The sequence below is a fragment of the Diospyros lotus genome, chromosome 1, assembly GCF_014633365.1.
Source record: "Diospyros lotus cultivar Yz01 chromosome 1, ASM1463336v1, whole genome shotgun sequence".
In the NCBI taxonomy this organism is placed as follows: domain Eukaryota; kingdom Viridiplantae; phylum Streptophyta; class Magnoliopsida; order Ericales; family Ebenaceae; genus Diospyros; species Diospyros lotus.
In genome coordinates this window covers 45479465-45623643 of record NC_068338.1, presented here as the reverse complement: position 1 = coordinate 45623643, position 144179 = coordinate 45479465, and the positions used below count along the sequence as shown (strand labels likewise).

Below are 144179 nucleotides of genomic sequence, written 5' to 3'. Positions count from 1 at the left end.
CGGAGAATCACAGGCCAGGAGGCTAGAGAACGATGTGAACGAGGCCTTTGTTACTACTGCAATGATAAGTTTGTACTCGGGCATAAATGCCAGCGACCTCAATTGTTCATGATTGAAGATTGCTCACCAGAACCTGAGGCAGAAGGTGTCGAGCATGCATTGGAGGATGAAGTGAATGAACCTGTGCCCGACATATCTTTCCATGCAATGTCAGGGACGACTCATCCTCAAACTATCAAGGTAATGGGGAAGCTTAAAAATCGGGATGTGACTATTTTGATAGACGGTGGAAGCACATATAATTTTGGGGGTTTCGTTGGTCATCCAAGGCTGTCTAATTAAAGCTGATTTTTACATCCTTCCAGTGGCCGCATGTCAAGTAGTGCTAGGGGCGCAATGGTTGGAGACGCTAGGATTGGTGGAAACCAATTACAAATAACTTACCATGACGTTTCAGCAAGGAGGGCAAAAATTTACCTTCCATGGAATGCATAAGGATGGTCTGGAGCCATTGACACCCAAGGAACTATTGCAGTTAACAGGATTGGGATATTTTTTGCAGGTACAAGCAGTAGAAAATCTTCATACAACTGCTGATCGAGGGGCGCAACCTAACGCCATCTGTGATCTCCTCCAAGAATTTTCTGCAGTGTTCGTAACACCAACAAAGTTGCCGCCTGCACGTCCTCAAGACCACCAGATACCTATCAAAGAAAATCATGAACCAGTTAGTGTCCGGCCATACAAGTATCCGCATTATTAGAAGACTGAAATAAAAAAAATGGTCAAAGAATTTTTAGAAGTTGGGGTAATCAGACCAAGCCAAAGTCCCTTCTTGTCACCCATCCTTCTAGTTAAAAAAAATGATGGCACCTGGCATTTTTGCGTGGATTATCGGGCATTGAATGCGGTTACCATCAAGGACAAGTACCCGATACCCGTAATTGATGAGTTGTTGGATAAATTGTTTGGTGCCAAGTATTTTTCAAAAATTGACTTACGAGCCGGTTACCATTAGATTCGAGTAAAAGAAAGTGACATATACAAGACTGCTTTTTGAACTCATGAAGGTCATTATGAGTTCGTGGTGATGCCTTTCGGCTTGACGAATGCCCCTTCCACTTTCCAAAGTTTAATGAATGATGTTTTCAGACTCTACTTACGTAAGTTTGTATTCGTATTTTTCGACGATATTCTGGTGTATAGCAAAACATGGACAGATCAGTTGAAACATCTCAGGTCTGTGCTTTCTATCCTTTTACAAAATAAATTGGTGGCTAAAGAATCAAAGTGCAGGTTTGGAGTTCTTCAAGTGGATTATCTGGGTCATTTAATTTCTTTCGAAGGAGTAGCTGTGGATCCTTTGAAAATTGAAGCTGTCCTTAAGTGGCCAAGGCTGACAACTGTAAAAAGGGTGAGGGGAATCCTAGTCTTGTTGGGTATTACAGGAAATTTGTGCGGAGTTTTGGGAGCATAGCAGCACCCTTTACTAAGCTCACTTCCAAGGAGGGTTTCCAGTGGTCTAATGAAGCTGAAGCTGCCTTCCAAAACTTGAAGCATGCGTTGACCTCCCCACCAATTTTACAACTACCTGACTTCACCAAACCATTTGTTGTTGAAAGTGATGCATGCAGCACTGGTATATGAGCCATACTAAGTCAACAAAATCGCCCTATTGCATACTTTAGTGAAGCTTTCAAGGGGACAGCCCTTACGCTATCGACCTACGACAAGGAAATGCTAGCCATTGTTAAGTCGTTCAAAAGTGGCGACCTTACTTGCTGGGCAGACCTTTCATCGTTCGGACTGATCAACGAAGTCTGAAATATTTACTAGAGCAACGAATAACAACCCCGACGCAAACCAAGTGGCTTCCTAAAATTTTAGACTATGATTATGTGATCGGATATAAGAAAGGAACTGAAAATCAAGGGGCTGATGCTTTGTCAAGGATGGCGGAATTCCAGTTTCAGGCTATCTCTACGCCTAAGATGGATTGGTGGGTTATCGCACAACAAGAGGTGAGAACTTATCCTTTTTTTGCAAAATTAAATTCCTCTCCAAGTACTGCCAGCAATTTAATAATGAGAGATGGAGTTTGGATACAACAAGGAAAGGTTTTATTAAGTCCAACCTCAACTCTTATTACTAGTGTCTTACATGACAACCATTCTTCCCCAATTGGTGGCCATTTTGGGTTCACAAAAACTCTGCATCGTATCTGTAACAATTTCTTTTTGGCCTGAAATGAGTGCAACAGTTAAAAAATTTATCAAGGAGTGTGTTGTGTGCCAAAGGTGTAAGTTTGAATGTGTTCGCCTAGCAGGTCTCCTATAACCCTTATCCATTCCGAATCACATTTGGACTGAGATATCGATGGATTTTATTGAAGGTTTGCCTCTTTCACATGGGTTCAATGTCATACTGGTGGTGGTGGATCGGCTAAGCAAATATGACCATTTTCTTACTCTTAAACATCCTTTTACTGCCATCTCTATAGCTAAAGTTTTTATTGAACAAGTAATGCGCCTACATGGAATGCCGATGTCAATTGTCAGTGATAGAGACAAAATATTTGTGAGTGCTTTTTGACAAAATATTTCTTTATGTATGAGTTCGAGTTATCATCCTCAATCCGACGGTCAAACGGAAGTGGTCAACCGAACTTTGGAACAATATTTGCGATGCTTCACCCATGATCATCCAAAGCAGTGGGCAGAATGGCTTTCGTGGGTTGAATACAGTTACAACACTTCCACACATTCGGTCGCAAAGCTTTCTCCTTTTGAAGCAATTTATGGGGTGCCCCCACCAAAGTTACTACCATATGTTTCAGGTACTACAAAAGTTCAAGCTGTGGATGAGAACTTACGTACAAGGGATGACATCTTGGCTGAGTTGCGTCACAATCTCGAACTGGCAAGGAATCGCATGAAGAACCAAGCAGACAAGCATTGTAGGGAGGTGGTCTTTCAGGTGGGAAACTATGTGTTCCTTCGTTTACAACCTTATCGACAACAAACTATAGCCTTTAGGCGTTCTCTCAAGTTGTCACCCAGGTTTTATGGCCCTTATAAGATTATTGAGCGCATTGGACCATTGGCGTATCGCCTTGATTTACCAACAGGGTCTCTTGTCCACAATGTCTTTCATGTTAGCCTGCTCAAGCCTTATTGTGGATAGCTTCCAGCGGATGTGTAACTCCCTCCTGTCTCTACAGACAACACTATCTTACCTGAGCCAGAATCAATTCTTGACACACATGTGGTTAAGAAGGGGCAGTATCATGCTAAAGAAGAAGTCCTTGTCAAATGGAAAGGTGCTCCAATTGAAGATGCTACTTGGGAGAACACTATGAGGCTTCGTCGTAGCTATCCTGACTTCAATCCTTAAGGACAAGGATTTTTTAAGGAGGGGGAAATGTTATGCAATGCAGGGCAATTGCAGTTCTCACTATTTTTATTAGTAATTAGATGACTTGGTCAATAACTGAAGTGCACAAGTAACAACTTCTAGTTAGTGGGTTCCTATTTTATTACTTGTTAAGGCTGGTGTAACAGCCACGTTTTATCTTTCCTATTTGTATGGGAGATGCTCCCTTATTATATGGGAGATATTTCCTCAGTATAGTCTATTATCAGAAAAGACTATATTAACAAGTTTGTTGGATAAATAAAGCAGGATTTAACCCAAAAATTTCCAATCTCCTTCTCCTCTTCTTCCAATTACTTCCTTCTCATTCTTGACTCCAACACTGACCCACCTTAGCAATGGCGGTGGGTCGGCCACCATCGCCGACTCACCTTACAGTCGTCGTAGAGAGAGAGTGTGTGTGTAATACCCCGAGAGCCCAGAGAAGTTAATATATATCGAGGATAGTGTAAGAAAAGAAACAACACCAGCTGGATACCTTTTGGGCTGAATGTTGGCAACAAACTCCCAAGTTAAGCGTGCTTAACCTGGGGTAATCCAGGGATGGGTGACCCCCCTGGGAAGTTCGTGTAGGCCCATCAGGGTAAGTTGTTCCGGTCCTTCCTATCGCTCGAACGGGATGTTACAAGTGGTATTAGAGCCGACCCCCGAGCCTCTGAGCGCGGTGGTGGGGCAAACCTCAGCGAGGAGGCTGAGTCCCGAGGGGGGCGTGAGGCCCCTATGGGGGGTGCGTGCAGGCACCTTAGGCGAATCCCACATCGGCCATGCAAGGGGGGAGAGATCTGGGACCGGTTGTAAGGTCGTATGACGGGGACGTCATGTGCTTAAGGGGGGAGAATGTAATACCCCGAGAGCCCAGAGAAGTTAATATATATCGAGGATAGTGTAAGAAAGGTAACAACATCAGCTGAATACCTTTTGGGCTGAATGTTGGCAAAGAACTCCTAAGTTAAGCTTGATTAACCTGGGGTAATTCAGGGATAGGTGACCCCCCTGGGAAGTTCGTGTAGGCCCATCAGAGTAAGTTGTTCCGGTCCTTCCTATCGCTCGAACGGGATGTTACAGTGTGTGTGAGTTGGCCAGCAATGGCGTGTATATATATATGTATGTGTTTGTGTGTGTATATAATGCGGAAAAGAAAGAGAGACGCGAGGTAGCAGCCGGCGATCAGGGGTGATTGGAGGAGAGAATGGGCTGTAAAATAGGTATTTTAAAATTATTGAAAGATTTGGTGGGGGTGTGAGCCATGAAGGACAATTTTGTGGGTTGCGGATAGAATTTTTCATATGTAAATCGGGAAACTTAATAGTTAGTTTCTATCTCTAATCTCTCTTTACTAACGTAAAGGTAGTCTGGCATTTTTTAATTTTCAAGATAACCCCTATTTAGTGAGCATTTTCCCCTGACTAGACCTTAAAAAGAGAACCTGAGAGGCCAAAGAGCAAAACCTTTATCCTTGCCAGATCTAATACTGTGTTGTAAGCGAAGTGTAGCACAAGATAAAATTCTAATTTCAAATTCCACCCGTTTACAAAAATAATATATTATATTTTAATAATAACAGGTGCAGTACCATATTATGGTTGTCAGAAAAAAAAATATTTTTTATTAAGATAAATACCACATTGCAAGAACTATTATATATATATATGTGGATCATCATATAACAACAAAAATGAGATTTAATAAAAATTATTTTTGACTTATTTAACGTACTTTAATTTTTTATATATTCTTTCAACTTATATATATAATATAAAATAATACTTACACAATCCGATTTTCTCCATGAGGCCTGCAATTGAGAACAAGACAAAAATAAATAAATAAGGAAACCAAAGCATTAAAAACAATAATCAAGTTGAAAGAAAATGTTGTTCAATAATCGACATCATATATAATGGTTATTATAATTAATATTTATAATTAATATTTATACAATGCGTACATACCGAAGCTCGAGCCGTTCAGCCGAACCAAGCTCGACAGAGCCGTGAAGGAGCCTCCGTTGATCCAGAAAACCGAAAGCCAGCTCGCAGATTACTGTTCGACGCTTGAGGGAGACGCTTCGTATGGCTGCTGGAGAGCCGACTTCGAACTTAAAGATCTTGAAAGTCTACTTGCTGGCTTGAGATTGCTCCAAAACAGGGACCATTTGTGACGATGAAATATTCATAGGAGTCAATTTTATTATACTATTCTTGGGAGATTACTATTAATCATGTGTGCCAATAAAAGTCAATATGCAATCGCCACATGTCAACTCCTAGGAGCTCCACATGTCTATATAATCTCTATTATGATTTTAAATTGGAAAGAGATAGAGAAGAAGATTCAATCAACCAATAATATTTCCAACATTTCAAGAATTATCTCTATTAGGGAATATTATCTTTTCTCTCCATGAAAAAAGGGATCAATCTCTATTTTTTAAAGATCTCTTATCTCTTAAAGGAAAGGCCAAGGGATATCTATAAATAAAGGACAATCTCTATAGTCCTCACTCTTTTTGCAGGTATTTGGTCTGGGACAGAAAAAGGTGATCGGTTCTCATTATCACAATATAAATAGAATTAGAAATCTATTAATATTATAATATGTATTTTATTAATATAATTCACAGTTATAATTCACACAAGAATTTATTTTTACGGGACAGTAGTTAATAATAATAAAATATTGCTATCACTATCACTTACTTTAGTTAAATAATATTTCACGCAAGAAATTTAAATAATTATTAAGTCAAATTACATGTATAATACAACATTAAGTCATTCATATTATATAGCAATAAAAAGATAAAATAAAGTTATATTTGGACATTTGAAGTGATTATTTTTTGCAAACAACAGAAATTAAATTTCATAAGAAAATTATATTTATAACACATTTTGTTACCAAAATAATGTGACCATATTTGTTTTTCAATTATAAATCATTTTAATGATTTTTTTTCTTTTCTTACTACATGGATATAAGTAAGGCACCTCATTAGGCAGGACAGGAGAGTTCTCTGCAAACCTCTTATTTGTAGCATGCATTTTAGTCTTCTATGCAACACTATATAAAATAAAATAAAAAAAGGATAATATATAGGAGATGAACTAGGGTTGGCAATGGTTCGATTTGATTTCGATTTTTGTCAAAACCATAACCAAGCTAAATTTAAATTACTAAAACCAAAACTAAACCATTACCCATTAGATTTTAAAAATTTAAAACCATAACCAAACCATTCGATTTCGGTTTAACTATGATTTTTTTTAGTTTAATCCATACCAATAAATAAAGACAAATAGTATTCATAAATTTTTTTGATAATTTCACAACAAACAAAGATAAATTCTAATAAAGTTACCTTATTCTTGCATAAAGTTACAAAAAATTTTGGATATAAAATCACATCTCCAAACCTACAATTGTTAAGATCAATAAATTAATATTTACATAATTAAATTGTAATTTAAGCTAAAAAAAATTAGCTACGAAAGTTAATACCTTCATTAACAACATTAATATATTCTTTGTAAATTGATGCATATCCATCTGAAATGAATGAATCAACTCCATCTAACAAAATTATAAATATAAAAAATAAATTAATATGAAGAGAGATGAGACAGAGAGCGAGAGGCAGCGAGGGTGAGAGAGATCGAGGACGAGCGAGAGCAAGAAGGGCCGAGCCCTAACGAGAGCAAGAGAGATCCAACGAGGGCGAGTGAGAGCAAGAGAGATGCAGATAACGAGGGTGACTAGCGAGCTCGAGCGGAAGAGCAAGAGAAATGATGCAAAGAGGGTGAGAGAGATTGAGGGCGAGCAAGAGCAGGGGCTGAGCCCTAGCGAGAGCAAGAGAGATCCAGCGAGGGCGAGCAAAAGCAAGAGAGATGTAGAGAGTGAGGGGCAACTGGTGAGCTCACGTGAACGAGCAAGTAAAATGAGGCAGCGAGGGTGAGAGAGATCGAGGGCAAGCGAAAGCAGGGTCGATCCCTAGCGAGAGACAAAGAGTGAGAGGCAACAAGTGTGAGAGAGAGCGAGAGCGAGGTCGAGAGAGGAATGAGAGAGAAGGGGAGAAGGGTTTGCAAGCAAGGAAATTGGGTTGGGGTGGGCTAGGCTCGAGTGGGCTGTATTGTATATAATATATTATATATATATATATATATATTAGATTCGGTTTGATTTGGTTCGGTTACTCACCATTTGGTTCAGTTTCGGTTCGAATTTTGGTTTGATTTTAGTGAGAACCATAACAAAATTATACCTATTAAAACAGTGTTCGATTTTTCCCAAACTAAAATATGATCAGAAAACAAATCTTACGCACAATAGAAGTAACGAAACTCCAGCTCCAGTAACGAAGCTCAAATCCATTAGCCACGGTGTTGTGAATGTCCAAGAGGGAAAGGTTCCGGTCACCCAGGAGCGGCCCATCCCCAACGGGAACCACCGCCTCCACCATGCACAACCCCGCTACATCCGACATTACCACGTGACCTACCAGCACATACGAATGATTTCGTCTTTGAATGAGAGTAATTGTTTGAAGCAATTAGAATTAAAACTAGCAGCAAGATTCGCGTAATAATAATTCTCAAACTTTATTGGTCTCTCACAGTTCACCAACATTACTATAGTAAAAAATTCGGGAAAATATTCAAAAGATCTATCTGAAGGCTCATAATAATAAAATTGCATCATTCTCTCTTAGAAAAATAAAATTATTATTTGTGTTTAAAATTATGGGATAAGACTCATAATTGAAGTAAAAAATTACAGAGGAGAATGTTTTTATTCATGGTTAAAGAAAATTTCATGCATTAATATTTTATTGTTATTATTAAAGTTGATTTGGTACCATGATTTGAATAAACCGTTTATGATACTCTGAACTTATTTAAATAGGTAATACTACTAAATGTTCAATGATTTCTTAATATTATTAAAATAATTAATATAGCTGTAAAAATAATAGTACCATGTACATGAAATTTCTTAAAACAAGAGGAAGGATTTACAAGAAGCACACTGCTTCCTTTACTTATTTTTGGAACTCCTCTACTTAGGTTTTTTTTTTTTTAATATATTAACTTAACAGAAAAAATAAAATAAAATAATCACATGATCTATGTTTGCCGTGTGATATCTGCCTCTCCTTCTGACTTTTCTTTTCTTGACAATTGAATGGTGGAATCATGCTTGGATTATCATTTTATTTTCTTTCTTTTTTTCTCTTTATTGCTCAAATAAATGCTCTTTTTGAAAATTCAAAGTCCACGGATAAGTCTACCAATACTTCCAAAAGCTCTTGTACCCCTCATTTTTAAGTTCTTGTCAGTACTTCATGGACCACTTTGACCTATAGGTGATTTTTTTTATTTTCATTAAGATTAGGTAAACCTCACCATCCATCTTATCAAATTCCTATAAATTGAATTGATTATTTTGATATTTTTAACTTAACATATATTTCTTTAAATTTTTTGACCTAGAATTATCATGTTGTTAAAAAATAATTGTTATTCTTTTTGAAATCTCAAAATTACCTCTTCCCCTCTTTCAATTTAATTACCAAAAAAATAAATAAAGCTGGTGGTGGTGGTCAACCACCACCACCATCTCATTCTGATTCAATTTAGAGTAGTTGAAGTTTCTAGGTTACAATTGGAACCCAAAATCTTCAATTTCTCTAAATTCAAGCAAAGCATGGTGATTAAATTTGGATTTTGAGAAATTCAAAAACTTTCTCAATACAAATTGAACTTATAAACTTTCTAAGCTCACTAAAGAGAGAAAAAAAGAAGAAGATAAAAGGTCGATTTAAGAATATTTGTAATTTTAAACAAGAGTTATTCTGGAGATCTTTTAAAAATATAAATAAATATTAAAATTTATTTTACTTACTTTTTAATATACAAAATCACTAATTAAATTTTTGTATTTAAGTTTAGAAAGCAAATCCTTTTCAATTGCCAATATAAACAAGAAGAATAAATCAGAAAACCTAAGCGTTAAATAAGTAAAAAATATATGAAGAATCTAGAGTCAAGTTCTGCAAATTAAAAAATTATCAATTTATTTTTATTTTTTTAATACCCAATTAGTGAGGATTTTCCAAATAAAATTGTCGTCGTCCAAAGAATTGTTTTATCAAATTATTCTCTTAAAATAATGTCATTCCTTGCGTTTTTTTTTTTTGTTGTTGCATTACTAATTTATATATCACTATTCATTATCTAATATTGAAAAATGATTCACAAACTTAAGGAACTGAGGGTCTCCTCATCTAAATAACTTGTCACTATTCATTATCTAACATTAAAAAATTATCAGTAGACTTGGAGTGTAATATTCTCAATTAATTAAATGAAATGAAATTAATTAAATTAATTAATTGTTTAAAATTTGAGGCGGTGCGCGTGTGTTGGAAAATAACTATCAAAATATATATTTGTCTCTCATTGAAGCTTCTAGCGAAATAGAGAAACAGAGAGTGAGAGTTGGAGAGGGAGAGCTCGAGTTGGAGAGCTTAAGGCCGAGAGCTCATGTGAAAGAGAGAGAGATAGGGAGATCGAGAGAGAGAGAGAGCTCAGCCGAGAGGGAGAGAGGGAGCGGTGGCCATGGAAGCTGGCCAAGCTTCGCTCGGCCATGGCAGTCGAGCAACCAGCAGCGACGGCTATGGCGGTTGCAGCGGGCGCGGTGGTAGCCGGTGGCCGGCCAGAAGCGAGCGGCGAGGGCGGAGCTGGCCGAGGCAGTGGCTGGGGCAGCGTCGGCCATGGCCGCAACGCGCGCAGGTGCAGGGGAGGCAGCGCGGAAGAAGAAGAAGGAAGGGAGAAGAAGAAAGGAAGAAGAGGAAGAAGAAGAAAAAGAAAAAGAAAGGAAGAAGAAGAAGGAAAGGAAAGGAGAAGAAGAAGTTGCAGGAGCAGTGGGCGTGGAGAAGAAGAAGAAGAAGAAGAAGAAGAAGAAGAAAAGAAAAAGGAAAGAAAAAGAAAGAAAAGAAAATAATGAAAATGGGGCGATTTTGGGATTTTGTCGGCATGGAAAGTGATCAGGTACGTGAGTAAAATTAATAGGAGCATGTTATGTTTTAATTATAAATTTTACGCGATTAAAATTAATTAATTTGAGTCTCGGATGTGTTATTTGCAAGGAAATGATTTAATTTGCCTCGGGAGCTTGAGAGAGGTCAAAATCAGCTAATTTCAGGTAAGTTCCAACCCCTTTCCTCGTGTTCTTTAATTCCCGTGAGAAACCCTGTGATTTCTCGTATTTTATACCCTCCCTTCGTCTGTTTTGGCTCGTTTATTAATTATGGAATTTTGAGTCGTTTGATTTAAATTTAATTTATTAAGCTGGCTTTATTAGTGTGAATTAATTTAAAATAAATATGAGACTCGTTGGGATTTTAATTGTGGTGCGCCTACGTGTGATTTTAGGCAGTTAAATTATTTATATTACGCGATTAGATTTAATTAATGCGAGCCATGGATTTATTAATCGCTATTAAACATTTTACTTCGCAGCGAGAGCGCAAGAAAGGTCAGAAACGGCCTTGTAAAGACAAGCTCTTAACCCTCTCATCGTGTTCTTCAATTCCCGTGAAAGACCCCGCTATTTTTCGTATTTTATCACCTCCCTTACTTTAATTCGGCACCTAGCCTTATTTGTTGAGTTATTATTCATTTGTTTTAGGTTAAATTAAATCCGAGACATTTAGAGTTTTATTTGTTGTGAGCTTACGGGGGTTTGTACTGCCCCCACTCCTTTTGGGAATGATGTTGAACCAGCTTGGGAACTAGGTTCCTAGACGTGCGGGTTTATTTACGATTTTATCGGGTTTATTTACAGTTTTTCTCGGATTTATTTATGGTTCGGTTAGAGCTATCGAGTAGTAGGGCAGGGGTCGGTTGTTGGTGACATTGGGGTAAACTACGGTAAGGCCCTGAAGAGGACCGTCGGGTGGACACTCCTTGTCACCGAACGTTGACCGGTGCCGGGCACTGCTGACTAGTTCTGCCAGTATGTGATTTACTGCACGTTTAGATTTATTATATTGCTGTTCATGACTTGATATGCACATGGGTACGGGTTGCATATTGGGATATTCATTTACTGAGTATGCTTGGACACGGGCATGCTATCTTGGTTAGGTTGCATCCAGCACGGGCATATGCATCGCGTGTGGTTTACTATGTGGGCGGAGCATGGCCTGATGCCTGGATGTATGGGCGCTTTGTATCACGTTGATGCTCACTACGCCATTGCATTTCTATGTGCATTGCATGGATACTGGTAGTATTTAGTTCTCGGACGGGAGTACCGTTCCGAGGGAGCCTATGGCTCGGTTGTCGGGAGTACCGACGGATACGGGTGACGGAAGTACCGACCCGGGATTGCGCGCGCAGGTTTGTGGAGATATTTGTTGCCTTTCAGGGCAGCGACAGGTTGGTATGGGACTTGGGTGCCAAGTGTCTTATGTGGGCCCCAAGGACCGGTATGTGCTTTTATTTTGTTATGTTATTGAGCTGTTATGTTGTAGCGTCTTATGGCTTGTGTGTACCTGGGGTTTTATTCTGGGCTGAGATTTCTGGTTTTGTGTAGCCTTAAGCCTTTTCTTCCTTATGCTTATTGAGTCTCTCGACTCACCTTGCTTTCCATCATTCCAGGTAGTGGCGGTATGGGCCATGGCAAGGGAGTCAGCTTTAATGGCATAGTCAGTGTGGTGTACAGACAGTCTCGTCAATCCCTATCCACTCTGATGTCTAAGTAGAATTTACTCTATTATTTCGTACTGTGCCAGGTGTTTTCTCGAGTCTTGTGTATGTCGGCACAAGAATTTGTGTTTATTTATTTATCTTGTGACCACTGTGTTAGCGGGGTACCCATAGTGCATGCATGTCTTGAGCTTTGCTTCCGCTGTTCTTATTTTCGTGTATGCATGCCGGGGTGGTCTTTGTCTCGTGTTTCATTATTTTTCTCCTCCCGTAAGCGCTCCCGTTCGGGTAGTCCGGGTGGTTGGGGATATTCGGGCGGGGGTGCTTACATTGTTGGTATCAGAGCGTCATTGAGTCAATTTGAGGGACGAGTTCCTGTACACCAAGGTTGTCGGGTAGAGTTAGGGATGTCTAGGTGAATCGAATAGGGTTAGGCTGTGTCCCAGTTAAGTTTTGCTGGTTCGTGTGAGAGATTGTGTCCCAATTTATGTTCGTGTAGGGGTGATAAGTGCACGTTAGAATGGGACTGTGAAGTGGTATGAATAGGATTTGTTTAGGACACGTGCCTGCCCCTAGGTGTTTGGGTAAGATGGTGGTTTCGCCTTAATATAGCTGCCTGATGTTTGGTGATATATGTGGATTTTGAGTTTTCCCAATGGGACCCGAAGGCCCAGATCTCGATGTACCCCTACCCAATTCGGATGCCTTCCCAGAATTGCATTGTATATGGTGTCAGTGGGAACAAGAGTTTGCTTCTGGATGGGGAGGCGGGCAAGACGAAAATGAGTACTTAGTGAGTTGTATATATCAGTTTGACGAGGTGTTTCAAGAGATCTTTTGGGAATTGTCAGAACGACAAGTCATGTTCGCCCGCGAGCACATGAAGGACATGTGGAGGCGACTGACTAAAGTAATTATGAATGATGTGAGACTTTGTTCCCATTATGATATTTTTGCCGAAGCGGTGAGGTAACAAGTTGTCATTTGGGAGCCTTACTAGGGATCGGTACAAAGTGTGCCCAGGATTGGAACACTACCTGACACCTAGTCAGTCTGAGCCACTGTGAGGGTGTCGTCATAGCCACTAGAGGGACCCGTTGGACCCAGTTCTAGCATAGCTAGCAATGAGGACTTAGCGTACCTGGCAGAGGAAGCTACCTCGGTTGCCAGGGGTGATAAGGAGAGTTCTAGTTAGTGAGATTATTAGGGGGGGCCATAATCCAAATGTGTGGTTGTAAATTACGAGTTTTGTAAGGATGGGAATGGTGTGGGAAGCACCAGGTACAATGTTTGAGGGTATCATGTAATGAGATATATTTAGTAGACTTGTGAGCCTTGGGATCCTTAGGAATCAAGTAATTATTGCTATTACTAAGAGTATCCTGGTGACTTGATGTGATGAATAGTATGGACCTAGAAAGTCACAGGCTAAACCTGCGATGGACGATTTGGTTGCGAATTGTTTTCGCTAAGATCGAGTGGACCGGACACTTAATTTGCGGTGGATTTGTTAGGTCCCTAATCATTATCTACCAGTGATGTAGATTAGGGATAGCACATACCTCATTTAAGGGAGTGATTAAGGAAACTCTTAAGTCTTCAATTAGGGTATGCGTTGTTCATGATGAGGGTGTGTATAGTTGGATTCTTTTCTCGGTTGTGAATGAGTGAGGGATACTCTAGATTTTCTTGGAGATTTACCAAGGAGGTTGCCTTAGTAAGAGATTGACCCTGCAATTGAGCCGAGCAGCTTTGAGGCATAGATGTCCTTCTTCCCGAGTAGATGATTTGTCAGGCTAACTCTAAGGTGTTTTCTAACGATTGTTTGTCATACTCGTACGGCTGCTATGAGTTCGTGGCCATGCCATTGGGGCTAACTGATGCCTTTGTAGTATTTATGGGTTGGTCGGGACAAGTGACAGAGATAGAGGTCTGAAGTTCCTTGGTCTCACCAGGTGTTGTCGACGCCCTATTAAGGCTTGTGTTAATCTCATGAGAGATGAGGTCGTGGTAGAAGGTGAATTGGAGGCTCATGCTTGGATTTTGCGAGGAATGGCACGGAAAGGTCCCACTATGTGGGAATGTGCTATCGGAGTTCGATGGTAAATAGTAGATCCGTAGGCACCGAGATGTGTGCCTGGTGTGAATGTATTTACGATAAGCCTAGGGTCAATCTTATCCCAAGAGAGATCTGTGATTGGAATTCACTGGAGGACTATTATGGAATTGTGGACTTGGAGTTTACAGCAGTTATGCTGCTTGGAGATTTGGCATCACTACCTGGCTAGGGTGTAGAGGTGTTTAGTTCTCATAAGTGGAGTGAAGTATAAGCGACGCCGCGATTGGCGTGACGAAGGACTAAAGTTGTGAGATTTTGTAATAAATAGGGTAAAGCAAAAGTGGTAGTAGACGTTTTGGGCTACCGTGGAGCATCCGTGATAAGTGAATTAGAAATAAGAAAACCCCTTTAAGATTGTTGTTGTGAGAGATACCTGGGTATATAGCCAGGACCGGAGTTAGTTGTATGTCTAGGTAACTGTTGGGTTCTGTTGCAAGGAATAGTAGTTGCTATGAGTACGTGCGGTACTGATCACGGACCACATGCCCTAGGGTCGGTTATTGACCGAGTGAGGAGATGAGACTCCTCTGGGTGCTGGTCAAGTGGTACATTGGCAAAAACATGAGATAGCTTGTTATGCCAATCAGAAGAATGCTTAACCCACTTCAATTACTTTTCGTTGTTAGGGAGACCTATGAGATACCTTGTGGACTAGATAGCTACTGGTACGGTGAGTTGCTTTTAGTCGAGCAGACTTCAGAGCAGATAACACCGGTTTTAAAGATCAAGTCCCAGCTACCGTATAAAGCCTTGAGGAGGTCAAGGTATGTACTTAGCAATCGAGATGAGGTGTGCCCAATTAGCTATTGGGAGTTAAAATCAGCAGCAAGGCCAGGTTGAGGGTTGGTGGTCACCGAATAAGTCAAAATTGGGTGTGTTGATTCCTTTAAGGAGGGGAGATCTAGTGACGTTTGGATCTCAAGATATAATGAGTGGAGAACGTTTATTCCTCAATAGTCCTGATTATATGATTAGCCATATTTATTGATGGGACCTCAAGCATATGCGGCAAATTGTGGGAGAAAATACTGCCGAGAAAATGTTATGTATCTGGTTAAGAATCAGTTGAAAAAGTCAAACTAAAGGATATTGCTGCTGAACCCTTGATTGAGTATGTCGTATCGTTTCCATGTTTCCATGGATCGTAAGTACGTGGCAGGTTCAGGTCACGTTACTGAGTATTAGCCTTTCGTCCTATTTGAGGATGGTTCCACTTCGATCACTACCGATTGCACTTGATGTTAGTTGTATTTGCATTGAGCCTTGGGTTGTGGATCGGTTTATTATTGGGATTGAATGTCACTGAATTTTGAGCTTACCCTTAGGTTGATATGTGGTCAAGATAGTTTTGAGGAACAGTTGGATTACGATATTGTAATAGGCGAACCATGTTGAGTTATGATTGATGACGTTCCTTACTTCGGTTGAGGTATCAGTGGCCATAACGTAATCCAATAAAGGTGATAGATTAGGGAGTTATGGGAACTGGAAAATGATGATATGGAATGTCCAAGAGGTGATGTTGAGTAATATCTTGTGAGATGTGAGCGTATCTTGAGGATATGGGCTAAACGCGAATTTCGAGGACTAAATTTTATTAAGAATGGGAGAATTGTAATATCCCCAATTAATTAAATGAAATGAAATTAATTAAATTAATTTAAAATTTGAGGCGGTGCGCGTGTGTTGGAAAATAACTATCAAAATATATATTTGTCTCTCATTGAAGCTTCTGGCGAAATAGAGAAACAGAGAGTGAGAGTTGGAGAGGGAGAGCTCGAGTTGGAGAGCTTAAGGCCGAGAGCTCATGCGAAGGAGAGAGAGATAGGGAGATCGAGATAGAGAGAGAGAGAGAGAGAGAGAGCTCAGCCGAGAAGGAGAGAGGGAGCGGCGGCCATGGAAGCTGGCCAAGCTTCGCTCGGCCATGGCAGCCGAGCAACCAACAGCGACGGCTATGGCGGTTGCAGCGGGTGCGGTGGCAGCCGGTGGCCGGCCAGAAGTGAGCGGCGAGGGCGGAGCTGGCCGAGGCAGCGACTGGGGCAGCGTCGGCCATGGCCGCAACGCGCGCAGGTGCAGGGGAGGCAGCGCGGAAGAAGAAGAAGGAAGGGAGAAGAAGAAAGGAAGAAGAGGAAGAAGAAGAAAAAGAAAGGAAGAAGAAGAAAGGAAGAAGAAGAAGAAAAGAAGAAGAAGAAGGAAAGGAAAGGAGAAGAAGAAGTTGCAGGAGGAGCAGTGGGCGTGGAGAAGAAGAAGATGAAGAAGAGGAGAAGAAGAGAAAAGAAAAGAAAAAGGAAAGAAAAAGAAAGAAAAGAAAATAATAAAAATGGGGCGATTTTGGGATTTTGTAGGCATGGAAAGTGTAAGCACCCTCGCCCGGATATCCCCAACCAACCGGACTACCCGAACGGGAGCGCCTATGGGAGAGAAAAATAATAAACACAGAGACAAAAACCACCCCGGCATGCATACTCAAAGATGAGAGCAACGGAAGCAAAGAAAAACACATGCATGCACTATGGGTATCCCGCTAACACAGCGGTCACGAGATAAATAAATAAACACAAACTCCTGTGCCGACATACACAAGACTCGAGAAAACACCTGGTACAATACGAAATATTAGAGTAAATTCTACTTAGACATCAGAGTGGATAGGGATTGACGAGACTGCCTGTACACCACACCGACTCTGCCGTTAAAGCTAACTCCCTTGCTATGGCCCACGCCGCCACTACCTGGAATGATGGAAAGCAAGATGAGTCGAGAGACTCAGCAAGCATAAGGAAGAAAAGGCTGAAGGCTACACAAAACCAGAAATCTCACCCCCAGAATAAACCCCCAAGTACACACAAGCCATGAGACGCTACAACACAACAGCTCAATAGCATAACAAAATAAAAGCACATACCGGTCCTTGGGGCCCACATAAGACACTTGGCACCCAAGTCCCATACCAACCTGTCGCTGCCCTGAAAGGCAACAAATATCTCCACAAACCTGCGCGCGCAATCCCGGGTCGATACTCCCGTCACCCGTATCCGTCGATACTCCCGACAACCGAGCTATAAGCTCCCTCGGAACGGTACTCCCGTCCGAGAACTAAATACTACCAGTATCCATGCAATGCACATAGAAATGCAATGGCGTAGTGAGCATCAACGTGATACAAGGCGGCCATACATCCAGGCATCAGGCCATGCTCCGCCCACATAGTAAACCACACGCCATGCATATGCCGCGCTGGATGCAACCTAACCAAGCTGGAATGTTCGTGTCCAAGCATACTCAGTAAATGAATATCCCAACATGCATCCCGTACCCATGTGCATATCAAATCATGAACAGTAATACAAGGTATCTAATCATGCAGTAAATCACATACCGGCAAAGCTAGTCAGCAGTGCCCGGCACCGGTCAACGGTCAGTGACTAGGAGTGTCCGCCCGACGGTCCACTTCAGGGCCGTACCGTAGTCTACCCCAACGTCACCAAACAGTTGACCTCTGCCCCACTGCTCAATAGCTCTAACCAAATCATAAGTAAATCCGAGAAAAATCGTAAATAAAACCCGCACTACTAGGAACCTAGTTCCCCAACTGGGTTCAGCATCATTCCAAAAGGAATGTGAGCGGTACAAACCCCCGTAGGCTCACAACGAATAAAATTATAGAAGCCTCAGATTTAATTTAAATTAAAACAAATGAATAATAGTTCAACCAATAAGACAAGGTGCCGAATTAAAGTAAGGGAGGTGATAAAATACAGGAAATCACGAGGTCTTCCACGGGAATTAAAGATCAGAAAGAGAGGGTTAAGAGCTTGCCTTTACACGGCCGTTCCTTGCTTTTCTTGCGCACCCACTGCGAAGTAAACGTTCGCTAGCAATAAATAAAATCGCGGCTTTAATTAAATAAATCTACCGTGTAATATAATTAATTTAGCCGTCTAAAATCCCACGTAAGCACACCACAATTAATATCTCAACGAGTCTCATATTTATTTTAAATTAAATCACGCTAATAAAATCCTCGAAGCCAGCTTAATAATTTAAATTTAAATCAAACGACTCAAAATTCCATAATTAATAAACGGGCTGAAGCAGACGAAGGGAGGGTATAAAATATGAGAAATCATAGGGTTTCGTACGGGAATTAAAGAACACGAGGAAAGGGGTTGGAACTTGCCTGAAATTAGCTGATTCCGACCTCTCTCAAGCTCCCGAGGCAAATTAAATCATTTCCTAGCAAATAACACATCCGAGACTCAAATTAATTAATTTTAATCGCGTAAAATTTATAATTAAAACATAACATGCTCCTATTAATTTTTACCCACGTACCTGGTCACTTTCCATACCGACAAAATCCCAAAATCGCCCCATTTTTATTATTTTATTAGTATTTTCAAAATTTGAGGATATTACAATTCTCCCATCCTTATTAGAATTTCGTCCTCGAAATTCGCACTCAATCCATGTCCTCAAGATATGCTCACGACTCTCATGATATTACCCAACATCACCTCTTGGACATTCCATATCATCATTTTTCCAGTACTCCCACAACTCTCTAATCTATCACCTCTATTGGATCACGTTATGGCCACTGATACCTCAACCGACGTAAGGAAAGCCGTCAACCATAACTCAACATGGTTCGCCTATTACGATATCGTAATCCAACTGTTCCTCAAAGCTATCTCACATAACATCCTACTCAAAAGTCAAAGATATTAAATCTCAATGATTAACTAGTTTGCCACACAAATCTCACTGCACTGCAGCTAACTTCAAGTGCAATCAGTAACGGTAAGAGTGGGGCCATTCTCTTGCATGACGAGAAATTAATGCTCAGTAATGTGACTGGAACCTGCCACGTACTCGCAAAGCATGGGAACATGGAAACGAGATGACATACTCAATCAAGAATTCACAGCAATGTCCTTTAGTCCTTCGTCACGCCAATCACGGCGTCGCTTGTACTTCACTCCACCTATGAAAACTAAACACCTCTACACCCTAGCCAGGTAGTGATGCCAAATCTCCAAGCAGCATAACTACTGTAAACTCCAAGTTCATAAGTCCATAATAATCTCTCAATAAATTCCTAACACAGATCTCTCTTGGGACTTCATATTAATGTTCCAATTTATCCTTCTAGATTCGATTAAACTTAGGGTAGATGTCCTAAACCTCCAAGGAAATGCAACCCCTCGGAACCTTAATTTACCTCCATACCTCATCACATAACACATCTCGGTAGCTACGGATCTACCATTTACCACCGGACTCCTATAGCACATTCCCACATGGTGGGACCTTTCCGTACTACTCTTGGCAAAATCCAATCATGGACCTCCAGCTCACATTCTATCACGACCTCATCTCTCAATAAATTGACACAAGCCTTTGCAAGGCGTCGACAACGCTTGGCGAGACCAAATGAGCTCCAAACCTCTATTTCTGTCGCCAATCCAGACCAATCCATAAATACTGTAAAGGCGTCGGTCAGCGCAAATGGCATGGCCACAAACTCATAGAGGCCGTACGAGTACGACAAGCAATCATTAGAATACATCTCGGAGTTAGCCCGACAAATCATCTGCTCGAAAGGGAAGACATTTATGCCTCAAGGCTACCTGGTTCAATTGCATGATCAATCTCTTACTAAAGCAACCTCCTCGGTAAATCTCCAAGAAAATCTAGAGTATCCCTCACTCATTCACAACCGAGAAAAGAATCCAACTATACACACCCTCATCATAAACTACGCATACCCTAATTAAAGCCTTAAGAGTTTCCTTAATCACTCCCTTAGCCAAGGTGCGTGTTATCTGTTATCTCTAATCCACATCACCAATAGACTATGGTTAGGGACGCAACAAATCCACCACAAATCAGATATCTGGTCCACTTGGTCTCAGCGAAAACGATCTGCAACTAAATATCCATCGCAAGTCAACCCTATGACTTCCCAGGTCCATACTATTCATCACATCAAGTCACTAGGATACTCTTTGCTAATAGCAACAACCACTTGATTCCTAAGGATCCCAAGGCTCACAAATTTACCTAATACCTCTAATTACATAATACCTCCAAACATTGCACATGATTTACCACACATTTGCATTACAGCCCCTACCAATCATACTAACTAAAACTCCCCTCATCACCGCTGGCAATCGAGGTAACTTCTTTTGTCAAGTAAGCTAAGTCCTCATTGCTAGCTACGCTAGAACTGGGTCCAATGGGTACCTCTGGAGGCTGTAACGGTACTCTCATGGTGGCTCGAATTGACTGAGTGTCCAATAGTGCTCCAATCCTAGGCACGTCCTGTATCGGCCCTACCAGGGACCCTCAAATAACAACTTATTGCCTCACAACCCTGGCAAAAACATCATAATGGGAATGAAGGCTCCCATCATTCATCATTACTTTAGTCAGTCGCCTCCACATGTCCTTCATGTGCTCATGGGCGAACAAGACTTGTCTCTGACAGTCCTAAAAGATCTCGTGGATCGTCTCTTGAGACAACTCCTCAAGCCGATACATATAACTCACTAAGTACTTCTCTTTATCTTTCCTGCCTCCCTATCCAAAAATAAACTCTTGGTCCCACCGACACCATAAACAATTCAATTCTGGGAGGGCATCCAAAGTGGGTAAGGGTACACTGAGATCTAGGCCTCCAAATTCCATTGGGAATCCTCAAAATCAGCAAACAACACCAAATATCAGGTAAATATCTTAAGGCAAAACCAACCTCTTACTTGAACACCTAGGGGTTGGCACAAATCCTAAATAACGCCAATTCGTACCACCTCACGGTCCCATCCCTACGTGCACTTATCACCCCTGCACGAACATAAATCAGTACATAATCTCTCACATGAACCAGCAAAACTTAACTAGGACATAGCCTAACCCTATTCGATTCACCTTGACCTCCCTAAAACTACCCGACGACCTTGGTGTATAGGAACTCGTTCCTCAAAACTGACTCAAATAACGCTCTGATACCAACAATGTAAGCACCCCCGCCCAAATATCCCCAACCAACCGGACTACCCAAACGGGAGCGCCTACGGGAGAGAAAAATAATAAACACAGAGACAAAAACCACCCCGCATGTATACTCAAAGATGAGAGCAACGGAAGCGAAGAAAAACACATGCATGCACTACAGGTACCCCGCTAACACAGCGGTCACAAGATAAATAAATAAACACAAACTCCTGTGCCGACATACACAAGACTCGAGAAAACACTTGGCACAGTACGAAATAATAGAGTAAATTCTACTTAGACATCAGAGTGGATAGGGATTGACGAGACTGCCTGTACACCACACCGACTCTGCCGTTAAAGCTGATTCCCTTGCTATGGCCCACGCCGCCACTACCTGGAATGATGGAAAGCAAGATGAGTCGAGAGACTCAGCAAGCATAAGGAAGAAAAGGCTGAAGGCTACACAAAACCAGAAATCTCACCCCCAGAATAAACCCCCAGGTACACACAAGCCATGAGACGCTACAACACAACAGCTCAATAGCATAACAAAATAAAAGCACATACCAGTCCTTGGGGCCCACATAAGAGACTTGGCACCTAAGTCCCATACCAACCTGCCACTGCCCTGAAAGGCAACAAATATCTCCACAAACCTGCGCGCGCAGTCCCGGGTCGATACTCCCGTCACCCGTATCCGTCGGTACTCCCAACAACCGAGCCATAGGCTCCCTCGGAATGGTACTCCCGTCCGAGAACTAAATACTACCAGTATCCATGCAATGCACATAGAAATGAAATGGCGTAGTGAGCATCAACGTGATACAAGGTACCCATACATCCAGGCATCAGGCCATGCTCCGCCCACATAGTAAACCACACGCCATGCATATGTCGCGCTAGATGCAACCTAACCAAGCTGGAATGTCCGTGTCCAAGCATACTCAGTAAATGAATATCCCAACATGCATCCCGTACCCATGTACATATTAAATCATGAACAGTAATACAACGTATCTAATCATGCAGTAAATCACATACCGGTAGAGCTAGTCAGCAGTACCCGGCGCCGGTCAACGGTCAGTGACTAGGAGTGTCCGCCCGACGGTCCACTTCAGGGTCGTACCGTAGTCTACCCCAACGTCACCAAACGGTTGACCCCTGCCCCACTGCTCAATAGCTCTAACCAAATCATAAGTAAATTCGAGAAAAATCGTAAATAAAACCCGCACGACTAGGAACCTAGTTCCCCAACTGGGTTCAGCATCATTCCGAAAGGAATGGGAAAGGTACAAACCCCCGGAGGCTCACAACAAATAAAATTATAGAAGTCTCAGATTTAATTTAAATTAAAACAAATGAATAATAGTTCAACCAATAAGGCAAGGTGCCGAATTAAAGTAAGGGAGGTGATAAAATACAGGAAATCACGAGGTCTTCCAAGGGAATTAAAGATCAGAAAGAGAGGGTTAAGAGTTTGCCTTTACACGGCCGTTCCTTGCTTTTCTTGCGCACCCGCTGCGAAGTAAACGTTCGCTAGCAATAAATAAAATCGCGGCTTTAATTAAATAAATCTACCGTGTAATATAATTAATTTAGCCGTCTAAAATCCCACGTAAACACACTACAATTAATATCTCAACGAGTCTCATATTTATTTTAAATTAAATCACGCTAATAAAATCCTTGAAGCCAGCTTAATAATTTAAATTTAAATCAAACGACTCAAAATTCCATAATTAATAAACGGGCCGAAGCAGACGAAGGGAGGGTATAAAATACGAGAAATCACAGGGTTTCTCACGGGAATTAAAGAACACGAGGAAATAGGTTGGAACTTGCTTGAAATTAGCTGATTCCGACCTCTCTCAAGCTCCCGAGACAAATTAAATCATTTCCTAGCAAATAACACATCCGAGACTCAAATTAATTAATTTTAATCGCGTAAAATTTATAATTAAAACATAACATGCTCCTATTAATTTTTACCCACGTACCTGGTCATTTTCCATGCCGACAAAATCCCAAAATCGACCCATTTTTAATATTTTATTAGTATTTTCAAAATTTGAGGATATTACAGAAAGTGACCAAGTACGTGGGTAAAAATTAATAGGAGCATGTTATGTTTTAATTATAAATTTTACGCGATTAAAATTAATTAATTTGAGTCTCGGATGTGTTATTTGCTGGGAAATAATTTAATTTGCCTCGGGAGCTTGAGAGATGTCAGAATCAGCTAATTTCAGGCAAGTTCCAACCCCTTTCCTCGTGTTCTTTAATTCCCGTGAGAAACCCTGTGATTTCTCGTATTTTATACCCTCCCTTCGTCTGTTTCGGCTCGTTTATTAATTATGGAATTTTGAGTCGTTTGATTTAAATTTAATTTATTAAGCTGGCTTTATTAGTGTGAATTAATTTAAAATAAATATGAGACTCGTTGGGATTTTAATTGTGGTGCGCCTACATGGGATTTTAGGCAGTTAAATTATTTATATTACGCGGTTATATTTAATTAATGCGAGCCATGGATTTATTAATCGCTATTAAACGTTTTACTTCGTAGCGAGAGCGCAAGAAAGGTCAGAAACGGCCGTGTAAAGGTAAGCTCTTAACCCTCTCATCGTGTTCTTCAATTCCCGTGAAAGACCCCGCGATTTTTCGTATTTTATCACTTCCCTTACTTTAATTCAGCACCTAGCCTTATTTGTTGAGTTATTATTCATTTGTTTTAGGTTAAATTAAATCCGAGACATCTAGAGTTTTATTTGTTGTGAGCTTACGGGGGTTTGTACCGCCCCCACTCCTTTTGGGAATGATGTTGAACCAGCTTGGGAACTAGGTTCCTAGACGTGCGGGTTTATTTACGATTTTATCGGGTTTATTTATAGTTTTTCTTGGATTTATTTATAGTTCGGTTAGAGCTATCGAGCAGTAGGGCAGGGGTCGGTTGTTGGTGACATTGGGGTAGACTACGGTACGGCCTTGAAGAGGACCGTCGGGTGGACACTCCTTGTCACTGACCGTTGACCGGTGCCGGGCACTGCTGACTAGTTCTGCCAGTATGTGATTTACTGCACGTTTAGATTTATTATATTGTTGTTCATGACTTGATATACACATGGGTACGGGTTGCATATTGGGATATTCATTTACTGAGTATGCTTGGACACGGGCATGCTAGCTTGGTTAGGTTGCATCCAGCACGGGCATATGCATCGCGTGTGGTTTACTATGTGGGTGGAGTATGGCCTGATGCCTGGATGTATGGGCGCCTTGTATCACGTTGATGCTCACTACGCCATTGCATTTCTATGTGCATTGCATGGATACTTGTAGTATTTAGCTCTCGGACGAGAGTACCGTTCTGAGGGAGCCTATGGCTCGGTTGTCGGGAGTACCGACGGATACGGGTGACGGGAGTACCGACCCGGGATTGCGCGCGCAGGTTTGTGGAGATATTTGTTGCCTTTCAGGGCAGCGGCAGGTTGGTATGGGACTTGGGTGTCAAGTGTCTTATGTGGGCCCCAAGGACTGGTATGTGCTTTTATTTTGTTATGTTATTGAGCTGTTGTGTTGTAGCGTCTCATAGCTTGTGTGTACCTGAGGGTTTATTCTGGGCTGAGATTTCTGGTTTTGTGTAGCCTTCAGCCTTTTCTTCCTTATGCTTGTTGAATCTCTCGACTCACCTTACTTTCCATCATTCCAGGTAGTGGCGGTGTGGGCCATGGCAAGGGAGTCAGCTTTAATGGCAGAGTTGGTGTGGTGTACAGACAGTCTCGTCAATCCCTATCCACTCTGATGTCGAAGTAGAATTTACTCTATTATTTCGTACTGTGCCAGGTGTTTTCTCGAGTCTTGTGTATGTCGGCACAAGAATTTGTGTTTATTTATTTATCTTGTGACCACTGTGTTAGCGGGGTACCCATAGTGCATGCATGTCTTGAGCTTTGCTTCCGCTGTTCTTATTTTCGTGTATGCATGCCGGGGTGGTCTTTGTCTCGTGTTTCATTATTTTTCTCCTCCCGTAAGCGCTCCCGTTTGGGTAGTCCAGGTGGTTGGGGATATTCGGACGGGTGTGCTTACATGGAGGCCTTCTCGTCTAAATGACACTTCACTATTCATTACCTAACACTGAAAAATAATTTATAAATTTGAAAAGTTGGGGCGTTTCTCGTTCAAATGAAATAACAAAATAAACTAAATATAAATTTAAACAAAAATCATCATCAAATAGAATTAATAATTTTGTATCACAAAAAATAAAAAATAAATAAATTTTAAATAATTAATAATTTTGCCTCTTCATTTTTTAGGTGGCCTATGCGTTGAGTCAAGCCTAAGAAGATAAGAGGCTATTTACTTGTAAAAAACGTTTTTTACTTTTTGTCTCTAATTTTTATTTTTATTTTTGTATATTGTTTTTACTAAAAACTAAAAAAAATGAAAGAGGCATTCATTTGTATCAAATATGGAACCAATTTTAGGACAAGAAAACATGTTCAAAATCAAGAAATTTTTTACTTAGAAATATTAATTGAAAATAAACTAATATTAATTTATCCTTAACATTTTTTCTGTCCATTATTTTGCATTCTTATTCTCTCCATTCTTTCCCATTTAAGCACAAAATAAAAAAATAATAAGAATTGTAAAGAAAATACGTAAATTCTTGAAGGTATAGAATTGAATCACCACCGTAAACAAAAGGGCTACCTAATGCATGAGCCTTTTGTCATTTTTAGGTCTTAGGAGGATTATGGAATCAAAACAGAAATAATAATAATAATAATAATAATAATAATAGACTGAGGAGATAGAGCATCAATACTACTATTCTAATCCACGTTGGCTGACTCCAACGGAAAGTTAAATTAGTTTTCAATTATATTATAAATAATTTATTTTTTATTTTAATTTTATCTCAAAAAACTATAATTATTCCAATCACTCTCTCTATTCTATTCTCTACTTTATTTATTTATTAATAAACTTCAATTCTATTTATTTTATCTTATCTATAATTTTTACACATACACAAAATCAATAATCAAATATACAAATTAATAATCAAATATATAAAATAATCAAATGCTCACATAAATAAAATTAATAATTAAATATACAAAATAATTAAATACACACATATACTACTAAATGTTGATTTGGTACAAAAATTTGAATAAACTGTGTATGGTACTTTGAACTTACTTAAATCGGTAATACTACTAAATGTTCAACGATTTCTTAATTCTTAATATTAAAATAATTAATATAGCTATAAAATAAATAGTACCATATACATGAAATTTCTTAAAACAAGAGGAAGGATTTACAAGAAGCACACTGCTTCCTTTACTTATTCTTGTAACTCCTCTACTTAGGTTGTTTTTTTAATATATATTAACTTAACAAAAAAATAAAATAAAATAAAATGATTACATCTATGTTTGGCGTGTGATATCTGTCTCTCTTTCTCATTCTGTCATTCATGACTTTTCTTGACAATTGAATGGTGGAATCATGCTTGGATTGTCATTTTATTTTCTTTTTTTATTCTTTATTGCTCAAATAAATTCTCCTTTTGAAAATTCAAAGTCCACGGATAAGTCCACCAATACTTCCAAAAGTTTTTGTACCACTCCTTTTTAAGTTCTTTTCGGTACTTCATGGACCACTTTGACCTGAAAGTGATTTTTTTATTTTCATTAAGATTAGGTAAACCTCACCATCCATCTTATCAAATTCTTTTAAATTGAATTGATTACTTTGATATTTTTAAATTAACATATATTTCTTTAAATTTTGTTACCTAGAATTATCATGTTGTTAAAAAATAATTGTTATTCTTTTTAAAATTTCAGAATTACCTATTCCTCTTTTCTCCTAATTTAATTAAAAAAAAAAAATAAAGCTGGTGGTGCTTGGTCAACCACCACCACCACCACCGTCTCATTTTGATTCAATATAGAGTAATTGAAGTTTCTAAGTTATAATTGGAAGGCTACGCTCCCTTTGTGTTTTGAATTTTCAGATTTAAATTTTAAATTTATTTTTAATTTTTTATTTAAATAGTTTATTTTCAAAAAATTAAAAACGTATTTTTTTTGTTATTTTAAAAAATTATTTCTTAAAATAAAAAAATTAAAAAAACATATTTATTTTAAAATTTTGAAAAAAATATTTTATGTTATTTTATTTAATAAATTTAATTATTAAATAATAAAATTAATTATTTTTAATAAAATTTTATTATTAAAATAAAATAATAAATTTAATTAATAAATTACTGACATATGATAATTTATATTAAATATTATTATATATAATATATATAATATACTTAATAATATACATATGTTACCTTATATTTTTAATTATAATATAGATATATTATATTTTTTAAATTTTAAATAAATATAAAATTTTATTTTTAAAATTTAAGAATGAATTTTTTTATCTTTTTTTCCCTTTTCTTTTTTAGAACCAAAACATGAAAAATAGATTATGTTTTTCATGTTTTGGACTTAAAAATTGTTTTGGTTGAAAACAACCAAAATAACATTTTATTATTTTGGTTTTCCTTCACAATTTTTTTTTTTTGTTTTCAAAAATCAATTTTTAAAAATGATAAAGTAAACACATTTTTATTATTTTATAAAATAAAAAATTAAAAATAGTCTAAAAATAATAAAGAGAACACAATCTCAATTTCTCTAAATTCAAACAAAACATAGTGATTAAATTTGGATTCAATTTGAGAAATTCAAAAACTTTCTCAATACAAATTGAACTTATAAACTTTCTAAGTTCACTAGAACGAGAAATAGAACATACCAGATTGGCTTAAGAAGATTTGTGACTTTAAATTAGAGTTATTCTGGTAATTCTTTAATAATATAAATAAATATTAAAAATTATTAAAAAATTATTTTACTTATTTTTTAAGATAAAAAATCACTAATTAAAGTTTAGAAAGTAAATTTTTTTTAATTGACAATATAGGCAGGGAAAAAAAAATCTAAAAACATAAGAGTTGAATAAGAAAAAAATGTGGAGAGTCCACAGTCAAGTCCTGCAAATTAAAAAATCATCAATTTATTTTTATTTTTTTCTTTAATACCCAGATTAGTGAGGATTCCCTAGATAAAATTGTCATTGTCCAAATAATCGTTTATCAAATTATCCTCTTAAAATAACGTTACTTCTTACTTTTTTTTTCCTATTACGTTATTGGTTTACACATCACTATTCATTGTCTAATAATAAAAAATGATTCATGAACTTAAGGAACTGAGGATCTCCTTGTCTAAATGACTTATCACTATTTGTTATCTAATATTAAAAGATGATCAGTAAACTTGGAGAGTTGTGGGGGCCTTTTCATCTAAATGACACTTCACTATTCATTACCTAAAATTGAAAAATGATCTATGAATCTGAAAAGTTGGGGACCCTTTTCATCCAAATGGAACAACAAAATAAATAGAATATAAATTTAAAAAAAAATTGTCAGGGCCCGCTCCTGGATTACCCGCTAGTATAGGAAATCCGTGAAAAGGTCAAATCAAGATGGATACAGATACAAACTCACTCAAAATTTGCCAAAAAATTTCTTTATATTTTAACAAAATCCATTTTAAATTTTCATAAGGTATACATGCACATGCACAACAATTGGCATACAAGGTTTCTCTAACCATATACATCATAACATGCATTTCACATGAGTACCAGACTCATTTTTTCCATGTTATGGACGTCATACATGCCATGCGTTATTCCTATCATCATGCACATGAAACCATAACAGAGAAACCCACGTGGCCCCCAAGGCTGCCATTACACTACTATGCATGCATGCATATATTATGAAAGATACTTATCATTCGATTAAATGCCATGCCTTTAAAGAATCATTGCATAACTCGTGCCTCAATATACAAAGGGATGACTTTTCCATGCATCACAACAGTTCAAATAACCAATCATCCATGCAAATATATATATGCTCAAATACCCAACACATCCATGCAGATGTGTACATACTCAATAGCCAACACATCCATGTAGATGTATATATATATATACACACAAATACCAAAATTCCAATAGTCACTCTTGGCTCGAGAAACGCTTACCAGGTTTATAGCTACCACGCGTTAGGCTCTTATAGGGTACCCTCTTCCACACACGCAGACTTAACTGCCGTGCCAAAATAATACTAGTGGCGCAAATTATAACATCAAGCATGCATATGAGAATTCAAGTACGTGTCACATCATGAGTGACCACCATAGTACATGCAAGCCCCTTTACACATAGTATATACCCATGGCTATATGAATAATACATGCATGCCCTTCTTTAAACTATGAGTGCCCAATGATAATTACCATGCTATGCTTAACGCACCCATCACATACAAAAAATGACCCCCAATGGATGCAACCCATGACATATCATCATAATGCAAGATAAAATAGCACACAATGCCATGCAACACATCCACAACAATGCTATGTCAAGTGGTGTTCACATATCCTCAATTTTTTCCTATTAAAACTCTTGGCTCTTCCACACAATTTACATTGATTAGGTTTCACCACATCAATTAAGGAAAATTATTCATATAATGATAATCATGTATCACACATGAGTTACCATGGACATGCCAACCAAGAACATTTCTTATTAACTTCCCAAATGATTATCATCATACTTCCTCATGCAACTCAATTATATTTTTATCTCATGAACTCTAGATATATACATATATACGTCTTCAACCACATCTTATCATTTTAGAGGATTGAGGGATATCAAATGAAGCATTTAAAAACAGTTTACTTTAACAATCTTACTTGATTTGAATTAAGAAAAGAATTAACCAAATAAAATAATAACCAAAATATATAATATTATATATTAAATCGAAGCCCTTGAAGTCTAGTTTATGACGCTTCAAACAGATCATAATTCTGACTTCTACATTAAAAATTATGGCCAAAATAACGAAACACGCGTAGTGTAGTCAAGCCACGGCAGAGTCGACCTGAGGGAAATTCGAGTCAACTTGACCAAAATTGAGTTAAGTCAGGCCAAGTTGACTTGACCTCCAGGATGAGTCAACTCAGGCCGAGTCGACTTAACCTCTAAAACGAGTCGACTTGGCCGAGAACGAAGAAAAAAGGCCAAAAATGAACACCAAACCCCCAAAAACTCTTATTCTAGCTTCCTAAGCCACAAATGTCATTCCATGAATGAAATATGAGATGAAATATACCCTATGGAGACTCTCAAAAAAACCTGAAACCATCTCAAAATGGAAAACCCACAAGTTAAGAGGAAAAATATACAATATTTACAACTAATGGAGAGAAACCATTTTACCGAAAATGATTTCAACAAAAAAGAGAAGACAAAATCTTGCATCAGTTGACAAAAAAAAAAGAAAGAAAATTGCACAAAATAAAATTTAAATGCAAGTAGAACTTGGCTTGGGTGAGGCTTGGAAGAAGAAACAATCCACTAGAACTTAAACCCTCACCTCTTGAAGCTCTAACCAAGATGATGATGGAAGAAGAAGAAAAATAAAAAAAAAATGGAAAGAGAAGAAGATGCAATGGAGCCAAAGAAAAGAAGAAAAATGATCAAGAAAAAACAAGAAAAGATAGGAAGAAAAAGGGAAGAATGGATTGCCAACCACCCGCCTTAGGAAATTACCATTTTGCCTGTAATACCCCATGTTCGTATGAGGTTGCCACGTAATTTCGATAAGTTTAGAATATCAAAAAATGATTTTGATAGTAATTATAAATACCGAATCGAGTGTAGGGAATGTCTCAGAGTGAAATTGTCTAAGAAAAATGATATGGTTTCGATAAGTGTTCCGAGATAGGATTTATGGTATCGAAAGAAATCAGATCGGAAATAGTTTTCGGTATAGCTAAAATGCAGCTGTCATTTAGGCTGCAAAACCAAATCGTTGTAAGAGACTCCTGAAAAATCAACGAAACCCTAGGGGGGCTCCAATTTTGTGTAATGAGCAACCCTTCAATGGTTTTGGGATGAAACAATAATCCGATAAGGACACTGAGATGAAATCGTCGTTATCGAGTAACCTTAAAATAATTAATTTTGGTTTTTCAGTATTAAAATATAAATTAATTTGAGGTTTGAGGGCATAGTTGCAATAAAAAAATTACCCAGTGATATTAAGATGAATTATGGGGATTAAAAGTGTAATTTCCCTTTTGTTGGTGTATTATATAATAGCTATATATATATATGTGTGTGTGTGTGTGGGCGCGCACGCGCGTGAGTGGCCAACGGTTAGCTTATGTGAACCTTTAATGGCCGAGATTTTGGCCGAAAAATGGGGAGATTGTGGCAGCATGAATTAAGGAAAGAAATCTGTAAGAGGTAACATCTGAAGATTTGAGAGATTTAGCAATTAATGTGAAGTAATATATATATATATATATACACGTTCGTGAGCAATGGCCGCTTCTCAATTGAGATGCATTTTGGCCAATTGAGAGCAGAAGTAAGTGGGAGATCGAGAGAAAGAGATCAGAGTGAGGGAGAGGGAGATGGCTGAAAACGGCCATGACAGCAGCAGCAAGCTGTTGTTCGGCAGCCATGGCCGCGGGCCTCAAGCTCGGTGGAGTCAGGTCAGCGAGCAGAGTAGCAACGTGCGGAGCAGGGGTAGCGGTCGCGGTGATGATCGCACGATGCGACGATAACCAAAGGGCTTGGTGGAGGCTCGAGAAGCAGCCACAAGCAAGCGAAGCCGCGGCCATGATAGCCATGGCCGCGATGTAACATCCTGGTGATTTAAGAATAATTAATAACTATTAATTTAATTGAAAACAACTAATAATTATTAATTTAAATTTGGAATGGTTAATAATTATTAATTATCGTAATTCAAGTGATTATTAAATGGTTATAAGTTTAAAGGAAATATTAATTTAATTTGTATTAAAAGAAGATATTAAATTATTTAGTGTTTGGGAAGTGGAAATTAATTATTGAAAATCTGGGGATATAAGAGATATTTTTATATGGGGTGTATGTGAGAATCTATGAAAGTATGGGGGTTTAAATGTAATTTTTGGAACTGATGTGGGATCACCTTAAAACTAATTTAGTGTATATACAAGATAAGGAATGCAAGAAGCGTGGGCGGTCGCGCGCGCGAGGCCAGGCGAGGGACACAGGATCAAGCTGGGCTGGTGGGAGCATGCACGCGCTAGAGGAATTTTGTGGGATTTTTACAAGCCTCATGCGCCCAAAACGGCGCCATTTTGAGGTTGAGGCGGTGGTGCGCTGGGCTGCCATGTGGCAGCTTCTGGCAGCCCCTCATTTGCTTCTTTTTAACTCGTTTGCAGCGTGAAATTGGCCGATTTTGACAGCACAAGGGAAGGGAAAAATTGAAGAAAAAGACAACGAGCACAGCCATGGAAATTGGGAGGAATTTAGGATTTAACGCGGTTTAATCAATGTTTAATTAGCCAGGTGAGAGGGAAAAGTGCCTTAATAATTTCTTACGGTTTGAAATTAAATTTAGGGTGTAAATTTATTAATTTTGGTTGATTATGCTGTTGTTACACAGCGTGTATTAATTTGACGGTGAGCAAGCATATAAACACTGGGAACAGTTAATTTAAGGCAAGCTTTCTACTTCCTTTGTGATTCTCATTCGATTTATGAATTCTATATCCTCCCTCAACCCGATATGGTTATAGAAATTAATTGTGGATGTTGGAGTTAATTATTATGTGAATTTTATTAAATTAAATTAAATAAGAAACTACCGGGGTTTAATTCTGTAAATGCTTGCGGGGGTTTGTACCGCCCCCACTCTTTTTGGGAATAATGCTGAACTAGCCTGGGGACTAGGTTCCTAGACGTGCGGGTTTATTTATGGTTTTCTTGGATTTATTTATGGTTCGGTTAGAGTTATCGAGCAGTAGAGTAGGGGTCAGTTGTTGGTGACGTTGGGGTAGACTATTGTACGGCCCTGATGTAGACCGTCGAGTGGACACTCCTAGTCACTGGCCGTTGACCAGTGCCGGGCACTGCTAACTAGCTCTACCAGTATGTGATTTTCTGCACGTATAGTTTTATTATATTACTATTCATGCTTTGATATGCACATGGGTACGGGTTGTATGTTGGGATATTCATTTATTGAGTATGCTTGGACACAGACATTCTAGCTTGATTAGGTTGCATCCAGCATGGGCATATGCATCGCGTGTGGTTTACTATGTGGGCGGAGCATGGCTTGATGCCTGAATGTATGGGCGCTAGTGTATCACGTTGATGCTCACTACGCTATTGCATTTCTATGTGCATTGCATGGCTACTGGTAGTTATTAGTTCTCGGACGGGAGTACCGTTCTGAGGAAGCCTATGGCTCGGGTGTCGGGAGTATCGACATGGACGGGTGACGGGAGTACCGACCCGGAATGGCGCGCGCAGGTTTGTTGGAGATTTATGTTGCCTTTTAGGGCAGCGGCAGGTTGGTATGGGACTTGGGTGCCGTGTGTCTTGTGTGGGCCCCAAGGACCGGTATGTGCTTTTATTATGCTGTACTATTGTGTTGTAGCGTCTCATGGCTTGTGTGTACCTGGGGGTTTATTCTGGGAAGAGTTTATTGGATTTATATAGTCTTCAGCCTTCATTTTCTTATGTTTGCTGAGTCTCTCGACTCACCTTGTTTTCCATCATTCCAGGTAGCGGCAGCGTGGGTCCGGGCAGCGGAGTTAACTTCTAGCGGCAGAGTCGGTATGGTGTACAGGCAGACCCGTCAATCCCTATCAACTCTGATGTCTAAGTAGAATTTACTCTATTATTTTGTACTGTGCCAGGTCTTTCCTCGAGTCTCGTGTATGTTGGCACAAGAGTCTATATTTATTTATTTATTTATCATGTGACCGTTATATTAACGGGGTACCCGTAGAGGATGTATGTGTTTAGCTTCGCTTCCATTGTTCTTATTTTTGTGTATGCATGCCAGGGTAGTTCTTGTCTTGTGTCTCATTCTTTCTCCTTCCGTAAGTGCTCCCGTTCAGGTAGTCCGGCTGGTTGGGAGGAAGAAGAATGAGGGGGAAAAAAAAGAAAAGAAAAGGAAAGAAAAGAAAAATGAAAGAAAAAATAGAAAAAAATAGAGGAAATGTGGAAAAAAATTCTGAAAAATAGGAAATAGAGTTTTATGGATATCCCGGAGATTTTTGCTTTGGGCACACAATTAAGGAATATGACACGCATACTGAGGAAGTCGGAGAGGCTAAGTCAAGGTAAGTAAAATTCCTTAAAAAATTTCAGAAATTCAAGAATATTATTTTATGAATTGTCGTAGTGAAATATTTGAGAAAAAATTTGAAAAATATTTAGTTTGGATTTATTGAGGAAAATTAGGAAGAAAGAGAAAGAAAATTAAAGAAAATGCCAGAAATTATGAAAAAATAGGTTTTAATACTTATTTAAATAAATGTGGTGATTAGATTGCTTTGAGACTTAAGTTGAAGTGATTTGTGCGAATTTTGAGGTCGGTACATAAATTGAGACGATACACGTATTTCGAGGCAAGGCACGGATATCGAGATACCCGGTAAGCTTGAGAAGATAAGTAGTACTTCCCAATTGAATTTAGTTTTATGGAAAATGTTTGGTTTGTAAGTGATTTATGTTCCTCGAAAATGTTTTCATCATGTTAACATGCTCGGATATGTATCCATCACGTAGACTGCATACATGACATGCTATGAAATGTATATGTACACGTTGATATCATTGATCACGCGCATTGTGGCCGTAGGGAGTACGAACTGGTACCGCTGATTTACCAAGGGTGCACCCATACACCCCGACTTCAAAAGAGGTGGCCGCAAAAATGGTAGGTAGCATGAGGGGTACAGTTGACACCTACGATGAGTAAGACATTGCATTCATGCACGAAATATGTTTTCTGTACCCTTACTTAGATGATTCATCATCTAACTTGGACTTTGCCCTTGGAATATTCAAACATTCCAGATGGAGATTATAGCAGATACGAGGATAATTGAGGCATGAAATGGCATTTAGTATAGTGCATGAGGAATGAAATGTATGTTATGTAGCCCTTGTATTTAAGTTCTGCTACTTTAAATTCTGAACGTTTTGAGGAATGATAATGTATAACCTTGTTTAGGGTTAATGTTGGATAAGAACTTATGCTTTGTATAAAGTTATGTTGAAGAACGATGATGTAAGAATTGATTTATGATCCATATTAAGATATTAGATTCGATTCTTGTTTCCGCATTTGATGTGTATAATAATTCTCTTTCGAGATAAATATATGAGAATTCTGGGACGGATTCGAGGAATAATATGGTTTAGGATTAATTTGAAAGAAAAAAAAGTTTATTGTCCTAGAATTGTCCCAAGCTATAACACGCCCTGGAAAGCGAAATGTTACATTGCCCTCCACATAAAATACACACACACAAATATCTCATACCCTTCTTGGTCATTTTGCATTTTCTTATATCTTTCTCAATTTTTTTATCAAACCAATTGTACAAATCTCCATTTTTACCCTCACCTTTATTCATGAAGTATGCCCATTTTTAACAATTGACACAATTCTCATTTTCATTTAATTTAAAACACAATTTGCAATTGGGCTTAAGCCCAAATCAATAATTCAACACATACTTGACCCAATGGGCCAACTTTATAACTTCATTTAATACAACAAAGTTTCACATGGGCCTAACCAATTTTCAAAGCCCAACTTATATCATTCTCATTTATTTCATTACTCATTAATACATACCACTTCAAATACATGGGCTCAAAGCCCATTTCAATGGTCAAATTTCAAGTGGCCCATTTCCATCCTAGTCCCAATCAATATCAATTCCATTTAATTAAAACACAACCCACTAATACATAGGCCAAATGGGCAACTTAATCCATTAATTTAACACATAATTTATTTACATACATTTGCTACATAAAATATTTCTCACATTTAATTTAATAGAGGTAAAATTTTCAATGCTCATAAATAAAATATTAATAACTCTTAGACCCACTAACGGCTCGTTAAAAAAATTATCATGAAATAGAATTAATGATTTTGTATCACAAAAAATAAAAAATAAATAAATTTTAAATAATTAATAATTTTAGGCCCTCGTTTTTTAGGTGGCCCTATCCCCTTGAGTTGGGTCTAAGAAGATAAGAGACTATTTACTTGTAAAAAAAAATGTTTTCTACTTTCCATCTACTATTTTTATTTCTGTGTTTTGTATATTTTTTTTTACTAAAAACTAAAAAAATGAAAGATGCATTCATTTGTATCAAATATGAAACCAATTTTAGAGCAAGAAAACATGTTCAAAATCAAGAAATTTTTACTTAAAAATATTAATTGAAAATAAACTAATATTAATTTATCCTAAACATTTTTTTTGCCCATTTTGCATTCTTATTCTCCCCATTCTTTCCCATTTAAGCACAAAATGAAAAAATAATAAATGTAAAAAATAATAAAAATTGTAAAGAAAATACGTAAATTCTTGAAGGTATAGAATTGAATCACCACCGTAAACAAAAGGGCTACCTAATGCATGAGCTTTTTGTCATTTTTAGGTCTTAGGAGGATTAAGGAATCAAAACAGAAAAAGGAAATGATAAGACTGAAAGTTAAATTAGTTTCCATGTTGGCTGACTAACGGAAAGTTAAATTGGTTCAAAATTATATTATAAATAATTTATTTTTTATTTTAATTTTATCTCAAAAACATTGATGGTAACAATCACTCTCTATTTTATTTATTTATTAATAAATTTTAATTTTATTTATTTTATCTTATCTATAATTTTTACACATACACAAAATCAATAATCATATACACAAATTAATAATCAAATACATAAAATAATACACGCATAAACAAAATTAATAATTAAATGTACAAAATAATCAAATACACACATATACAAAATTAATAATTAAATACACAAATCAATAACCAAATACACAATATCAATTATCTAATACAAAAATAAATAAAAAAATTCCCTAAAATGACAAACCCATTTTTTTCTCGATCTGCTCCTCACCGACTAAGATATCGTCGTTCTGCTCGTCTATCACGCCTGCAACTCGTCTTCTTTGGCCGTCTTCATTGAATCTACTATCGTCGCCTCTTCAACGTCTCTTCTCCAGCTAATTTTACCTTTGCCTTCACCTGCAACTCGTCTCACATTGATGGTTGCTAAGGGGTGGGGGGAGAGATGGCAAGGAGATTTTGATCACTAACTGTGGCGAGGCTTTTCAAGGTTGTCAAATATTTAGCAAGAAAAATTGACTATAGCCAGCTGTGTTGGACCTAAAAATCTTAATTTGACTCCCTATTTTATTTTTTTTTTTACTTGACGAGCAGATTTTGCAAGGATAATGCTACACGAACTGAAACTTGGACTGAAAGTTGGACAACTCCAAATTCTTACGATATTTTGATGTCAAAATATTGTCAAAATATCGCGAGAATTTGGCATTAATTTTTCATCTTTATCGCCCATTTTCAAACCACCATCTCTCTCGCAAAACCACCATCTCTCAAACCCACAGTCTCTCTCCCACTCACTTTCTCTCAAAACCACCATCTCTCAAACCCATTCTCTCTCCCCCCCCCCCACTTTTTCTCTCAAACTCACACTGCTGGTTGTAGCGTCCGTCGTTGCCCAACCCTTGCCCCGCCACCGCGATAAGCACCGTCGTCACCCCTATCCAGTCGAGCACAGTCTACTGTCTCCCTTCCGTCGCGAGCACAGTCCGTCGTCACGAGCACCGTCCGCCATCTCCCCTCCCTCTGCCAGTCGCACTGCCTTGCCCCCACCACCGGCCACAGACTGCCGTCGTCCCTTCCCCACCACCGACTCCTTATCGCTGCTCAGATGGCTACCCGTTGCTGCTGTTCACCTGTAACATCCCAAAAATTTGGGAAATAAATAGTGATTATTAATTTTGGCGTTTGACGTCATTATGGAGTATTTGAGAAATTAAGAGAAAATATTTACTTATGTTATTTTGAGAAAATAAGTAAATAAGGTAATTATTTAATTCTTGCATTTATGGAAATTAATGGTTAATAATTATTAACTATTGTATCTATGATGTTTATTAAATATTTGTGGGTTAAAAGGGAATGTCAATTTATTGGGTATTTGGAGATTTAGGAAGATAAATAATAATTTGTGTATTTTGAGAAAATAAGAAATTTATGTATTTAATTAATTTATTTGAGAATATTTATGGAAATAAAAAAAAAATGAAAGTAAATTAATTTAGTATATTTTCTGGAATCTATGGAGGTATAAGTGAAATAAAAAAATAAAAGAAATATAGGGGTGTGTATGTGATTTAAGGAAACAGTGGGGGTTAAAAGGTGATTTGCGAAATTGGGACTGAGTTCACTTTAAAACTAATTGGTGCGCATATATAATCAAAGGTAGCAGATAGCCTGGTGGTGCGCGCGCACGTGGAGGATTGTGAGGTCGCGGGTTCGAGGTAGGCTGGGCGCGCACAAGGCTGGTTTTGCTGATTTTTATTAAATCTCAGGCGCCCAAAACGGCGTCGTTTCGGAAAGGCGGTGAAGCCTTCAGCGGCTGCCCCAGCGGCCACCACGTGGCGCGTTCCCAGCCGCCCAATTATTTTACGCGAGCAGCCTTCGTTATGCTCTGATTTAAGGCCAAATTCGGCCATTTTAGAAGCAGAAAGCAGCGAGGAAATTTGGGGGAAAAAGATCAGTGCGCGTAAGGCCATTTTTGAGGAGAAAACCAAGATTAAACTTGGTTTAAATGGATTTTAATTAGCCAGGTAAGTAAATAATTATGTATTAATAATTTTGCTCGGTTAGAATTTAATTAAAAGTTTGATTTATTTAGTTTGGGTGATTATGCTTTGTTATGTGTAATAATTTGTTGTATAAATATATATATATGTATATATATCTACACGAGTGCACTGTGTGCAAGTGATGAGCTTTGTGTGTGTATATTAATTTGATTGTGAGGATTTGTGAGGCAGTGAGTGTGCCGTATGTATATATGTGTAATCAAAGTGAGTGTGAATCAGTGGTGAGTCCAATGAAATTGAAATGAAAGAACAATTAAGGAAAGCTAGCCGTATGTGCATATAGGTGAGTTATTATTATTATAAATTAATTAATTAATTATATACATTGAGAATGTTATTGGTGTGATATAATTTAAATTAAATTTAAGATTCGTTGGGATTTTATTTACAGAGTGCCTACGTAGAATTTTAGACGGTTAAATTATTTATATTACACTGTTAGATTTAATTAATGCGAGTTAGGGTTTTATTAATAATCATCAAACGTTTTACTTCGCAGCGGGAGTGCAAGAAAGAGAAGAAACGGTTTTGTAAAGGCAAGCTCCTAACCCTCTCCTCGTGCTTTTCAATTCTCGTGAAAGACCCTGTGATTTCTCGTATTTAGTCTTCTCCCTTACTTTGTTTTGGCACTTAGCCTTATCTATTGAATTATTATTCATTTGTTTTAATTAAATTAAATCTGAGACTTCTAGCATTTTATTTGTTGTGAGCCTATGGGGGTTTGTACCGCCCTCATTCCTTTCGGAATGATGCTGAACCAGTTTGGGGACTAGGTTCCTAGACGTGAGGGTTTATTTACGATTTTATTGGGTTTACTTACAGTTTTTCTCAGATTTATTTATGGTTCGGTTAGAGCTATCGAGCAGTGGGGCAGGGGTCGATTGTTGGTGACGTTGGGGTAGACTATGGTACGGCCCTGATGTGGACCGTCGGGTGGACACCCTTAGTCACTGGCCGTTGACCGGTGCCGGGCATTGCTGACTAGCTCTGCCGGTATGTGATTTACTGCATGAGTAGATGCATTGCATTACTGTTCATGATTTGATATGCACATGGGAACGGGTTGCATGTTGGGATATTCATTTATTGAGTATGCTTGGACACGGACATTCTAGTTTGGTTAGGTTGCATCCAGCGCGGGCATATGCATGGCGTGTGGTTTACTATGTGGGCGGAGCATGGCCTGATGCCTGGATGTATGGGCGCCTTGTATCACGTTAATGCTCACTACGCCATTGCATTTTTATGTGCATTGCATGGATACTGGTAGTATTTAGTTCTCGGACGGGAGTACCGTTCCGAGGGAGCCTATGGCTCGGTTGTCGGGAGTACCGACGGATACAGGTGACGGGAGTACCGGCCTGGGACAGCGCGCGCAGGTTTGTGGAGACATTTGTTGCCTTTCAGGGCAGCGACAGGTTGGTATGGGACTTGGGTGCCAAGTGTCTTATGTGGGCCCCAAGGACCGGTATGTGCTTTTATTTTGTTATACTATTGAGCTGTTGTGTTGTAGCGTCTCATGGCTTGTGTGTACCTGGGGGTTTATTTTGGGGAGAGTTTTTGTTTATGTTTAGCCTTCAGCCTTTCTTTTCTTTATGCTTGCTGAGTCTCTCGACTCACTTTGCTTTTCATCATTCCAGGTAGTGCCAGCGTAGGTCCGAGCAAGGGAGTCAGCTTTAGCGGCAGAGTCGGTGTGGTGTACAGGCAGTCTCGTCAATCCCTATCCACTCTGATGTCTAAGTAGAATTTACTCTATTATTTCGTACTGTGCCGGGTGTTTTCTCGAGTCTTGTGTATGTCGGCACAGGAGTTTGTGTTTATTTATTTATCTTGTGACCGCTGTGTTAGCGGGGTACCCATAGTGCATGCATGTCTTGACCTTTGCTTCCGCTGTTCTTATTTTTTGTGTATGCATGCCGGGGTGGTCTTTGTCTGGTGTCTCATTCTTTTCTCCTTCCGTAGGCGCTCCCGTTCGGGTAGTCCGGGCGGCTGGGATATCCGGGTGGGGGTGCTTACATCACCCGCACATACATTTATATATTTTTCTTTTTTCTGTTTTAGTTTTTCTATTTACTTGGTTGGTTGTTTTTTTGATGTGTTGCTGCTGTTGATAATTTTGTTGTGAAAATAAAAAATTAAGATTATATTTTTTTTTATTTGATTGTGAGGTATTTGAGGTTCTGGCTTATAAATTCTGGAGGATAGATTGTTTTGTGTATGATGATGGCACTACAAGACAAACTGGTAGTGTGTACAGGTGTTTATATATGGTTTTGTTTACATCTTCATAGGCTGTTGTTCTCGGAGTTCATACATTATAAATCCTTGCCATTTCTATGGAGGCGGTTGTTTCAGAGTTGTGGTTTATATTTTGTTAAATCCAGTCGTTGTCCGTCTCTGTTTTCGCTGTTCCGCGGCCGACACCTCCATCCCCCCTATCTCGCCTCATTCTCTCTCTATGCCCATTCTCACCGACGCATCCAACGCCTCCATCACGGTCCGCCTCCGCTGCCGACGTCCGCCTCTGCCATTTGCAGCCAACACCTCCATCTCCCCCTTCTCTCTCTGGGTCACTAACACAAATATATAATATATTTACTAAAAATATATTAGAATATAACTGGGTTAAATATACATATTTTTTAAATAAAAATATAGACTAAACAAGAATAAAAATATATAATATATTTTGAGTTCAAATATTTTTTGTATGATTGATAAATAGAAAAAATATAAGTATATTGTGATAAATATAATAATATTATGGTTTATAGTTTAATTTGTATTTTATAACTTAAAAATAAAATAAAATTACAAAATAAATTTTTAAAAATAACAAGTTAAATTATACTCTTAAAAGTTTTAATATCTTATAAACTAAAATTTTTAAAAGTAACAAAATAGATAAAAGATAAGAAAAGACTCTTGTTAAATCAACGCCATAAATTTCACTAGAAAATTCTCCCCTCCCCCCACCCAAGACAACGGAAAAGTCAAATAAATTTATTTATTTATTTTGTTCAGTATTCTCCACTTCCACTTATTTAGAATAACAAGTTTAAATAATTTATAATTCTAATTATATTTTTTCTCTTATCATTCATACAACACATAAAATTTTATGTATTTTATAATTATTTTATATATAAATAATTATGTATATTTGTATGTTATTATTTATTTATATTGCTTGAATTAAAATTACATGTAAATTTATACACAATTTTAATATTATATTTTATAATAATTACAAATTATATTTAAAGTTAAACAAAATCATAATATCATATTTCAAGTAATATAAATAGATAAGAAAATAAATATTATGTAAATAATATATAATATTATATATCATATATTTATATAGGTTTAACAGAGACCGAGAGAGAGAGAGAGAGAGAGGAGATGGAGGTGTTAGCGATAGCGTTCATGGCGACAGACATCAGTTGAAGCGGTTGTGTCGGTGGCAATGACAACGAGAAATGAGAAGAAAGAGTGAGAGAGAGAGAGAAAGAAGGGGAGGGGGAAAGGAGAAAGAGAAAGAAGGAGCGACGATGGGTAAGGGCGAGGCGGTGCGAGCGGCTGGCGATGGGGTGATGGCGGTCTGAGCAGTTGTGTAGGGGGGCGACGGCGGTCTGTGGCCGGTGTGAGGGAGAGGCTGTGCGATCGGAAGCCACGCTATAACGCTCAGCCACGCGGCCAGGGCGCAAGGCGCGCACCCCTGGCCGTGCCGCGTGGGCGGCCATGCGCCACCCACCCCTTCTCCCTTGCTGCCACGTGGCAGCATGCGAGAGACCCTTTGGCAGCCAATTTTCCTTCCCCTTAGTCGATTTGCTCTCTCCTGGCGCCTATAAATAGCAGTGATTTCACTGCTATAACGCTCTATAATTTTTAACGCGCCGAAACTCTACCCGTGTGTGTATGCGAGGTATAAAAATGTTTTAAATTTATTTAATAGTGCTATTTGTGAATCAGTCGCATGTTTAGCTAAATTAATTAGCGATGTATCGGCGATAATTAAAATTTACTACGCGTTTAATTAAATAATTTATATTTTATAAATTATATAGGAAATTGGAATGTGAAACTAACGCGCAGCTCGAGATTAACGCATGGTAAGGTTTAATATGGTTTGCGTGTAAATTTATTTTGACATGGCTTGTATTAGATTGTGAGAGAAGTGTCTAGGCATGGGGCTGTAGATTTAGGCCGTGTAAGTCTTGAGATAGGGTCCTAAATGAAATCAGTGGGGTCACCAAAATCTGATTTTGAGTGAGGTGGACAGGCCAGCATGCATGATGCACTCCACATTATTCTATAATTGTCATGCATTTTAATTTACTGCAACTCATATTACCCTTACTGAGTCCTCGGGACTCACCCCTGTATTTTTCCATTAACCCAACAGGTGGCTCGGGATCCGAGAAAGAAAAGGTGGTGCTGATAGATGAGCCTCCAGTTGGCAACGACTATTAACCGTGGGGGTGTGGGTTAACCCCGAATGTCAATAATGTAATATAACTGCTGTGTGTTAACTATGAGTGTCGGATATGGCTTAACCTAAAGTAAACCGGAACCAAGTTAAGGTTCTCACTATGAGTAAACCCAGCAGGGTAGGGAACTTGTACTTGTCGGCTACGGCCGAAAATTGGGATATGTTTAATTATGTTTGGTGGTTGAAATAATTTATTAGACTTGTTGATATTTGTTTGAAATTGGATTTGTGCTCCAAGGGCCTAATTAGGGACGAGGCTCGGGTGAGTTTCCGTTGTCCTCACAATTAACTCCTGAGCTCTCTCCGATTGAAGGCGGCGAAGTCTGGACCCCACCCAGGACGCCCATATTATTTTAAAGTTTTATATTGACATGAGCATAACTGTCCTTTGAACAAGCTGGGGTTATAGTGTAGGTTATGGTGGCACTTGTTAGTAGGGCCGGGGCATCACATAATGTTTCTCTAAATACGTGTCGAATGACTATTGTTTACCGATAATTTATTAGATCAACAATAAACTAAATATAAAGACTATGTGAAACTAAAATATGAGATCATTTAAACAAACTCAAAAGAATCTCCTCAATGCCTAAATAATCCACCCCTATATCCGTTGAAAAATTGGCACAAATGAACGATGAGGCATGTCATATTAAGACTAAATTTAAGTGGACTCATTAAATATTTTAATCGGATCGAAGTGAATTCTTATTTTTCGTCATAAGGAAATCGATTTGATATATTCACATATCCAAAATGATAAATATGTGAATGAGAAATTAGTACTTAAAATATATTGGTTAAGTTGGAAAAATGTTAAAGAAATGCTCTAATCCCACATTAGAAAAGCAATATAGCCTCTTAATATTTATATAGATTTACAAGTAGAATAATGAGTAAGCTTGTTGAATAAGAGGCTTTCTTTTGCGTGCGTTGGTCGGATTCGATATTCTATTCTGCAGCTATCATTCCTTCATGCTTTATTGTATTTTCTCTTGTTCTATTATTTATTTTGTTATATTGTTATCTTAATTTGTACATCATTGTATTCTGTTTATTTCTAGCAATATCTACTGCCATACGTAAACCTTCTCGAAAAAAGGGCCCAGGCCTTAATGCAAATAACATAATCCATCAAATGTGCCGAAGCAACAACCACAATGGTCATACATCACTCCACGCGCTAGATTGAAGTGCCCCATCCAAGTTGTAAGCACCCCCGCCCGGATATCTCCAACCACCAGGATTACCCGAACGGGAGCGCCTACGGGAGGAGAAAAGTAATAAACACAGAGACAAAGACCACCCCGGCATGCATACACGAAAATAAGAACAGCGGAAGCAAAGCTCAAGACATGCATGCACTATGGGTACCCCGCTAACACAGCGGTCACAAGATAAATAAATAAACACAAACTCCTGTGCCGACATACACAAGACTCGAGAAAACACCTGGCACAGTACGAAATAATAGAGTAAATGGCGCACAATGTAAGCACCCCCGCCCGGATATCCCCAACCACCAGGACTACCCGAACGGGAGCGCCTACGGGAGGAGAAAAGTAATAAACACAGAGACAAAGACCACCCCGGCATGCATACACGAAAATAAGAACAGCGAAAGCAAAGCTCAAGACATGCATGCACTATGGGTACCCCGCTAACACAGCGGTCACAAGATAAATAAATAAACACAAACTCCTGTGCCGACATACACAAGACTCGAGAAAACACCTGGCACAGTACGAAATAATAGAGTAAATTCTACTTAGACATCAGAGTGGATAGGGATTGACGAGACTGCCTGTACACCACACCGACTCTGCCGTTAAAGTTGACTCCCTTGCTATGGCCCACGCCGCCACTACCTGGAATGATGGAAAGCAAGGTGAGTCGAGAGACTCAGCAAGCATAAGGAAGAAAAGGTTGAAGGCTACACAAAACCAGAAATCTCACCCCAGAATAAACCCCAGGTACACACAAGCCATGAGACGCTACAACACAATAGCTCAATAGCATAATAAAAGCACATACCGGTCCTTGGGGCCCACATAAGACACTTGGCACCCAAGTCCCATACCAACCTGCTGCTGTCCTGAAAGGCAACAAATGTCTCCACAAACCTGCGCGCGCTGTCCCAGGCCGGTACTCCTGTCACCTGTATCCGTCGGTACTCCCGACAACCGAGCCATAGGCTCCCTCGGAACGGTACTCCCGTCCGAGAACTAAATACTACCAGTATCCATGCAATGCACATAGAAATGCAATGGCGTAGTGAGCATCAACGTGATACAAGGCGCCCATACATCCAGGCATCAGGCCATGCTCCGCCCACATAGTAAACCGCACGCCATGCATATGCTCGCGCTAGATGCAACCTAACCAAACTAGAATGTCCGTGTCCAAGCATTCTCAATAAATGGATATCCCAATATGCATCCCGTACCCATGTGCACATCAAATCATGAACAGTGATACAATGTATCTAATCATGCAGTAAATCACATACTGGCAGAGCTAGTCAACAGTGCCCGGCACCGGTCAACGGCCAGTGACTAGGGGTGTCCACCCGACGGTCCACATCAGGGCCGTACCATAGTCTTCCCCAACGTCACCAACAACCGACCCTTGCCCCACTGCTCGATAGCTCTAACCGAACCATAAATAAATTTGAGAAAAACTGTAAGTAAACCCAATAAAATCGTAATTAAACCCTCACGTCTAGGAACCTAGTCCCCAAACTGGTTCAGCATCATTCCCGAAAGGAGTGGGGGCGGTACAAACCCCCGTAGGCTCACAACGGATAAAATTATAGAAGCCTCGAATTTAATTTAAATTAGAACAAATGAATAATAATTTAACAAATAAGGTTAGAAGCCGAATTAAAGTAAGGGAGAGAATAAAGTACAGGAAATCACGGGGTGTTTCACGGGAATTAAAGATCAAGAAGAGGGGGTTAAGAACTTGCCTTTACACGGCCGTTTCTTCTCTTTCTTGCACTCCCGTTGCGAAGTAAAACGTTTACTGGCAATAAATAAAATCGTAGTTTAAATTAAATAAATCTACCGTGTAATATAATTAATTTAGCCGTTTAAAATCCCACGTAAGCGCGCCACAATTAATATCTCAACGAGTCTCATGTTTATTTTAAATTAAATCACGCTAATAAAATCCTCGAAGTCAGCTTAATAAATTAAATTTAAATCAAACGACTCAAAATTCCATAATTAATAAACGAGCCGAAACAGACGAAGGGAGGGTATAAAATATGAGAAATCACATGGTTTCTCACAGGAATTAAAGAGTACGAGGAAAGGATTAGGAACTTGCCTGAAATCAGCTGATTCTGACCTCACTCGAGCTCCCGAGGCAAATTAAATCATTTCCTAGCAAATAGCACAATCGGGACTCAAATTAATTAATTTTAATCGCGAAAAATTTATAATTTAAACACGTAATACTTCTACTAATTTTTACCCACGTACCTGATCACTTTCTACACCGAAATAATTCCAAAATCCCTTATTTTTTCTTAATTTCTTCCTTTTCTTTCTTCTTCTTCTTCTTCTTCTTCTTCTCTGCGTCCCTGCTCCTGCAACGTCTTCTTCTCCTTTCCTTTCCTTCTTCTTCTTCCTTTCTTTTTCTTCTTCTTCCTCTTCTTCCTTTCTTCTTCTCCCTTCCTTCTTCTTCTTCTCCTTCTTCTTCCTTTCCTTTCCCGCGGTCGCTGCTTTATTCTTCTTCCCCATGGCGCCGCACCAGCTCGCGGCCATGCCCAGCTGCCTCCGCGGCTACCTCTGCCCGACGCCGGCCATCGTGGCCGTCTTCCCCGGCCGCCACCGAGCCCGTTGCCGCCGCTGCTCCGCCTTCGCCGCCGCTATTGGTTGCTCGGCTGCCATGGCCGAGCTTCACTCGGCAGCTTCCATGGTTGCCGAGCCTCTCTCTCTCCCTCGTTCTATCTCTCTCCCTCTCGGCTAAACTCTCCCCCTCACCCGATCTCATTCTCTTCATCCCCCTCGCCTGATCTCTATCTCACTCTCTGCTCACTCTCTGCCCCTCCCCCTGTCTCTCATCTGCTCACTTTGAAAAATATGGCCACTGGCCATTCCACAGCTTCCACGCACCTGCACACAACCACACAAAATTATATCATATTAATTATTTAATTAAACTTAATTTACACTTTTATTAATGTTGGGATATTACACAAGTCTAGTTTAAAATAAGACCATGGAGACGGAGGTTGTCATTGTAGCACGTAAAACACCACTTCCTTAGTGATTAGCGAGGAAAACAAATAACTTTAAGAAACGTATATGTATGAAAAAAATTATTTTATTTAAAAATAAATAAAAACTAAACTACAATTAACAATGATAACTCAATGAATATTATTAACATTTTTTATTTTTTATTTACACCGACTACCTCTTTAATTTATAATATAAAATTCACTTAAATTTTATAAATTTGTGTGTGGAATGCATTTGAAATTAAACCTTCATTTGGAAAAGAAAAAGTTAGTGAGGGATAGTTTTATCTATAAAATTTGCTTGCTTGTTTAAGTTTTGTGAAATTTATTTAAAAATTCCATCAATTTTGATCTAATTTGATTTAATTATATTCGATTCCATATAATTGAATTCGTGGAATTGAAAGGAACAATTTTCCTTTTTTCATTCCCAACATGAAATATTTGAAATTAAAATTAATTCCACAAAACTTTTTAGAATCTGTTCATTTTAAATAGGCTGTTGGTTTGTGGTTTGTTCATGCTACTTAAATAATTTAAATGAAAAGTAAATTTTATTTTAATCGTACTATATATATATATCTATTAAAGATTCATATACACACTAAAAAAATAATTAAATATTATAATTTATTATTAATATTATTATTTAATTATAATAAATATTTTGAATCAATTTAAATGAAAATTAATTTTTATTTTAATCGTACTATATATATATCCATTAAAGATTCATATACACACTAAAAAAATAATTTAATTATAATATCATATTAACACGAAAACCTAATAAAAGAGACTAATATAATTGATTGTTTAGGTCAGGATGTGATCCTTTTTGTGGGATTCAACATGCGTTGTATTTGTATCTAAAATTTTTGAGTAAAGTGCCAATTAGGATTAAATTAATTATTATATTTTTTTAAAAATATATATTATAATTTTAGGCTCAAGATCACGTTAATGGTTATGATATATGCTGTATTGATATTGTTAGAACTCAGACAATTGTTCAATTTTATTTGAGGGAAGTGCCAAAATTGTTCATTGTACTTCAATCTAAGGAGTAAACCAACCCTATTCTAAACGGTTAGAATCTAAGGAATCTCTCTTTCTGCGCTCAGATTCCGTATTCTTGGAGTACTTCTCACTAGATATAACTTTGCCGCTACCGCCGGCGACCTGACTCGAAAGCTCTAGCCGCCGGATGCCCAACCTTTTCCGGCGAGCCTGCGCTCGTCTCACGCTGTACCGACATATCACGCCGGAACGAGACAGCGCTATTCCACGCAAAGCGCCGACAGCCGCGGACGGCGGCTCACGCCTCAGGCCGGTCGTCATGAGATAGAAAAGTGGAAGAAGCGCAATACCAATACATATGATGATCTGGGGAATGCGATGAGCGATGATGATTCAAATAAAATTGCAGAAGAAGGGAGGGACGGCATGAAAATGGAAAAGGCATTTAAGGTGGGGCGGATCCAGTGGATGGATGCCACGTGGGAGGGGCGCACGGGAAACCGCATCGTGAGATGGATCTTCGCCGGGAGACGTGTGCGGCTGGAATTGGTGGGGTGGAAACGTGGCGCTCGGATCTTGGGTTAAGTGATTTGGTTCGGCGGGAAAGTGGGCCCCGGTGCACCTAGAAGCGGTTACGTGGCTGCTTGACATTGAGAGAGGGGATCTTTTGCTTTTGGCGTACCAAAATGTTTGACCCGTCCGGTGAAGCGTGGGGGACCCGGAAGACACCTGTCGGGTTTAACAGTCTCGAACGCCGGATTTAGACCTCGTACCATGCGCTAGGGAAAAAATATACTAATATACTGAATACGAGTGTTGGGAGAATTGGGTCGAGGCCCAAGTCAGCGGAGAGAAATTCACTGTTTAATAATTAATAGCAGCATTGAGGTTCAATTGAATTTTTTTTTAATAAAGTAGAATAAAATTATTTAATATAAAATTTTTAAAAATAAAATTTATTACATAATAATTAATATATTTAAAAGTGCATAAGTAATATTAATTATTTTACACTTAAAATAATTTTATAATAATATTAATATAAACTTATGAAGAGAGTAGAGTAAAATACATGATTAAATATTTAAATTAAGAATGAAAAACAAAAAGTTAATAATATAAATTAACTCATTTTAAATATTTCAAATTATTATTATATTTTTAATACATAAAATAAAAGATAAAATTAAAATTAAAAAGTTTTGATCTACTCAAGAAACTCGGATCGATTCATTAGTTTAAACATGGTTCTCGTAAAAAATTAATCAATTTTTTAATAAATGATTTTTTGCCATAAATTAAACCAATTTCTTGGCCGGTTCTTAATTCAACTGGTCTGATCTATCAATTTTATTCGATTCTCAAAATGCTATTGAATATTATTGAACTTTAATTTACTTGGTTTTTCAATATCTTTACACTGTGTTTGGAATAAATGAGAATGAATTTGAATTGTGACATGTATTCATAAAATAATTTTATATAAAATTCTTTTAAATGAATTTTTATATTTAGTATTATATAATCTATTTTATTATGTACGTAAGCATTAGATTTAGAATGGAAAATATTAGATATCGAAAACATTCTGAATATTTGTCCTTTTTAACAAATTTGTTAAATTTATCTGATCTTTTTTGAAAAAATCCTCATATAACTTCTTATCTGACTTTTTACAGATAAATTTATCTGACATTTTATAAATAAACCTAAATTACCCATAGGTCTTTTGTAGGATAATTAATATCATTTGATATATTTTTAAAATTTAAATTTATTAAATCTTATTTTTACAATAAAGTTGGTTTTAAAAGAACTTATTTATTTAAATCTTATAATTAATGTCATTTAATACATTTTTAAATTGTCATATGTTTTGATATTTTTAAAATTTAAATGACATTATTCCTTTCACCAATTTTTAAAATTTAAATTTCTCTCCATATATATATATATTTTATTATCTAATATAAATTTCTTTCATTGATTTTTTAAATTATTTTATTTAATTTTATATTTTATTATCTATTATGAAAATATGTTTTGGTAATTTTTAATTATCTATGTGGAATTATTGTAATTCCACTAATAATTATTTCTAGTCTTTTTATAATCTATTTTTGAACATGAATTTAGAAAATAAGACACTATTTTTAATTTTTAACAATTCACATTAATCATAAAACATTATTTTGATAATTGTTATGCCCACTAAAATAATAAAAAATAAATAAAAGATCAAAAAGAAGAAATGCCATGTGGCAGATCACCGCGTGGGAGGCCTGGCTGCTTCATGCAGCTAAAAGGGGTGACCCCATGCCTGGTTGCTTTGTGCAGCCAAGAAGGGGGGGGCCCTAGGCTGCATGAAGCAGCCACACAATGGCCACATGGCTGCTTCCCCCCTTCTACTGCCACGCAGCAGCGTGGCCCCAAAGAAAAAGGGCGCCTCCACTCTTGAGAGATGTCTCTCGGGGGTACTTTCACACCCCTGAGAGACCTTTCTCGGCAGTATTGCACACCCCCGAGAGAAGTCCCTAGGGGAGCCTAATGCACGCTTTCGTGCTCGCGCTTGCGTGCTTGCACCTTTGCGCCGATAACCCTGCAAGACTCAGTCAAAATCGCCTTCAGAATGCTTGCTGAGAAAATTGGGTCACTTGACACATGAATACCCCTCTCATCACTATAAATAGGGGGTCTTTTCCCCTTATTCGGTATGCAATCTCTCACACTCATATCTCTCTCTCTTGCTTTCGACTATTTTACATTTTGGAGAAACTAACTTAAGTATTGAAAAGTCTACACAAGGATCCTCACCTGTGTCCCTATTCTATCTTCTTTTTTGAATATGTCATCCATCGCTCTCAACCTAGTCAAAGGACTCATCCATCGCTGTTGTTACTCCCGAGAGACTCATTCATTGCTATTACTACCTTCAAGAAACTCATCCATCGTTGTCGCTCCACCCAAGAAGACTCACTCATTTCTCTCGATAATTACTCATCGTTTGGATAATCCACATGTTGCCCATCGTCTGAAAAAGTCATCCATCTCCCAAGTGAGTCATCCATCGCTCGAATACGCCACATGAGAGTCATCCATCGAATGTTTCCTTTCTACAAATTTATTGTTGTAATCGAGCAACAACAATAATAAATTTGTTGTTAATGTTAACATACAATTTTGAATGAATTTGGTAAGAGGGATATTTTGATAAAAAAAACTCTTATCTTGATACTTATTTTACGTATTTAACAAACATATGAAAAAAAAAGTACAATTTTCAATGAATTCTAAAAAATTTAACAAATAATGTGATATAAATCTTGAAATGTTTCTTAATTTTATCTTAATAATTTCATATTTTGATCTAAAAAATATTTTAATTTTATCTTGATACTCTTTTATCTTGTTCATTTTAATAAATGCTATTTAAGTGAAAAGCCAAAATTTAGAATTGTTGTTGTTGTTTGTTTGATAGCCAAAAGCAATTGAAAAACTTGAAAATAGCATACTTTTTTGCTGGGATCTGATCTCTCAATCGAAATCACGTCACTTTAATTGATGCAGAATGAAATCAGTCTCTCTCCAATGCCTCGTTATCTTACTTTGTATTTTTCTTGGTCTCTCCCACAAGTTTCAAACATAGTCTAAAATCATAGTCAAAAGGTGGAACATATTGTGCACAACCAATTATGTATTTTTTAAACTTATTGCCCTTGTGGGAAACTTATATCAGCCAAAATGAATGAGAGTGCCCTTGTGCGAAACTTACTCTATGGAAACTAGGATCTAATTTCTTTTTTTCTTCTCTTTTTTATTTATTCTTTTTAAGTGATGATAAATAACGAGATTTTTAAATATGATGAGAGTGCCACAAAGATTTCACTTATTTAAGAGATTTCAATTTTTGCAAGCACAATTTCATCTTGTTTTCAGAGACTTTTTCAATAAATTACTCCAAACAAAATAAATAAAAACTATAACAATACCATACCAAGTGTTTGTTCTATTAGGCTGAGTTAGCTATATAAATTTTAACTTTTATTTTATTTTTATCTCTTGCCTTGGCTCACATACTTAATAACAAACCTATGTGGCTCCTGCCAAGCTAGAATAAGAAAAAGGAAAACCCAAGGCCTCATCCGTAGTGTCAGATAATTACAGCCCAAAGTCAATAAAAAATAAAAAATTTACCTTGTGATTATTAGACAGTGACATGGCGGCACCTTCGCGGGCTGCAATTGGCAACCGCCACCAACACTTCCTCTCCAACTACCAACGTCGTACCTGTCGTTGGATCTGGTTTTATTTTTGAGTTTAGCTTATAGGTCTTCATGCGAGCAGCAGAAGGAAACGCCCGGTTGGCTCAGGCTTACCAATAAAACATCTAGGACTGCAAAACCTGCCATTTTCATTGCTTCAAATTAACTAATAAATAAATCATCACCAATAATCATTGCAAGAGCAGGCCCCGTCTTTGAAATGGTGAAAACGGTTAGAATCCCTCAATACAATTTCTCTCCCTCTTGCCATCGATATGTACTTCATAGCATTGTGGCAGTCTCCGCAGACTCGAAGATTCTTAAATACTCTAATAGGTTTTGGTTTTGATGTGCTTATAAGACCAAATGCCACAGCAATTTTCTCACTGTGTTGAAACAAATATTTCTCCTTTTGTTCCTCCTCAATATCATGAAGAACAAAGTTTGTATTAGGAACATAACCCATCTTCTTTATCTTGATGGCCAATTGATCGAGTTCTTCGTAGATTTCCCGTGCTCGAGGATGAGAAGTATCCCCGACATGAAATGTATGCACCATATTTTCTGCCTCTATCCAGCTGCAGCCTGCTTCCTTAACCAGATTTCTTTCTTTCATGTTTTTTCTAATTTTTACTACATCATCCCATTGACCTGCTGAAGCATATAAATTTGATAGTAAAATATGTGCAGCCGGATCATTTGGTTCCTGCCGAATAATCATCTCAGCAGCATGTTTTCCAAGCTCAGTAGCTCCATGAACATGACAAGCAGAAAGCAACGTTCGCCAAACTAAAGCATCGGCTGTGCATGGCATTGAGTTAATGAACTTAATGGCTTCTTCTAGGTAGCCTGATCTTCCTAACAAATCAGCCATACATGCATAGTGTTCCATTCTTGGGCTTATCCTGTGTTTTTTGTACATTGAGTGGAAGTGCATCCACCCCTCATTGATCATACCCACATGGCTACAAGCTGATAGAACAGCAACATAGGTGACCTCGTTTGGTTTTATACCCGCTACAAGCATTTCTTGGAAAATTTCCAATCCCAATGCCGCAAAACCATGTTTTGCTAAACCTGTAATGATAGATGTCCATGATATCACATTCCGATCTTCCATTTTGGCAAAAACTTGAGATGCAGCTTCAATGTTTCCACATCTAGAATACATAGATATCAAAGCATTAGATATGCATTGGTTTGACCCCAACCCCATTTTTAGTAACCGAGCATGGATTTGTTCACCCTTTTCTGCTGCACCTATGCTTGCAGCTCCACTCAAGAGACTAGCAAACGTGAAAGCATCAGCTCCAACACCAATATCCTCAACTCGATTAAAGAGTTCCAAGGCTTCATTAGAATCCAGACCCTTGGCATACTCATTGAAAATTGTGTTGTAAGAAACCAAATTCTTATCTACTAGAATATCAAAAGCTTTCCGGGCATCCTCCATCCTACCAGTACGAGAATACAGGCTAATAAGAGAATTTCCCACACAATTAACTGATGCAAGACCAAGTTTCACTGCATGGGCATAAATCTGTTCACCTGCAGCTGGGTCGGAGAGATTAGCACATGCCTTGAGAAGGCTGGAAAATGTGAAATGATTGGGTAAAACTTGATCCTCAACCATCCCACAATAAAGGTCAATGGCTTCCTTATCATTCCATCCACTCTGCACGTACCCTGTAATAAATGCAGTCCAAGACATAACATTACGTTTTGGCAACAAATCAAAAACCTTCCTCGAGTGAACCATGGACCCGTCTGCAGCACACTTTGCATACATGTCCACCAAACTACAGCCAACACAAACATCCAAAGCCAGTCCGTACTTGACAACTTGAGAATGCAATTGCTGCCCAAGCGAGAGCAGCTCTAACTCCGCACAAGTAGAAACGACACTGCTAAAAGTAAACCGGTCAGGCACATAGCCACTCGCTACCATGTCCACAAACAACTTAATTGCATCTCTCGGTCGACCCAGCTGAGAATATCTAGTTATCATCAAAGTCCAAGCAACTGAGTTTTTCTCAGGCATTCTATCAAACACTTCCCTTGCACAGTTTAGTTTACCGCTACCCTTCGCAAACAAATCTATCAAAGCACAACCAACGCACACATCAGACTCAAAGTAACCGCTCTTTATCACAAACCCAAACATCACCTTCCCAATCCAAGCATTTTCGGCGTTCGAACACGCCTGAATCACGGCAGAGAAGCAAAATTGATTTGGGTACTCCCTACATTCAACCATATCCCAGAATGCAGCTACTGCTCGCATTTCCATACCATTATGCGCAAAGCACGAAATCATCGCGCTCCAGGAAACCAAGTCTCTACGGTCACCCATGCCTTGGAAGATGGCGCTGGCCATGACCCAATCACCGCATTTGGAATACAAGGTGATGAGCGAGTTGAGCACGACCGAGTCGAGGACAAGCCCCGAGGCGGAAAGCTTGGCGTGGAGCTTCTTACCCAGATCAAATTGACGAGTTCTGATGCAGGATTTGAGGAGGACGGAGTAGGCGAGGAGGTCAGGGGCGAGGCCTCGCTGGGCCATGAGATCAATGGTCGACATTGCCTGGTGGAGGCGGCCCACATTGGCCAAACGGATCAGACGGTCCTTGAAGGGTTCGAAGTCGGCAATTTTCAAGCTTTGGTTGGAGGACGAAGAGGTGCTTCGACGGGGAGATTGGAAGGAAGGTGGAACCACTTTGGCAGGTGATGGAAGAGAGAGATTGATCATTGCAAATCTCTCCCTCGCTGTCGGACGGTCCTCTCTGCAAAATTGCGAAGCATTCCAAGCTATGTTATGATAATTTTTTTATAATATTTATGTATTAATACGTTATATATATTATATTATATTAATATAAATATATAACATATCAATACATAAATTATAAAAAAATAATGACAGTAATGTACTGTTAGTGGTTGGATTGGAAATTTGAGATTAAATTAGGACTAATTGGTATGTATTTTTACAAAACAAAATAAACACATTAATTAAAATTATGATATAAAATTTTTTAAAATTTATATTTATCATATAACATTTAATTATCCTATTATTAAAAAACTTTTACAATAATATTAACAAAAATGTATGATAAAAGTAAAATAAAATTCATGATCAAATATTTAAATTATAAATAAAAAAATTAGACAAAACAAATATTATCAAAATGATATATATAATAAATTATTATTATATTTTTAAATATTTAAAAATATATATATATAAAACATAAAAATAAAAAATCTAATCAATGTATTCCATAAATCCAATCATTTTTTTTGCAAATTTCCAGTTCAGTTGTCTGACCATTCAATTTTCAAAATACTCTTGCTATGAAAATTTAGAAATAAATAGGTTCAATCTTTTTTTAAAAAAAAAGGATAGACTTGTTGTTCAGAAAAATACCAAGAGGGGTGAATTGAGTTTTTTAAAAAAATTAATAATTTTAACTCTTTTAAAAATTGTTAAATTTATGATTTTAATATGTAGTAATTACAGTATGATTGATAACAATAAAATCATACAATCATAAGGAACAAAAAATATTTATAAAGGTTCGGCTCTAAAGAGGCTAATCCTCTCTCTCAAGAGTTAGCTTGAGGCTCTCAAAACTTAGTTTGAACTTCTAATAGGAAGAATCAACACTATCTTTTAATTGAAACTAGAACCAACATATAATCCTTACTTAAGCAAGAACCGCTAGCATACTATTAGCAAATATAATCCCCTCACACAACAAACGAGTAAAAATAACAAATTTACAACCAAAGACAATTACAAACAAGTCACCAACGATTGAGAATTCCACCAATCAGCACACTTCCAATACTTCAAACCTTCTCACTTTTGGTTGAATGCTTTATCAAGTTTGTTTTACTTGAGTCTTCATACTTACCCTATATATATATACATTTTCCAAACATACTAGCTATTAAAAAAAGGGTTAATATGAAGTTTGAAATTCAAAAAATGTTTAGTCTTTCTCAAACAAGAAGAAAATATGTCTCACTTTTAATTTAAAATAAATTTACTTTTTACAAGAGAAATCAATATTTGAAAATTTAATTATAAGCTTTTGAGATATAAATGATTAAAATAAGAAAAAATGTCTAAAAATAATCTTTTTTAATTTAAAATAAATTTACTTTTTACATGAGTAAGAGAAAATATATCTAAAAATAATTTTTTTAATTCAAAATAAATTTACTTTTTTCATGAGAAAGAGAATACATTTATATCATAAAAATATTTTTGTTAATCATCAAAACTTAATTAATATGAGTAAGTTGGTTGAACAAGACTTATAATACAATTCTTAATTTTTGAGTATTTGATGTAAACATTTTTATCAAGTAGATCTCTAAATTTTCTCAAATTAGTTCTGAAACATCTATATTATTAACGACATTAAATAAATTGATTGAATATTCTTAATCTTTAGATTTCTGCCTTAAATATTTCTTGAACTTTTGAAACTTTGATTGGAAGCAGGGCCGGCCCAAGGGCCCCCAAAAGTTTGGGGCCCCCAGAAAATACACCCCCCTCCCAAAGTAAAATACAGCCCCCAGAAAATACACCCCACCCAAGTAAAATACAGTAGTCAAATTTGGGGCCAAAAAAAAAAATATAGCCCCCAGAAAATACACCCCCTGCAAAGTAAAATACAGCAGTCAAATTTGAGCCCCCAAAAAAATACAGCCCCCCCCCCCCCCAAAAAAAAAATACAACCCCCAAAAAATACACCCCTCCAAAGTAAAATATAACAGCTAAATTTGGGGCCCCCTAAAAAATACAGCCCCCAAAATAAAATACAGCAGCCAAAATTTGAGCCCCAAAAAATACATCCCCTAAGTAAAATGTAGCAGCCAAAATTAAATTTGAGCCCCCCAAAAAACACAGCAACCCCCCCCCCCCACACACAGTAAAATACAGTAATAACTTGAGATAACAAACCATCTCCCCCCTAAAAAAAAAATAATAATTGGGGGCCTTCAAAAAATACAACGCCCCACCCTCCTAAAAAAATTTTATTTTCGCCTAGGTTCCACTGGGCCTTGGGCCGGCCTTGATTGGAAGTCTAATTATTATTATTATTTTTTTGTCAAATTGGTCTTTGAACTTTTTTCAAAAATAACCAAGATACTTCAATCAAAGAAACAACCTTAATTAAACTAAATTAAATAAAAATAAAGAATAATTTTAACATAATTTAATTAGTTTGATTAACATCCTTTTTTGTGAAAGGATGTATTGGAAATTTTGAAAAAAATTTAAGAATCAATTTGGTAAAAAAATAAAGTTCAATGGCTATTCAAGCTAAAATGCCAAAATCTAGAGACTGTGTACTAAGTTAATTTAATACTATTAGTAACAGACAGGTGTTGTAAGTTTTTTAAAGAAATTTAAAGAGCTATTCAATAAAATACAAAAAAATTAACCTTTCAAAATTTGTTTACCAAACTAATTGACACGAAGAAACAATAATGAGAATGTGTAATTGTGCTCTTTGATTTGGAAACTAATCTAGTTTGCAATAGAGAATCCTTGAAATTAGTTGTGTTTTTTGCAAAGAAGAAGAAACAAATAAATTGCTTAATCTAAACAATTATTCATAGAAGACAAGTCCATATATTCTGCCATGCATGAAATTAATTGTGTGGATATCATCAAGTAACTTTTTTATGAGTAGGCTTCCGACAATAAGGATTTGGGTGGTAGAAAAATATAGTTTTATTATGATTAATTTATTTGGTACATGGATGGTACTATAATTTGCTCTAATTTTAGTAAAAAAAAAAACTATAACTTACAAATGTTTATACTTGGAAGATGGCGTGCTCCAAGAAACCAAGTCTATAAGCTCACCCATGCCTTGGAAGATGGCGGGCATTGGCATACATGAATTCAAATGTTTATAGTGATGAACATCAACTATTTATTTAATAATAAGTGCTTGCCCTTTAAGTGTTGTGTTGATTCCGTGATATTAATTTGACATTTCTTGTGGGCAGAGAGAGGGCTTGGGAGGCATAGATATGAGTTCAACACTCCCTTCAAGCATCTCCACAACCTTACTCATTGACGGACGATCAATGGGCTTCATTTGAATGCACCACAAAGCCACCAACATCATCTTATTCACTAGCACCTTTTCCTCTTCGCTGGCATCCCCCATTTCTATCCCTTTCCCTTTGTTGAGTTGGACATAAATCCACGAAGGGAAGTAAATTTGGCTTGTGTGATCTGCATAGGCATTTAGGTTCCGTCTTCTACCTGTCATTTCCATCAATAATATCCCAAAACTATAAACATCGGCTTTGTGTGAAACTCCTCCAATGTTGTTGTACAACAACTCTGGAGCCATGTAGCCAAATGTCCCTTTAGCTGCAGTCAAAGAGACAATGCTATCATCTGTTGGGTATAATTTTGCCAACCCAAAATCTGAAATTTTAGGAACGAAGTTCTCGTCAAGAAGAATGTTGTGAGGTTTGATATCAAAATGCAAGATCTTCATGTCACAACCATCATGCAAGTATTCAATCCCGCGAGCCACGCCAAGTGAAATAGCAAACATTTGCTTGTAAGTCAAGGAGGAAGCTCCTTGCTCAGAAAATATGTACTTTTCAAGTGAACCATTAGGCATGAAATCATATATAAGAGCGCGTTTAGATCTCCCAGCATGAAATCCAACAAGACGAACCACGTTGAGATGATAAATCCTACCAATGGTGGCAACTTCATTGATGAATTCTCGAGCAGTAGCTGTGGACATCTTCAACACTTTTACAGCCACAATTCTACCACTTTTAAGCTCTCCTTTATACACAAGGCCAAAGCCTCCTTCGCCCACCTTGTGGTTGAAGCTGCTAGTCATTTTACTAATCTTAGAGTAAGAGTAGCTAATGGGCACGAGATTGTCTTGACTTAGAAGGAAATTTTCAATATCGTTGTTTATCCATGCATGCCTTTTCCAGAATTTGTACACCAAAAATGCCAAATAGAGCGGTAGCCCAATTAAAGCTCTTGCAACTAGGAAATATCCTGTTAACAAATTTCAAAATTAAAAACCAAATTAACTAGAAAAATTTCATATTAATTGGTTGTATTTGTAAAAAATAATGAATGTTTTAAAGTTCCTATGAATTTTTAATAGATTTAATGAAAAAATTGTTTACATTTCAAGAGGGAAACAAAGATGCTTTAATTGCAAGAGATACAACACCTTATTAATTTGTTTTTTGTTTATGTCTAAAAAGCATGATAGGAACATGGTGTGCGAAACATAAATGGAGATGACAATGTGTCTTTTAATGGGTTTCAATTATTTATTTAAAATTAATGTAAATATATAAATTAAAATATGTAAATGATTAAATATGTGATTCATTATTATTCTTAAACTTCATATTATGAAAAGGTAAATTGTACTTGCAATTTTTGTGTTTTCAAAAATAGCACCAACGATTTTTTAGGTTAATTACTATGCAACAAATACCACTGTACCATTTATTAACAGGGATCAATTTTATAAAAATCTCCCAAATATGCTCTTATTTCTTTACTCTCTTCTAAAATCATAGGAAAATAAAAAAAAATGCACAATACTGGTAATCATCCATCACTGACGAGATTCATTGACCACTTAAGAGAGAGAATATAGGTTGAACCAAGATTGATGAGTTCAAAAAAACAAGCCTACATCAATCTGGGGTTAGGTTTGGACAAGGGAAAGATGTAATAATTTATATATAAGGGTAAAATAGTCAATTTACTTAATATGTTATCCTCAAGACATATGTGTTAATTCCAAAAATACAAAAATATATTATATACTTAGTCAAATCTCAAGGATGATATGAGAATTTTACTCATTATAATATGATATATGTATATATATAAACTATATATAAAATGACAATTCTCATAAAGAAATGCAAATAGCTTGCTAAGGAATGCTATCCATTCAACCCCTACATAATATGTTTAAATTTATATTTTTAATATCTTTATAATTTACTTTCATTATTTTTTCTTTTCTGTTCGAAGTTCTATTTAATTTAAGCGATTGACACATATATCCTAATTTATATTCTATTTAACGTGCTTTGAGTTTTATTTATCGCAATTCCAAGAGGCTGGGTTTATAGAGCTCTATTTCCAACTTCGTTCTTTATTCTTAATGTTGCTCGATGATGGTTGACATTGCTCTTTATTCTTAATGTTGCTCGGTGATGATTGACAGGGAGATATATAAAAAGTGAATGGCTTCCTTTTTTTTACTCTTGGTGTTAGTTTTTTTTTTTTGTCTTTGTTTAAGGCTTAAGGTGTCGGTATTTTGTTTTTTGTCTTTGTTTAAGGTTTAAGGTATTTTGGTGTTGGTATTTTGTTTCACTTTGGTGTCCTTTGACTTTTGATTATTTTCAGCATATTTAGCTTTAATTAATTTTAGAATGGTAGACTCTAAATTTAATGTATCTTTAGTCGACACCATTTAAAATAAAACTGTTAGATTTCTATCAAATCAATTTAAATGCATATCCTAAGGATACCTACCTGCATATTTAGAATAGTGGTTCGCAAACATTTTGTATAATTTAAATTTTAACCATCCAAGTACAGTATCAATGCAATAGAAAACTGTTTTTTTAAATATTAGTTTGATTGCTAATAATTATAGAATATAGAGACAAGAGTGATATATGTTTTTCATACCTATTGGTATTGAGAGTAAGATACATCCAAGAATACCTGTAACATAATAAATGAATTATTAATCATACAACCAAGGTCGTTAATTATTCAATCTCACGATTAATATATTGTAAGGTTAGATACCTAGCAAAAAATATTACAAGTATATAATAAAAAATTACATTTTTATATTTTGAAACAACAATAATGATTTTTTTTAAAAAATGAGTTTTTCCATGCATTGTTAGATGAATTGTGATGCAATTGTAATTCAATTCTTCAAAAAATTACGAGACTCTATTTTCTTTCATCCAGAGTTTTAAGTTCAATTTTAAGGGGACTCTATTTTCTTTTATTATTTATCAAGGTACATTATAATTAATATATAATTTAAAATTTATACGTAAAATTAATAATTTTAAGGTTTGATTAAAAAATTAATATAATCTGATCACCTTTTAAGAATATTTAATAATTTATCTTATTATTTTTTTATATTTTATTAGCTTAAAATTCATAATAGATATGCAAATGGAAACAGATATTTACTGACTGAGAAAAAAAATAAAATACTTACTTAAGCCAATGATTCCGGGATAGAGTCCTACAATTTAAAACAAAAAACATAAATTAACAAACTAAATATATTACTCTTCCCCATATTTGCTTTTACGAGTGAATTATTTATAAAAGATGATAAAAAAATGTTATCATATCATTTGAATATTTTATATATTGAATGAAAACAAATACTCACTGTTACCGTTGGCTGGGATTGGGAGTCCGACAGCTGCAATTTAAAATAAACAAATAAGAAAGTAAATGAAAGGCAATATGTATTATTTATCTCACAATGCGATAATGAAATGAAAGAGTATTTCAAATATTTCCAATAAAATTCTACAAATAGAATTAAAACTTATGAAGATAATAATGGGTTTGAATATATACGACCATGTCAACAGCATGCAAAGTTTACTCTTTTTCATCCTTTTATTAATACTAGCATTTCATAAATAAGTTAACGAAAATAATACTTACAGATTCCAAAACCGAGGAAATTAGCATCTGCAATTGAAAATAGAAAGATGAGTTAGGACACCCAAGACACTATTCTAGTCGTTATATGAATATAATAAGATATTTCATTTATTTCGCACCACCTTCACGTTCACCAACTCTCTTCAACTCAAAAGGGCATGTGGCACACTTTCTAAGTAGTAACTTTGCTGCCACATGAAATGTTATTTTTGCTATAATGTCTATGATTTTCTTTAATTAGGGTGACTATTTGATCGGTTAGATTTTTGAATTCGATTAAATTTTAAAAATTAAATAAATTAAACATGATTTATTAATTGGATCCAATCGATTTAAATTTTGTGTCCATTGAACAAATTAAATTGATCAAAGAAAACTTTTGTTTGGTCAGTTAATCAAAAAAATTGAAATTTAAAGAGGATGAATATTTTTATTTTTTAACTTGATTGAGTTAAATAAAAACGGTGATGATTAGTCAATAACAATTCAAATATCAACAATTTTAAGTAAAAAAGAAAGTACCAAACCAAGTTATATTACAACATCTACTACAAAACTCATATTAAGAAAATTTCAAACTAAGTTATTTATTTTGATCGTTGAATTAGTTCAATTATTTTATTAAAGCTAATCAAATTGAACCAAACTAACCAAAAATTTCAAAGAAAATAATCAAACCCAACCATAAAAAAAAAAAAAATGAATTGAAACAAAATGAACTAACTTTGGATCAACTCGTTTGATTAATCAAGAATTTTGCTCACCCCAACCTTTATAGATAAATGCCAAAGTACGACTCATGTCGGGTATGAAAATGTTATGTACACAAACAACTCTCACATGTTGACTAGAACACACAAAATTTATGATAGCTACATTTGAAATTAACAATAATTCATAATGGAGTGTAGATTTATTTTTAATTTTGAATAAAATTATTATAAATTTTATATATGTGTTGTGTGAATTTGTGAGAGTTATTTGTTTGTGTATGTACCGTATTGCATCACATCATTTGTTTTTGTTGGACATCACATTTTATATCTTTGTACACTAAGATTAGTTGGCAAAATACATATTTTAATCTCTATGCTTATATGTTTTTCTTTTTATTTAAATACTTAAATTTATTATTGTTTTAATTACACACTTGAACTTACAATTTTGAGTCAATTATATTCTTAATTTTTTTATTATTTTAATTATATCCCTAAATTTATTAGTCTTAACAAATTTATTGAGATATCCAATTGATCTAAAATTTTATAGTTCATGAGTGTAATTAAAATAACAACAAATTCAAGGGTGCAATTGACTTGAAATTACATAATTTATGGATAAAATTGAAATAATAAAAAAATTCAAATATCTAAATAAAAAAAAAAACCATATAAGTATAGCAGGTAGTCTTCGAATTTTGGTGCATTTTGTATTATGTTGTCAAAGTTACTATAATCTTTATAATATGGGAAATTGTGCCACCACCTCTAATTATGGTACTCTTTGGAACCAAAAGGTGAAGTCTCTCACCCCACTAATTATGGTACTCTATATCATATGATAGTCATGGTATCACCTAAAATTACAATGCTCTATATTATAAGCACGATTATATTAGATACCACTAATATTTACGATACTCTTTATCAAGTTATGTTGTCTGGTTACATTTCATTAGATTAATTATTATTACACATGGCTGGAGTTTTCAAACTTCTATGGATATCATTAGTGCTTCAAAGACTTCTAAGCAGTTGTCTTTGAGCCCATCAATGATGGTCCAATCACTTCTTGGTGAACCCATGGCTGATCGGGTTTATATGCAATAGCAGTTGTTGTTGTAAAAATACAACAATTAAATTTTATAATGTGGGTTCGCTCGAACTTGGTGTCGGGTGAAGTTAGGTTGCCATGAGAGAAGTTGTCGCAAAGGAGTTTGCCACAAGGATGCTCACTGCAAGGGTATTTACCACAAGGATCTGCCTTGCTGTAAGGATTTTGCCACAATGATCTATTTCGCCACAAGAATTTTGCCACAAGGATCTGTCTTGCTGTAAGGATGTATCTTCCCTACAAGGATCTCGCCACAAGGATGTATCATCGTCGCAAGGATATATCTTCGCCACAAGGATGTATCTTCATTGCAAGGATCTATCTTCGCCACAAGACAATGATGTGTCTTTACCTCAAAGATCTACCTTGCCACAAGGATATTGCCGCTGGGATGTATCTTTACCGTAAGGATCTACCTTCGCCAGAAGGATCTCCTTGCTAGGATGTATCTTTGCCGTAAGGATCTACCTTCGCCACAAAGATCTTGCTGCAAGGATGTATCTTCGCTACAAGGATCTACCTCGTCACAAGGTAAGGATGTGTCTTCGCCGCAAGGATCTACCTCGCCACAAGGATCTTGCTGCAAGAATATATCTTCCTTTCAAGGATCTAACCCTGTTAATACTCATAAATGGGTTAAAAGGCTCACAGGAATCCTCGCTCACGACGACCCTCTAATGCCTAAGTCAATGTTTGATCAAGATAACTATTCATGAAAACCGTAAAAATGCAGTTAATATGTCAAAATTTTATCGAAATTGAAAGTCCCCCTTCAGTGTTCTGTAGTTGTGTTAGAATACTTGAAGATCCTACGTCCGTTTGAGGTCCTAGGCATTAGATTATCTCTAGGTGATATGGCCCTTAGGGATAGGGTCCGGCGTGGGATTTTCGTCTGGTGTCCGGGCTTGCCAGGAGGCCTAGGCACTGGATCAGCCGAGGAGTCGGGTCTAGCTTGGGGGCATAGCACCGGACTCAATCAAGGGATCTAGGTGAGCATGCGAGCATAAGCGTCGAAGCATTCGGTGATCCGGAGACGAATCGAGGCACACCAACTTTTGTGTCCTTCATGTCCGTTTTTCGGGGTTGGTCTACCTCGGGGGATCTGGGTTTGGCCCATTGTTTGGTCCGAGATTCCTACTGGGTGTCTGAGTTTGTCGAGGCCTAGGCACCAGATCCACCAAAGGCATAGCACCGGACTCAAATGAGGGATCGAGGTGAGCCTGGGGGCACAGGCATCGGATCATCTGGCGATCTTGGGCCAGGTAGAGGTCATCGACACCAAATCACAACTGGACAACTTAACTGCGGTGAGCGACAATCATGTCAAAACTATCATATGATTGCTCCACATCTTTCCACACCTTCCCAGGGTTGGTCAACCTTAGGGAATTTGGGTTTGACTAGTGGTCCAGCGTGGGATTTCTATCAGACATCCTAGTTTCCCGGGAGGCCTAGTGTAACACCCTGCCTCGCAAGACGTGTCACTATAAGGGAATTCCCGAAAATCTTTTCTTTTTCAAGTCCATCATGCGCGGTGCTTCAAGAACATCATCACATGCTTTAACACGCCCTGCACATACGATGGACGACATCCGCTGTAATTTCAAGAACAATCTTCACATGCATATAAGATCCCGGAGACCCCAGTCTTACCCATTTAACTTAACAAGATCAATAATCTTAAATTAAGCGAGTCATAAAATAACACAGCGGATATAATAACATCAAAATGCCGTGGCCTTCCACGAAATTCGTACATAGGATTTTCCCAACACATTACATAGTACGAATCTACCAAATGATAACAACACTATCATACAATCGTTCAAACATATATCAAAATAAATACTAACGTCTCAAAATGATACAACCGCTAACATACTAAACACTGTTGGCTCTCAAATGGCCACATCCTCGCCTTCGCAGCAGTCCCTGGCTAGAACGTTGAATGTTCCAGGGGCATAACCCAGATTAGATGATAAAACATCTAAGTTATGGCATGATACAATTTACTGAATGTATGAAACACATACGAGCATGGCATATATAGACAACGACAACATGCAACACGTCTAACTTGAGAAATCTCCCTGGAATACTCAACCTCCCATGGAAAATTCATTCCACACACCGTTGGGGTTGACCTTATCGCGGCATACTTAATCCCCAAGTGCTCTACCGTGTCACCCGATCACTAGGATTAACCTTACCCCATTCTCAAGAAGACCCCATCCCGTCCCCCATGGACAAAACCACGACGCGAAAATCAATACCCTGATGATATGAAAAATCACACGCCATGGACCGACTCTTTTATAGATAAAAATAGTTGATACAATATACCACATGTTCAATATGCATACGATGCCACAAGTACATAAGTGAAATGCCTACATGATATAACCCAAATTTCGGAAGGTATAACCGCTTGCTGGAATTGGTTCAAACACATGCAACCTAAGCTCGGAAGGGTAGAATCGCTCACCTGAACCCACTACACACACATCAAGACACTTTCAAAACAACAGTAAGACTAGAATCAAACCACTCACTTTATCCGAAAAATTGATTTGTGCCTTGTAATGCTTGTTAAGCCTCGAAATACGTGTCTGAATAATTTCCTGGCTTTGGCATTCTCCTCTAGCATCAAATTAATCCTCAGAATTTTTGAGGATTTTTCTGAATCTTTTTCCTAATTTTCCCAATTTTTCTTCCTATTTTCTCATTTTTTCTTCTATTTTCTTTTTTTTTTCTTTTTTCTTTTCTTCTTTTCTCCTTCATCTTCTTTGCTCTGCAACTCCCATGCGTGAACAGGGCACTGCGGCTGCCCCTACCCGGCCCTCCGCTAACCGCCGCCGCTTGCCAGCTCCACCGGCCCCCCCCCCCGCGCTTCCGGTGTACTGTGCTCGTTGCTCGTGGTGCCTGCGCGCTGCTGTCGAGCCGCCTAGCTGTTGTAATGGCAGCTCCGCGGCTGCCATGGCCGCTTCCTCCCACATCGGTAGCCTCCTCGGACGCCCACCGACCTGACTTAGACCCGCCATACCTTGTTAGGCCGACGCCTTGGCCACTGCCGACCGCCCCAGCCAGCTCGAGCATGCTGGAAGCTTGCGGTCATGGCTACCGCAAGCTATTGTGGCTTCCTTTACTAGCTTCCGGCCTCCCTCGTGGCTGCCTCGGACCTCTAGCATCGACTTCCAACTTCTTCTTTGATCATTTGGTCGTTTGCTAGCCGCCAAGCTCTCTCTCTCTCAGCTAACTTCTTTCTGCAACTTCGGCCATTGCTTGCATTTGACTTCCATCTTGTTCTCTTTCTTCCATTTCCATTCTTCCTTCTCTCATTCATTTCTTTTCTATTTATAGGCTAAGCATCGACTCAAATTGCCTTGACCACCATTCCTTGCTCTCACTTGCATCAAGACTTGGCCACTACTCCAAGCAATTCGGCCATGAAGCTTCTCGGTAGCTTCCACCAGCACACACGCACATATGCGTATATATATATAACTATATATTATGCTATAATCTAAAGAAAATTGCACATTAAACCCCAATTTCCATCTTAATTTCACTTGGCTAATTCCCTTAATGCAAGTATACCCTTAAACGTCAAATTAATTTACATTTCAATACAAAAAACGCAAAATTAATAAGCCAAGATTACTTGATAAGGACAATTTTGCCCCTACGTCCTCACCGGGCTATTGTTTCATCCTGAAACCATCTCAGGGTTGATCCTTACGAAAAATTAGAGCCCCTTTAGGGTTCCGTCGATTTCCTAGAGGTTTCCTATGACAATTCGATAATTTAGGATGAATTGAAGCTATACAGAAAACTGTCTCTAGTTTAACTTCTTTCAATGTCATAAATCATATTTTGATATGCTTGATGACTTCATACCCTTTCTTTTAGACATCTAAGTCCTGAGGCATTCCTTCTCGTTGATTCGGTGACTTATTTTGTTATCACAATCATTTTTCGGTATCCCAGACTCATTCAAACAACGTGGCAACCGAACGAAACATGGGATATTATATTCATCCACAACATACTTTTTCTTCCAGAGATACTTATGTTCCGGGGCATTCCCTTCAATCAATTCGGTTGTTTATAACTCTAAGAAATTATACTTAAACCTCAAAACTTCTAATAATTTCATTTTTGCCCCCGGATAAATTACTTTTGAGTCCTTTAAAAATTCTCAGGTATTACACCTAGGCACCAGATCAACTAAGGAGTTGGGTTTAGCCAAAAGGCATAACACCAGACTCAAACGAGGGATCCAGATGAGCCTATGGGCATAGGCATCAGATCTTCTGGTGAACCCGGGCTGGGTCATGGTCATCAACACCAGATTACCACTAGGTGACTTACCTCGGTGAGTGGAATCATGTCAGAACTGTCATATGGTCACTCCATTTCTTTTCACGCCTTTTAAGGGTTGGTCTACCTCAAGGAATCTGGATTTGGTTAATGGTCCAGCGCGGGATTCCTAACAGACATTCTAGTTTACCGAGAGACCTAGGTGCTAGATCAACCAAGGAGTCGGGTCTAGCCAAAAGGCATAGCACCAGACTCAAACAAGGGATCCGGGTAAGCCTGCGGACATAGACATTGGATCTTCTGGTGATCCCGGGCTAGCTTGTGGTGATCGGCACCAAATTGCGACTAGGCGACTTACCGTTAGGAGCGGGTTGTGCTCAAGCCATCGTACATGCGTCACATTCTACAACACACACAAATAGTTGGGGGTGAATGGAGATTTTATGTGGTTCGGTTTATAGTTTCACCTACTCCATCGGAATACAAGGGGTGTATTCTTTTATTCATTGGGGATATTATTACAAAGGAAAATTAAAGAGAATCCCAACCCCCGATCAAATCAGGTAATGACTCTAGTGATAGGCTCGATCCTGCGTCCCATGCTTCGTCCATTCCACTGGAGTTCATGACTGGTAAAGCCGAGAAGTACCTCTTGAGGTGCATTATGTTCCAAGTTTTGCCCATTGGCTCACCTTGTAGCATCTGTAGTATACACGTGTTAGGTCCCGACATCTTATGGATTCTGTAGGGACCTTCCCAATCAGGCATGCGTTTCCCTTCATCTTCTTTTACTTTCCCATGCGTCCAAAATTTCCATTTGGACAAAAAATTTCTCTGCTCGAGCGAATAACTCGGTCATGGAATTCGGTTCAAAGAATGCCTAGGGATCTTTTGAGTGGAGCGTTTGAAGTCCCATTGAGCAGAGCTGATGCCGCCAATCTGACCGGGAGATCCCTTACCTCTTGCATTCTGGCTCTGAATCGTTCAATGTATTGCTTTAGGGATTTGTTGGGACTCTGCTACAAGCTCATCATATATATAACACTCTTCTTTTTTGGGATGTAGGCGAAGAACACCTCTAGGAATTCTTTCTTCAGCTGCTCGAACGACCGTATATGCCTTGTCGGTAATTCAGTGAACCATTGTTGAGCCTGTCCTGCTAGGGAGAGTGGGAAAGCTTTGCACTTAGTGACCTCACTGCGATGAAATGTTTCATATGTTTCTCTAGGTCTTCTTTCCCCAAATATACCAAAAGTTGCAGCAGTTTGGACCTTGGTTGCACTGGTTACTTTTGGAGTTCTTCAGACAGAGGAAACCTTTTCGTGGGTGCTTCCTTTGGCACCATCATTCCTGCTTTTGTTCCAGTACCGCTTCTATGAGGCGTTTGATGTGAGACACCTTGAGAGTTTCTTTTTATGCTTCACTTTTGCAAGGGGATGGGACATAAAGAGCCTTTGAGTGAGTGTTCCCTACTATCTCTTCATATATGGGGGCTTTTCGGGCGCGCTTATCATATTCCCTTCTCTGGTTTTCCATTTCTAGGATTTGATTGTTCAATCTTGCAGTTTCAATCCTTATCCCCCACCGTGTGGTCCTTAAAGGGTTATCTTGGGATCTCCAGTGCTCTCTCGTAGTGCTTGTGTTCCCCATATGAGGGATGTGGATGTCAGGCATTAGCTTATGTAATAAAGCGGTGATTCCTAGTAGCTTTCTCATATCCTCCTCGTTATTCATCCTGAGCTCTTCATTTTGGTGTTTCAGCTCCTCAAAATTCTTCTACAACTGTTCATAATTTGAGAGTAGGACGGTGGGTGGGGCTATCCTAGAGGGTCCTAGAGGTATCGAATTTGCCACAAGGTTTCTCCTTGGAATTAAGGACTGCCCAAGGGAGTGTTGTTCTTGAATAGCAGGCGTTGCAAGCGGGATTGACTTTCCTCGCCCTATCGCGTATCTCTTCATTCCAACTGCGTGTACCTCTCCCTATTCTGAATGCTCCATACCCCCATGTTTGACAGTTTGGTTGCCTTCGAGCATAGGAGTCTTTCCTGAGCACACCTCGTTATCTAGGTGATCTTTTAGAAATCTAGGTACTGTAGGGTGTAGCTGGCTGGGGTCTCCTGTGGTTCCTGTCTGGGTACGAGTAATCCTTCGGGTGGGGTTAGGTGGGTTCGTCCAAACCAGTTGACCCTGTCCCTCTTGGCATCTTGTGTTAAGATCGGCTTTTAGTCACATTTTGTAGAGGCGACACCAAATTGTTGTTGCAAAAAATACAACAATTAAATTTTGTGATGTGGGGTCCATTCGAGCTCAGTGTCGGGTGAAATTAGGTTGCCGTGAGAGAAGTTGTCGCAAGGGAGTTTGCTATAAGGATGCTCGCCGCAAAGGTATTTGCCACAAGGATTTTTCCACAAGGATTTGTTTTGCCGCAAGAATTTTGCCACAAGGATCTGTTTTGCTGCAATGATGTATCTTCGCCACAAGGATCTCGCCGCAAGGATGTATCTTCTCCATAAGGATCTACGTTCACCACAAGAATATCGTCACAAGGATGTATCTTCGCCGCAAGGATCTATATTCACCACAAGGTAAGGATGTGTCTTCACCGCAAGGATCTACCTCGCCACAAGGGTATTGCTGTTGGGATGTATCTTCGCCGTAAGGATCTACCTTCGCCACAAGGATCTCGCCGCTAGGATGTATCTTCACCACAAAGATCTACCTTCGCCACAAGGCAAGGATGTGTCTTCACCGTAAGGATCAACCTCGCCACAAGGGTATCGCTGCTAGGATGTATCTTCGCCGCAAGGATCTATCTTCGGCACAAGGATCTACCTTGCCACAAGGCAAGGATGTGTCTTCGCCGCAAGGATCTACCTCGCCACAAGGATCTCGCTATAAGAATGTATCTTCGCTGCAAGGATTTGACCCTGTTGATACTCAGAAATGGGTTAGAAGGCTCGTGGGAATCCTCGCCCGCAACGACCCTTTGATGAATAAGTCAGTGCTGGATCAAGATAACTACTATTCACAAAGATCGTAAAAATGCAATCAATATGTCAAAATTTTACCAAAATTGGAAGTCCCACTTCAATGTCCTGTAGTTGGGTATTTATAGGGCGCGATTCTCAAGGATACTTGGTGCTGACACATGGTACTTGCTGAATGGAGTCTTGGCCTCACCAAGAGGTCTTTGGGCTTACGAAATATTACCGCAAGGTTGGCCACAAGGCCTTGTGGCACACTGCCACAAAGCGTAGCCTCAACGCCACAAGGCCTTACGGCACACAGCCGCAAGGCCGACCACAAGGCTTGGCACGAGCCTTGATTTTTATTTTTATTTTTTCTTAAAAATCCTTATTTTTGTCATGGCACAACAGCAGCTAAGTTTCAAATATAATGCTCGCTTTGGAGAAAAGGGGACACAACCAAGGCCGGACCTTTCATGAGTCCCATGAGGTGGTTGCCTCAGGGCCCATGAATATTGGACTATTTGGGGGCCCATAAATTGGAAACTCTCCATGTTTGTAAAGGCCCACTGCCCAACCACCCACCCCCCTCTACAAACATAGCTTTGCCCTGCCCGTCTCCTTTTCTTACTTTCGCTCGCGGCCATGCTTGCCTCTGTAACGCCACGTAAATGACAATTTAATTTAATTTTGGGATAATTTGATTTAAAAGAAATATTAAAATAATTTGTTGTGATTAAATAAAATTAAATTATGTGATTTTAAGGAAATAAGAAATTAAGGTAATTGATTAATTATTTTAGGAATTTCTGGATTAAGAGAAAAATTAAAATAAATTCAATTGTGGGATTTTCAGAAATTTCGGGTGTTACTGTAATTATTATAGTGGGTGTAAGTGTAATTAATGGAAAGTTAGGGGTGCTGGCGTGAATCGCATAAGAGGGAAAAAAGTCACAATAAATATAAGTTAAATCCCATATATGTTGAATATGGCGTGTGGCGCGGGCGGTTCGTGCGCGAGACGGGCGAGGAGGCGGTCGCGGGTTCGTGGCGCGGGCGGTTCGTGCGCGAGACGGGCGAGGAGGCGATCGCGGGTTTGAGGCCGCGGGTGTGCGCGCACGAGGTGGGGAAATTCGGCTGATTTTAATCAGCCATAGAGGTCAAAACGACGTCGTTTTGGGCTAAAGGCTGTGGCCGCTTGAGCGCTGCCATGTGGTCGCGTGCTGGCCACTTCTTTTGGCCGATTTAAGGCCCTTTTTTCACCTGATTTCAGCATTCAATTTCACATTCGATCAGTAAGAAATTTTACAGAAATAACAGTGAGCTCGCGAGGGAAATTTGAGAAATTTGATGCTTCAAAAATCGGATTAAACTCCGTTTAATCCCTGATTTAATTATCCAGGTATGTAGAGCAGTTAGTAATTAATATTCTCTACGGTTAAAATTTTATTTAGGGCCCAATTTTATTAATTTTGGCGAATAATTGAATTATTGCAGTTGTATAATTTTAACCGCGTTTGGTCAAAACGAGCCTAACATTATCTTTGGAAAGGCAAGTTTTTTATATCCTGGTTGTCGATTCTTTTGATATCAATTTATTTGACCTCCCTTCGTTGATTTCAGCTGTTAATAAATTATGGAATTTAAAACGATTTGTTTTAAAATTTAATTTATTAAACTGGTCTCGAGGGTTTTATTCGTTGGTTGCCTACGGGAGTTTGTGCCACCCCAAGCCTGTGGGAATGATGTTGTACTCACCTGGGGCTAGGTTCTTAGCTGTTTGGGTATGATTTATAGCTTTTGGTTGTTATAGGCTAGAGCGGTTGGGCAGTGGGGGCAAGGATTAGCTGTTCGGTGATGGTGTGACTGTTGTACGGTCTATCTTAGGCCGTCGGCTGGTCTCTTCTAGTCACTGACCGCTGACCGGTGCCAAGCACTGTTGACTGGCTCTGTCGTTATGTGATTATAGCATGATCTGATATCATTTTATTCTTGTAGCATGGTTTGGTATGCACATGGGTACGGGCTGCATGTTGGGATTATCATGATTTGGTTATGCTTGATCACGGACATTCTAGATTGGTCAGGTTGCATCCAGCACGGGCATATGCATCGCGTGTGATTTACTATATGGGCGGAGCGTGGCTTGATGCCTGAATGTATGGGTGCCTTGTATCACATTGATGCTCATTACGCCATTGCATTTTATATGCATTGCATGGTTACTACTAGTATTTAGTTCTCGAACGGGAGTACTGTTCCGAGAGAGCCTATGGCTCGGCTGTCGGGAGTACTGGCAGGGATACGAGTGACGGGAGTACCGACCCGGGACAGTGCGCACAGGTTTGTGGTGATTTATGTTGCCTTTTAGGGCAGCGGCAGGTTGGTATGGGACTTGGGTGCCAGATGTTTTATGTGGGCCCCAAGGACCAGTATATGTTTTATTATGCAGCACTGTTGCGTTGTTGCGTTACATGGCTTGTGTGTACATATGGGTTTATTTTTGGGATGATCTCTTCTTCTGTTTCATTTACAGCCTTCCTTTTTCATATAAACTTGCTGAGTCTTGCGACTCACCTTGCTTTCCATCATTCCAGGTAAGGGTAAAGCTAAAGTTTAGGGCGAGGACCGCGCCACCTAGCAGCCAACCGTGTCGGTAGGGTGTACAGTTTGCTACCCCCGTCTTCTCTGATGTTTTGCTAGGAGTCCTAACTCTTATTTTTGACTGTGCCGAGTTGTTCCTTGTTTTTCCTACTTATTGACACAGGGTTTGTATATATTTTTATATACTCCGTGACCGTTGTTCCAGCGGGGTACTTGTAGGCGTGTGATAGAGCGCATATTTTCATATTATTTAGCCCTCATATTTAGTCTTTTTGCACGTTAGTTGTGTCATTTTATTTATCTTGATTTTTTTTTTATTTCATTTTATAGGAATTGGGCTTCACACTATTTTATTTTATTTTGGGCAGAAGAGAAACAAGGAGATTGGAGACAATGTGCTGACAGATTTGACCTTCTATGCTTCTTTCAAATGTTTTGCCAAGTTATAATCCTAGAACGTGAATTATGTCTTCATAGATATTGTAGAAGACTTCTTGGGATTTCTGGAATGGTATGGTTTGTCCAAATCCGAGTTTGTTTGGGCCTCCAAACATCGCTTCAAAGTCGGGACCAGATAGCTGGGTTAAATTAGGAAAGCTGCACTGAACACTGATTCTTTAAAAGGCCATAACTTGGGCGTCCGATATCCAAATCAAGTGATTAAAAATTCAAAATTCATCTAATCTTCCTGATCTACAATTTTTATGAAGGGAGCGAAGCCCATAACGCACGTTATTCTATTCGAAATCAGCTGTGGAGTTTCGGTAACCTAGGGTTTCCTCCCTAAGCTCTATTTAAGCACATTAAGAGGCCATTAGGGAGGATTATTCTTTTCTCACGTGAACAGTAGCCAATTTTCCTTTTCTCCATTGTTCTTGTCAAGATGGAAGGCTAAGGATTTTGTAACCGGTTGCATGCCATACTCCTTACCCGGTTTGAATCTTTGGACGTTTTTGTATATCTGTTTTCATATTTAATCCTATGGTTTTGTTTCTTTGCTTCTTCTTGAGTGTGTATGTATTTTGTGCGATCGTATGAATGCATGCATGATGCTTGGGCAAATTTGACTAATAGGCTCGATTGGGGTATTGGTTTGCAAGAAACAACATAAACTTTAGTGGGCGATTGTTCATGTCGGTTTTAGATCTGTGTGCTAAGAAATTGAAACTTGTATATTGATTAAGAAGATCTTTTGTGATCTTTATATTTGTTTCGATTTAGTCTTCGGCGATTGTCAAGCATATTTTTTTAGATCTGGGGATTAAAGATAAATAGATTCTTTATATGGGGGATGATGATACCCGGGTAGGGAGGAAAGGTTGCAACTAGTTGCATCTCGGTTTATTGTCTTCGTGTTTATTTTGTTTTTTGTTTTTCACCAACCCCCCCCCCCCCGTTTAGTCTTGTTTTGACAGATCCGTTTGAGATTCGTTGGGAGACGACTTTGGGTTGCACCCTTATTGCAAATCCGAATCATTTTTCATCTAATCTATCGGTGTTCGACAGCCCAATCAGCGTGCATGTATATTGTTTTGCTTCCGCTGTTGTATTTTCATATGTATGCATGCCAGGGTATTTTGTCTTATGTCTATTTCTCTCTCCTCTACGTAAGCGCTTTCGTTCGGATAGACCGGGTGGTTAGGATATCCGAGCGGGGGTGCTTACAGCCTCTCTCACTCCATCACTCTTGGCTTTGCCATGCCCTCGATCTAGCCTCTTGTTGCTTCGTCGCCCTTCACTCTAACCCTCTCTCTCGCCTCTTGTTGCTCGATCGCTCACCCTCATCGGCTCACCTTGCCCTCGTAGCCACTTGGCCTGTGGCTCGCTCTTCATCGCTCACTACCTCTCTCTCACTCCGTCGCATGATCGCAGTTTCGCACCCTCATCGGCTCGACCTCATGGTCGATGGCTTTCCACTCTTGCCTCTTGTTTCGTCGCTTACTGTCGTTGGTGGCTCACTACCTCTTGATTGCCAATTGGCAAATCAGATTCAATGGCCCATTTTTATATTTCATCTCAGGGCCTCAAAATCTCAGGTACGACACTGGACACAGCTTAACATGCTGCTGAACTTTCAAAATACTCTACCTCAAATATGATTCTTAATCTTCTTCCAAAATTTTAAATCCTAATCTATACATATATGTATATATATATCTATCTATGTGGTTATATTTGAAATAGCTATAGTGTTGAAGATCTAAGAGCTGCCGGAATAAAGAGATGATCAGACTATCTAATCAGGTGAAACAAGATACGATATTGATAATGACAAGCATAATTCTTTGTTATCTAATATCACAAATTTGATAAAAAAAAAGAGAGAGAGAGAGAGAGAATATTTTTGGGTCTAAACAAAGTACAAAGACTATTTTAATTAAAAATAAATTATATGAAACGTTTGGACAAAAAAGTGAAGCTGTTGAATGAGCAAACTTACCTTTTTTAAAATCATATAAAGTATGTGTAAATTGCCCATATCACACTAGGACTAAATCAATTTACCCATAATTTTTAAAGTATATGGGATCGAAAACAAATACTCACCAGCTTTGAAGCCTCCAGAATAATAGCCTGCAATTTAATAAAACCAATATACAAGTGAGAAAACAAATACATTATCTTTTTCATATAATAAGTTATTATTCATATATTTGAAAATTGTACTGAAAAATTGTACAATAAGTTTCTATTACCAAAATGTACATAATAATAATATCAAAAGTTTGTTTCTGCAACTTAATTAATTTAGAAGATAATCGTGATAATGTTGTATTATAATATTTGTTTAATTTGTTCTTTATAAGTAAAAAATTACAAAAAAAAATGTAATGACCCGTAATCGAGGTTGGGACTCTTACGTTGATTGAAGGGGTGCAGTTGGTGTTGTGAGGTGTGTAGGACGCAAGAGGGCAGCAACGGTCGAAAAGGGGAGGAGTAGTTATCGACCAATGAAGGCTAATGGCATAGTCGATCGATAGATGTCTGGGGATCTGTCGACCATTGGCTGGAACTGTCGACTGATTACGTGAATCTGTTGACTATTTGTGTCAGGAAAAGCCATCCAATTGAGGCGGTGGAAAGCTTATAGAAGCAAGAAGTTTCTACACTTTTCTAAAGCTTGTGTTATGTATATATATAAAGGGAGAGAGAGACGGATCTCTCACGAAATAGAAAGAAAAATTGGGAGAAGAAAATAGATGGAGGAAAAGAGGAAGAAAAGGAAGAAGATGAAGGCTGTGATCAATCTCCATAATTGTAAGGCAAGTTATTTCTTTTCTCTCTCGTTGGTTTACAGTGTCTTGACGTTGGGTTTCTTACAAGTTTCCATTTTACCCCTTTTTACGGCAAGTTCTCTTGTTGGATCCTTGTTGATGTAGTCTTGAATCTATTTATTTTCTTGTGGATCTTGAGTCACCTATGTCCTAGTAAGGTTTTCATGAAACCCTTCGTTGAAAGGGGGTTTTGTGTAAATCTGGTTAGTTGTAACTCGTGTAATTTTTCTTGCGCTTTTGATAAACTGTGTCTATCATCTAAACGGGGCCTTGATTCACCCTCTATTTCTAAAAGGAATGGCATGTTTATTGTTAGGATATAGTTGCATGCAAGAGTTTGGTGATGACTTGCATGGGTTTTTAGTCTTTTGTGGGTTGATTGTCTAGTTGGAAGGTTGTATGTCGACTGGGATGAGCGAATCAGTCGACAAATGCGAAGGAGCATTCTAGCATCTGTCGACAAATTGGGTTTTGGCTTTCTATCGGTTGACGAATGGGTGTTATCGATCGGGAATTGGTCAATAGATGGGATGCATCAGTCGACAGTTTGTGGCATAACTTCCGGCAGTCGACAGTTCCCCTCCATCTGTCGATAGTTAGCTTCCTATGGTGGTTCGATTCCTTATTCTATGCTCTTAACATATCCCCAAATCGTCATCCCACTTACTAGCAATCCCTCCATAAGCTCTAGCTATGTGTTGTACTCAAAATCGATTTCCTTTCTGAAAGGAAGTCCTCTCAGAAAGACCTTCCCGAAAGGAATGGTTCTTTCTGAAAGCCCCCTAGATCCATCGGTACCAGCAATCATGATGAGCCCTATAAAAGCCAAATTACAACACTTAGAAAATGACATTATTTTTTGGGTAATCATTTGCAACCATAAATTTTCTTTCCGAATCTTTGATTTTCTTTCGATAATTCATTTTATTTCGAAAGCTGACTTAAGCATTGGAGGGTCTTCGTGGGTGGAAATCTCTTGCAAGCCTTCTAACCCTTCATTGGTTGTTCGTAGTCCTTTCCGAAAGCCCTCATTGACCTTTTTGAGAGAGGTCCCAGACTCTCTCCGAAAGCTTGTCTCATTGTCTTTTCTGAGAGAGGTCCCAAACTCTCTCCGAAAGCCTGAATCATTGTCCATTTAGAGAGAGGTCCCAAACTCTCTCTGAAAGCCTAAATCATTGTCTTTTCCGAGAGAGGTCCCAGACTCTCTCCGAAAACCTGCCTCATTATCCTTTTCGAGAGAGGTCTAAAATTATTTCTGAAAGCCTAAATCATTATCCTTTCCGAGGGAGGTCCGAGCCTTAACTTTCTCTCCGAGGGCCACCAACAGACTCTTTTAAAAAGACTTATTTGGGAAGTCGATGACTTTTTTCGAAAGACCCCTTCGGGAAGCCATAGACTTTTTCTGAAAGACCCATTCGAAAAGCCGATGACTCTTTCTGAAAGACCCCTTCCAGAAGCTGTAAACTCTTTTGGAAAGACTCTTCATGTAGCCATTGATTCTGGAAGCTGCCACCTTTAGCTGGTAGACTTCTAACGATGCCAGAATCTTCCATTGTAGTTTTTCCCATTTCATTAAAATTCTAATTGTTGTATATTGGCAACAACACTATGTTGATCCTTCTTGGAGGGTGGGGAAATGGTTGCTTTTCTAAAAATGCAATCATGTTAATATTTTTCAAAAGGGATCGCAAGGGGTTATGGTTATAGGAAAGTATAAAGGAGGGTGTTATCTTCGCAAAACGTTCCCTAAGGAGATTATGGGACTAAATTCATACGCATGCGTGTTGATGATTGTTGTTGAGAGTAAGTGAGTGAACACCCATTGTAACGCCCCACTTTTCCTAAGCGTGCATTAACTCAAGATTTCGAGAATATTTTTTTTTTCAACATCATACACACAACATAAGTCTCTTGACATTCATACCCTCATCATAATAATTTTTCGACAATCCCGATTATACCTTCTCAGCATATTAAATTTAAAAATAATAGACTAAGACATGTAATATCAATCACATCAGCAGAAGCAAGATCGAAACCTTAATGATATATGACCGACAAATTCCTTTTACAGTCAAATAACAAAATCGATGTTTCACATGAAAATATCAAAATATAACATAACCTCTGAACATCGTAATCATAGACAAAGACCTACGAAAACTAAACATAGCAGCTACATCTCAATCACGTTTTTTCCTTTAGCGCCGTTGTTTTCACTTGGAACGTTTGAATATTCCAAGGACATAGTCCAAATTAGATGCTGAATCATCTAAGTGAGAGTTCAAAAACATTTTCATGAATATATGAAAAATCATATATAAAATTGATAAATCCTAACATGCTCTAGCCCCAAGAGAATCCCATATAGCACTTAGCCCTAACCGGGGAAAATGCAATCTCTCTAAAGGCGACACGATCACATCGACCTATTGGCAAACACGATTCTGCTTAAGAGGGACAACCTCGACATATGAACCCAGGTATCACCCCATTTTCATTATTAGGCATTATGCCCTCACTCAAAAGGATTCCAAAACCCAACGCAACCCTAGCTCCCAATAGTATCACATTAGCACTATCCCCGGAATCAATGACACCTCGGTATTAATGCTATTGCTCAAAGGAACCTGGGGTGGTGTTCACTCTCAGCCCGCCACTTGAGCCAACAACTGGGGTGGTATCCACTCTCAGGCCCGCCACTTGAGTACCGTAGGGTGAAGTCCGTATCAGTCTCCTCCTAAATGGGTCACATAGCATTAATCCTTAGCACACATCTCGAGTGTTATCACTCAAGTGCCACGTCACAGGTTAACAATCCATGTCCCACATGGATGACACATAATATGCCAATGCCGAAAATCATAACATGCATAACATAAAATCCACATTTCAATGTATGCAATTTACCGTACGAAATTCAATGCATATGCAAATAATCGTTTGGATGAACCATCGTACGAAACCAACCACTCACGGGTAAAATGAATTCATCATAGGGTTTTACTATTCAAGTAAACAAAGTGTATAACTTCTCACAATAAGCCAAGCCATAGGAATGAACACTCATCTTTAGACGCAACTCAAATTTCCTTGAAAAGCGTGAAACACCTCAATTTGTGTGCCCACCTCAAACTTCGCACGACTCACTTCACCTTAAGCCGTAAGGCACCCTAATCATCATATTTATCCAATAATCATCAAAATATAATTTTCTCCTTAATTTCCTCACATTTTCCTATTTTTTTTCTCCCATTTTTTATCACTAATAATCCAAAATATATATCTACATAACTATTTTCTCAAATATTTTTACATAATCATACACAAAATAATTTTTTGAAAATAATAAAAGAAATTTCAAAACAAATGGACCTAGCACGCTGTAATACCCAAGAAATTCTAAATGACTCAAGGGTAATTTATCTTGGGGAAAAAATAGAATTTAAGGATAAATTGAGGGTATAAGGGGGTTTTGAAATCTTCAAGACATAGGGCTTTTGTTTCCCATGGCTTGAAGATGATTTCTGGAGAATTTCAGCCATTTTGGTTGAGGTTTGAAAAGGATTCGAGAGGTCGCCGGAGTTTGGGGCTGACGCCTTGGCCGAACGTTCAAGACCCCGATGGGAGGTCTTCCGGTGCTCCTTTGAGGCTCAAACTTGGCCATAAGGATTGATTGAAGAGGGCTTCATGATGGCATGGATATCTCAGATCGCCGGCACGGCCGTCGCCGGAGAAGACGACCGGCGCGTGCCGGTCACGCGTTCCCTTCTACGCGCGCCCACTCGCCATAGCATGTTGTGGCGCATGCAGGCGCGTGTTATGCTGGAAAAATTGAGAAAAATCATGAAAAATGCTAGAAAATTATTTTATGGAGGTTTGTGCAAAAAGATTGCGATTTGGGATTCCTGATGTCTTGATTTCCGCACCAAAGAGCCTCATTTTGCGTAAAAACGCAATATTCGGGTAAGTCCAGTATTTTTTCCTTGAATTTCATAACCTATAATGAATTTTGGTGGAATTAGATTTGAGAAAATAGTCCCGAGGTGCTTATTGAAATTTTCGGAAAGGAAAAAGGAAAGAAAATGAAGGAAAAATGAAATAAATGGAATATTGAGGATATTTAGTGATTAAATATTATTTTATGATTGAGGTAATTGAGATGATGTGATTGGTGCAACTTTTGAGAGTTGGCATGAGAATCGAGGTGGGGCACGCATATCGAGGCGATGCGCGCTTTTCGAGGTATCTTAAATCTTTGGGCAAATGTGAGTTTTCCTATTCTACATGATATGATTGTTTATTATGCATGATATTTATGAAAGATATGATTGCTTATATATGCATAATATTTACGAAAGATATGATTCATTTTGTCATATTGCATGGAAAGTCGTGATAATTGCATGGCACGATATTATTGTCACATTGATATTTGTGCATGGGAATGGGATGTCGCCCCCAGAGTGTAGCCATAATTCCCCTAGGAGAATGATGGAATAACGTTAGGCTTATCCTGCAGAGGTTTGGGATTTGCTTAGGATTCCGTGCCGGGCTGGTGGGCCTGGGAAGTTACATTAAGGGCAAATGTTGTTCATGTTATTGCATCATGCATTCGTATATATATGTTTTGGACCCTCACTAGAAGTTTCATCTTCTAATGGGTTATGCCCCTGGAACATTCCACGTTCCAGTTTTAGACTTACAGTTAGGGCAGGGAGCAGGTTGAGATATGACGGCACGTGATGGCGTGGCCAATGATTCAGCAAGCTGTCTCGGAGATGTTTTAGCTGATACTTTATTGATGATTAGCTTTGTTAAAACATTATGGAATCTCCATGTATTTATGTATTTCAATATGGAGGATATGATGTTAACTATGGTATGGATTCTTATGTTATAAATAAAGTGAATTGATTATGTACCATATCAGGTTTCGATTATTGCTTTCACATTTTTAATGATATGCTGGGGGTTTTGTTTGGAATTCGATACTTAAGTTTAAGTTATGTACCGAGAAAGAAAAAAAAAATAATTTATGTATATTTTGGGCCCCAGCATAGTGACATGCTCGGTAAGAGAAAAAGCGGGGTGTTATAATTATGTATATTTTGGGTCCCAGCATAGTAACACGCTCGGTAAGAGAAAAAGAGGGGTGTTACACACGCGCCCCCACGCGCCGACGCGTGGTCTGGAGGACTCGGTTGGCGCGTGACAGTTACGCGCCGATTGTCTTCTTCGATTTTCCAGTCGCCGGCGAGACTCTGATTCCAGATTTTCTTACATTACTTGAAAGCCCTCTTCCAGTCAACCCTTATGACATCCCTCTTAGCCTGAACCAACCACCGGTGATGCCTCAAAAATCCAAGTTTCAGACCACCTCCGACCATTGCCTTGCACTTTCCAGCCACCCTAGAACCACCTCGAAAACCCACGAAAATTTTTAGAAACTCTCATCTTGACTCAAGGATCAAAAGCCCCTTATTGGCTTCCTTCGATTCGCCCTCAAGCTCGAGCAATTTGTTGTTCTAAAATTGGCCAAAATCCCTTGCTATTTATAGGCCAAAACCGACCCCCACATGGCCAATCACCAGCCATAGCTTCTCCCACACGCCTCTTGGACCATTCTTGGCCATGCCCTGACGAGATTTGGCTTCCATTTCTCTAGATTTTTCGACCAAGTTTGCGGCCAGATCGACCATGCCTATACAGGTTTTCAAAAATTACAGTTTGGCCCCCCTTGAAACTTTCTTTTACATTTTGGCCCTTATTTCCAAGCCCCTGAATTATCCAACTATCCCACTAAGCCTCATAAGATCTAAACCCTTCATTCCACCCTCGAAAACTCAGAAAAACCATCGTTTTGACCTCCCTCGACTAAAATTAATAAATTACATTTAGACCTGGTTAAATGTAGGATCATATGCTGACAAAAAATCCTTATGTTTCTTCTCAAAACCTCTTAAAGGTTGTTTTTTATATTTAATATAGCCCTACTCGGGGTCCTGTTGACTTCCCGGGAATCCCTTACCATTCATTCAATTCCTCAGCCTGAATCCTAGCTATACCAAAAATCATTTTTGATCCAATTTCTTGATATTTTATTCTTAGTAATAAAATGGTTTTGATAATGACTATATGAAAATCAATCTCTATGGATTATATGAATGAGAAAACAAATTTGTAATATATGAATTTTGAAGCAAGGTATGAAATCCTATGGAAGAAATATTGAGTTTGGTTGAGTGATATTTATTTCAAAATATACTTTTGATAATCTCAACTTGCTTTCAAAAAGATCAAAATGAGGATTTGTTAAAGTTTTCTATGTTTTCAAAAGGATAGTCGACTATGTGTTTCATTCTGTTGACTATGCCTTAGAATAGTCGACTATGCTGTTAAGGATAGTCGACTATGTATAAGGATAGTCGACTATGCTCGTTTGATCTATCGACTATGTGAGGCATCTGTCGACTATTTCTTAATATGTCGACTATCAAGTAAGGATAGTCGACTATGGCTTTTCATCTGTCGACTATTTTTGTTCTTAGAATTCAAAATTTTCTTCACATTTTTACAATAGTCGACTGTGCATATGTATCTGTAAACTATGGGATTTTTGTGTTAGAAATAGTCGACTATCTCCTTCTGTCTGTCGACTATGTTTGGTTTTATTTGATAAAATAGTCGACTAACCTTTTTTCTCTGTCGACTATGTGTTTCACAGAAACTTATAACGGCTAGTTTTTGGCGCATTAAATGCTCGTCCAACCACCCACAACGGTCCAAAAATTCAACTTGCCCACCATCAACTATAAATAGGTGGTTGAAGACGCATTGAAGGCTGCTGAAACACATTGAATATCTTGAACGATCGTGCCTGAACTATTACATCGAGCTTTTAACTTTTCTCTCTGTATTTTCATTTAAGAGGCTTTGATATCTTACTGTTCTATTACTTTAAGCCTCGATCTTTCATTTAAAGAGAGAGCTTGTAACTAAGAGTTGTACTCTTAGAATCTCTATTTCATTCTCTGTATTTTTTCCTAGCAATAGCTAGAGGGCCCATTAAGTTGGGAGGTTGTAAGTTCCTTAGTCAAGGACTAGAGGACCTGCTCGTATTGAGTAGGGGGTTTGAGAGTAAAGATTGATTTTAAAATCCTTAGTTGATAGCTAAGGTAGTGGACTAAGCTTGGAAAGCTGAACCACTATAAATTCGTGTCTTCACTGCTTTCCATACTTTTCTTGCTTACCTTTGCATTTCTGTTTCTACTGACTTTGATTGTTCATTGATAAGATTCCATATTTACTCTTCACCATTTGAAAGTATCTTTGCTTCTCAAAAGAATTTTTTTAATTATACCAATTCACCCCCTCTTGGTGTGTGTCATATCAGTTCAATTCTATCAATTGGTATCAGAGCCAAGTTCCCGTGTTTCTATCGGTCTAACAACCTAGGGAAAAAGATCTTATCATATGGCTCATTTTGCATCATCATCCCAATCCGAGGGTCTAAGCACCACTCGTCCCCCATTCTTTGATGGAACTAACTATAATTACTGGAAGACAAGAATGCAAATTTATTTGATGCAGGACTCAAGCTTAATGCAAGTTGTTTATAAGGACATCAAGTTAGCTGACATGGAGAAAATTGAGACCTAGACACCAGAAGAAAGAAGAGATATGGAGATAAATGCTAAAGCCATGAATACTCTTATCTGTGCATTGAGCTCAGAGGAATTCAACAGAGTGTCAACGTGCAAAACAGCTAAGGAAATTTGGGACAAATTAAAGGTAACACATGAAGGAACAAATCAGGTAAAAGAAACGAAAATCAATCTTCTTGTCCATGATTATGAATTATTTTCTATGAAAGATGACAAATCCATAAAAGATATGTACACTAGATTCAATGACATTGTTACTACTTTAGAGGCCTTAGGTAAGACATTTACAAATGGAGAAAGAGTTAGAAAAATTTTAAGAAGTTTACCTAGATCGTGGGAATCTAAAGTCACTGCCATAACAGAAGCTAAAGACTTAGATACACTTCCATTTGACAACTTGCTAGGTTCTTTAATGACACATGAAATGATGATGAAAAGAAATGAAGTTGATGATTCCAAGAAAAACAAAAATGTAGCACTTAAAATTGAGGATGAAGATAAAAACTCTCAAAGTGAAGATGATGATTTTGCACTATTAGCTAGGAAATTTAGGAAATTTATGAAGAAAAGTAGGTTTAATCAAAGAAGAACATTTCGGAAAGAAAAAGATCAAAAAGAGTCTAATCCAACTAATGAGCTTCGATGCTTTGAATGTAAGAAGCTAGGTCACATTAGAAGTGACTGCCCTCAACTGAAAAAGATGGATCACAAGGAAAGAAAAATGAAGAAGAAGGCTCTAGTTGCATGGGGTGAAGAAGAGCTCTCATCAAGTGATGAATCACAAGATGAAGAAATTGCCAACATTTGTTTTGTGGCCAATATTGAAGACGAGGTAAACTCTCAGCACCTTAATTCAATTTCTAAATTTACATTTGAAGAACTTCATGATGCATTCAATGATGTGCTAGGTGAATGCGAGCATATGAATGAGAAAAACAGTGTTTTAAAAAGAGAATTAAATTCCTTAGAAAATAAGGTAAATGATCTGAAAATCAAAATAGGAATGTTGGAAAATGAAAGAGACAGTCTATGTACTGAAAAGGAAAATCTCTTGAAAGAAAACAAAGACATGAAGGAATCTTTAGAAAAATTAGTTGAAGGTAAAAATAAACTAGAAATGATACTTGGAGCTCAAAGAAATTTTGGAAATAAACAAGGAATTGGATTTGATCCATTCCAAGCAAGCTCCAGTAAAACAGTGTTTGTTAAAGCATCAAACCAAAAATTTATTCAAAGAAAATCATCTTTCAAACCAATGTTTTCAAAAAGAGGTATTAACTGTCACTATTGTGGAAAAGATGGTCACTCAGTCAACAAATGCTTCATACGAAATTTTCCTCAAAAATTCAAACAAGTTTGGGTTCCTAAGGATGTAGTATCTTCTAACAAGTATGGACCCAAGATGATGTGGATACCAAAGGGAACAACGTGAATAATTTCTTGTGTAGGCTGCATTGGTTTCAAATGATTCAAGGAGCAAGTGGTTCCTTGACAGTGGGTGCTCAAGGCACATGACAGGAGACCAAGATCTTCTCAGCAACATTGTTTTCAAGGAAGGAGGTAAGGTTTTCTATGGTGACAACTCTCAAGGTAAAATCATAGGTATGGGCTCTATTTCTTTTGAAAATATTACATTAGAAAATGTATTTCTTGTTGATGGACTTAAACATAATCTGATCAGTATTAGTCAATTGTGTGATTTAAGATATGAAGTTTGTTTTGATGCTAATTCTTGTAAAGTTGTATGCTCTAAGACAAAAGAAATAAAATTAACAGGAAATAGAATAGGAAACATCTATCTCACATTTCTAGAGTCACCAAGAATGGAAAACTGTTTAGTTGCAAATTCATCTCAAAATTCCTGGTTGTGGCATAGTAGGTTAGGGCATGCTAGTATGAACCTAATAAACAAGTTAGTAAAACATGATCTTGTTATTGGATTACCTAAGCTTAAATTTGAAAAAGATCACATTTGTGGCACTTGCATGAAAGGTAAGAAAATTAGTGTATCATTCAAACCATTAAATGAAGTATCAACATCTAAACCTCTAACACTACTTCACTTAGACTTGTTTGGTCCAATGAGAACTCTAAGCTTAGGAGGTAAACAATATGTTTTGGTAATAGTAGATGATTATTCTAGATTCACATGGGTTATCTTTCTTGCATCCAAAAATGAAACTTTTAAATCATTTGAAATATTTAGTAAAAGAATTCAAAGAGAAAAAGGTTTTTGTATTTCAAAAATTATAAGTGATCATGGAGGAGAATTTGAAAATGATTCTTTCAAACGGTTTTGTGAAGAAAATGGAATAGATCACAACTTCTCTTGTGCTAGGACTCCTCAACAAAATGGTGTAGTAGAGAGAAAGAATAGATCCTTACAAGAAATGGCTAGAACAATGCTTTGTGATAAAAATCTTCCTAAATATTTTTGGGCAGAAGCTGTGCATACTGCCTGCCATATTTTAAATAGAGTTTCAATGAGGCCATTATTGAAAAAGACTCCATATGAATTATTTAAAGGAAGAAAGCCTAACATAAGTCATTTCCATGTCTTTGGTAGTACTTGCTATATTCTCAATAATGGAAAATAATCACTAGGTAAGTTTGATGCTAAAAGTGATGAAGGTATATTTTTAGGATATTCATCTCAAAGTAAAGGTTATAGGGTATTCAACAAAAGAACCTTAGTAGTAGAAGAAACAATTCAAGTAATAGTTGATGACATAAGCATTGGGGTTCCAAAACCTAGAGAAGAAGGTGAAAATGATGTAACTCAAAATTTTGAAAGGCTTTCAATAAGACAAAATGAATCTAATTCTCAAGAAAATGATCCATTTGAAGAAGAACAAGAGCAGCAAGTAGAAAAAGAACCAACATTTCCAAGAGAAAGGAAATATGTCAAAAAGAATGAAATCATAGGAGATCCATCCAAAGGCATTAGAACTAGATCTTTCATTAGAAATGAATGCCAATATGCTGCCTTCCTATCTCAAGTTGAACCCAAAAATATCAAAGAAGCTCTTGAAGATGAAAATTGGATTATAGCCATGCAAGAAGAATAAAATCAATTTGAAAGAAATGGAGTTTGGAAATTAGTGCCAAGACCAAAAGATTATCCTATTATAGGCACAAAATGGTATTTAGAAATAAGATGGATGAAAATGGAGTTGTAACAAGAAACAAAGCAAGGCTAGTGGCTCAAGGTTATAGCCAAGAAGAAGGTATTGACTATGATGAAACCTATGCCCCTGTTGCTAGATTAGAAGCCATAAGAATGTTGTTAGCATTTGCTTGTTACAAAAACTTCAAGCTATATCAAATGGATGTTAAGAGTGCTTTCTTAAATGGATATATTAATGAAGAAGTCTATGTAGAACAACCCCCTGGTTTTGAAAATCACTAGTATGAAGATCATGTGTTCAAATTGTCTAAAGCTTTATATGGTCTAAAACAAGCCCCTAGAGCATGGTATGAGAGACTTAGTAAGTTTCTCTTAGAAAAAGGATTTAAAAGAGGACAAATAGATACAACCTTATTTATAAGAAGCCATGATAAGGACATCTTATTAGTTCAAATATATGTAAATGACATCATCTTTGGATCTATAAATAAATCTCTATGTGATCAATTTGCAAATCTTATGTAAGGAGAATTTGAGATGAGTATGATGGGTGAACTTAAGTACTTTCTAGGATTACAAATAAAACAAGAAGAAGAAGGCATATATATTTCTCAACAAAAGTACATAAGAGATCTTCTCAAGAGGTTTGATGTTCAAGATTGTAAACCTATGGCTACACCTATGAGTAGTTCTCAAAGCCTAGATAAAGATGAGTTAGGCAAGGCTGTGGACAACAAGCTTTATAGAAGCATTATTGGCTCTTTATTATATCTAACAGCCAGTAGACCTGATATTATGTTTAGTGTGTGCTTATGTGCTAGGTTCCAATCCAATCCCAAAGAATCTCACTTGAAAGCAGTTAAAAGAATCTTGAGATACCTAAAATGATCTGCAAATCTAGAACTATTTTATGCAAAATCAAATATTTTTGATCTAATAGCATACACTGATGCAAATTATGATGGATGTAAAATAGATAGAAAAAGTACAAGTGGTTCATGTCAATTCTTAGGAAATTGTTTGGTATCTTGGTCAAGTAGAAAGCAAAATACAGTGGCTCTATCATCTACTGAGGCTGAGTATGTAGCAGTTGGAAATTGTTGTGCTCAAATATTGTGGATGAAATACCAAGTAGAAGACTATGGCATAAGACTTCATAACATCCCAATAAAATGTGATAATACTAGTGCTATAGCTTTAACAAAAATCCAGTGTTTCATGCAAGAACTAAACATATAGAAGTAAAACATCACTTCATTAGAGACCATGTTCAAAAAGGAGACATAAGTCTTGAATTCATAGATACAAATCATCAAGTAGCAGACATCTTTACAAAACCTCTTGATAGAGAAAAGTTTGAATATTTTAGGAGTGAACTGGGACTAATTATAACATGAGTAAGTGTGTGGTAATTGATTTCTTTTCTTATTCCTGTTTATATATATATATATATTTGATAAGGCCAAGATTCAAATCTGTCAAATCAATATAAAATCTATTGACAGAATGCTTTCAGGCCAAAATTTATATGTGATGTTTGGGGCACATCTCTGCAAATTAATCTGTTTAAATCTTAAATATAGTCGACAACATTTGTGCTGTTGTCGACTAAGATGTTGTGAGATTGTTAAGATAGTCGACAGAAGGCTCAGCCTAGTCGACTATGCGCTAAGTGTAAAGTAAAAATCAGTCGACAACATTATTGTATCTGTCGACTATTCCTTTGGTTCTTTTAATAATAGTCGACTATACCTCTCTCATCTGTCGACTATACCCTAGAAATTTAATACAATAGTCGACAAAGCTATATCATCTGTCGACTATCATATCCCGCCTATTTAAAGAAAGGCGACTATCGGCTTTCTTAAAACCCTAACTTCTCCCTTGTGGCCGATTTGCTCTCTCCTTCTCTCTTTAAAAGTGTCGATCTCCATCTCTTCTTGGCATTACCGATCGCCCATCTCTTTCTCTAAAGTGCCAAAGCTCTCAAAATCACCTGCTTCTACTCGACTATATCCGGTAATCGTTTTCTCGGTCATATTCCGAGACCTCTCTTGCTTTCTCTATCTCAAGTTTTTTTTTTCTCAATGACGTGTACCAAGAACTCGGATAAGGGAAAAGGAAAAGAGAAGGTATCGGGTTCTTCAAGCCGTCCTCCATCTCAACCGAGGCCTCAACTTCAGCTTTTTAATTCTGAGGGACAACAAGAAAGGTACTCCATTCATTTTGATTCCCGAGAAGTCCTTATCGGTCGATATTTGGATTTATCATTTCTAGACACCATTGGTTTTCCATACATTCAAACGTTTAAGGACTTTGGTTGGTGGGATTTTCTAACAATTCATAGATGCATATATGAAGATGCGGTTAGGACTTTTTATTCCAATGCTGACAATACCTATCACAAAAGAAAGTCGGATGAGAAGTTTAAGACCAACATTGGGGACTCTCATATGGAAATCACTTTGACGTTAATCCACGATCAGTTTAAAATTCCTTTAGAAGGAGAGGAGTATGCCTCTTGGACTCAAGACTTTGTGCAGGCCAGTAAAGAAGTCATAGGAGATGACTCTCTTACAACTAAAATCACTAACACTTCAAGTTAAACACTAGGATTCATCATCTTATTTGTTGTCAGATGATCTACCCTAGAAATGAAAGCTTCTCTCTTGTTACAAGACTTGACTTATGACTACTCCAATGCATTAAGGCTAAGAGAAGGCCAAATCTGTGCTTACTAATGATAAATCTGATGATAGACTCCTTTTCTACCAAAACTAGGTCACTTCCCTATGGTATGGCAGTCAGTGTTTTACTGGATAGTCTGGTTGGGAACATGGACAGTGCTAGAAAAGTATATCTCAGTCTCTCTCAACACATAAATGACAAGACACCCATTAGAATTGGCTATGCAAATAAAGATGGTGAATAGGTTAAAGCTGACAAACCTGAAACTCCTAGAAAGAAGAGAAGATCAGAAGGACCATCTTCATCTCATGAAGACCTAGTAATTCAAGGTATGGCAGATTTGAAACTAAACATATCAAAAGTTGAAACCGGTTTGCAAGAATTTAGAGAAGAAGTCAGGTTAGATTTACAAAGTCTCCATCAGCAGCAAGAAGACCTATCTTCTCAGTTGGGGCACCTTATTCAGATGCTATCTTCTCAGTTTCCTCCACCTGCTGCATCTCCATCCATTCCATCAGTTGCCTCTCCTTCATCAGCTCAGTCTTCTCCTTCATCCATCTCTCCAGATGTTTAGATGATGCCCTCATCATACATTCCACTTTACTTTTACCTTATGTATGCTTATTTTGGTAGATTTACCAGTTGTTTTTGTTATATGGTTTGTTGAACTCAAACATCGCTTTATGAATGAATGTTCTAATATTGACATTTTACTCTTATTAATGTATGTTTAACTCCGGCTAAATGGTTTAGTTGAATTTCTATGTGCAGCTTGGTTTAAGGGGGAGCCTCAGTGTGTTTCAAAAAGGAGGAGTATTCATTGTATTTGATATTGACAAAAAGGGGGAGATAAAGTGAATTTATTGATTTTCATAATTTTCAATATTGTTTTGTCATCATCAAAAAGGGGGAGATTGATATTTTATTCTTAGTAATAAAATGATTTTGATAATGACTATATGAAAATCAATCTCTATGGATTATATGAATGAGAAAACAAATTTGTAATATATGAATTTTGAAGCAAGGTATGAAATCCTATGGAAGAAATATTGAGTTTGGTTGAGTGATATTTATTTCAAAATATACTTTTGATAATCTCAACTTGCTTTCAAAAAGATCAAAATGAGGATTTGTTAAAGTTTTCTATGTTTTCAAAAGGATAGTCGACTATGTGTTTCATTCTGTTGACTATGCCTTAGAATAGTCGACTATGTATAAGGATAGTCGACTATGCTCGTTTGATCTATCGATTATGTGAGGCATCTGTCGACTATTTTTTAATCTGTTGACTATCAGGTAAGGATAGTCGACTATGGCTTTTCATCTGTCGACTATTTTTGTTCTTAGAATTCAAAATTTTCTTCACATTTTTACAATAGTCGACTGTGCATATGTATCTGTCAACTATGGGATTTTTGTGTTAGAAATAGTCGACTATCTCTTTCTGTCTGTCGACTATGTTTGGTTTTATTTGATAAAATAGTCGACTAACATTTTTTCTCTATCGACTGTGTGTTTCACAGAAACTTATAACGACTAGTTTTTGGTGCATTAAATGCTCGCCCAACCACCCACAACGGTCCAAAAATTCAACTTGCCCACCATCAACTATAAATAGGTGGTTGAAGACACATTGAAGGCTGCTGAAACACATTGAATATCTTGAACGATCGTGCCTGAACTATTACATCGAGCTTTTAACTTTTCTCTCTGTATTTTCATTTAAGAGGCTTTGATATCTTACTGTTCTATTACTTTTAAGCCTCGATCTTTCATTTAAAGAGAGAGCTTGTAACTAAGAGTTGTACTCTTAGAATCTCTATTTCATTCTCTGTATTTTTTCCTAGTGGTAGCTAGAAGACCCATTAAGTTGGGAGGTTGTAAGTTCCCTAGTCAAGGACTAGAAGACCTGCTCGTATTGAGTAGGGGGTTTGAGAGTAAAGATTGGTTTTAAAATCCTTAGTTGATAGCTAAGGTAGTGGACTAAGCTTGGAAAGCTGAACCACTATAAATTCGTGTCTTCACTGCTTTCCATACTTTTTTTGCTTACCTTTGCATTTCTGTTTCTACTGACTTTGATTGTTCATTGATAAGATTCCATATTTACTCTTCACCATTTGAAAGTATCTTTGCTTCTCAAAAGAATTTTTTTAATTATACCAATTCACCCCTCCTCTTGGTGTGTGTCATATCAATTCAATTCTATCATTTCTTTCTATACTAAAAATCCTATCTCGGGATGTTTAACAATGACATATCATTTTTCTTTGAAATCTCAGCCTCAGGACATTCCCTGCAGTCGATTCGGCGACTTATTTTTTCCATCAAGTCATCTTTTGGTATTTTAAACTCATCTAAATTACATGGCAATTGTATGAAGATATGGGGTATTACACCCATTAACTTATATAAGCAGTGTGTCGTGTAACCTACAATGGTGATGTGTTGCGTCTAACACTATGGTGGTGAGTCTGTTGACACTATGACAGTGAGTTCGTTGGCGGTATATCCACATATCACTATGGCAGTGAGTCCGTTGATACTATGGTGGTGAGTTTGTTGACACTATGGCAGTGAATCCATTGGCGGTACATTCGTATATCACTATAGCGGTGAGTCCATTGGCGGTATATCCGCATATCACTATGGCGGTGAGTCTGTTGGCAATATATCGGCATATCACTATGGCGATAAGTCCGTTGATACTATAGCAGTGAGTCTGTTGACACTAAGACAGTGAGTCCGTTGGCTATATATTCGCATATCATTAGGGTGGTGAGTTTGTTGGCGGTATATGTGCATATCATTATGGCAATGAGTCCATTGACATTTTTACTTGTGATAAGGAAAACCTTGACTTGAGCTTACCTATGCCATCATCACTATTGTCCCACCCTAGTGAGGTGGACTTGCATATAGTATGTGTTCGTGTTACCTTTTCTTTTATTCATGGTAGGAAAATTCTTGGGTAACCTTGCATATGATGTTGGCCATCGTGGTTTCTTTCAATACATTGTGGTTATTATATCATGTCACATCTTGTAATGATCTATTCATGTTCCATAGACTTGTTGAATCTTGTGGCTCATTTTGTTTTTTTGCGTCATTCTAGGTAAATATAAATGAGAAGCTGAGGAATGTGATGGATTTAGCCACTGGTGATGGGTCGTGTTAGACATGTGTACAGATGTCTTCCTAACTTGAAGATCTTTGGCAGTTGTCTAAGGGCAGAGAGCTGAGATTTATTTTTCCTAACTTCTCATAGCCTTCTTGTAACATCCCTAACTTTGGAAATAATTAATTTATGGGTTTTAAGGTGATTTATTGAGTTATGTGTAGTTTTGAGAAAATAGTCAATTAGGACAATTAATTATTTTATTTGAGAATATTTATGAAAATAATGAAAGAATAGAATAAATTAAATTAGTGAATTTTTAGAAAATTTTGGGTGTAAGTGAAATAAGGAAAAATGAGGTGTGGGGTGTGTGCGAATTTCGGAAGATTTGGGGGTTGTGGTGTGATTTTCGAAAAATAGGCTGAGGGTCCCTTTAAATGTAAATGCACGCGCATATAGGGCGAGGATGGTTGCTAGCGCGGACGGTCACATTTACGCATGTGAGGGGTGAGGTCGTGGGTTTGATCTACGAAAGGGCTCGCGCGCTGGGGGAATTTTGACTGATTTTAATCAGCTTTGAGCGCCCAAAACAATGTTGTTTTGGAGACGCCAGGTGCTGGCCTTGCGCAGCCCAACAGTGCCACATGGTGTGCGCTAGTGTCTCCTCTTCCACCCATCCATTTTACCCTCAATTCATTCTTCACTGTTTGCCAATTTACAGTCATGTAAGGGAGTGGTGGCCAAGGTTATTATTGGCTTAGAAGTTGGAGATAAAACCATGGATTAAACCATGGATTGAGGGAGAAATTAGGGGTGGCTGAGCCTATAAATAGGCAAGCACGACCATGGGTTTGAAGGCATAAAGTGAAGAGAAGCAAAGCAAGAGGAGAGGCCGTGAGCTTGGGAAGGTTTCAGTTCTGAGAGGTAAGATTAATTTTAGAGTTTGGTTAATTTGATAAATAGTTAGTTTAATTAATTTAGTAAGTGAATTGACCATTAAATTAGTTAATTAGTAAGCTGATGTGGTAACTGATATTGGAAATTAGTACAATAGTTAAATTAACTTAGTTAATTTGTTATCTTGTTATCTTGGTACGTAGTGGTTCGAATTAGTTAATTAATTAACTTAGTGCTCAGTTAATCTAGTGAATTTGCTAGTAGGGCAATTTAATAAAATTTAGCTTATGTTTTATTTAATTAAGTTCACAGCATTACATTTCACGTATATAATTTTATTAAGGGAATTTGGAGTACGTGGCTGATACGCCTAACGAGTTAGCGACATTTACTAGACAGACAGATATTTTGAGGTAAGGGTTTAATCTTTATGTGTAAATTACTTTTAACATGATTTGCATAAAATATTGAGGGAGTGCCTAAGTATGGGACAATAAATTTTTAACTGAGAGAGTTTTAAGACGGGGCCATAGAGGAAACCACTAGAGGCCACCTAGAGCCTGAGATAGGTACGGTGGAAGAGTTTGCATACACGCTGCACTATATCATGCTCATTAATTTACTACATCACATATCATCTTTACTGAGTCCCTGGACTCACCCCTTTACCCCTCACTAACCCAACAGATGGCTCAGGTCTAAAAAAGGAAAAGCGGTGTTGATGATAGAGTCGTTGATTAACAATAATTGCGGACAGTGAGAGTGTGAGTCGTGTTTCTATGTTATTTATGTAATATATATATATATGCTCTGTATTTGACTATGAGAAACGACTACAATTTAAATAAAATTTGATCAAGTTCAAATTAAGGTTCTCACTATGAGAAACTCAGAATGTGTGTTTGAACTGGTCGGGATATGAAATATGTTTAAATATGCTTGATTGTTGGTATATTTTATTGAGCGTGTGGTATTTACTTTTATTTGTTATGAAAAATTATATTTATATTTTAAGGGCCTAATTGGGCACGAGAATCGAGTGAATTTTTGCTATCTCTGTATTTTAAATCCAAGTTCTCAATAGTCGAAGGCGGCGAAGTCTGTACCCCACCAAGGGTGTCCATATTATTATATTACTTTATATTGGCAAGGCATAGCCGTCCTTCGAGATAGGACCGGATTGTAACCGTAGGTTACAAGGACACTCGGTAGTGGGGACCGGGGCATCACACTTCTTTACATATTTTGTAATGTATGGGCAGTTAAGTCTGAAGTGAGCACTATAATAACTTAGTGATGTATATGTGTATATGTGGTTGGCAATAGTTGGCTTCTTGAGTTGTGTTGTACCTTATCTTTGATGACTCCCTCTTAGATCTTCTTGGTAGTGGGAGCTCTAGAAGGCGTGCTGTAACATTCTGCATCGAGCAATACAAAAGACTAGAATAACTTAACCTGATGGGCCTACGCGAACTTCCCAAGGGGTTACCCATCATTGAGTTTCCCCAGCTCAACCATGCTTAACCCGGGAGTTCTTTGTCTACATTCAGCTCAAAAAGTATCCAGCTGGTGTTGTTTCATTTCTTACTTATTTTCGTTATATACTACCATTCCCTGCACTCTTGGGGTATTACATTCTCCCCCCTTAAGCACATGACTTTCTCATCATGCGACCTTACAACTAGTTTCAGATCTTTCCCATTTGTGTGACCGATGTGGGATTCGCCTAAGGTGCCTACACGCACCCCCTTTAGCGACTCAACATCCTCGCCGAGGTTTGCCCCACCACCGCACTCAGAGGCTCGAGGATTGGCTCTGATACCAACTGTAATATTCCGCATCGAGTGATAGGAAAGATCAGAACAACTTACTCTGATGGGCTTACGCGAACTTCCCAGGGGGTCACCCATCCTTGAACTTCCCCAACTCAAGCATGCTTAATCATGGAGTTTTTGCCTACATTCAGCCCAAAAAGTATCCAGCTAATGTTGTTTATTTTCTTACTTATCCTCTATATATACTACCATTCTCTAGACTCTTGCGGTATTACACGTGACGTTACAATAAATGTTCGTGTTAGTAAGTGTAAGAAAGTTTGAATTTATAATCTTATATTTATTATGAGATGTGAGTTATTATTTAAGGAACGTTAAGAAAATTAACTTGTATATTAAAAAAAATTACTTATCTTTGAAGCCAAATTCAATGGAGATTGACATACCATGATATATATGTTGATTGGCGGGGCATTAATGTAATTGGCAAATTTATAGAGTACCAAAAAAATTATAATAATAAAAAACACAGCAAATGCTTACCCTTGTGCTCGTAAAAACTGATGCCTGCAAGTTAAAACAAAATAAATAAGTAAATAAGAGGCGAAACTAATGCACATATAATATACTTCAATGCTATTTATTTATACATTAATTTTTTATATTTAATTTTAATATTTATAAAATTATAAATAATGTTCGTGATAGTAGGTATGAGAAAATTTGAATTTATAATGAGAGGTGAGTTATAACATTAAGAAAATTAAGTTGTATATTAAATAAAAACAAATACTTATCTTTGAAGCCAAGTTCATCAGCAATCGAGATTGACATACCATGATATGTATGATTGGCAACTTATTAAATGTAATTGATAAATTTATGGAGTACCAAAAAAATTATAACAAAAGAAAAATACAGCAAATACTTACCCATGTATAAGAAACCTGCAAGTTAAAAACAAAATAAATAAGTAAATAAGGGGGTCAAACCAATGCACATATAATATACTATAATGCTATTTATTTATACACTAATTTTTTATATTTAATTTTGATATTCATAAAATTATAAGTAATATTTTAAAAAATTATAATATATTGACTTTTGTACATTATTGTATATAGTTTGTTTTTTGATTTTGTTTAGATGGATTTTTTTTTTTTTGTTAGTTTTATCTCATGGATTTTTTTTTTCTTATGATACTAGGGATATTCCCTACCAGATAATTGTAGCGCTCCTGTGATCTTTCGCTTAATGAAATTTTTATTTAAAAAAATAACTAAAATTTAAAAAATATATATTTTAAAGATATTTGATCTCGGGTAGGCAACGCATATATATGCAAGTTTTTTCTTGTTTTTTATTTTCAACTTTTTAGTGCTTTTTAAAAATAAATCAGTTAAAATTTCCCAAGCACCCCTTAATTTATGGTTTCTTTTTAGTCATATAAGTTCTTGTAGTTTACTTAAATTGTTGAAATATCCATTGTGTTATAGACCCTATCAATTAAGAACTAATTAAACCACATTTATCCTTAATCTCAAACTAATTAAAAAAATTAAAAAACTAAAAATCGTTCAAAATTTCAAAGGCTTGGGTGGAACCGGTTTGGTTCTAGTGTCAAAAGAGATGTGCTCCAACCAACCATCACTAGAACTAGAGATGGCAAAATGGGCCCGGCCCGGGACCGGGCTAGGGCCAACATTTTGCTGGCCCATTTAAGGCCGGGCCAAATGGTGGTGGGCCGAGCTGGCCTGCTTGGCCCGCTAATTTGCCACAAAACCCCCCCTCAGCCTCGCCTCTCGCCCTCGCCCTCGCCCTCGCCCTCACCCTCACCCTCTGCCTCGCGCTCGCCCTCGCTCTCGCCCTCACTCCCCGTCGCAGTCGCCGTCGCCCTCGTCTCGCCTTTGCCCGCGCCTCTCGCTCGCCCTCGCCCTCGCTCGCCCTCTGTCTCGCCCTCGCCCTCTGTCTCGCCCTCGCCCTCTGTCGCCCTCACCCTCGCCCGCGCCCCTCACTCTCGCCCTCGCTCGCCGCCCTCACCCCTCAGTCACCCTCGCTCGCCCTCTGTCGCCTACGCCCTCACTCTCAGTCTCGCCCCTCGCCCTCTCTCGCTCACGCCGCCTGCCTCTGTTGCCTAGCTAAAGCCTAAAGGTAAGTTAAGTTTTGTATTAATCATTTGCCTAGCTAAAGCCTAAAGTTTTGTGTTAATTATTTAAAATGAATTGTTTTAATTATTTGGGCAGGCCCGTTTGGCCCGCCGGCCCGTGTAGGGCCGGACTAGGACCAGCAATCTGCTGGCCCGTTTTTAAGCGAGCCGATTTGGCCCGGCCCGCTTGGTCCGCGGGCCACTTGGTGGCAGGCCGGCCCGGCCCGTTTGCCATCTCTAACTAGAACACATTGTTGAGTTCAAATAATAATGTTTATTAAAACTTAATGAAGGGTCCCTCGTTGAAACCCTCTCCATCAATATATAGAAGAGGATTATCTCGTTGTCGAGGAAGATGGTGAAAAAGGAAGCCCTATTCGTCTCCTTCTCCTCATCGTTGTCTTTCTCTCGTCGTCTTTCTCTCGTCATCATCTATATCGCCTATCATATTTCCAATTTTGTCACAAGCATATATGTATATATCATCACCAACGTCAAATTCTTAATTAGAGTTTTTTGTATCTTTCTCAAAAGATTTGGTATTGGATCTCAAATTAATCAATGAAAATCACGGTTAATGAATAACAGTCTAGCTAGCTCCATCATCTCTGTCACAGACAAACATATATAGAAGATGGGAATGATATATATGTATATATATATATGTGTGTGTGTGTGGAAAAAAGTGGAAAGAGATGATGACGAAGAAAAGAAAAATGATAATGACAGAAAAGTCATCCTTATCGTCATTCTTAACAACAAGAGAATCGTCTCTGTTGATAGAGATAATTCCAGATCATTGGGTTCTTTGGAAATCTTTGTTGGCTGGAAACTATTTAGTTTTGGCCAAACCTTTTATTTTTTTTAATTTTTTTAATATTTTTTTATTTTCTTAATTAGTTTGAGATTAACGGTAAATTTGATTTAGTTAGTGCTTAATTGATATAGCTTATAACAAAAATGGTATTTCAACTTTTAAATATAAAAACTTATTTATCTAAAGACAAATTATAGGAAGCATTAGAACAAAAAGTTCAAACGGCAAAAGTTGCTTGAAGAATTTATCCAATAAATTAATGAAAGCGAAGCACTTACCACCGTTGGAGCCATACCCAACGAAGGAGATACCTGTCACCAGAAACAAGAAGATACAATTATAGTATGTCACTTGAGACAAGTAAAGCAAGACTCACTGGCTTTCACTGGCAACTCTCGCTAACGAAAGGCATTTTGTCAATATTTTTTAACGATGTAAAGTTGTGGATGGTGAAAATGTGGTGGGAATGCCCCCAGCGCATAGTTTCACTGGCAAAAGGAAGTAGGGTGGGGGGGGGGGGGGGGGGGGGGGGGTGGGGGGGGGTGATATTCTTTAGATCTCACATTTATTGTTTGAGCGCTTGTCAGGAAAAAAAGTTACTATCTTGATAGTTAAAAATTATTTGTTATCTTTACATTTATAGTAAAATTAAAGATCGAATTGGACACTAAATTCTCTAATTTATATTTCTTACTTATATCAGGGGGCCGAATAGCGGGGCACTCATAAATTAAAAAAAAAAATGTGGTGGGAAGCGTAAAAAAAAAATATTATGAATACACTTTTTATTTTTAAATTTGATTTTTTTAAATATCTTTATATAAAAGAAAGTAATTAAACATTAATAAAAAAAAAGCTCTATCGACCCTTACCAAACTAAGGACTTTGTTGTTGTCATATCTAACGTCATTCTATAGGTAAAGTGAATCAGATATAAGATGAGTAGCATGAAATAAAATTTTGATTTTAAATTTCATCAGTTTACAATAAATGTGCATTATATTTTTATAGTAATTGTTGCGTTACTTTATTATTTTTGTCACAAAAAAGAACATTTTTATTGTGATAAATACCACATTAGAAGACCTATTATATGTATATAGAGAGAAATATCATCATCTAACTACAAAAAATGAGGTTTAATAATATTATTTTTGACTTATTTAATGTACTTTAAGTTTTTTTTATATTTTTTCCAACTTATATATGCAATGGAAAATAACACTCACCAATTTGGTTTTGCTCCATGAGGCCTGCAATTCATAACAAAATAAAAATAAATAAATAAGCCAACCATAACGTTATGTTTTAGGTATATAGAAGATATGTTTAAAGAAATGTGTACAAAAACATGTACTCGTAAAAGAAAATGTTGTTCAATGGTTTGCATCGTATAAAATGGGTATTATAATTAATATTTATACATAATAATATAAATAGAATTATAAATCTATTAATGTACAACAACAACATATCCGATCTTTATCCCACCATGTGGGGTCAGTTACATAAATTCTAAACTTTCATATATTTATGTCTTTCGTCGTATCTTCATTTACGCCCACATATATTTCATATCAAACTTTAATGTCTCTCCCAAAGTCTTGTTGGGTCTGTCTCTACCTCTTTTTTTGACTAATTACTCTATTTTATCAACTCTCCTCACATGAATATCTCTTGATCTCCTTCTCACATGAGCAAATCATCTTAGTCTAGTGTTTCTCATATTCTCCTCAATTGACACTACTCCTACTTTATTACGAATAACCTTATTTCTAATTTTATCTGTTCTTATATGGCCACACATCCATCTTAACATCCTCAACTCCGCTACGCTCGTCTTTTGCTCATATTATTATTTGACTGCTCAACATTCTAAGTCATACAATAAAACTGATCTTATAATTGTCTTATAGAATTTTTTTTTCAGTTTTAATGAAATTTTATCATCACATAACACTCCCGATGCATTTCTCCATTTTAGCCAACTTGCCTTAATTCTATGTGTGACATTCTCGTGAATTTTTTTATCTTTTTGAATCATTGATCCTCAAATATCAAAAATGATCTTTTCTTTGTAAGATTTGATCTTCCAATTTTATTATAACATTCTCCACTTTTACATTCTTACTAAATAATTATAATATATCTACACAAGAATTTATTTTAAGATAAAAGTTAATAATTATAAAATATTACTATCACTATCACTTTTTTTATATAAAAACTTTAGTTAAATACTATTTTCCTTTAGTGCCATAAATGACTTAAGAGTCCATGATCCCATCCCTGCATTTTTATATATAGCAAATTAACATGCATTTTTATATAGTATAAATAATCTATTAATAATATATATTAGAAACACACAATAATAATATGATTTCAGAAATGTATTTCTGAGTTTGTCAGGACATCTGATAAAATTATTTAAATGCATATCTGTTTTCTGTATTTTATATGTTTCTGTATATATATATATATATATGTAATGAGGGGTATTTAAATAATTTCACTACATGCCCGACAAAAAATATATACCTGAAAACATTATCCCCATCTGATTTATTGATATTTTAATGAAAATTATAAAAACATCGTTTTCCTCAAAAGTAAGAGGATGATAATATACTAAGTTAGCGTTGATTAAAATGAGTAAGATAAGAGAATATCAAAATAAACTCGAAATATTTTTTGAACCAAAATACATAATAGTCAAGATAAGATTGAAAATATTCAAATATTTTTATCCAAATATTTGTTAAATTTTTTAGAATACACTAAAAGATGCAAGTATTATTTTTTTTCTTATTTATAAGAATTAATATATATTTATTTAGATGATAGTGAGATAAATATATTTTAAAAAATTAAGATAAAAGGTCACATAATTTTTTTTAATTAAAGGTCATTAAATAAGTTTAATAATAAAAATAAATAAATATTTTTCGTATCTAACATTTTTATCAATATTTTGATAAACAAACATTAACTAAATAAATTTCAAGCGCTAAAATATGATCAGAAAGAAGTCTTACGCACAATGGAAGTAGGACCTAACCGTTGGGCACCCCCATAATGTCAAATAATAAAGCTCAAATCCATTAGCCATGGCGTTGTGAATGTCCAAGAGGGAATGGTTCAGGCCATCGAGGAATGGCTCAGGCAAAACGGGAACCACCGCCTCCACCGTGCACAATTCCGCTACATCCGACGTGGACACGTAACCTTTCAGGATATACGAATGATTTCGTCTTAAAGGAGTGTAGAAATTGTTGAAACAATTAGAATTAGACCCAGCAACAAGATCCATGTAGTAGTAATTCACCGTATTTTGTTCTGTATGCTTTATTGGCCTCTCACAGTTCACCAACACTACTACAGACGAAAATATGCCCAAATATCCAGAAATGTTATCTGAAAACAGGTTATCCAGCGGAGAAAAATGAAGAGGAAGAGAGGAGCAATTGCGCTGGTCGATGCGCACGTCCACTACCCGAATGGTTCCATTCTCGTAGTTGATGTTAAGGACGTAGTACTTCTCGGCTAACAAGTATAATATTGTGCGATTGTTCTCGCAGGCCAATTGGAATTGCTTTTGACCGCAGCCTTTAGGATCGTCTTTGAGGCGGAAGGGGTAGCTAATATTGGGAAGGCTTCCGCAGGAAGAATGGCATCCGGATGATGATGATGAGGACTTAGCATCACTATATGCATAACCAGACCAATATAGGAGGAGAAGGAAAAGAAGGGTTGGATGCCCTGCTGCAATGACGAGGCCTCCAGCGGACATTTTCAGAGAGAGAGAGAGAGAATAGTAGGAGCTTCCAAAAAAATCATTCATTGGGAAGTTAGAATGGTTTTAGGTTTTTATCACATTAATATAAGTATATAAATAATAGAAATTAAATATTTGAATAGTATTATCGTTGTACATGTTTTGTAGACTCACCTCATATCTGTCCAAAATCAATGGACAAAATGATATGCCCGTAATGATCGATTTTGTTCCCTATTGCATTATTGGGTGATAGATTCAATCGTTCACATTCTTAACTGCTGTATAAGTAGGAGACGGAATCAGAAAAAATGAATAGAAAAGTGAAAAGCACACAAAAAAAATTTGGACAACAAAATAACTAATAAAATATAAATAATTATTTAAAATATTAAATTTATTTTATTTAAATTGTATGATACTCTCTTAGAAAAATAAAATTATTTGTGATTGAAATTATGGGATAAGACTCATAATTGAAGTAAAAAAAAAAAAATTAGAGAGGAGAATGTTTTTATTCATGGTTAAAGAAAATTTCATGCATTAACATTTTATTGTTATTATTAAAGTTGATTTGGTACCACCAATTGAATAAACTGTTTATGGTTCTTTGAACTTATTTAAATAGGTAATATTACTAAATGTTCAGTGATTTCTTATTATTAATAAAATAATTAATATAGCTATAACAATAAAGGTACCATATACATGAAATTTCTTAAAAAAAGAGGAAGGATTTACAAGAAGCACACTGCTTCTTTTCTTTTCACCAATTTCGGGGGACCTCCAATCTTATTCTTGTAACTCCTCTACTTAGGTTGTTTTTTAAAATATATTAACTTAACAAAAAAATAAAATAAAATGATCACATCCATGTTTGCCGTGTGATATCTGCCTCTCTTTTCCACGCATGACTTTTCTTGACAATTGAATTGTGCAATCGTGTTTGGGTTGTCTTTTCATCTTCTTTATTGCTCAAATAAATGCTACTTTTGAAAATTCAAAGTTCTCGGATAAATCTACCAATACTTCCAAAAGCTTTTGTACCCCTCTCTTCTTTTTAAGTTATTGTCAGTACTTTGTGGGCCACTTTGTTTTTTATTTTTATTAAGATTAGGTAATTTTTTTTAGATGAGATTTTTATTTAAAAAAAAAAACAATTATGTTAATACATGCTCCAAGCAATACCAGAAGATGAGACACAACAGAAGCTAGTGCAGATTCCGAGCCTTACAAAGAAAACAGACTTAAGCACAATTCTCCATGAGCCCAACAATTAAATACGATTATTATTAACTTAAGTAACATTTGTTAAAATAAACAATATAAGAGAATATTAATATAGGATCAATATACTTTTCGAATCAAGATATAAAATAGTCAAGATAAGATTGAAAAGTATTCTAAAATTTTTATCAAACTATTTGTTAAATTTTTTAAAATGCACTAGAAGACACCGTCATTATTTTTTTCTTATTTATAGAGACCAAAATATACTTATCCTGAGGGGAAAGAGAGATAAGTATATATTAAACAATCAAGATAAAAAGTTACGTAACTTTTTTTTCAATAATCACCGGATAAATTTAACAAATACGTTGAAAAAATTAAATATCCAGGATATTTTCTATATCTTATATTTTTTAATTTATATCTTAAATAATAAATACTATCTTAAAAAAAAAATTAAAATGATCATATTTGTATTTGCCGTGTGATTTCTGCTTTCTCTGTCTCACTCACGACTTTTCTTAACAATTGAATGGTAGAATTATGTTTCGATTGTGATTTCACCTTTCTTTTTTTAGTCTTTCTTCCTCAAATAAATGCTCCTTTTCAAATAAGTCTACCAATACTTCCAAAAGCTTTTGAACCTCTCATTTTTAAGTTCTTGTCAGGTGATTTTTTTTTTTTAATTAAGATTAGGGTTTTTTCTTTTTGTAAATGGAATTTTTATTAAACAAAAAAACAACAACAATCCCAATTTAAACTCAACATACGATGAGCCTAACAACCAGAATGCTTATCGTTCTCATTGTTATTAAAATTTCAATTTTACACGTACGATTTTATATTTTAAAAATCACCAAATGAGTCAAATCCTATTTAAAATTTAATTTGAGGTAAAATTTTATAAAATTTTAATTTTACTCGTACAACTTTATATTTGAGAGATCCTCAAACGATTCAAATTCCATGTAAAATCAAATTTAGAGTTGGGTGGTTCATTAATTAATTATCTATTTATCTTAATTTATTTATGTAATTATTATTAAATCACATAAAAATTACAACTTAAATTTGATAGAAGACGTTGGAAGCATCTTCTAAAAAATTTTAAATTATATTTTACCTCTAAATTATCTATACTAATCTGTTAGTTTTTGAGTTATATTTTGGAAGCATTATCTTTTGAACTATAATAAAGAATAATTAAATATTAAATAATATTAATTTTTTTAATAAAATTATATTATTATAAATATATATTTATAAAAATTAAAAAATATTTTTAATTATCTCTAAAAACTTACGATCTTACGATCCAATTTTATGAATCATTTTTCGATCCCACTTAAAATTTTGATTTTAACTACTTTAGTTATTCTTTTAAATTGTATTGATTACTTTTATATTTTTAAAATTACCGTCTTTCATGTTATTAATAAATAATTGTTATTTTTCAAAATTCTAAAATGATCTATTCTCCTCTTTCAATTTAATAACAAAAAAAAAAAAAAATTAAAGCTAGTGGTGCCCGATCAGCCGCCACCACCATCGCCTTGGATCCGATTCAAACCTAAGTTTTTAAATTACGATTCGAATCCCGAAACTTATCTAAGGGGCTGTTTGATTGCATTTATTTTTCATGAAAAATAAATATTTTCTACTTAAATTCTAACTTTTTTCATGTTTGATTACACTAATTTTCTAGGAAAATTAATAGAAGCCACACATATAGGGAGAGTAGACGATGTTGCTTAAAAACATTTGCTCAAATCTCTGTGCCTTTTAAATCCATTGACTTCTTCTAGGTTGGAATTTCAGAAAAGCCTTATTGAGAGCATGGTTTTATTCTTCCCTTTGTTCATCTTATTCTCTTTCACTCTTTTCTATAATAAGTAACCGTTGAGTTGAGTGACATTAAACTCATATATTTGAAATATTATCATCATGTGTTCAATACAATTAAAGTGGTATTTTTAATGTTATTTTTGCTAGTCAATTAAATATTTGTCGTCTAACCACTTGACTTGGCCGACTAGATAAATATTTAAATAAATAATATTATGCAAAAGAAATTAACTTCTATGTAATTAAAATGTGTTTCTTTATATATATATATATTAATTTACAATGGTTAATAAATAAAATTATTAACTTCCGTTCCCTTCATCTTTCTTTCATTTCATGTACCTAAAGTAAACTCATTCTTACTCATATACTATACCAAAAAATTCATCTACATGTACAGCTCGCTCTCCCTCTCTCTCTCTCTCAATTAATTAAGTGAATTTTACAAACTATTGTAGTTTAATTTGTCGTCTTTTTTTATATGTTAATTTTATTGAATTTTTATTTTATACGTGGTAGTGAGTAACATGCTGTAATATCCCGAAATTTCGGTAATGATATTAATTATTAAATTTTGATTAATTATTAAATTTTGGCATTTGAGGATTTAAGGTAATCAAAGAGTGGTAAAAATAATACTGCTAATAATAATAAATATGTAAATTATGTTAACTTAATTTGAATTAATTAATTAATTCAGATTGATAATATAATCAAAATAATAATAATGAGTTAGGAAATTAACTTAAATTAAGTAATTGATAAGTTTAATTTGTGGCTGTGGTGCGCGTGAATGGCTTGGAGGCCAAGACTGCCACAGTAACCTTCTCCAAAAAAATCTAAACACAGAGAGTGAGAGACAGAGGGAGCGAGCACAGAGAGAGCTCGCGAGAGATTGCAAAGGAGAGAGCAGATGCGAGAGAGAGAGAGAGAGAGAGAGAGCTCGAGAGCTCGAAGGCCGATCGGCCATGGCAGCGGCTGCCATGGCCGACGAGAAGCGGCAGTGGCTTGAAGAAGCTGCGGCCATGGGGCGATGAGGAGCAACCAGCAGCGGCGGCGACGACGCGGAGCAGCAACGGGCCGCGGTGGCGCGTGCGGCGGTGGGCGGCGACGCCAGCAGCGAGGTGGCCAGCGAAGCCGCTGGCAGGGGGCAGCGACGGTTGGTGGGGTTGGGCAGCGGCGGTGGCCGCTGGTGCATGCGAGGAAGAAGGCGCAGGGAAAAGAAAAGAAAAGAAAGGAAGAAGAAGAAGAAGAAGAAGATGAAGAAAGAAGGAAGAAGAAATGGAGAAGAAGCAGCGCGCAGGAGCAAGGGCGCGGGAAGAAGAAGAAGAAGAAAAGGAGAAGAAAAAAGAAGAAAGGAAAGAAAAGAAAAGAAGGAAAAATAATAGGATTTTTGGAATTTTTCAGTGTGGAAAGTGAACAGGTACGTGGGTAAAAAATTAGTAGAAACATGTTATGTTTAAATTATAAATTTTTCACGATTAAAATTAATTAATTTGGGTCCCGGTTGTGTTAGTTGTTAGGAAATGATTTAATTTGTCTCGGGAGCTGAAGAGAGGTCGGAATCAGCTAATTTCAGGCAAGTTCCAATCCCTTTCCTCGTATTCTTTAATTCCCGTGAGAAACCCTGTGATTTCTCATATTTTATACCCTCCTTTCGTCTGTTTCGGCTTATTTATTAATTATGGAATTTTGAGTCATCCGATTTAAATTTAATTTATTAAGCTGGCTTCGAGGATTTTATTAACATGATTTAATTTAAAATAAATATGAGACTCGTTGAGATATTAATTGTGGTGCGCTTACGTGGGATTTTAGACAGCTAAATTAATTATATTACACGGTAGATTTATTTAATTAAAGCTGCGATTTTATTTATTGCCAGCGAACGTTTTACTTCGTAGCGGGAGTGCAAGAAGGAGAAGAAACGGCCGTGTAAAGGCAAGCTCCTAACCCTCTTCTCGTGTTCTTTAATTCCCGTGGAAGACCCCGTGATTTCCTATATTTTATCACCTCCCTTACTTTAATTCGGCACATTGCCTTATTGGTTGAACTATTATTCATTTGTTTTAATTTAAATTAAATCTGAGGCTTCTATAATTTTATTCGTTGTGAGCCTAAGGGGGTTTGTACCGCCCCCACTCCTTTCGGGAATGATGCTGAACCAGTTTGGGGACTAGGTTCCTAGACGTGAGGGTTTATTTACGATTTTATTGGATTTTCTTATAGTTTTTCTCAGATTTATTTATGGTTCGGTTAGAGCTATCGAGCAGTAGGGCAGGGGTCGGTTGTTGGTGATGCTGGGGTAGACTATTGTACGGCCCTGATGTGGACCGTCGGGTGGACACCCCTAGTCACTGGCCGTTGACCGGTGCCGGGCACTGCTGACTAGCTCTATCGGTATGTGATTTACTGCATGATTAGATTTCTTGTATTACTGTTCATGATTTGATATGCACATGGGTGCGGGATGCATGTTGGGATATTCATTTATTGAGTATGCTTGGACACGGACATTCTAGTTTGGTTAGGTTGCATCCACCGCGAGCATATGCATGGCGTGTGGTTTACTATGTGGGCGGAGCATGGCCTGATGCCTGGATGTATGGGCGCCTTGTATCATGTTGATGCTCACTACGCCATTGCATTTCTATGTGCAATGCATGGATACTGGTAGTATTTAGTTCTCTGATGGGAGTACCGTTCCGAGAGAGCCTATGGCTCGGTTGTCGGGAGTACCGACGGATACAGGTGACGGGAGTACCGGCCTGGGACAGCGCGCGCAGGTTTGTGGAGACATTTTGTAATATCCCAAGAAAAAAAAAGAAATTGAAAATGATAATAGGGATAATATTATAACCATAAAAAAATAACAAAAAAGTAAATGAAATTAAATTAGTTAAATCAATTAATTTGTTAAAACGTGTGGCTGTGCAGTGCGCTTGGAGAACAAGCATCAAATCTGATATTTTTCTCACATTGAGAGCAGTGGCCGAGAAACAGAGAAAGGTTGGGGGAAAGAGAAGTCGCGCGAGAGAGAGAGAGATGAGGGCTTGAGAGAGATCGAACGAGGGAGAGATGAGGAGGTGGCGGCCATGGCAGCGAAGCAGTAGCAGCCGCTGGAAGGCGACGGTGGCTGCTGGTTCGGGCGAGGAAGAAGACGCAGGGGAGAAGAGGGAAGCAGCGGCTGCGGGGAAGAAAGGAAGAAGAAGGAGAAGAAGAAAGAAGGAAGGAAGAGAAAGGAAGAGGAAGAAGAAGAAGAAGAAAGAGAAGAAGAAGAAGAAGGCGCGCAGAGCAGTGCGCGGGAGAAGAAGGGAAGAAGAAGAAGAAGAAAAAAAAAGAAGAAAGGAAAGAAAAGAAAATAAGGAAAAATAATAGGATTTTTGGGATTTTTCGGCATGAAAAGTGATCAGGTACGTGGGTAAAAATTAGTAGAAGCATTATATGTTTAAATTATAAATTTTTTCGCGATTAAAATTAATTAATTTGGGTCCCGGTTGTGTTATTTGCTAGGAAATGATTTAATTTGCATCGGGAGCTCGAGTGTGGTCGGAATCAGCTGATTTCAGGCAAGTTCCAATCCCTTTCCTCGTATTCTTTAATTCCCGTGAGAATCCCTGTGATTTCTCGTATTTTATACCCTCCCTTCGTCTGTTTCGGCTTGTTTATTAATTATGAAATTTTGAGTCATCCGATTTAAATTTAATTTATTAAGCTGGCTTCGAGGATTTTATTAACATGATTTAATTTAAAATAAATATGAGACTCGTTGAGATTTTAATTGTGGTGCGCTTACGTGGGATTTTAAACGGCTAAACTAATTATATTACACGGTAGATTTATTTAATTAAAGCTGCAATTTTATTTATTGCCAGCGAACGTTTTATTTCGCAGCGGGTGCGTAAGAAAAGCAAGGAACGGCCGTGTAAAGGCAAGCTCCTAATCCTCTCCTCGTGCTTTTCAATTCCCGTGAAAGACCCCGTAGTTTCTCGTATTTAGTTTTCTCCCTTACTTTGTTTTGGCACTTAGCCTTATCTATTGAATTATTATTCATTTGTTTTAATTAAATTAAATCCGAGACTTCTAGCATTTTATTTGTTGTGAGCCTATGGGGGTTTGTACCGCCCCCACTCCTTTTGGGAATGATGCCGGACCCAGCTTGGGAACTAGGTTCCTAGACGGGCGAGTTTATTTATGATTTTATCGGGCTTATTTCCAATTTTTCTCGGATTTATTTATGGTTCGGTTAGAGCTATTGAGCAGTGGGGCAGGGGTCGGTTGTTGGTGACGTTGGGGTAAACTATGGTACGGCCCTGATGTGGACCGTCGCGTGGACACCCCTAGTCACTGACCGTTGACCGGTGCCGGGCATTGCTGACTAGCTCTGCCGGTATGTGATTTACTGCATGATTAGATACATTGTATTACTGTACATGATTTGATATGCACATGGGTACGGGATGCATATTGGGATATCCATTTATTGAGAATGCTTGGACACGGACATTCTAGTTTGGTTAGGTTGCATCCAGCGCGAGCATATGCATGGCGTGTGGTTTACTATGTGGGCGGAGCATGGCCTGATGCCTGGATGTATGGGCGCCTTGTATCACGTTGATGCTCACTACGCCATTGCATTTCTATGTGCATTGCATGGATACTAGTAGTATTTAGTTCTCGGACGGGAGTACCGTTCCGAGGGAGCCTATGGCTCGGTTGTCGGGAGTACCGACGGATACAGGTGACGGGAGTACCGGCCTGGGACAGCGCGCGCAGGTTTGTGGAGACATTTGTTGCCTTTCAGGGCAACGGCAGGTTGGTATGGGACTTGGGTGCCAAGTGTCTTATGTGGGCCCCAAGGACCGGTATGTGCTTTTATTTTATGATGCTATTGAGCTGTTGTGTTGTAGCGTCTCATGGCTTGTGTGTGCCTGGGGGTTTATTCTGGGGTGAGATTTCTGGTTTTGTGTAGCCTTCAGCCTTTTCTTCCTTATGCTTGCTGAGTCTCTCGACTCACCTTGCTTTCCATCATTCCAGGTAGTGGCGGCGTGGGCCATAGCAAGGGAGTCAGCTTTAACGGCAGAGTCGGTGTGGTGTACAGGCAGTCTCGTCAATCCCTGTCAACTCTGATGATTGTGTAGGGTCTACTCTATTATTTTCTTCTGTGCCAGGTGTTTTCTCGAGTCTTGTGTATTTCGGCACAGGAGTTTGTGTTTGTTTATTTATCTTGTGACCGCTGTGTTAGCGGGGTACCCGTAGTGCATGCATGTGTTTTTCTTCGCTTCCGTTGCTCTTATCTTTGAGTATGCATGCCGGGGTGGTTTTTGTCTCTGTGTTTATTACTTTTCTCCTCCCGTAGGCGCTCCCGTTCGGGTAGTCCGGGCGGCTGGGATATCCGAGCGGGGGTGCTTACATTGTTGGTATCAGAGCGTAGTTTGAGTCATTTTTGAGGGACGAGTTCCTGTACACCAAAGTTGTTGGGTAGAGTTAGAGAGGTCTAGACGAATCGAATAGGGTTAGACTGTGTCCCAGTTGTGTTTTGCTGATTCGTGTAAGAGATCGTGTCCCAATTTATATTCGTGCAAGGGTGATAAGTGCACGTTAGGATAGGAATAGGAGTTTGCTTCTGGATGGGGAGGCGGGCAAGACGAAGAGGAGTACCTCGTGAGTTATATGTATTGGCTTGACGAGTTGTTTCAAGAGTCGATTCACGAGATCTTTTGGGGATTGTCGGAGAGACAAGTCCTGTTTGCCCGTGAGCACATGAAGGACATATGGAGGTGGCTAACTGTTGTAATTATGAATGATGTGAGGCTTCGTTCCCATTATGATATTTTTGCCGAAGCTGTGAGGTAACAAGTTGCCATTTGGGAGTCTTCCTGGGACCGGTATAGGACTTGCCTAATAGTGGAGCACAACCTGGCACTTAGTTAGTCAAAGCCACTGTGAGGGTGTCGTCATAGCCACCAGATGGACATATTGGACCCAGCCCCAGCGTAGCTAGCAATGAGGACTTAGCGTACCTGGCAGATGAAGTTACCTCGGTTGCCAAGGGTGACGAGGGGAGTTTTAGTTAGTATGATTGGTAGGGGGCTGTAATGCAAATGTGTGGTTGTAAATTACGAGTTTTATAAGGATGAGAATTATGTGAGAAACATCATATGCAATGTTTGAGGGTATTATGTAATGAGGTCGTGGTAGAATGTGACCTGGAGGTTCATGATTGAATTTTGCCAGGAGTGATACGGGAAGGTCCCACCATGTGAAAATGTGCTATAGGAGTTCGATGGTTAATGGTAGATCCGTAGGCACCGAGATGTGTGCTTGGTGTGAATGTATTTACGATAAGGCTAGGGTCAATCTTATTCCAAGAGAGATCTGTGATGAGAATTCACTGAAAGACTATTATGGAATTGAGGACTTGGCTTTTACAGTGGTTATGCTGTTTGGAGATTTGGCATTACTACCTGGCTAGGGTATAGGTGTTTAGTTCTCACAGGTGGAGCGGAGTTCAGGTGACGCCGCGATTGGCGTGTCGAAAGACTAAGGTTGTGAGATTTTGTAATAAATAGGGTAAAGCAAAGGTGATAGTAGACATTTTGGATCGCTGTGGAGCATCTGTGATAAAGTGAATTAGGAATAAGAAGACCCCTCTAAGATTATTGTTGTGGGAGATACCCAGGTGTATGGCCAAGGCCAAAATTGGATACAGGTCTAAGTAACTGTTGGGTTTTGCTGTAAGGGTAGTGGTTGCTATGAGTACGCGCGGTACTGATCACGGACCACATGCCCTAGGGTCGGTTATTGACCAAGTGAGGAGATGAGACTCCTTTGGGTGCTGGTCAAGTGGTACATCGGCAGAAACATGAGATGGCTTGTTATGCTAGTCAGATGAACGCTTAACCCACATCTTTAGGTTGCTTTTCGTTTTTGAGGCGACTTATGAGATGTCGTGGGAATGGAATAGTTTTTGATACGGTGAGGTGTTTTTAGTCGTACAGGCTATAGAGTAAATAAGATCGGTTCTAAAGATCGAGTCCCAACTACCGTATAAGGTTTTGAGGAGGTCAGGGTTAATATTTAGTGATCGAGAAGAAGTATGGCCAATTAGCTATTTGGAGTTAAGATCGGCGGCAGGTCAAGATTGAGGGTTGGTGGTCACCGAATAAGTCAAAATTAGGTGTGTTGATTCCTTTAAGGAGGGGAGATCTGGCGACATTTAAGATCTCGAGGTGTATTGAGGGGGGAACGTGTAACCTTTGATAGTTCTGATTAAATGGCTACTCATGTTTATTAACAGGACCCCGAACGTACGCGGCAAATTGTGGGAGAAAGTACTGCCGAGAAAATGATGTGTATCTGGTTAAGAATCAGTTGGCAAAAGTCAGACTAAAGGATATTGCTGCTGAATCCTTGATTGAGGATGTCGTATCGTTTCCGTGTTCCAGTGCGTCGTAAGTACGTGGCAGGTTTAGGTCGTGTTATCGAATATTAGCTTCTCGCCATGTAAGAGGATGGCCCCACTCCTATCGTTATCAGTTGAGTTATGAGATAGTAATAGAAGAACCTTGATGACGTCTCTTAGGCTGGTTAAGGTATTAGTGGTCATATCGTGGTTCACTTGCGGTGATGGATTAGGGAGATGTGCTACTGTATTAAGTCAAGTAGGATATGTCGTGGACTCGGACTTGTGGGAACTGGAAAATGATGATATGGTATATCCTGGAGGTGATGTTGGGTAATATCACGAGAGGTGTGAAGCGTATTTTGAGGGCATGGACTGAGCGCGAATTTCGAGGACGAAATTCTATTAAGGAGGGGAGAATTGTAATATCCCAAGAAAAAAAAAAGAAATTGAAAATGATAATAGGGATAATATTATAACCATAAAAAAATAACAAAAAAGTAAATGAAATTAAATTAGTTAAATCAATTAATTTGTTAAAACGTGTGGCTGTGCAGTGCGCTTGGAGAACAAGCATCAAATCTGATATTTTTCTCACATTGAGAGCAGTGGCCGAGAAACAGAGAAAGGTTGGGGGAAAGAGAAGTCGCGCGAGAGAGAGAGAGATGAGGGCTTGAGAGAGATCGAACGAGGGAGAGATGAGGAGGTGGCGGCCATGGCAGCGAAGCAGTAGCAGCCGCTGGAAGGCGACGGTGGCTGCTGGTTCGGGCGAGGAAGAAGACGCAGGGGAGAAGAGGGAAGCAGCGGCCGCGGGGAAGAAAGGAAGAAGAAGGAGAAGAAGAAAGAAGGAAGGAAGAGAAAGGAAGAGGAAGAAGAAGAAGAAGAAAGAGAAGAAGAAGAAGAAGGCGCGCAGAGCAGTGCGCGGGAGAAGAAGGGAAGAAGAAAAAGAAGAAGAAAAAAGAAGAAAGGAAAGAAAAGAAAATAAGGAAAAATAATAGGATTTTTGGGATTTTTCGGCATGAAAAGTGATCAGGTACGTGGGTAAAAATTAGTAGAAGCATTATATGTTTAAATTATAAATTTTTTCGCGATTAAAATTAATTAATTTGGGTCCCGGTTGTGTTATTTGCTAGGAAATGATTTAATTTGCATCGGGAGCTCGAGTGTGGTCGGAATCAGCTGATTTCAGGCAAGTTCCAATCCCTTTCCTCGTATTCTTTAATTCCCGTGAGAATCCCTGTGATTTCTCGTATTTTATACCCTCCCTTCGTCTGTTTCGGCTTGTTTATTAATTATGAAATTTTGAGTCATCCGATTTAAATTTAATTTATTAAGCTGGCTTCGAGGATTTTATTAACATGATTTAATTTAAAATAAATATGAGACTCGTTGAGATTTTAATTGTGGTGCGCTTACGTGGGATTTTAAACGGCTAAACTAATTATATTACACGGTAGATTTATTTAATTAAAGCTGCAATTTTATTTATTGCCAGCGAACGTTTTATTTCGCAGCGGGTGCGTAAGAAAAGCAAGGAACGGCCGTGTAAAGGCAAGCTCCTAACCCTCTCCTCGTGCTTTTCAATTCCCGTGAAAGACCCCGTAGTTTCTCGTATTTAGTTTTCTCCCTTACTTTGTTTTGGCACTTAGCCTTATCTATTGAATTATTATTCATTTGTTTTAATTAAATTAAATCCGAGACTTCTAGCATTTTATTTGTTGTGAGCCTATGGGGGTTTGTACCGCCCCCACTCCTTTTGGGAATGATGCCGGACCCAGCTTGGGAACTAGGTTCCTAGACGGGCGAGTTTATTTATGATTTTATCGGGCTTATTTCCAATTTTTCTCGGATTTATTTATGGTTCGGTTAGAGCTATTGAGCAGTGGGGCAGGGGTCGGTTGTTGGTGACGTTGGGGTAAACTATGGTACGGCCCTGATGTGGACCGTCGCGTGGACACCCCTAGTCACTGACCGTTGACCGGTGCCGGGCATTGCTGACTAGCTCTGCCGGTATGTGATTTACTGCATGATTAGATACATTGTATTACTGTACATGATTTGATATGCACATGGGTACGGGATGCATATTGGGATATCCATTTATTGAGAATGCTTGGACACGGACATTCTAGTTTGGTTAGGTTGCATCCAGCGCGAGCATATGCATGGCGTGTGGTTTACTATGTGGGCGGAGCATGGCCTGATGCCTGGATGTATGGGCGCCTTGTATCACGTTGATGCTCACTACGCCATTGCATTTCTATGTGCATTGCATGGATACTAGTAGTATTTAGTTCTCGGACGGGAGTACCGTTCCGAGGGAGCCTATGGCTCGGTTGTCGGGAGTACCGACGGATACAGGTGACGGGAGTACCGGCCTGGGACAGCGCGCGCAGGTTTGTGGAGACATTTGTTGCCTTTCAGGGCAACGGCAGGTTGGTATGGGACTTGGGTGCCAAGTGTCTTATGTGGGCCCCAAGGACCGGTATGTGCTTTTATTTTATGATGCTATTGAGCTGTTGTGTTGTAGCGTCTCATGGCTTGTGTGTGCCTGGGGGTTTATTCTGGGGTGAGATTTCTGGTTTTGTGTAGCCTTCAGCCTTTTCTTCCTTATGCTTGCTGAGTCTCTCGACTCACCTTGCTTTCCATCATTCCAGGTAGTGGCGGCGTGGGCCATAGCAAGGGAGTCAGCTTTAACGGCAGAGTCGGTGTGGTGTACAGGCAGTCTCGTCAATCCCTGTCAACTCTGATGATTGTGTAGGGTCTACTCTATTATTTTCTTCTGTGCCAGGTGTTTTCTCGAGTCTTGTGTATTTCGGCACAGGAGTTTGTGTTTGTTTATTTATCTTGTGACCGCTGTGTTAGCGGGGTACCCGTAGTGCATGCATGTGTTTTTCTTCGCTTCCGTTGCTCTTATCTTTGAGTATGCATGCCGGGGTGGTTTTTGTCTCTGTGTTTATTACTTTTCTCCTCCCGTAGGCGCTCCCGTTCGGGTAGTCCGGGCGGCTGGGATATCCGAGCGGGGGTGCTTACACATTTGTTGCCTTTCAGGGCAGCGGCAGGTTGGTATGGGACTTGGGTGCCAAGTGTCTTATGTGGGCCCCAAGGACCGGTATGTGCTTTTATTTTGTTATGCTATTGAGCTGTTGTGTTGTAGCGTCTCATGGCTTGTGTGTACCTGGGGGTTTATTTTGGGAAGAGTTTTTTTTTGGTTATACTCAGCCTACAGCCTTTCTTTTCCTTATGCTTGCTGAGTCTCTCGACTCACCTTGCTTTCCATCATTCCAGGTAGTGGCGGCGTGGGCTATAGCAAGGGAGTCAGCTTTAACGGCATAGTTGGTGTGGTGTACAGGCAGTCTCGTCAATCCCTGTCAACTCTGATGATTGTGTAGGGTCTACTCTATTATTTTCTACTGTGCCAGGTGTTTTCTCGAGTCTTGTGTATTTCGGCACAGAAGTTTGTGTTTGTTTATTTATCTTGTGACCGCTGTGTTAGCGGGGTACCCGTAGTGCATGCATGTGTTTTTCTTCGCTTCCGTTGCTCTCATCTTTGAGTATGCATGCCGGGGTGGTTTTTGTCTGGTGTCTCATTCTTTTCTCCTCCCGTAGGTGCTCCCGTTCGGGTAGTCCGGGCGGCTGGGATATCCGGGCGAGGGTGCTTACACATGCCTTCAACAAGGGATCAACGTCAACAGCAACAACAACGTTTGGTTTTATTTTGGACGATGATCATGCAAGCGATTGTGATATATACTGATATTAGGCATCGCAACCGATATCTCCCAAGGGCTCCTCATATAAATTGGGATTCTGAAAGACAAATGACCCTTACACAAATGTTTGGAATGAGTGATAGAATTTGTTATAACCTACTTAGGATGAAAATAAAGTCGTTTCATAGATTATGTGCTCGGTAACGAACATATGGATTGGTTAATAGTAGATTTGTCCTTGTTGATGAACAAGTGGCTATTTTCCTAAACACGGTCGGGCATGATGAACGTAATCGAGCTGGAAGTTTTACTTTCTTTAGATCTGGACAAACAGTGAGTCATTACTTCCATAGGGTCTTACACGCTTGTCTCAAACTATATAGAGATGTTGTCAGTAACGCCACTAATCACAACTCACCATACGAGAAAGAAAATGTCAAACCTTGGTTCACATATTTTCAAGTTAGGAGTTGAAATTATTTCATTATATATTTTGTAAATGTTCAATATTCTAAAGTAATTTTCTTATTAAAAGTTTTTTTTTTTTTGTTAAAGGATGTTGTAGGGGTAATAGATGGTACACATATTCCTGCGAATGTCTCCTTAGAAGAACAAACTAGGTATCGCAATAGAAAGCAAAAGATTTCTCAAAATGTTTTAGTAGCTTGCACATTTGATATGAAATTTACATATGTGCTTGCCGGTTAGGAGGGATCGGCACATGACGATCGATTGTTAATGAGTGCAATATTACGGCAAGGACATATATAAGCTGACAGTTCCTTTGGGTAAGTTGTACCACTAGTTTGATATCATTTTTTTTCAAAAGGTTACCAATTATTTAATAATGATTATGTAACAAACAATTCTTTGATAGGTAAATATTATCTTTGTGATGCCCACTTCCCATTGGTTCCAGGATTTCTTGCACCATATCGTAGGACTCGTTATCATCGTATAGACATTGAGGGTCAACATCCTGAAAGTAGTAAGGAGTTGTTCAATTTTCGCCATTCATCTCTACATAATGTTGTTGAGAGGACAATTGGTTTGCTTAAGAGAAGATTTACATATTTGAGGCATCAACCCTACAACGACATTGAAACACAAGCAAAGATAGTCCTTGCTTGTTGTGTCGTCCACAACTTCTTAAGGAATGATGATATAGAAGATGTTTGTGGTGAGGACGTAGATACTAGCGATGATGAGGATAACCCTACACATGTTGTCGATGTATCTAAAGACGAGACTCCAAATGCTCATATATTTTTCACAGCTGATGCAGCATGGTCTAATAATAGGAATATAATTGCTGATTTAATATGGGCTGATTATCGTCCCAACCATGATGCAGGAGTTGATTTCGATTAAATTTGAATTTTTAATTGTCATTTATGTCTTTATGTAATGGTTGACATAAACTTGCTTATATAACATTGTTGAAATTGAAGACATATTATTAGTCGGTTATTATATTTTGTACATGGTATTATGTAATGGTTGACCATAACTTTTTTAATTTTGAAAGACAGATTTTATGGCACATAATCAAAAAAACCTTATGGGAGAGGAAAAGAGCTCAAGCCAAATGAATCCTACATCTAAGAATCTTCACATACGTTGGAATGATGTAATGGATAACTGTATGATTAGCGCACTATATCATCAAGTGTTGACCGGTCACAAAAGAAGTGACAATGGCGTTACATCATCTCAAGTGTCAAAGATAATTGAGAGCGTAAATAATGGGTTTGGAGTTGTGGTGTCAGAAAAAAATGTAAGGGGGCGTTTGAAGACTATTAAGAAAGAACATGTTGAACTTCGTCAATTATTAAGTATGAGTGGTTTTAGGTTGGATCCTAACACTAGGCGTGTCACAGCCGGCGTATTGGCTTGGGAGGAGTTTCTTAAGGTATAATGCTTTATCGACCATGCAACTTTTTTTTCATTACACATTAGTAGTATAGTTTCTTTTGGGCATTGACAAGTCATGAAAATATTTGCCTTTGTTTCTAAAATTTTTTTTAGGGGAAACCGGAATTTGGAAAGTGGAAGAACAAACATTGTCCTTGATATGATGAGTTGGAGGTTATCCTTGGAAATGATGTTGCTACATGAGAGCGCTCAACAGCCGGCAATGACGACATCTCACCCATCCATGGTATTTATACAAGTAAATAATGAATATATATTATTTATAATATGCCTTATATAATAGATTTTAATAAGTTTTTTTTTTTTTTTTAGTACTGGATGAAAGTGTAAATGAGATTGATAGTTAAAGTAAAGCTACAAATTCAAGCAAAAAAAGTGATTCCAAGCATAGCGCCGAAGGTGGAACTAACAAAAGTCAGTGTAGACGTACCCAACCCGATGAGAGTATTATTGCCCTATCGAGTATTGCCGAATCATCGAAAAGAATTGCCAATGCTATGGAGATTCAAGCGACATTAGATACACAAAAACATATAAATTGGCAATTGGTTTTAGAAAAATTACAAGGCATGAAGATAGATAGGTATGATATGATGCAAATCATGAAGATATTTCAAGCGGATGAAAGTTTTGTGAGAATCTTTATGAGTTTGACTGATGAAGCATTTATGCGGGATTGGGTTTTTGAAAAACTTGGTCGTGATCCACCTCTGCTTAATTAGTAGATGATGTTTAGTATGTTTGTGACAAACACTGTTTAATTTGTAAGGCAGAATGAAACTGCATATTTTTATATATTTTGTAATAGGTACATTGTTTGCATAGTTTGTTTGAATGAGACCAATGGGTATGTTGTGTTTGTATTGCTCTATGTATGGTCTTATTGTGGTTTTGTGCATATTTTTAATTGATGTATGGTCATCTAATTTTATTATGTATGGTTTTGTTAGATTATCTTATTGGTGAGTAGTTTAAAACTCTTTAATACTTTTATTGCAATGGATCAGCATTGATAAATTTATACTAGTCTTGATGTGTATAGGGGATGAAAATGATACAAGTAGTTTGCTTTTGTTGTCTCCAGTGGACCAGAAGTATTAGTTTTTTTTTTTTTGTGTGTGTGTGTAACTTATCACTCCATAATAAGAGGTTTCTACCCCGTTATGGCACTTATAATGTGTTTATTTTCATCGTGGCATGAATACTTCCACATCCTCAATGATCATTTAGGCCAGGTTCTTTTTTAGGACACTTGTTTTGATATATGTGTTGACAGAAAATATTTTCTTGCTATGCTGGAATTTGGTTTACGTCCAATGAACTGGTAAGATCCATTTTCCCAACTCCTCAGAGAGTGCTTTATTTTTGGCTTTTTGTTTTGAGTTTGACACATAATTTACTTCCATGATGTGATAAGTTTACTTCCATGATGTGATATCAACTAGTTTACAGGTTTTTGTGGCATGAATTTTCTTTGACAAAGTATATTGAATTATGGGTTTATAAGTCTTTTCTTGGTCATGATGAAGGAGTGCTGAAATTCTGATCTTCATGCATGTATTCTTCATGGATGGATCAAGTCAAATTAGAAGATAGTGTGCATTATTATACAAATATTAGGCTTTGTAATTTATGGCTTTACAGGTGTATTATGTTTATGGCTTTACAGGTGTCTACTTGACAAGTGTATTATGTTTATGGCTTTATGTTGTTGGCAATGTTGCTGTTTGAGTTACAATTGTGAAGGACATATTTTTTGTTGTTGTTTGCGTTATAGATGTATTATTGTTGTTGTTTGCATTACAGGTGTATTGTGTTTACGGTTTTATGTTGTTGGCAATGTTGCTGTTTGAGTTACAATTGTGGGGGCATATTTTTTGTTGTTGTTTGCGTTACAGGTGTATTATTGTTGTTTGCGTTATAAGTGTATTATGTTGATTTTTATTAATTTTTTGTTAAATGTCGAGAATTACAGCAATGATGGTCTTCTATCCATGTTGTTTGATTGAGTAGCTTTCACATTAGTTGCCTTCTTTTCAGAAAAAGAAATTTGTAAAATTGGTTGGTTCATTCCAATAAGAACTGTAAAATTGAATTTTGACTTTGAATTTACTTTCATATTCATAATGATGATTTTGAATTTGCTTTGAATTTCAAGGTAAAAAAGGTATTTTTTTCATGGAAAATGTAATATCCTGAAATTTGAAAATGATTAATAATTATTAATTATTGTGTTTGTGGAGATTAACAAATATTTGTGGGATTAAATGAAATATTGATTTAATTTTTATTCGGTGATTATTGAGTAGTTATTATTTCAAGGAAATAATTATTTGTTTTGAAATTTAAATGAAATATTAAATTATTTGGAGAGTTAAGGAAAAAAAATGTGTATTTATGTAATTTTGAGGAAATAGAAAATTTAGGTTTAATTAATTTAATTAGGGTATTTACGAAATAGGAAAATAAATTGAATTAGGGGATTTTTTAGAAATTCGGGGTATAACTGTAATAAGAGAAATTAGAGTTTGGGGGTGCATGTGAGAATTTTTGGAAGTTTAGGGGTGCTGGTGCAAAAATTGGAAAGTAATTGAAAGTCACTTTAAATTTAATTGAAGGCACTATATGGTTAAAGGAGTTGGCTAGCGCGGGCGGTTGCGAGTGCGCATGTGTTGGGTGAGGTCGCGGGTTCGAGCCCCGCCGGTGTGCGCGCGCACTGGAGTATTTTGGCTGATTTTTCAGCCAAAACCCTTGCCCAAAACGGCGTCGTTTTGGGCAAGGCGGTGGCAGCCATGCGCGGCTGTTGGGCGCGCCACGTGGTGGGCCGCCCAGTTGAAGCCTTTGTTTTGCTTCAATTTAAAGGCCAATTTTGAACCAGCGAACAGAGGAAAAAAAAAATAGAAGAAGGTGAGCAGTGCGCAAAGCTATTTTTGGGAAAAATTTCAAGATTAAATGAGTTTTAATCGCAGTTTAATTATCCAGATAAGTAGAGAATTAGATATTAAACATTCTGTACAGTTGGAATTTCATTTTGAGTCCAATTTTATTAATTTTAAGAGTTATTCTATTTTACAGCGTGTATTATTTTGGTGGCATTTAAGCATAAAAACGTTGTAAATAGCTAAATTCAGGCAAGCTCTCCTCTACCCTTGCGATCTCTTTTCATTTTGTGAATTCTACGCCTTCCCTTAATTCGTTTCGATGTCGCGTATTAATTATATAAATTGAGAATGTTATTAGCGTGATTTAATTTAAAATAAATATGAGATTTATTGGGATTTTATTTACGGTGTGCCTACGTGGGATTTTAGACGGTTAAATTATTTATATTACACGGTTAAATTTAATTAATATGAGCCGTGGTTTTATTAATCACTATTAAACGTTTTACTTCGCAACGGGAATGCAAGAAAGGCAAGGAACGGCCGTGTAAAGGCAACCTCTTAACCCTCCCCTCGTGTTCTTTAATTCCCGTAAAAGACCTCGTGATTTCTAGTATTTTATCATCTCTCTTACTTTAATTCGGCACCTAGCCTTATTTGTTGAATTATTATTCATCTGTTCTAATTTAAATTAAATCTGAGGCTTCTAGAATTTTATTCATTGGGAGCCTATGGGGGTTTGTACCACCCCCACTCCTTTTGGGAATGATGCTGAACCAGCCTGGGAACTAGGTTCCTAGACGTGCGGGTTTATTTATGATTTTTTCGGGTTTATTTACAGTTTTTCTCAAATTTATTTATGGTTCGGTTAGAGCTATCAAGCACTGGGGCAGGGGTCGGTTGTTGGTGATGTTGGAGTAGACTATTGTACGGCCCTAATGTGGACTGTCGGGTGGACACTCCTAGTCACTGGCCGTTGACCGGTGCCGGGCACTACTGACTAGCTCTGCCGGTATGTGATGTATTGCATGATTAGATACATTGTATTACCGTTCATGATTTGATATGCACATGGGTACGGGTTGCATGTTGGGATATTCATTTATTGAGTATGCTTGGACACAGACATTCTAGTTTGGTTAGGTTGCATCTAGCACGGGCATATGCATCGCGTTTGGTTTACTATGTGGGCGGAGCATGGCCTGATGTCTGGATGTATGGGCACCAGTGTATCACGTTGATGCTCACTACGCCATTTCATTTTTATGTGCATTGCATGGCTACTGGTAGTATATAGTTCTCGGACGGGAGTACCGTTCCGATGGAGCCTATGGCTCGGGTGTCGGGAGTACCGACATGGACGAGTGACGGGAGTACCGACCCGAGACAGCGCGCGCAGGTTTGTTTGAGACACATGTTTCCTTTTAGGGCAGCGGCAGGTTGGTATGGGACTTGGGTGCCGTGTGTCTTGTGTGGGCCCCAAGGACCGGTATGTGCTTTTATTATGTTATGTTATTGTGTTGTAGCGTCTCATGGTTTGTGTGTACTTGGGGGTTTATTCTGGGGAGAGTTTTCTGGATATGTTCAGCCTTCAGCCTTTCTTCCTTATGCTTGTTGAGTCTCTCGACTCATCTTGCTTTCCATCATTCCAGGTAGTGGCAGCGTGGGCCATGGCAGGGGAGTCAGTTTTTAGCTGCAAAGTCGGTATGGTGTACAGGCAGTCCCGTCAATCTCTTTCAACTCTGGTGTCTAAGTAGGATTTACTCTATTATTTTGTACTGCGCCAGGTTGTCCCTCGAGTTTCGTGTATGTTGGCATAGGAGTCTGTGTTTATTTATTTATCTTATAATCGTTGTGCTAGCGGTGTTCCCATAGTGCATGCATGTGTTTAGCTATGCTTCCGTTGCTCTCATTTTTGAGTATGCATGCCAGGGTGGCTTTGACTTGTGTTCATTCTTTTTCCCTTCCGTAGGCGCTCCCGTTCGGATAGTCCAGGTGGTCGGGGATATCCGGGCGGGGGTGCTTACAGAAAATGTTCATTTTCTAGGAAAAATAATGGCAATCAAACACCAAAAGTTAGAAAAATAACTTTTTATGGAAAATAATAGCAATCAAACATCAAAAGTTGGAAAAATAAAATAATTTCTAGGTAGAAAATTAAGCAAATCAAACGTTATAAATTGATATTTTCCCTGAAATTTAATTTTAGGTAATTTAATTCCTTAGAATTCATTTTCTTTCCACTCAAATTCCACCCTTGTAATCAAACGCACTCTTATTTTCCATCTTTAGGTGTTTAATTGGTAATATTTTCTATATAATTTGGTCATTTTCATGGTATTTCGTGTTTGATATGCATTATTTTTTATAAAAATGTATCATTTTCCATGAAATTCAATGGTAAAAATATATTGAAAAACATTGAATCCTATATAGAAAAATCAAAATAATAATCTATTTTAAGTTAACTAAATCATTTTCTCAAAAAAATGAAGCCATAAAATTAAATTTTTTTCATTTTCCAAATTTGTTACTTTATACATGATTTATGATTGTTTTTATTTTTTATTTTTTATTTCTATACATTTGTATTTATCACAAAAAATTAAAAATAACAATAAAATTCTCTATTTATTAATTTGTGATGAAAAATAGCAAGTAAAATAAAAATAAACCCAAACCCACTATCTCACCCTCTCTGTCTCCCTCCCACGTCTCCCTCCTGCCACTGCCGTTGCTTGGCATTTTTGAAGGTGTAGAAGATCGGCCATGTCCGGCTCTATGATGTCAACGGCGAGTCGTCATTAGCGTGCCCAACAACCAGATTGTAAGCACCGCCGCCTGGATATCCCAACCACCCGGACTACCCGAACGGGAGTGCCTACGGAAGGAGAAAGAATGAAATACAAGACAAAAACTACCCTGTTATGCATACACAAAAATAAAAACAGCGGAAACAAAGCTAAACACATGCATGCATTACGGGAACTCTGCTAGCACAGCGGTCACAAGATGAATAAATGCATACAAACTCTTGTGCCAACATACATGAGACACTAGGAATAACCTGGCACGGTCAAAATTAATAGAGTAAATCCTACTCAAACATCAAAGTTTACGATAACTGACGGAACTGCCTGTACACCATACCGACTCTGTCGCTAGATGATATCTCCCTAACCCATGACCCACGCTGCCACTACCTGGAATGATGGAAAGCAAAATGAGTTGAGAGACTCAGCAAACATAAAAAAAGAAAGGCCGAAGGCTAAACATATCCAATAAACTCTCCCAATAACACCAACCCCCAAGCACACGCAAGCCATGAGACAAACAACATAGCATACAAGCGTAAATAAAAGCACGTATCAGTCCTTAGGGTCCACACAAAACACACGGCACCCAAGTCCCATACCAATCTGTCGCTGCCCTGAAAGGCAACATATATTTCCAACAAACCTGTGCCCGTTGTCCCGGGTCGGTGCTCCCGTCACCCGAATGCTCGCGTCGGTCCTCCCAACACCCGAGCTGTAGAATAACCAAGCCGTAGGCTCCCTCGGAACAATCCTCCCGTTCGAGATTGCTAAACATAAAGTAACCATGCAATGCATATAAAAATGTAATGGCGTAGTGAGTATCAACGTGATACATTGGTGCCCATACATCTAGGCATCAGGCCATGCTTCGCCCACATAGTAAACCACACGCAATGCATATGCCCATGCCAGATGCAACCTAACCATGCTAGAATGTCCGTGTCCAAGCATACTCAATAAATGAATATCCCAATATGTATCCCGTACCCATGTGCATATCAAATCATGAACGATAATACAACAAACGAATCATGCAGTAAATCACATAATGGCAGAGCTAATCAGTAGTGTTTGGCATCGATCAATGGTCAGTGACTAGGAGTGTCCACCCGACGATCCACTTCAAGGCTGTGCAATAGTCTACTCCACGTCACCAAACAGTCGACCCTTGCCTCACTGCTCCATAGCTCTAGCCAATGCCCACCCGAGAAATCCATAAATAAACCCGCACTTCTAAGAACCTAGTCCCTAAGATAGGTTCGACATCATTCCAAAAGGACTAAGGGCCGTACAAACCCCCGTAGCCTTTCAAAAACTAAAATTTTAGAAGTCCCGAATTTAATTTAAATCATACCAAATGAATAATAACTCAATAAATAATGTTAAGCGCCGAATTGAAGGGAGGGAATAAAATACAAGAACCCACGAAGACTTTCACGAGAAATAAAGATCATGAAGAGAGGGTTAAGAGTTTGCCTTTACACAATCGTCTCTTGTCTTTCTTGCACTCCCGCTGCTAAGTAAAACATTTCCTGACAATAAATAAAATCGTAGCTTCCATTAAGTAAATTTAACCATATAATATTAATAATTTAGCCGTATAAAATTCTTAAACATATAACGCTTTTAATACTTTTTACCCATGTAGGCACACTGCAAATAAAATCCCAACGAGTCTTATTTTTAATTTACATTAAATCATATCAATAACATCCTCAATTTATATAATTAATACATGACACCGAAACAAATTAAGGGAAGACGTGTGGTTCATAAAATGAAAGGAGTTCGCAAAAACAAAAGGGAGCTTGCCTCGTTGTAGCAGATTACAATATTTTTACGCTTGTACGGCACCAAATTAATATACGCTGTAAATAGATTAAACTCCCAAAATTAACAAAATCGAGCCCAAAATTAAATTTCAACCGTACAGAATGATTAATACATAATTTTTTTCTCACATGTCTAATTAAAACTCATTTAAACCGCATTTAATCTTGACTTTTCTTCCAAATTTTCTCCATTTTTCATCACTGTGCGCGCGTCTTCTTCTCCTCTAAATTACTCTCTACTAGCTAGTTCGAGAATGGCAGAAATCGGCCTTTAAATTAGCAAAAATAGAAGGCAGAGGCGCAGCCACATGGCAATCGCTAGGAGGCCACCGCCTCTGGTGAAACGATGCCGTTTTGGGCGTCCTTGCCGATTAAAATAAGCATTTTCCTCCCTCATACGCGGGCAGAATCGAACCCGCGTCCAGCCCCTAGTCGCTCTCGCGCACGACCACTCGCGCCACCACACGCCTTCTGTAAGGACCCCCGTCTAGATATCCCCAACCACCAAGACTACCTGAATGGGAGCGTCTACGGGAGGAGAAAGAATGAAACACGAGACAAAAACTACCCTGGCATGCATAAACAAAAATAAGAACAGCGGAAACGAAGCTAAACACATGCATGCACTACGGGTACCCCGCTATCACAACGGTCACATGATAAATAAATAAACACAAACTCCTGTGCCAATATACACGAGACTCGAGAAACAATTTGGCACAGAAAAAATAATAGAGTAAATCCTACTCAACCATCAGAGTTGACTGGGATTAACGGGACTGCCTGTACACCATACCAACTCTACCACCAAAAGTTAACTCCCTTGCCATAGCCCACGCTGCCACTACCTGGAATGATGGAAAAACAAGGTGAGTCGAGAGACTCAGCAAGCATAAGAAAAGAAGATTGAAGGTTGCACAAAACCAATAAGCTTCTCCTAGAACACCAACCCCCAAATATACACAAACCATGAGACGCTACAACACAATAGTATAGGATAATCAAAGCACATATCGGTCCTTGGGGCCCACATGAGACACCTAGCACCCAAGTCCCATACCAACCTGTCGCTGCCTTGGACGGTAACAAATACCTCCAGCATCCTGTGCGCGTTGTCTCGGGTCGGTTCTCCCGTCACCCGTCCATGTCAGTACTCCCAACACCCGTCCCTATCGGTACTCTCGACAACCGAGCCATAGGCTCACTCAGAACGGTACTCCCGTCCAAGAACTATATACTACCAGTAGCCATGCAATGCACATAAAAATGCAATGGCGTAATGAGCATCAACGGGATACACCGAGGCCCATACATCCAAGCATCAGGCCATGCTCCGCCCACATAGTAAACCACACACGATGCATATGCTCGTGCCGGATGCAACCTGACCAAGCTAGAATGTCCGTGTCCAAGCATACTCAATAAATGAATATCCCAACATGCAACCCGTACCCATGTGCATATCAAATCATGAATAGTAATATAATAAATCTAAATGTGCCGTAAATCACAAACTGGTAGGGCTAGTCAGTAGTGCCCAGCACCGGTCAACGGCCAGTGACTAGGAGTGTCCACCTGACGGTCCACTTCAAGAGCGTACAATAGTCTATCCCAACGTCACCAACAACTAACCCCTGCCCTACTGCTCGATAGCTCTAACCGAACCATAAATAAATCCGAGAAAATCATAAATAACTCGCACGTCTAAGAACCTAGTCCTCAAGCTGGGTCAGCATCATTCCCAAAAGGAATGGGGGCAGTACAAACCCCCATAGACTCACAACGAATAAAATTCTAGAAGTCTCGGATTTAATTTAAATTAAAACAAATGAATAATATTTTAACAAATAAGGCTAGGTGCCGAATTAAAGTAAGGGAGGGCATAAAATTACAGGAAATCACGAGGTCTTTCACAGGAATTGAAGAACACGAGGAGAGGGTTAGGAGCTTACTTTTACACGGCCGTTTCTTGCCTTTCTTGTACTCCCGCTACGAAGTAAGACATATATTAATGATTAATAAAATCGTGGCACACATTAATTAAAGCTAACCGTGTAATATAAATAATTTAACCGTTTAAAATTCCATGTAGGCACTCTGTAAATAAAACCCCAACGAGTCTTATATTTAATTTAAATTACATTACACCAATAATATCCTCAATATATATAATTAATTAATTAATATATATAATAATAACAACTCACCAATATGCACCACTACTTGCTGCTTAGCTTATAAGCATCGGAAAATATATATATATATTTGCTTAATAGCATATACACATATCTCCACCAATATGCATACAGGGCTAGGCATTCCTTAACTTTTCTTTTATCCTAATTTCATTGCACTCACCCATTGATTCACACTCACACACTGATTACACATAAATACATATAGATACATAAATTGGCACACGACACACTCCTGCAACCCAAACCCTCACACTCTCACAATCAAAACAATATACTCTCACGCACACAGTGCACTAGTATGTATATATATATACTTGCACACCAAATTAATTCACCCAGCACAGCATAATCACCCAAATTAACAAAATCACACTTATAATTAAAATCTAACTGTTCAAAATTATTAATACATAATAGCTTACTTACTCGCTAATTAAACCACAATTAAACTTGGTTTAATTCCTCAATTTCTCCTAGTTTCCTCACCATTTCCAACCTTAAAACGTCTTCTTCTCCTTCCGAAAGCCCTCTGATTGCTCACTGTTTTAACTCAATTTTTAGCTTCAATTTGAAGCATTAATAGGAGCAAAAATCGGCTAAAAAAAATGCAGCCAATTAACCTTAAAATACGTGTAAAATAGAGGGCATGAGAGAGTGGCAGCGCGGGCGCACCAGCGCGCGCCACGTGGCCGCGCAATTGGCCATCATTGGCGCCCCAAAACGACGTCGTTTTGGCTGCCCTCTGATGCCCAAAATCACTTTCGTTTTTCCCAGCGCACGGAGAGCCCTCCCCACCGAATCGAACACGCGATCTAGCCTCCACCCTCGCGCGCGCAAACCACCTAGCCAGCCATCACCTTTGATACTATATGCACACATAATTACATTTAACATGACTCTTGGTCATTTCCCAAATTTACACTTAAACCCACAACTTTCAAAAACTTCCACATACACCCTAAACTTTATTTTTTTCTCCTTATTACACTTGTACCCCAATATCTTCAGACATTCACTAACTTAATTTATTTACCATTTCTATAAATACTCCCAATTAATTAATAATTAATATTTCTCTTAAACCCAAAAATATTTAACAATCAACTTATACACAATAATTACTAAGTATCAACCATTCACCAAATTATTCAATTCCAATAAATCAAAATCACTTCAATTGCAAAATTTAGCAATTATTAATTGTTCCCAACTAAATTAATAATCATTTATTTAATTCCCAAATTTCAGGATATTACACCTTCAATATATAAACGTCCCCCATTATATTTAAGGTGACTTCCATCAACTTTCCAGATTTTGCACCAACACCCCTAAACTTTCAAAAATTATCACATGCACCCCAAATTCCAATTTCCTCTTATCTCACTTACACCTCAAATTTTCAAAAAATCCACTAAATTAATTTTATTTTCTTATTTTCATAAATACTCCCAAATAAGATTATTAATTGTCTTAATGTCTTTTTAATACAACTAATTTTATATTTTCTTTAAACCCATCAATACAATAATTAACAATGATTAACCATCCCCAAATAATTTAATTAATTACCTTTAATTCCTTATTTTCCCCAAAACCACATAAATAAATATTGTCTCTTAAATTCCTAAATATTCAATAATGCCCTCAAATATCGGTTTGAATAATTATTATTTATTTTCAAATTACAGGATATTACATAGATCCTCGCCATCGGCTCCTCCAACCCCACCGTCACCATCTGGATACGTTGCCGCCTACTACCCCGACACGCTCATCTCCGTTGTTGCCTTCGATGACGAGGTCCTCACCACCGCCAACGCTGTCGCACCACCTTCATTGTGAGTCTCTCTTTTTCTCTCTCTCGCTCGTTCTTTCACTCTCTCGCTCCGTCATTGTGAAGACGCCATTCTGAAGTCGGAGATGGCGACGAAGCCAGAGTCGGGGCTCGACTTCGGGGGTGGATGGCGACGAAGAGGAAAGGGACAAAGTCGACTCGAATGAGAGAGGAAAACCCTAGAGAAATCGAGGCGAACAAGCAATGAATTTAGGTGTTGGTGCTGTGTCGCGGTGAGTGAAGTGATGAGTGAATTCCCTGGAAATGAAAAACCAGCCCCTCCTAGGAAAACCATTTCCAGCAAAAGTGAGAAATTCGCATCACGTGACTAAAAATTAGAACTTACTTTTTCAGGAAAATTTAGCTAATCAAACACTACAAATGTGAGAATTTAGATGGAAAATCGTCATTTTCCATATAAAATATAGGCAATCAAACGAGTCCACTTTTCCATGAAAAATTCCATTTAGGGGGAGATGGTTTTTATTTTCCATACAAGTTGAAAAATACTTTCCTTTTCAACTAAATGCTATCAAACACACCTTTATACTATGTCACTTGAGACAAGTAAAGTAAGACTTACTAGCTTTCATTGGAATCTCTCGCTAATGAAAGGCATTTTGTCAATTTTTTTTTTTATTAGGTTAACGTACCATCACGACTTCACGAGCACCCCTGCTGCTCGGTTCCATAATTTCAACAGAAAATGTAAATATTTTTTAAAGTTGTTGATAGTAAAAATGTGGTGGGAAGCATAAAAAAAATAATGTGAACACACTTTTTTATTTTTAAAATAAGTTTTTTTAAATCTTTATATAAATGAAAGTAATTAAACATTATTAAAAAAAAAAAAAAAACTCTATCGACTCTTACCAAACTAAAGACTTTGTTCTTGTCATATCTAACGTCATTCTATGGTAAAGTGAATCGAATATAAGATGAGTAGTTTGAAATAAAATTTTGATTTTAATTTCATCAGTTTACAATAAATGTGCATTATATTTTTATAGTAATTATTGCGTTACTTTATTATTTTTGTCACAAAAAAGAACATTTTTTATTGTGATAAATTACCACATTACAAGACCTATTATATGTATATAGAAAGAAATATCATCATCTAACTACAAAAAATGAGGTTTAATAATATTATTTTTGATTTATTTAATGTACTTTTAAGTTTTTTATATTTTTTCCAACTTATATATGCAATGGAAAATAACACTCACCAATTTGGTTTTTCTCCATGAGGCCTGCAATTCATAACAAAATAAAAATAAATAAATAATCCAACCATAAAGTTATGTTTTATGTATATAGAAGATATGTTTAAAGAAATGTGTACAAAAACATGTACTCGTAAAATAATTTTACCATAAAGTTATGTTTAGATATGCCTATTTTTAAGTAATTCAATAAAATAAATTTTAAATTTTTTTAAGTATTAAAAATTCAACACTTAATTATAATGATTTAAAATTTAAAAATAGTTAATTTATAATTACTTAAAATACAGATATTTTAAAATTTATTTATTTATATTATTTTTTATTTTATTTTATTATAATAAAATAAATTTAATTAAAATAAAACAAATTTAATCAAGCCTTCCCAGCAATCGGGGAAGGCTTGATTCCCTGCACCGCGAGGTGCAGAGATTTTAGAAATCCCCGCACCTCGCTATTTCAAAAACTCCCCCACCTCGTAGTGCGAGGATTGCAGATTTCCATGGCCGCGGCCATGGAACTTGTGTGTATATATATATATATATATAAGTGTGTGTGAGTGTGTATATATATATTTATATAGGTGTGTGAGTGTATTGGTGTTTGAGTGTATATGTGTGTGTGCTGGGTTGCATGGTCGCGGCTGCCATGGCCGCGGCCATGCTGTGTGTATATATATATAAGTGTGTGTGAGTGAGTATTTATATATTTAGGTAATGGCTGGGGATGAGAGGTGATCGGAGAAGAGAGTTTGCTGTGGGTTGTGGGGTAAAAGAGGTATATTAAAATTATTGAAAATTTTGATGGGACGTAGGTTTTGAAGAGTAAATTTTCGGGTTCTGAATAGAATTTCCCTATATTTTATATGTTTATGTATATATATATATATGTATGTGTAATGAGAGGTATTTAAATAATTTCACTACAGGCCTGACAAAAAATATGTCTGAAAACATTATCCCCATTTGATTTATTGATATTTTAAAGAAAATTATAAAAATATTGTTTTCCTCAAAAGTAAGATGGCGATAATATACTAACTTAGTGTTGATTAAAATTAATAATGTAAGATAGTATCAAAATAAAATCGAAATACTTTTTGAACTAAAATATAGAATAGTTAAAATAAGATTGAGAAATATTCAAAAATTTTTATCAAACTATTTGTTAAATTTTTTAGAGTATACTAAAAGACATAAGTATCATTTTTTTTTTATTTGTAAGAATCAATATATATTTATTTAGAGGATGAAGAGATAAATATATCTTGAAAAATTAAGATAAAAAGTCACATAATTTTTTTATCTAATTAAGAATTATTAGATAAGTTTAATAAACACGTTTAAAAAAAATATTTTTCATATCTAATATTTTTATCAATATTTTAATTAACAAACATTGACTAAATAAATTTCGAGCTCTAAAATATGATCAGAAAAGAAGTCTTACGCACAATGAAAGTAGTAGGACGATTCCGGGGGGCACTGCCATGATACACCATCCAAATAAGAAAGCTCAAATCCATTAGCCATGGCGTTGTGAATGTCCAAGAGGGAAACGTTCCGGCCACCCAAGAATGGCTCATCCGCAACGAGAACCACCGCCTCTACTGTGCACAATTCCGTTACATTCGACATTTTCAGGTCATGACCTACCAGCATATACGAATGATTTCGTCTCAAAGGAGTGTAGTAATTGTTGAAACAATTAGAATTAAATCCAGCAACAAGATCCATGTAGTAATTCACCCTATTTTGTTCTGTATACTTTATTGGCCTCTGACAGTTCACCAACACTACTAGGACTACAGGCAGAAATCCGCCGTAATATCAAGAAGTGAAAGCTAACCCTTCATCTTGAGTCACACCCCCCTATCTCTCGTCAACCTTCATCCCGTCGTCAACTCGTTGGCTTCTCCCTCACCCAACACCCAGCCCTCTTGCACCCGATAACCCGAGACCTAGCCCCTCTCCACCCGTTGTAATATCCCGAATCTTGAAAATAAATAATAATAATTATTTAAATTGGTGTTTGAGGGCATTATTGAATATTTGGAAATTATTTATTTATGTTATTTTGAGAAAATAACTATTTATTAGGGAGTATTTAGAAAAAGATTAAAATAAAGTAATTTGGGAGAATTTCTGAAATGTTTGAGGTATAAGTGTAATAAGGGAAATGGGAGTTAGGGGTGTATGTTGAGGTTTCTGAAAGTTGTGGGTTTAAGTGTAAATTTTCGAAAATGGCTGAAGTCACTATAAAATTAATTAAGTGTGTATATAATGTTAAAGAAGCAGCTAGCTTAGTGGTCGCGTGCACGCCGGTGCTGGCGTGGGGCGCGGGATCAAACCAAGGGGGGCGAACGCCCGTGGCTGGGGAAGAAATTAATTATTTTGGGCAGCAGAGACAGCCCAAAACGGCGCCGTTTTGGGGCGCCAGTGCTGGCCCCTTGCGCGGCCACGTGGCGCGCGCTGGTGCGCCCGCGCTGCCACTCTCCCACTCCCTCTATTTTACACATATTTTCAGGTTAAATTGGCTGCATTTTTGCCGATTTCTGTTGCTATCAATGCTTCAAATTGAAGCTCAATTGAAGCTTTTAAACAGTGAGCAAACAGAGGGCTTTCGGAAGAAGAAGAAGGCGTTTTCAGGCTGGAAATGGTGAGGAAATTAGGAGAAGTTGAGGAATTAAACCAAGTTTAATTAGCAGGTAAGTAAGTTATTATGTATTAATAATTTTGTATAGTTATATTTTAATTATAAGTGTGATTTTGTTAATTTGGGTGATTATGCTGTGTTGGGTGTATTAATTTGGTGTGTAAGTGTATATATATATATCTACATGAGTGCACCGTGTGCAAGTGGTGAGCTTTCTGTGTGTATTTTAATTTGATTGTGAGGGTTTGTGTTGCAGTGAGTGTGCCGTGTGCCAATTTATACATCTATATGTATATATGTGTAATTAGTGTGTGAGTGTGAATCAGTGGGTGAGTGAAATGAAAATAGGATAAAAGAAAGGTTAAGGAATGCCTAGCCGTGTGTGCATATTGGTGAGTTGTTAATTAATTAATTATATACATTGAGGATGTTATCGGTGTGATATAATTTAAATTAAATATAAGACTCGTTGGGGTTTTATTTACGGAGTGCCTTCATGGGATTTTAGACTGTTTTATTAATCACTAGTAAATGTCTTACTTCGCAGCGGGAGTGTAAGAAAGGCAAGAATCGGCCATGTAAAGGCAAGCTCCTAACCCTCTCTTTCTGTTCTTTAATTCTCGTGAAAGACCCCGTGATTTCCTGTATTTTATAACCTCCCTTATTCTAATTCGGCACTTAGCCTTATTGGTTGAATTATTATTCATTTGTTTTAATTTAAATTAAATCAGAGGCTTCTAGAATTTTACTTATTGTGAGCCTATGGGGGTTTGTAACACCCCCACTCCTTTTGGAAATGATGCTGACCCAGCCTGGGGACTAGATTCCTAGACGTGCGGGTTATTTATGATTTTCCCGGATTTATTTATGGTTCGGTTAGAGCTATCGAGTAGTAAGGCAGGGGTCGGTTGTTGGTGACATTGGGGTAGACTATTGTACGGCCCTGCAGTGGACCGTCGGGAAGACACTCTTAGTCACTGACCGTTGACCGGTGCCGGGCACTGCTGACTAGCTCTACCAGTATGTGATTCGCTGCACGTTTAGATTTATTATATTCCTATCCATGATTTGATATGCACATGGGTACGGGTTGGATATTGAGATATTCATGTATTGAGTATGCTTGGACACGGACATACTAGTTTGGTTAGGTTGCATCCAGCACGGGCATATGCATCGCGTGTGGTTTACTATGTAGGCGGAGCATGGCCTGATGCTTGGATGTATGGGCGTCGGTGTATCACGTTGATGCTCATTACACCATTGCATTGTTATGTGCATTGCATGGTTACTGGTAGTATTTAGTTCTCGGACAGGAGTACCGTTCCGAGGAAGCCTCTGGCTTGACTGTCGGGAGTACCGACAAGGACGGGTGTCGGGAGTACCGACATGGACGGGTGGCGGGAGTACCGACCCGGGATGGCATGCACAGATTTGCTGAAGGTATTTGTTACCGTCTAGGGCAGCGACAAGTTGGTATGGGACTTGGGTGTCAGGTGTCTTATGTGGGCCCCAAGGACCGGTATGTGCTATGTTTATGCTATACTATTGTGTTGTAGCGTCTCATGACTTGTGTGTATTTGGGGGTTGGTATTCTGGGAGAAGCTTATTGGTTTTGTGCAACCTTCAGCCTTTCTTTTCTTATGCTTGTTGAGTCTCTCGACTTACCTTGTCTTTCCATCATTCCAGGTAGTGGTAGTGTGGGCCATGACAAGGGAGTCATCTCTTAGCGGCAGAGTCGGTATGGTGTACAGGCAGTCCTGTCAATCCCTGTCAACTCTGATGGTTGAGTAGGGTTTACTCTATTATTTTTACTGTGCCAGGTCATTTCTCGAGTCTTGTGTATGTTGGCACAGGAGTCGGTGTTTATTTATTTATTATGTGACCGCTGTGATAGCGGGGTACCCGTAGTGCATGCATGTGTTTAGCTTCGTTTCCACTGTTCTTATTTTTGTGTATGCATGCCAGGGTGGTTTTTGTCTTGTGTTTCATTCTTTTTCCTTCCGTAGGCGCTCCCGTTCTGGTAGTCCGGGTGGTTGGGGATATCTGGGCGGGGGTGCTGATCGGGCTGTCGAACACCGATAAATTAGATGAATAATGATTTTGATTTGCAGCAAGGGTGCAACTCAAAGTCGTCTCCCAACGAACCTCAAACGGATCTGTTAAAACAAGACTAAACGGGGGGGGGGGATTTGGTAAAAAACATAAAACAAAATAAACACGAAGACAGTAAACCGAGATGCAACTAGTTGCAACCTTTCCTCCCTACCCGGTTATCATCATCCACCATATAAAGAACCTATTTATCTTTAATCCCCAGATCTAACAAAATATGCTTGACAATCGCCGAAGACTAAATCGAAACAAATATAAAAATCACAGAAGATCTTCTTGATCAATATACAAGTTTCAATTTCTTTTAGCACACAGATCTAAAACCGACATGAACAATCGCCCACTAAGTTTATGTTGTTTCTTACAAACCAATACCCCAATCGAGCCTATTAGTCAAATCTTCCCAAGCATCATGCATGCATTCGTACGATCGCATAAAATACATACACACTTGAGAAGAAGCAAAGAAACAAAACCATAAGATTAAAGATGAAAACAGATATACAAAAACGTCCAAAGATTCAAACCAGATAAGGAGTATGGCATGCAACCGGTTACAAAATCCTTAGCCTTCCATCTTGACAAGAACAATGGAGAAAAAGGAAAATTGGCTACTGTTCACGTGAGAAAAGAATCTCCCCAAAATCAGCTACTTAATGTGCTTAAATAGAGCTTAGGGAGGAAACCCTAGGTTACCGCCACTTCAGAGCCGATTTCAAATAGGATAACGTGCGTTCTGGGCTTCGTCCCCTTCATAAAAATTGTGAATCAGGAAGAGTAGATGAATTTGGGCTTTTAAATAACTTGATTTGGACATCAGAAGCTCAAGTTATGGCCTTTTAAAGATTCCATATTTGTGCAGAATTCTAATCCAATTAGGATTTGGCCCAGCTTTTCGGCTCTAACTTGAAGCAATATTTGGAGGCCCAAACGAACTCGGATTTAGACAAATCATACCATTATGGAAAGCCCAAGAAGTCCTCTACAATATCTCTGAAGACATCATTCACGTTATGGGATTATAACTTGGCCAAAAACTCGAAAGAAACACAGAAGGTCAAATCCATGAGCACACTTTTGCTTCTTTGTCTCCAATCTCCTTGTTTCCCTTCTTGCCATCAAAATTTCTCATGACTCAAGAAGCCCTAATCTGTCCAAAATAAGATAAAATAGTGTGAAGCCCAATTCCTATAAAATAAAATAAAACAAAATCAAGATGAATAAAATGATACAACTAACATGCAAAAAGACTAAATATGAGGGCTAAATAATATGAAAATATGCGCTCTATCAAATTCCCCCACACTTAGACTTTTGCACTCCTAGGCAAAACACTAGACACTAACACTCAATAATAAAATGGATGTAAAAAATGCAAAATGAGAGGCACGACAAGTTTTATAGGAATTCAACACTCAAAGATCATCTTTCTTACGCTTCCCAGACAAACAAGTAGCATGGCAATTTTACTTGGCAAGACGAGTCAAAATAAGCAGACCCTCATAGAATAAGAATATGCTCTCAAGTTCCTCAAATGTTATGCCTCACTCCACTCAATCACAATTCCACTACCAGATATGCTCATCTTCTAAATCTCTACTCTCAATGCTTTTTGCATGTAAATCAAAAGGACTTTTATTCATGGCTCTGAAAAGGATAGGAAGATAACAATGAAAAGTAAAGTAAACCTTAGGAAGAAAACATTCAAGACAATCCAAGATCAATGAAGAACTATTAAGCAAGCAGAAAATAGAACTTTTTTTTTTTTTTTGAATGGTGGGTGCGTTTTACGCTCCATCCCAACCTTTGTGAGTGCGTTTTACGCTCCATCTCACCTTGGCGAGTGCGTTTTACGCTCCATCTCACCTTGGCCTTTGGCCTTTCTATCTATTTTTCTTTTGATTCCAAAGGACTTGCTTAATATGCTGCCATAATCAAGGGATGCAATGAATGTTAAGATTATTTTTATTTATTATTTTTTTTGAGAAGATTGCGAGTAAAATGAAAGAATGCCTTAATCATCTTTTCACATGCACGAGCACTGATAGCTTCAATAAAGATTCAAAACAAGCCCTGGAGTGATACCCATAGTTAGTGAATGCACGCATATCATAAGAAAGAACAAGCACAAATATCCTCACAAAGACTACCTCAATCAACCCACTAAGCCAAACTCATTGCCAATTTACTTGAGAGCCCAAAAAGATAAGATCGACTTTCTAATCATGCCAAATTTTTTCGAACTCAATTTGCCTCATTTTGCCAAAAATCTTTTTTTTTTGAAAAGAAACATCTATTCTAAAACTCCCCCCCACACTCAAACATTACATTGTCCTCAATGTAAGCATGCAGCAAGAATCAGGTATAGGACAAGTAAGAAAAGTAAGAAAAGTAAGGAGAGAGAAACAGCCTGGTGGTATCAAGTCGGAGGAAGGTCCAAGAGAGATAGCTCCTCCACTGTGTGTTCTGTAAAGCCCTCATAGAAATGTTTAAGCCTCTGCCCATTAACTGTGAATTTCTTCATAGTCGACCCATCCATGATCTCAACTGCACCATAGGGAAAAACATGAGTAACCACAAAAGGACCAACCCATCTAGAACGCAACTTACCAGGCATCAGCTTTAGGCGTGAATTGTAGAGGAGGACTTTATTGCCAACGTTGAACTCCTTCAGATGCTTGTGTGGATCTTCACCTACAAGACCATGAAACTTGGGAAGCAAATGTATCAATCCAGATTTCAGTTCAAAGTTTGCCTCCAATTGAGGATACTGAATGCACAAGGGTTGATAATGCACATCAGGGGCAGCCAATTCTCTAATAGTTTTGTTAGCATTATTCCCATTATTCCTATTCTCATTGCCATTGTTTTCATAGGTGGCCATATTGATCAGTTTAGGTTGAAACTCAAACACAGTATCAGAAACAATGGGAAAGACACTATTAGTCACTGCCCTATCTTGGGATCTAAGTTCTCTTGCTTGTCGCCTAAGGGTTCTATCAATTTCTGGATCTAAATCAATTAAGTCACCCTTAGATGATCTGGTCATGCATTAAATATCAACAAGAACAAAAACAAAACAAAACACACAAGGAAAAATCACATAAACACACCAAGAAAACACAAAATGGCCCAAAAAGTGGTCTAAACGTTGGATTTTGGCCAAAATATGCCCTCCCTCACTGCATAGCAGTGACTATTTCTCCCCACACCCCAATTCCTTTGGACACCAAAAATCAGGGCATTCCGAGATAGTCATCGGCAGTGAACAGTGCTGTTTATAGCAAAAAAAAAAACAGAAAACAAGCAAACCGAAATGAAAAACACAAAGAATGAACAAAGAAAACACAAAGAATCAACAAGGAAATAAAAGAAAAGAGAAACCAAAGAGCAAGATACGAAGAAGCAACAAAGAATGAAAGAGAACTAAAAAGAAAAAGAAAGACAGAAAACAAATCTTGTTATGGCAGAACAGTTTGACGGTTCCCCGGTAACGACGCCAAAATCTAATCGGGCTGTCGAACACCGATAGATTAGATGAATAATGATTTTGATTTGCAGCAAGGGTGCAACTCAAAGTCGTCTCCCAACGAACCTCAAACGGATCTGTCAAAACAAGACTAAACGGGGGGGGGGGATTTGGTGAAAAACAGAAAACAAAATAAACACGAAGACAGTAAACCGAGATGCAACCAGTTGTAACCTTTCCTCCCTACCCGGTTATCATCATCCACCATATAAAGAACCTATTTATCTTTAATCCCCAGATCTAACAAAATATGCTTGACAATCGCCGAAGACTAAATCGAAACAAATATAAAAATCACAGAAGATCTTCTTGATCAATATACAAGTTTCAATTTCTTTTAGCACACAGATCTAAAACCGACATGAACAATCGCCCACTAAGTTTATGTTGTTTCTTGCAAACCAATACCCCAATCGAGCCTATTAGTCAAATCTGCCCAAGCATCATGCATGCATTCGTACGATCGCATAAAATACATACACACTTGAGAAGAAGCAAAGAAACAAAACCATAAGATTAAAGATGAAAACAGATATACAAAAACGTCCAAAGATTCAAACCAGATAAGGAGTATGGCATGCAACCGGTTACAAAATCCTTAGCATTCCATCTTGACAAGAACAATGGAGAAAAAGGAAAATTGGCTACTGTTCACGTGAGAAAAGAATCTCCCCAAAATCGGCCACTTAATGTGCTTAAATAGAGCTTAGGGAGGAAATCCTAGGTTACCGCCACTTCACAGCCGATTTCAAATAGGATAACGTGCTTTATGGGCTTCGGCCCCTTCATAAAAATTGTGAATCAGGAAGAGTAGATGAATTTGGGCTTTTAAATCACTTGATTTGGACATCAGAAGCTCAAGTTATGGCCTTTTAAAGATTCCATGTTTGTGTAGAATTCTAATCCAATTAGGATTTGGCCCAGCTTTTTGGCCCTAACTTGAAGCAATATTTAGAGGCCCAAACGAACTCGGATTTGGACAAATCATACCATTATGGAAAGCCCAAGAAGTCCTCTACAATATCTCTGAAGACATCATTCAAGTTCTGGGATTATAACTTAGCCAAAAACTCAAAAGAAGCACAGAAGGTCAAATCTATGAGCACACTTTTGCTTCTTTGTCTCCAATCTCCTTGTTTCCCTTCTTGCCATCAAAATTTCTCATGACTCAGGAAGCCCTAATCTGTCCAAAATAAGATAAAATAGTGTGAAGCCCAATTCCTATAAAATAAAATAAAACAAAATCAAGATGAATAAAATGATACAACAACATGCAAAAATACTAAATATGAGGGCTAAATAATATGAAAATATGCGCTCTATCAGGTGCTTACACCCGTGGTCGAACCATCGACCCTAGCCTTAGGTCATCAACGGCTAACACTCACCTTGTCGTCGCCACATCAGACCCAAACGCCTTCATCGTCGGCGACTACTTCCCCTACCCAACACCCAGCCCTCCTGCACCTGATCGTCCAAGACCCAGCCCGCCCCCCACCTTGTCGAACGTGATAGCAAACCCTAAGCCATTTCACCATCCTCACCTCAATGTCAATGATCTTGCAGGTATCACCGTCATCGATTTGAGAAGGTAATATAATTTTTGGAAACTTAATCGTCGTGTGGTTTTGATTGTCATGTCTAATTTGGTTGGTTTCTCTTGCTATTTGTTTAATCTTTCGATGCTTTGACTTGGTTTTTCGAATTCGTTGTTTATCTTGTTTCTGTTTTATGATTTGGTTTGTTGTTTACTTGTTTTTGTTTTGTGATTTGATTATGTTTACTTACTATTGGTTTTCTTCCATGTATCCAATGTTGGGATATCCGTGTACTGAATGTTGAATTGATCACAAAATTAAAAAACGCAAAGAGATTGTAATCTCGGGGGACTGTGATGGGTGAATATGGCAATCAATTTTGGAACATAAAGTTTTTTATTGGATGATGATGAGGCCGAGGATGATGCCCCCACACTTTTGTCTAACTTTGAGCAATTAAGTTTTCCTTAGCGTATGCTCTCTGGAAAAGGAATTTGAATTTGGTTTCTTAGTGTAGTAGAAACTCAGTAATTCACTGTAATTGTCATGAGTCAAAAATCATCCCATGTTTTCTATTTTGTTGGTTTTCAGTGTTTGTTGTTGCTGATGATAGAGGGTTACAAACTTAGAAATCAAGATGTATTTGGAATTGACTTGGAGCTAAATTAAATTAACATATCAGGATGTCAAGGAATTGAATCAAGATGTATTCAGTTCGATTTTTGTGTTGTTTTTTACTTTAGTTTTTGGTTTGGTTAGTTTAAAGGCCAAATCGGTTAATTCGGTTCGATTTTTGGGCTATTTTTCTGGTTCCATTTTCGATTCGGTTAGTTCAAAATTCAAATCAGTTAATTCGGTTTCGATTATTTCGGTTAGGGAATCAAGTTGGTTCGATTATATTCAATGGGGCAGTTCAGTTCGATTAGGTAAAATGGGATGGTTCAATTCGGTTCGGTTTAGTTATAATCAAATGCACACCCAAACATATACATAAATTTTTTTTTTTTTTAAAAAAGAAGGATTTACAAGAAGCAAGCTGCTTTTTTTCATTAATTTTCGGGGGGTCTTTGTCAGGGCCCACTCCCGGATTACCCGCTAGCATAGGAAATCTGAGAGAAGGTTCATTCAAGATGGATACAGATACAACATCACTTAACATTTTGCCAAGAATTCTTTTCATTTCCATATTTGTTCACTATCACTAGGAGCCAAAATAAACATTATACACCATTCTTTACATCATATACTCAGGTTTACAACCCATACATTTTTAAAATTAAAGGGCATCAAGGCTTTAAATACAAAATGAAACCCTCTAATTATGCCCTCAAACTACACTCATGGATCTTCTAGGTTGGGACATCTCTGTATACATCTAACTAAAACTCGCCTTACTTACTTATCTTCCAAACACCTGGAATGACAAAAAG

At 37.7% G+C, this 144179-nt stretch overlaps 3 protein-coding genes and 1 long non-coding RNA gene across 13 annotated transcripts in view; 1 reads left to right on the top strand and 3 right to left on the bottom strand.

Moving 5' to 3' along the window:
* LOC127788069 (uncharacterized) overlaps positions 1-5552 on the bottom strand; it is an 8892-nt gene extending 3340 nt beyond the window's left edge. Inside the window, exons 1-2 of the long non-coding RNA XR_008020295.1 lie at positions 5385-5552; positions 5204-5227 (exon numbers count right to left, since the gene is read on the bottom strand). This is a non-coding gene — a long non-coding RNA (uncharacterized LOC127788069). The remainder of the gene's footprint in view (positions 1-5203; positions 5228-5384) is intronic.
* A 47394-nt stretch (positions 5553-52946) lies between these two features.
* On the bottom strand, positions 52947-56012 carry LOC127802807 (pentatricopeptide repeat-containing protein At3g49170, chloroplastic-like). The gene has a single exon (XM_052338841.1). The coding sequence runs from the start codon at positions 55969-55971 to the stop codon at positions 53404-53406; it is 2568 nt and encodes an 855-aa protein (XP_052194801.1). The 5' UTR covers positions 55972-56012; the 3' UTR covers positions 52947-53403.
* Positions 56013-58959: 2947 nt separating this feature from the next.
* On the bottom strand, positions 58960-104083 carry LOC127802816 (rust resistance kinase Lr10-like). 10 transcript variants are annotated; one of them, XM_052338901.1, is made up of 12 exons: positions 103544-103683; positions 103258-103443; positions 101445-101468; positions 100494-100526; positions 98182-98196; positions 97793-97816; positions 77250-77276; positions 62980-63006; positions 62696-62728; positions 62516-62542; positions 61960-61995; positions 58960-60288 (listed from the first exon to the last, which is right to left on the bottom strand). In XM_052338901.1, the coding sequence occupies exons 2-12, from the start codon at positions 103325-103327 to the stop codon at positions 59234-59236; spliced, it is 1371 nt and encodes a 456-aa protein (XP_052194861.1). In that variant the 5' UTR covers positions 103328-103443; positions 103544-103683; the 3' UTR covers positions 58960-59233. The 10 variants fall into 10 exon arrangements, with proteins under 10 accessions (XP_052194861.1, XP_052194813.1, XP_052194869.1 ...); XM_052338853.1 differs by having other exon boundaries at positions 103258-104083; XM_052338909.1 differs by lacking the exon at positions 103544-103683 and having other exon boundaries at positions 103277-103435.
* A 14824-nt stretch (positions 104084-118907) lies between these two features.
* Positions 118908-119557, top strand: LOC127793936 (uncharacterized). Its single transcript, XM_052324745.1, has 2 exons — positions 118908-118920; positions 119064-119557. The coding sequence occupies exons 1-2, from the start codon at positions 118908-118910 to the stop codon at positions 119555-119557; spliced, it is 507 nt and encodes a 168-aa protein (XP_052180705.1).
* Positions 119558-144179: the final 24622 nt, after the last annotated feature.

What these genes read in the sequence shown, in the direction of transcription:
- LOC127802807 (XM_052338841.1), bottom strand. Translation starts at nt 55,971, where the DNA reads ATGATCAATCTCTCTCTTCCATCACCTGCCAAAGTGGTTCCACCTTCC.
- LOC127802816 (XM_052338853.1), bottom strand. Translation starts at nt 104,059, where the DNA reads ATGAATGATTTTTTTGGAAGCTCCTACTATTCTCTCTCTCTCTCTCTG. An exon ending in CATGGAGCAAAACCAAATTG is followed by an intron (nt 100,527 to 101,444) that starts GTGAGTGTTATT and finishes TTCTGGTGACAG; the next exon opens with GTATCTCCTTCGTTGGGTAT. An exon ending in TCCCGGAATCATTGGCTTAA is followed by an intron (nt 61,996 to 62,515) that starts GTAAGTATTTTA and finishes ATTATGTTACAG; the next exon opens with GTATTCTTGGATGTATCTTA.